General features: G+C 45.5%; 7 protein-coding genes across 11 annotated transcripts; 4 read left to right on the top strand and 3 right to left on the bottom strand.

Annotated features, from left to right (window-relative positions):
- The first annotated feature begins 280 nt into the window (after window positions 1-280).
- On the top strand, window positions 281-7,991 carry Pdp2 (pyruvate dehydrogenase phosphatase catalytic subunit 2). 2 transcript variants are annotated; one of them, XM_076571602.1, is made up of 3 exons: window positions 281-464; window positions 896-957; window positions 2,642-7,991. In XM_076571602.1, the coding sequence occupies exon 3, from the start codon at window positions 2,684-2,686 to the stop codon at window positions 4,277-4,279; it is 1,596 nt and encodes a 531-aa protein (XP_076427717.1). In that variant the 5' UTR covers window positions 281-464; window positions 896-957; window positions 2,642-2,683; the 3' UTR covers window positions 4,280-7,991. The 2 variants fall into 2 exon arrangements, with proteins under 2 accessions (XP_076427717.1, XP_006978561.1); XM_006978499.4 differs by lacking the exon at window positions 896-957.
- Window positions 7,992-26,168: 18,177 nt separating this feature from the next.
- Cdh16 (cadherin 16) lies at window positions 26,169-36,253 on the bottom strand. Of its 3 annotated transcripts, none has more exons than XM_076571601.1 (18): window positions 36,105-36,253; window positions 35,465-35,522; window positions 35,117-35,203; window positions 34,212-34,367; window positions 33,698-33,836; window positions 33,219-33,377; window positions 31,852-32,048; window positions 31,180-31,302; window positions 30,851-31,001; window positions 30,409-30,636; window positions 30,251-30,327; window positions 29,988-30,176; window positions 29,664-29,905; window positions 28,995-29,128; window positions 28,161-28,403; window positions 27,913-28,020; window positions 27,446-27,562; window positions 26,169-26,517 (listed from the first exon to the last, which is right to left on the bottom strand). In XM_076571601.1, exons 2-18 carry the CDS (start codon window positions 35,507-35,509, stop codon window positions 26,420-26,422), a joined length of 2,493 nt encoding a protein of 830 aa, XP_076427716.1. In that variant the 5' UTR covers window positions 35,510-35,522; window positions 36,105-36,253; the 3' UTR covers window positions 26,169-26,419. The 3 variants fall into 3 exon arrangements, with proteins under 3 accessions (XP_076427716.1, XP_076427715.1, XP_015852717.1); XM_076571600.1 differs by having other exon boundaries at window positions 36,101-36,238; XM_015997231.3 differs by lacking the exon at window positions 36,105-36,253 and having other exon boundaries at window positions 35,465-35,545.
- Window positions 36,254-40,681: 4,428 nt separating this feature from the next.
- On the bottom strand, window positions 40,682-43,944 carry Rrad (RRAD, Ras related glycolysis inhibitor and calcium channel regulator). Its single transcript, XM_006978502.4, has 5 exons — window positions 43,738-43,944; window positions 43,136-43,574; window positions 42,412-42,485; window positions 42,107-42,311; window positions 40,682-41,331 (listed from the first exon to the last, which is right to left on the bottom strand). The coding sequence occupies exons 2-5, from the start codon at window positions 43,500-43,502 to the stop codon at window positions 41,054-41,056; spliced, it is 924 nt and encodes a 307-aa protein (XP_006978564.1). The 5' UTR covers window positions 43,503-43,574; window positions 43,738-43,944; the 3' UTR covers window positions 40,682-41,053.
- A 7,800-nt stretch (window positions 43,945-51,744) lies between these two features.
- Ciao2b (cytosolic iron-sulfur assembly component 2B) lies at window positions 51,745-53,641 on the bottom strand. The gene is made up of 5 exons (XM_006978503.4): window positions 53,452-53,641; window positions 53,215-53,294; window positions 52,833-52,958; window positions 52,419-52,464; window positions 51,745-51,977 (listed from the first exon to the last, which is right to left on the bottom strand). The coding sequence occupies exons 1-5, from the start codon at window positions 53,603-53,605 to the stop codon at window positions 51,880-51,882; spliced, it is 504 nt and encodes a 167-aa protein (XP_006978565.1). The 5' UTR covers window positions 53,606-53,641; the 3' UTR covers window positions 51,745-51,879.
- A 3,560-nt stretch (window positions 53,642-57,201) lies between these two features.
- Window positions 57,202-67,270, top strand: LOC102925057 (acylcarnitine hydrolase-like). 2 transcript variants are annotated; one of them, XM_042277220.2, is made up of 12 exons: window positions 57,202-57,347; window positions 61,262-61,466; window positions 62,599-62,740; window positions 63,317-63,450; window positions 63,531-63,789; window positions 64,223-64,321; window positions 64,550-64,690; window positions 64,809-64,889; window positions 65,100-65,244; window positions 65,747-65,884; window positions 66,375-66,447; window positions 66,871-67,270. In XM_042277220.2, exons 1-12 carry the CDS (start codon window positions 57,287-57,289, stop codon window positions 67,055-67,057), a joined length of 1,665 nt encoding a protein of 554 aa, XP_042133154.2. In that variant the 5' UTR covers window positions 57,202-57,286; the 3' UTR covers window positions 67,058-67,270. The 2 variants fall into 2 exon arrangements, with proteins under 2 accessions (XP_042133154.2, XP_042133153.2); XM_042277219.2 differs by lacking the exon at window positions 57,202-57,347 and adding an exon at window positions 59,505-59,632.
- Window positions 67,271-75,757: 8,487 nt separating this feature from the next.
- On the top strand, window positions 75,758-83,918 carry LOC102925569 (acylcarnitine hydrolase-like). Its single transcript, XM_006978506.4, has 12 exons — window positions 75,758-75,915; window positions 77,540-77,744; window positions 79,233-79,374; window positions 79,997-80,130; window positions 80,212-80,470; window positions 80,898-80,996; window positions 81,209-81,349; window positions 81,468-81,548; window positions 81,782-81,926; window positions 82,399-82,536; window positions 83,025-83,097; window positions 83,520-83,918. Exons 1-12 carry the CDS (start codon window positions 75,843-75,845, stop codon window positions 83,704-83,706), a joined length of 1,677 nt encoding a protein of 558 aa, XP_006978568.3. The 5' UTR covers window positions 75,758-75,842; the 3' UTR covers window positions 83,707-83,918.
- Window positions 83,919-111,054: 27,136 nt separating this feature from the next.
- On the top strand, window positions 111,055-119,994 carry LOC102926103 (acylcarnitine hydrolase-like). The gene is made up of 12 exons (XM_006978508.4): window positions 111,055-111,206; window positions 112,887-113,091; window positions 114,229-114,370; window positions 114,958-115,091; window positions 115,173-115,431; window positions 115,849-115,947; window positions 116,182-116,322; window positions 116,441-116,521; window positions 117,844-117,988; window positions 118,473-118,610; window positions 119,095-119,167; window positions 119,595-119,994. Exons 1-12 carry the CDS (start codon window positions 111,134-111,136, stop codon window positions 119,779-119,781), a joined length of 1,677 nt encoding a protein of 558 aa, XP_006978570.2. The 5' UTR covers window positions 111,055-111,133; the 3' UTR covers window positions 119,782-119,994.
- Window positions 119,995-140,842: the final 20,848 nt, after the last annotated feature.

Genomic DNA, 140,842 nt, shown 5'->3' with positions numbered 1-140,842 from the left:
AGGGGCCTGGAGGGAACGGAACAACCCTGGGGAGGAACGCATGGAAGAACGAACAATAAGGAACTGGTGTGGTCTCTTGGTTCTGGGCCTGCAGGGCGTGGCGATAAGGCAAGCTAGGGGCATAGGCTCACGTGATGGCCCGGTGGCGCAGTGCCTGCTCAAATGCTACCGTAACCCCAGGGGGTAGAGTGCAGGCGGCCCCTCCCGGCTCCGCCTCCTTTCTTCCTTTTTCCCTCTTCATCTATTGGGTAATATCTATGTCCATCAAGGGCCCACCTCCGAAGATAAGCCAATCAGGATTGGCGGGAGGGAGCTTTCTTCTGGTGCTGGTTCCTCGACTAGGGGCCTCTCCGGGGAAGTAAAACCCGGACGCAGCAACCGGGGAACTGCGCGCAGGATCTGAGCTGAGAGCATCCGCCGAGTACGGGCGGCGCAAGCTGGTGAGACGAGGACAAGAGTACGAGGTAAGGAAGGGGACAAGTAGGGGTGCGGATATCTTCACCAGCCTGGCCTGCGGGTGCCTCAGGTGATGGGGCGGAGAGGAGATGAGGTGAGAGGGCGGGACGAGCTGGTCCCCGGGTCGTGGTCACCCTACTCGCGCGAACGCGCCACGTGGGTCCGCGCGCTAGTGGAGGAGTCGGCTGCTTAGCCGGTTCCCTGCACCAGCTTCCTTAGTATTGGAACACTGGTGAGCTGGGCGTCGCAAACTGGATTCCTGTCTTACAGTTTGGAAAGCCGAGGTTCAGAACACTAAACTGGAGCCGGGAAGTTCTTAACTAGAACCTTACCTCCTAGATAAGAAATCAAGAGGCTTGATTTCTTTAAGGGGTGCTAAATTCTGCCCCATCTGCGGCGGACGGTTTTCATTAACCACAGCTGCCTGTCCTTTCTGCAGGGTCAAGGGGCGTCCCAGGCCATCTGCCTCTGACCGACCTCATCTGCCCCAAGTTCAGCCGGGTGGGTAAGGGACGATCTTCACTGGCTTTGGGAAATCAACTTGACAGTGCGTTTATACCCTTTGACCTACTGATTTTGGAAATAAGTAAGGAAAAGGTGGCTGCAAAGGCCATGCAATTTGGTGTTTAGTGGAAACAAAGTCCAAGTCTGCAGTTACTGTGAATGTTTATGGCAAAATCCATAAATAGTACTATCAGTGAAAACATTGTCTTTAACACGGAAGTCAGATTCAGTGTAGTCGGCCCAACGATGTAAGAATCTGACTAGAAGAATGTTCCCAATGACAAAAATAGTGACTTTTTTTTTTTTTTTTTTTGAGACAGGGTTTCTCTGTGTAGCCTTGACTGTTCTGGATCTCTCTCTAGACCAGGCTGGCCTCGAACTAAGAGATCTGCCTGCCTCTGCCACCCAAGTGCTAGGATTAAAGGCATATACTACCATGCCCCGGCTTGACTATTTCTTTTTGTAGTATTTTGAGACAGGATTTCTCTGTGTAGCTGGCTTCAAACTCTTATTTGCCTGTGCCTCCCAAGTGCTGGGATTAAAGGTTTACATCACTACTCCCAGCTCCTTGCATCCCACCCTGCATAGCCTTACTTTGTTACCTTGGCTGGCCCCGAATGATGCACAGAACAACAATTTGCAATGTAAATCAGGCTAGCCTTGAACTCACAGAGATCAGCTTGCCTCTGCCTCTTTGCCTCCCAAATTCAGGAATTAAAGTCATGTAGCACCATGCCTGACCTGGAGGTGTCATATTAAATTTTTACAAACTTTGTGAAAACTTGGCATGTTGGCACACACCTTTAATCTCAGTACGCAAGAGGCTGGAACAGGCAGATCTTCGAGTTTGAGGACAGCCTGATCTACACAGTGAATTCCATGCCAGCCAGGATGACAAAGTGAGCTCCTGTGTCAAAACAAAACCCAACACAAAACAATGATAACAGCAAAAAGCACTCCCAGATCTTGTGAGAGCAGCATTTGGTGGAAGAGGGCTGGGGCTAGGTGGTGGCGCACGCCTTTCATCCCAGCACTCGGGAGGCAGAGGCAGATGAATTTCTGTGAGTTGGAGGCCAGCCTGGTCTACAGAGTAATCCAGGACAGGCACCAAAACTACACGGAGAGACCCTGTTTCAAAAAACCAAAAAAAAAAAAAGAGGGCTGGGGATGTAGCTCAGTGGTAGATCATCATAGAAGAGGCTGTGCGTTTACTCTAGTGACTCACAAAACAGCAGCAATAACACAAAGCCCAACCATCTGAGACTGGTAATATTCCCATCATACTAGTAGTAAGTGCCGTTGAGACTAGTGAAGCAGTATGTCTGTTAATAGCTAGCGTCACTGGGCCTCCGAAAATGCCAAGTTGAGCTAATATTTGAGGGCCTGCTTTGTAGCAGGTACAGGGCTGGACTCGGGATAGGCGCCAGTAAGCAGCTACGTGTCTGGAATTTGTGGAGTAGATAGATGACTTGGGAGAGCAGATACCTAAGTGAACACCTACTGCAGAGGAGACTGAACAAGGGAGCTAGAAAGTAGGCTCTGGCCTGAGAAAGAGCTCGGAAAGGAGAGGAAAAGGGGGGTGGGTACAAATCAGAGAGAATATTAGCAAAAGAAATGTCTTCACGGTATTTTTTTTTTTAATTTGAGCTTTGAAGTTTTTATAAACTCTTTAATTTTTCAGGCTGAAAAGCAACCCACCTCTACTCGCCAATATAGTGTCAGAATGTCAAGTACCGCCGTGTCCTACTGGATCTTCAATTCTGCAAGGAATCGAATTGCTATATTACAAGGGGGTAGACGCTTATACTCAAGGGGCGCCTCGAATAGGCATCAGCTGAAATGGAGGCTTTTCCCTCCGGCATCGTCGACTCTAAAGAACAGTACTCCGTGTGGTGGCTTTGCTCTGCAGAGAGCCTACAGACACACGTCGACCGAGGAAGAAGATTTCCACTTACAGCTTAGCCCCGAACAGGTCAATGACATGCTGCGAGCTGGTGAGTCATCTCACAAAGTTCTTGATTTCAACAGTGGCGCTCCAAATTCAGTGCTAAGGTTTGAGAGCAACCAGCTGGCTGCCAATTCCCCAGTGGAGGACCGGCAAGGTGTAGCTTCCTGCATGCAAACCAACGGACTGATGTTTGGTATTTTTGATGGACATGGCGGCCACGCCTGTGCACAAGCGGTAAGTGAGAGGCTCTTCTACTACATGGCGGTGTCCCTGATGTCCCACCAGACCTTGGAGCAGATGGAGGAAGCCATGGAAAACATGAAGCCTTTGCTGCCCATCCTTCAGTGGCTCAAACATCCTGGGGATAGTATTTATAAGGATGTCACATCGGTGCATCTGGACCACCTCAGAGTCTACTGGCAGGAACTTCTTGACCTGCATATGGAAATGGGGTTGAGCATTGAAGAAGCATTGATGTATTCTTTCCAGAGACTGGATTCTGACATCTCACTAGAAATTCAGGCTCCTCTGGAAGATGAGGTGACAAAGAACTTATCCCTCCAGGTTGCTTTTTCTGGGGCAACAGCTTGCATGGCCCATGTCAATGGAGTTCACCTGCATGTGGCGAATGCTGGTGACTGCCGGGCTATCCTTGGTGTCCAGGAAGACAATGGTGCGTGGTCCTGTTTGCCTCTTACCTGTGACCACAATGCTTGGAATGAGGCTGAGCTGTCCCGCCTTAAGAGAGAGCACCCTGAGTCTGAGGGCAGGACACTCATCATAGATGATAGGCTGTTGGGTGTCCTCATACCCTGCAGGGCCTTTGGGGATGTCCAGTTAAAATGGAGTAAAGAGTTGCAGCGTAGTGTCCTCGAGAGGGGCTTTGACACTGAAGCCCTCAACATCTATCAGTTCACACCACCCCACTACTATACTCCACCCTATCTGACTGCCAAGCCCGAGGTTACATACCACAGGCTGAGGCCCCAAGATAAGTTCCTTGTGCTGGCCTCAGATGGTCTGTGGGACATGCTGGGCAATGAGGATGTGGTAAGGCTGGTGGTGGGGCACCTATCCAAGGTTGGTTGCCATAAGCCAGACCTGGACCAAAGACCAGCCAACCTGGGACTCATGCAGAATCTGCTGCTTCAGAGGAAAGCCAGTGGACTCCATGCAGCTGACCAAAATGCAGCTACGCATCTGATCAGACATGCCATCGGGAGCAATGAGTACGGGGAGATGGAGCCGGAGCGACTGGCCGCCATGCTGACATTACCAGAAGATGTAGCCAGGATGTACCGGGATGATATCACTGTCATGGTGGTGTTTTTTAACTCCGATTCAATTGATACATATTATAAGGAGGGTTAAGAGTCTCACCCTGTTGCCAAGGCTAACACGAATACCCTTTAAAACATTTTCACTTACTCCTAAGTGAGCAATTCAAACCTTATTAAGGAATAGGCAGATGTAGGTTGTTGACTAACAAAGGGAGGTCTGGAAACCCAGCCTTAGTGACAAAGCATTAGCAGTGGTTTTTGTCCCGGTGTGCACTGGTCAACTCTTCTATGCAGCAGACTAAAACTGGCATAGGCTCCCGTAGCCCATGTCCTTTATGAAGAAACTGTTAAACTGTGTCATCCTGTGCTTTTAAAGGATACATTTAATCACGATTCTAAGAATAAAGAACTTCAGGATCTTCTGAGACCCAGTTGCAAAATTTACAAATGTGATCATTGTGGACTCTTATGCACAACTTCTAGGCTATAGTTTTTGTTTTGTTTTTAAATTATGGAAGGCTAGGTTTATGAAACAATCTTCAGGGCACTTTTCTATGTCATATTCTAAGTTTCCTCTGTGTGTGTGTGTGTGTGAGAGATTTTCTGTAATGACTGTGAAGATATTCTGTGCCATTTGCGTTTTAACAATGGTTAAATTTACTTTAAAACTGAATCCTCAGACTTGCGAGCAGGGCTGCCATAAGCACATTTAGGACTACTCGCCTTGTTTTCTCAGCTGAGGATGGGAGGGGCTAGGTTTCTGAGCCGGCTGAATTTAATTGTGCCGCCTTTGGTCCTTCTGTTGAGTTCCACCCCAAAACCTCTGAGCCGTACTGAGAGGCAATTTCTGTCTAATCCCTAAACCCTGACTTTCTGCTTAGTAAAATGTTTCCCCCAGGCTTAGCCATGGGGTTATTCATAGTTGCCATTCTTTCTGATTATATCCCTCAAACACTGACACAATACTACCTCTGCTGTGCTGCCCAGCCTCACCACGCCATTACTGGAAAATCTTTCACCCTCTCGCTTCCAAAGGTTGGGAGAAAGGTGATATGGCCAGGTGGTAGTTGTGGACATTTAAGCAGAGTAGACTTATTCAGTGATTTGTGGACTTAAGGTTTCAGCCTAGTTCTAGAGATGTGAGGATAATAAGAGAACAATCGTGAGCTGAGGGAGGCTTTTTCTCTGTATTCTGGGAGGGAGCGGGGAGACTTATCAGATGGGACAGCTGCCCCTGCCTGTTAGGAATCACCATTGCTATGCTTCGGGGGTTAGACCATATTTAGTGTGAGACGTGGGTGAAAATTGAGATGCATCTGGTCTTATAGGGGCTGCAGAATCTTTGTGCTTGCTTGAAAACCAGCCCACGTGGCTCCTTTCAGGGGATCGACTTCTTCCTCTCTCGGGTGGCTACGGCAGGAAATGTGTCCCCTAAATGGAAACACATGTATTTTTTTTTTTTTGGCAGGTTTAATTTCCTGCACCTCATCAGAGCGCTTCACTGTGGGCAGCTCCTTGGTTGGTCCCTTGTCTCTTACCCTCTGTGCCATCCACACACTAGCAGGGAACTAGGTTTGCCCCCCCCCCTCCCCTTGGTGTTACTGGTAGACATTCTGTCAAGAGTTGGGGCTGGGCTGGCAGAACAGCTCAGCGGGTAAAGGCTGCCAACCCTGGAAACTTGAGCTCCATCCCTGGGCCCCACGTGGTGGAAGGAGTTAAAAATTGCCTTCTGACCTCCACGTGGTGCACCATGGCATGTGTTACCCCCCCCCACCCCCAAATAAGCAAAATGGAAAAATAGGGGGATTGTTCTTTGCACATTTCCTAGTGTACCCGGTTAGTGATACGGTCTTGTTTTTTTTTTTTAAAAAAGGGACGCTTTTGGGTTCTTTTGTTCTGAAACCATTACTATTACACTTCCGATCTCTTGGATTTTTTACTCAAAAATAAAACGTAGGCAGTTCTTCCTGGAGGAGCCCGTACCCACACTTGGCTATGTTTACTTTCTGTGGGTCTTTGATGCTCTCAGGTGTGATGACCTTCCGAAGGCCTCTTTCTCTTAACCCTCATGTGTAAGTCTATCCTAAATAATTAACCAACTGTGCCACCTCACATTAACGTAGGAAATGACAAACCTGGGTGTGCTGGACCATGCCTTAATCTCGGCACTTCAGTGGTGGAGGGAGGAAGATCAGAAGTGAATACATGAGACTCTTATCAACAACAACAAAAAATAGTGCGTCCCAGCTAGGCACTAACTTGCTTCAGAAAAACAACAAAACAAAACAAAACGTAACCCCAAATGTGAGTCATTATTATTTTAGCTTGAAAGTTTGCTGTTTGAACAGAAGACGATATTTGTCTGACTTTTTCCCCCCTTTATCCTTTGTTTTTTATGCCAGCTAAGCCCAGGAGTATCTTGGGAGCCTTAACTGGCATTCAGTATCTGAGCCCTATTTTGGAGGCTGCCATGGGTCATAAATGGCTCTGATTCAGGTAACTTATCCTGAAGTTGATAGAACACAGACCTCCTATTTGTGTCTCTGAGAGTGTCTGTGTTTTCTCACTGTCTAATAGATGTCCCTGTTTTCCAGCTGAAATATTAAGAAAGAAGAAAGGCTGGCTTATTGTCTACCTTTTTCTCTTCCTCTGTGAACTCAGCTTTTCTGTGCCCGCTCCAGTGAGTATTGCTTTCTGGTTACATGCCAACATATCTGTCTCCCTGGTCATGGATCTTGGCAGTGACTCCCTTGAAGCAAATGAGCTTTTGCTTTGGGACCCAGAAATTAAAAAGGAGGTTCATGGTCCTTGTCAGTTCTTCCAAAGCTCTTATGTTCTTTTCATACAGAGATTTCAATTTTTAGACTTTCAAACTTTAAATAATGAGATTGACCATTTAATATTGCAGATGTAACTTTTGAAGTAAGTATGTCTTGGTGCTTAAAATGAGTGACATTTATGATTTGGGGTAAAGAAACTGATGGAAATGATATAATTTAGAGATTTGTTTCATGTGTAAATAGTACAGTGCTGTTGATTTCCAAAGTTAGTAAAACTGTAGAGAAGGTGATAGTTTTGAATGTATGCTAGATCATGTTAATAAGATTCAGTTTTCTGAGATGTTATTTATAACATTAAAGCTAATTTATTATAATGTAAACTTTGAGGCATAATATACGGATGTTTTCCCCAGAATACATTTGGCTAAAAGCTAAAAAGCTTTTAGGCACACTGGACATTGACAACTTTTAAACATAGGTAAAATGTAAATGGTTTGACCTTCAAATAAAGAAGGGTATGATTATGTAGATCAACAACAAAATGTATTCAAAAGGAAGCTGGTTCTGTCCTTTTGACCAGCTTCTGTTTTTTCGTTGGATAGCTACTGGGAAGTTATAACCTCCCAGGTTGAAGCAGAATATTCTGGAATGGAGCCACCCCAGTTTCATGTCTTTGAAGTGCATTTGCTGTGTAGAAGCTCCCTTTGGGTTTGAAGGTCAAGGCTGTTGACGTAAACTGTCATGTGTGTAGCCTGGTGGGGGAGGCATGTTTGGGCTGTTGTATAACTCTTTCCTGAGCCAACTGAGGTCCTATCCCTTCTTCCTTTGGTTCCTGGTGTCTAACTTGCCTCCTGGAAAAATATTTCTTACTATGCATTTTCTTGGAACAATCATTAACCATGGTCTTTAATAATTACTGGCATTTGTATTTTGAGCTGTGTACCAGTGTTCCTATCTGACCCCGATTTTCTAACCGTTGAGGATATTTAAGTAGAACTTTTAAATAAAAGAAGCAAAATGAAATTTGGTTTCCTTTAGTTTGAACATTAATTTTTCTAGCCCTTAGGATGCTAGGCCAGCTTTTGTTTCAGCATTTTTATCTGACCAAGGAAGAGTTGGGACTATTGAAGACCCTGCTCCAAAGAGATGCATGGCGCACTGAAGCTTTTAGTAGCTGCTGAGCACACAGGGAGTCCTTTTTCAGTTCTTATTTATTTTGAGTATTTTGCTTTTTTAACTGTGTACACTTGTCTTTATGTGGGTGTATCATGTGAGTGCAGATGCTCAGGCAGGAAGGCGGCACTGGATCTCTTGGAGTTGGAGTTCCAGGTCACGATGAGCTGCCCATGTGTTAAGGACCAAATTCAGGTCTGCTTCAGGAGCACTCTTAATACTGAGCCATCTCTCCAGCCTCTGGAGGATTATGTATGTTAGCCATGTGAGTGGAGAGCTGGGAAGAAAAAAGGCTGAGGCCCACTATGCACTCTGGGCTAAGACCTGCTAGAATTTCATAGTTTACTGAGAACCTACTTGTAAAAACAGCTTTTGTGTTACTAGTAGTATGAAGCCAGTTCTGGGGAAAAGTCTAGGCTGCATAGACCTGAAGACCCCACTCACTGTGTCTCAACGCACCCGAAATGATCAGTGGGCCTTTACAAAAAATGCAGGGACAGGGGCTGGAGATATGGCTGCACATGAGTACCACAGTGACTGGCAGGCATTGGGGATCAGAACCCAGGTTCAGTTGGTTGGTTCATAATCATAACTACAGTTCAAGGGGATCCTCTGTCTTCTGACCTTGGGCACTGTACACACATGGTGTACATATATACATCCAGGCAAAACACTCATATAAAATTGTAACACAAATTACTAAACAGTCTTATTATTAGAAAACCTGGAGCCAGATATTGGGGTGAAAGCTGAAAGATCAGAGAAGCAGAACAAGCCAGCCACAAGCTCTTACCTCTAGGAAATCCTCAGTCTCAAGAGCGTGAGTTCCTGTTTCCTCTCGCCTTATATACCTTCCTGTGTCCTGCCATATTACTTCCTGAGATTAAAGGTGTGTGTCCTTCCCAAGCAAAGACAAGAAATCTCAAGTCCTGGGATTAAAGGCATGTGCCACCACTTCTGGCTCTGTTTCCAGTGTGGCTTTGAACTCACAGAGATCCAGATGGATCTCTGCCCCCTGAATACTAGGATTGAAGGTGTATGCTATCACTGGCTGACCTCTATGTTTAATATAGTGGCTGGCTTTGTCCTCTGATCCCCAATCAAGCTTTATTTGTTAGAGCACAAATAAAATATCACCACATAAAATAAATCTAAATTTTTTTTTTTAATTCAAATACAAATCTTTAGTCATTAGTATTTTAGTTAGGGCTGGGTAATTAAGCTAGGCATCGAAAAAGAAAAAATGTTTTGATTGACATATAAAGGCATTCTTATGGGGTACACTTGGATGTGTCAACTTGTGTATACATTGTGTAATGATCAGGTCAAGGTAATTAGTATATCCATCACTTCTGGTCATTTCTTGAAAAGTATTTGGTGGAGTTAGAAAAGGAAGTACTGGGGATTTTTTACTTTATTTTTTATGTGTATGGGAATGTTTTATTTTTATGTGTATGGGAGTGTTTTTTTTTTAATGTGTATGGGAGTGTTTTATTTTTATGTGTATGTGTATATATCACCTGTGTGCCTGGTACAGGTGAAGGTCAGAAGGCGGCATTGGATTCCCTGGGACTGCAGTGACAGATGGTTGTGGCCACCATGTGGGTGCTGGAAACTGAACCAGGGTCCTCTGGAAGAGCAGCCAGTTTTTTTAACCACTGAGCCATCTCTTTGGCCTCAGATTTTTTGTTTGTTTGAGACACAGTCTCACTGAGTAGCCTTGGCTGGCCTGTAACTTACTATTATATAGACCAGGCTGGCCTTGAACTCATAGAGATCCACTTGCTTCTGCCTCCCGAGTGCTGGGATTAAAAGCCTCATCCCCCCAGATTCTTTTTGAGACAAGGGTCTTGCTAACTGGCCTGGAACTCTAGATCCTCTTGCTCCTGTCTCCAAGCCATTGGGATCACAGGTATGAGACACCACCACCCTGTTGGGAAAATTAAATGTATAGATTTAACTTTTCATCTCTAGAATTTTGTTTTGTTTTTCGAGACAGGGTTTCTCTGTGTAACTGCACTGGCTGTCCTGGAACTCACTCTGTAGACCAGGCTGGCCTCGAACTCACAGAGATTCATTTGCTTCTGCCTCCCAAGTGCTGAGATTAGAGGTGAGCACCACCACTTCCTGGCTAAGCATTTTTATTCTATTTATTTGATGCTACTAAATGCCCCTAAATAGTTGCTAACCTTGGTGACCCTCTGAATTGTCAGTGGCCAGATTCCTGAGTAACTGGCTCCATCTGGGACGGGTGAGTTTTTACTGTTTGTTGGAGTGTCTTGGTCCCATTGGTCTCTGACCTTTTCTGCTTTCTCTATACGTGTCTTAGTCTGGCAATGGCCTGGATGGGGCAGCAGGAGCATAGTAGAGAGGTTAGGATTCCTCTTCTGACTTTCATCAACAAGGGCTGGGCCCCCGGCAAAGCTGTCTACAGAGGAACACCCTGGAGCCCACTGTATCTTTGCCCACAAGTCTGCCTGCCTTTCCTGGATTCTGGAAAGCCTTCACCAACCCCAAGCTCCCTGCAGTAGAGAAACAGGATGCTTTTCCAGGGCTGCAGCTCTGTCCACAATGCACAAACCTGGAGTTAGTCATTCAGACTAGAAAGGAGCTGAGTTCATGATACTGGCAACATGAGGCAGGGAAGGACCATCCAGGAAAGGAGTACAAAAATTGATGCCTGAGATCTGATCCAGTCAAGTGTCTGGGGACAGGGCTTCTGAGTCATTGAGGAGGTAGGTAGGAGTGTCTCTGTATGGAAACAAGGCTTTTTAAATGTGGCTGGGTAGACAAGGAAAGGCCCTCAGGTTACCTATCAGGACAGAAAAGGATTGTGCAGGGTGGGTGCACAATCTGGATATGGTGTTGTAGGAGACCCAAGGATCAAGAGTTCAAGGTCATGCTCAGGTACCTGTCAAGTACAAGGCCAGCCTAAGCCATGTGAAGCTCTGCCTGGGGGAGATCATTCTGAGTGACCTCAGAATGAGTACGGCTTCTCTTTATTAGTTTCAGACAGAACCAGGAGTCCTGCCTCATTTGTTTCCCTGTGATGCTACCAGGGTCCGTTCTCTGGCCCCTTCCCACATACCTACCCCTGCTCCGCCCCAGGAACACAAAAGCTGGTTTGAAATGAGTTAGGAACGATGGCTGGGCAGACACCAAGGAAAAGAGAAGAATCTGCAAAAGAGGAGGTCAGAGGATAGGAGGAAAATAGCAAGCTGTGGCGTGGAAGCAGAAGGAAGGGAGGAGTTTGGCCATGAGGATCTGGTTTCAGAGAACATGGATGTGGATGGGCAGAAATGGCCAATTAGCTACAAAAAGTTCCATTGCAGGAGAGGCAATGGCTGAACCATAATCTCAATGTCTGGGGGCCATTGTCTGAGTCTAGATGGTGAGGTGGAGGAGAGGGTCTGCTGGGTGAGTGGGGTGGTGGGACTGTCATCCTCAGTCAGCGTGTCTCTGGGTTTGTGAAAGAGAAAAGGATCCAAAGTTCATTATGGAAGTTCTGGGATTTTGCTGCTGTCCCCAAATGGGGCTGTAGCATGGGAAAATGGGAGAATTGGCTGTCCTGAGCCCTGCCTGGTGGCTGGACCGTTAATGGTGAGGAGGGTACAGTGATAGCATCAGTAGGGAGTGCTCTGCTCTGTGTATGAGGCCATGGAAGACCCAGAGGCTGCCTCTAGATGTCGCCATCCAGCTGTGCTGGTGTCAGCAGAAGCTGGCCTGAGGAGGGCTGCCCTGAGCTAACGAGGCTCGGCGCCCTAAAACCTTGAGAAACATCTCCCTGCAGTGCAGCCTGATATACCATCAGGAAGCCTCACAGCACTCTGGGCATCTTTGGGGCTGGAATTAAGTGCGGGTTGGGGAAAGAGCTCTGTCTTGTGCTTGTGGCCATGCAGTCCTGCTTTGTGGGGGAGGGGCTGTTAAGACCCAGGCTTGCCAGAGCAGGTGGTGGACTGCAGGTGGTATGAAGTGGCTGCCATCTGGACCGGCTGTCTTCAAGGTACTTGTTTTCCTCCGTGAACCACCCAACACCTCTAAGCAACCCCGTCCTTATTCTGTCCCCTAGAGCCAGTTCTGCTGCCAGCCAGCCTCTCAGCAGTTCCTGCACATCTCTTCTCCCAGCTTTAAGAACAGTCCCAATCACTTCCATGCCCCTCTATCAGGTGCAACTGCCATACAACACTCAGATCTGAACTATTGCTTCTCTGCTCCCTTCCACGACCCTTTGGGTGAGCACTCAGATTCCTCTTCCCTAGACAGGCCTCCCTTCCTGCCATAGTCATGTAGAGTGTTTTTAGAACGTATCAAGGCTTTGGGCTTGCTGTTCCCCATGGCTGGGACTCCTGGCACTTTCTACCTCCTCTTGGCTTACCCAGATCTCTGAGCCTGATTCTGATAGATTCCAGCTTGTCTGGAAGACTCCCTGAATTTCTAGGTCTCTCCCCCAAGCAATTCCTCTCTATTTTTAGCACTGGATGGTCCTATTTCATCTCTCCATAGGTCTCCCTTCTCATCTGTCTGTCTATTTTCTTTGCCACACTAGGATTCTAGTTTGGTTTTCCTCTGGATAACCATGCATCATCAGCCCAGCATCTGGCATGAAATGTACACTCATCATTTAAAATGTGGAAGAGGCTGGTGATGTAGCTCAGTGGTAGAGAGAACACTTGCCTAACATTTATGAGGCCATGGGTCCAATCCCCAGCATCACAGAAATAGATAGTAGGTAGGTAGATAGATAGATGGATAGGTAGATAGATAGATAGATAGATAGATAGATAGATAGATAGATAGATAGATGATAGATAAGCAAAATGTTAGGGATGAAAGAATGAAAGAAGGAAAGATTTTGGTCTTTTTCCGAAAGAGATAAAGTCGAGTTTTCCCAAGAGTTAGGCCATTCTTCTGGCTGCTCCTGGGGTGGAGACTAGATGATGATGATGGTTCTTCTTCCTCCTCTTTTTTTTTTTTTTTTGAGACAGGGTTCCTCTGTGTAGTCCTGGCTGTCCTGGATCTCGCTCTGTAGACCAGGCTGGCCTCAAACTCACAGGCTTCTGCCTCCCAAGTGCTGGGATTAAAGGCATGCGCCACCACTACCACCACCACCACCACCACCACCACCACCCAGCTGAGATTAGAATCTTCTACCTTTTGCTTCTTATTGTGATTTGAATAATACATCAAATTCTTTCACACTCCACCCATCCATCAGTGGGGTCTAATTACCTTTCCTCTTTTTTGTTTGAGATAGGTTTTGCTATATAGCTGAGGCTGTGTTTAAACTCTCCCCCTTCCTCCTTTAGGTCTCCCAGGTGCTGCAAGTAGAGGCATGCATGGCCATAAGAATTCACCTTCACTTGAACCTGAAATGACCTTAGGGACTTACTTGTAATCAAGAGACTATACAAAGGACACACTGGGGACTGGGAAGGTGAAGTGACAATCTCTGTAACTGACAATTACACATTCTTATACTACTCTAGTTATGGCTATGTTGGACATTTAATTTGTCTTTTCCATTTTCTTTCCCCCTCTTTTTTTGGGGAGGGGGCGCAGGGTGGGTATTAAGGATTTAACTTGGAGGCCTGTGCATACTAACAAATATTCTACTGCTGAGCTACATTCATCAGCCTTTTTATTGTGATGTTTTCTCTGTTGTTTTGAAACAGGATCTTCCGTAGCCCAGGCTTGCCCTTGAGCTTGCTGTGTAGCTGAAGCTGACCTTGAACTTCTGATCTTCCTTCCTCTCAGTCCCAGATGCTAAGATTAGTGCACTACCACAGTCCCACACATGTCTGGTAGTTCTTTTTTTTTTTTTTTTTTTTCCGAGACAGGGTTTCTCTGCGTAGCTTTGCACCTTTCCTGGAGCTCACTTGGTAGCCCAGGCTGGCCTCGAACTCACAGAGATCCTCCTGTCTCTGCCTCCCGAGTGCTGGGATTAAAGGTGTGCGCCACCACCGCCCAGTGGTAATTCTTTTTTTAACAACAAAAAAAGCCTTTGTGACATCCAACACTCTCTCCTGCTTCCAGGGAGAAAAACATCTGGGTCCCTTCCTGATGTGTGGGGCTAAGTGTAAGTTGACTTCACCCATCCACCCTTCCACCCCTTCTACGGCTTCAGCCACTTGATCCATTTTCAGCCAGGGAGGGATTAGAGCAGGGGCTCAGTTTATGATAATTTAAAATAATACACCTGGCTACATTTGTACATGCTCTGGTCAGATGCTATGCCAAGCACTTCGCATGTATTAGCTTCTTTAAGCTAGGTGTGCCTCCACCCCCAACCCGCCCTGCCTATAATCCCAGCGATTGGCAGGCTGAGACAAGAGGTTTGTGGTTTGTGAGTTCTAGACTAGCCTGGGACATGTATTGAACCTCTCAAAAACAAACAAACAAACAACAACAAAAGTCCCAAAGCTGGGTATAGTGGCGCAGACCTGTAATGCCAGCACCCGGGAGGCAGAAGCAGGAGGATCGGGAGGTCAAAGTCATTTTCAGCTACATATTGAGTTTGAGGCCAGCATAAGCTATCCTGAGACCCTCTCTCAAAAACCTAAAACAAAACAAAATAAAAACTATGTACTATCTTATTTAACCCTCCCACAGCCTCTTGAAGAAGTCTTACCATCCCATTTTATACCCAGAAAAACAGGAGCTGGCTAGACAGACTGTAGTGCCCAAGGCCGTAAACATAGTAAGGCAGAGCTGAGCTTCAAATCCCAGCACTTGACTTCACAATTTCTCGTATTCATGCAGCTGTGTTGAATAATTATTCTTTGGATGAGAATGTGCTCCAGCAACTGACCAAAAGGTCCACAATGCTTCAGGAAGGAGTGAGGTGTGGATCCACAGAAACAACATAGACAAAAGTTGGGGTATCACTGGTCAAGATGCGAACTGGAAGGAATAGGAGGGATATGCCCTGAGGCTAGGACTTCTGTCTGTGCCTGGGACTAGAGCCATATTAACACAACTCCTAGCAAGGGTCACAGATTCTATGTATGGAGTTTCCCTGTGTCCCCAGCCAGCTGGGCCTTTGAACAAGTGGAAGCCAGGAAGCGTCTGCCTCCAGTGAGCAGACCTCCGTCTGGCCTTCTCTCCTGATGTCACGGTCTTGCCCTGGTCTCTGACTCAGTCTCCTCATCTTGCCCTGGGACTGGCATCTCTCGCTTGGATATGGGCCCAGAACCTCTTCGGCACATAGTGAGGCTTGCTTTCTCACCCATCACCTGTGAAAATTCATCTCAGAGGGCGAGGGGGGGGGGGGGGGAAGGGTGGGCCGGGCAGCTATACCAGGGCATTTGAACAAAAATGGTCATGGCATTGGTGTTTGTAAGAAAGGAACAGTGTTGACATGACTTCACCCAGCACGAGACACAGACCCTGAGGCAGCCATTTCAGCAGGCTTTAAATGTGCCTGTGAAAAACAAACACGATGGCTGAAGAACTTTATAGAAGACATTATAATAAGTAGCGCAATAGGAGATCAACAGAATATATAGTGTGATCCCAAGCTGAAATCCTTCTCCTGTCCCCCACACTTACTTCCACCAACTCCCCTGTGACTTATCCCATTGGCCAGGCAAACAGTGGGGGAGGGGAGCGAGACTATCTTGGGAAGGGGGATGAGATCATTCTAAGGCTGGCTGATTTAGAACCGGGTAACTTTTTCCATCCATATGGCTCTCAGAGACTTCTGCACTAGCTCATAAACCTTGGCGCCAGCCTTGGGGATCAGCCACGAGGCCCCTTCTCACTGTGGAGATGGTGGCTAAAACTGGATGGGTTTGGGAATAGGGCTTAAATTGAGACAGAGGGGCAGAGGGGGGTGGGGCTTGGTTCAGCTGGGACCAGACAAGTATTTTGCAGTTAATGGGTCTGGGTGTCCTGAAGCTCTCTAGGAACTGATGTGGGTAGATGGTGCATTTTGTGGGTGAAAGTCACTCTGCAAGGAGCAGAGCTGTGCCCCTGGCAGTTCCTCTAACACCTGTATTTGGGGACTCCAATTGGCCAGCTTGGCCCTCCCCTAAAGGATCCCTTAAGCTCTAGACCTGCAAGGGGTAGATGTGGAGGGAAGAGGACTGGGCTGGGAAGAGGTCAAGGCCTCCGTCTAGGTCAGCACAAGATTGGGTTCAGTTCATTCTCCCCAGCCCTCTGCCTGCAGCCATAACATCAGTCAGGCCACCTAAGACCCCAGTTCCAGCCTTGAGCAAATAGCAGTCCTAATCCTTTAGCTTGGTCCCATCTCTGAGCCTTTTCCTAGGAGTTCACCTGCTCTCCCTCTCTAGCTGCCTTGTCACCTCCCTAACCCTGAGCTGGACAAGTACCGACTGTTCCCAAGTCAGTGTCCAGCATGCCAGCTTATCCGTGCTCATCTGAAGCCAGGGCTTGTGTCTAGGGGAAATTCTAGTACACACTGAATGAAGGAAAAGGGGAAGGCCTTAAAGGGATAGGGGTCAGGAGAGGACCAACTGTGTGTGCTCAGTGTTGTTCTGGTGCTCTGCTTCAGGCTACTCTGTGCCAGGACCTCCAGGGGCAGCCAGCAGCCTCGGGCATCTCAGGTCCCTTCATACAAAGCCAGAGAATGTGGCATGAGGCACCTTCACTGGGCTTAGTAGGCAAGGAGCAGAAGCTGGGCAGAACCAGAATGGGCTGGAGTGTTTCTTTAGCCTGGGGTTTGGGCAGAAGGGCTGGGAACAGAATTCTCCGGTTGGATGGAGTTGTTCCTGGAAAATCCCCACAAGGCTTTTCAGCATTGTGCTTTGTGCCCCGCACTCCTTCAGAAGTGAAGGAGCAGGGCCCTTTCTGCTGCTGGGCCCCTCAGGCAAGGCCCTTGCCCTCTCTGTCTCCAAGCACTGGGCTCTGGACTGGCACATCTATTGAGTGCTGTCTATTGACTTCACTGTAGTGGATGTCTGTTCTACCTATGACCTTGAGGTACGGCCCCTAGAGAGGTAGCAGGTAACTGTTCTACTGATAAGCTTGAATTGAGCAGCCCCTGGGGCACAGCCTTGGGGCTACCCTTATGCTAGGGAGGCACAGAGAGCGCCCTCTTCTCTCCCTTGTGGACTTGGATGGTGTGGACTGTCTCAGGGCAGAACAGCATGGGACAGTACCTCAACCTTCCAGGACCCTATGATGATTCTCCTGCTTAGTGAGTTTTCTTTCCTAATAAATTCCTTTTACCCTTTAAGCAGACTCCTGTGGATTTCTCATTACACAATAAAGACTCGACCTTGTCCATAACGATGCCATTGAACAACAACAACAACAATAAAACAAACAAACAAACAAACCCACCACTCAAAGATCAGCTTTGGACTGCAGATTCTTCAGAACAATTCCAAGATGAGATGGTCCATCATATTATATGTCTAGTCAGAACTTCATATAACCTTACCCATTACTCTGAGACTAGCTACAAACGTTACAGCTAGTCCTTTTGAGGCTTAACCATTTAGCTTTCTTACAGGATCCCACAGAGATACTGTTGCCCCCTAGACAGCAAGAAGCAATTTTAAGAAAATGATGCCCCCTCTCCCAAAAAGGTTTTATTTTCTCAGGGTTATGGATAAGTTGTAATAGGGTTGGAGGTGGAACAATAAAATTTAAACTCAGGATTCTTTTTCGGAAAAGAAAAGGGGGGAATAGATAGGATAGGATATTAAGGTATAGGATATTAAGGTAGATTATTGTATCTACTAATAAACTAATTTAGCAAACTATCAGCCTTAGATAATTTGCACTGATATGGATTCTTATATATTGATACATATGTAAACTATTTTTCTATTCCTATTTAAGACAATTTGTATATTAATACAAATTCAAAACTATAACTGCCATATTGTACACATGTTCCTACTCCTGTTTGAAATATTTTATATATTGATACAAATATAAAATTATAATTGCCATACTGTCTGTATGTTCTACCTCTGTTTAGGATATTTTCTATATTGATACATATTAAGGATATTGTTGTCATATTGCACTATACATTTCTACCTCCATTTAAGATTTTAAAAAATTATTTTTTTTATTAAATTTTTAAAAATTTGTTTTACATACCAACCACAGATCCCCCTCTCATCCCTCCTTCTGCTCTCCCTACCCCCACCTAATCCTCCCCTACTCCTCATTCCCTCCTCCAAAAGAGTAAGTTCTCCCATGGGGAGACAGCAAAGCCTGGTACATTCAGTTGAGGCAGGACCAAGTTCCTCCCCCCTGCCTCAAGGGTGAGCAAGGTGTCTGACCATAGGTAATGGGATCCAGAAAGCCAGTTCATGCACCAAGGATAGATCCTGATCCTACTGCCAGGGGCCCCTCAAACAGACCAAGCTACACAACTGTCTCCCATATGCAGAAAGCTTCAGAGAAGCTAGGAAACAAAGGGGACCCTAAGAGGGATGTACGGATCACCTTGGGAAGGGGAAACAGAGGAGATCTCTGTGAGAAAACTAGGGATCAGGGAGGGCAATAGAGGGGAGGGGATGGAGGATAAGATATTTTGTATATTGTCACAGTTTTGAGGTCATTGTCCTTATACTGTACACCTGCTTATAGACTGTTTACCTTGATAATGTGAAGCCTTAGTCCTTGAGTTATTGAGGTAGATAAGACTTACAGATTAATAGTCACCCATACTTGTCATATCTATAGTTATGTTAGGTTTTCCAGATTTACAGAAACATATGTTAGATGGATAGGTAATCTTTAAACACTTCATCGACATAGAGAATGTGGCATTCAAATGTTTTTATAACTTAGAATTCTGTTGACATGAGACACGATTGCTCCTGGCAGCACCAATCTGATCCTGAGAGAATGTTGGACTTCAATGACACTCCTTATGGAAGTTCGTCTTCTTCTTGGCATAAAATGGCTTGCTGGGTAAAGAACTGCCCTTGCCTCGACTGCTGACAATATGCATGGTGTCCTTTCTGAACGAGCAGCACATAAGAAAAAGAGACTACTGCTGGGCAGTGGTGGCGCATGCCTTTAATCCCAGCACTTGGGAGGCAGAGCCAGGTGGATCTCTGTGAGTTCGAGGCCAGCCTGGGCTACCAAGTGAGTCCCAGGAAAGGTGCAAAGCTACACAGAGAAACCCTGTCTCGAAAAACCAAAAAAAAAAAAAAAAAAAAAAAAAAAAAAGAAAAAAAAAAAAAGAAAAAGAGACTACTGAAACTTGTCAAGACAGGGTAAGATGGTCTTTCAAAATTCCTGCTTCTGAAAATGGTCTGTCAGATATTCTAGGCCTGTAGCCAAAAGTGGATGCTCCAATGGTGCTGAGAAACTCTGAGGGACTGTCCAGGCTGTCAGCTGTCTGAGAGACACAGAGAGCATTCCCTTCTCTCTCTTGTGGACTTGGATGGTGTGGAATGACTCAGGGCAGAACAGCGTGGGACAGTACCTCTCAGCCTTCCAGGACCCTATAATGATTCACCTATTCTGCTTAGTGAGTTTTCTTTCCTAATAAATTCTTTTTACCCTTCAAGCAGACTCGCATGGATTTCTTGTTATACACCACTAATTCAGCCATTCTAAAAGCAGGGGTCAGGGTTCCAGAGTTTGAGAAGGAAGTTGAAACCTTAAGATGCCGTATGGCTTGGTCAAGGCCACATAACTGTTAGGGTTCGAACCCCCACCTACTGATTGCACGTAGTGCCACTCTCCCATTCCTATTTAGAAGTCCCCAAAGGGCAGTGTGCCCACAAGCTGAGGATGCCACTTCTAGCTCAGTGCCTCCTGCCTAAGGCCTAACCTGGCCCAGTGCCTGCCACTCTCAGAATAACCCTGGTGGTTCTGGGCATGGATCGCAGCCCATCACCTGGGACCTATTTTTGTCCTTCGGGTAAGGAGGAAGTCTCACCTTGTGCAGTAACCACTTGGGACAAAGATGGATCACGTGGCCTCAGCTCCAAGTCATCTTGCTGCCCTACTGGGAAATGACCCCGACTGGAAGGGGAAGGCCTGGATTAGCCACACTCCCTTTCTTTCCCTGCCCTAGCCTCTTCCCAGAATCCTTACAGCCCATCATCACAACACGCTATACCTCCATGTCCACGCACACCATGGCCAGAGATCCCAGGGCATTATTTGTCCTTGATGTCCAAAGTCTTATGCACTTGAACAACTAGAAATCCTTTCTTCTGTGTAGTGCCCTTTTCTTTAATTTAGTTAGAGGGTTCTGCAATCCAGACACAGAGGCCATTTGGAGATTTAGTATCTAGAACTCAACTTCCAGAATTTAGGGTGTTGGAATGCTTTAGGGACAGTGACTGATGGCATTTGAGGAGGTGACAGAGATTGTGAGAATACTCACATGAACTCTGAAAGGTCAAGTGAGTCCTAACCAAGAAGTTATGGACCCCAAAACTATTTATATAGAAGGGGCAGTCCATAGACACAAGGGGGCACCCCAATGGGACTCCTTACTGCTAAAATCGATGCACATGTGTCTACAGAGGAGGAGGAACTATGCCCTGCGTCCATGAAGGAAAGATGCTCAGACAAAAAGACCAGAAGAAAGCTGGGCACGGTGGTAAATGACTGAAATCACATTGCTGGGAGGTTGAGGTGGGCCAGTTAAAAGTTCAAAACTCCTCCGGGCGGTGGTGGTGGCGGCGGCGGCGGCGGCGGCGGCGGCGGCGGCGCACACCTTTAATCCCAGCACTCGGGAGGCAGAGCCAGGCGGATCTCTGTGAGTTCAAGGCCAGCCTGGACTACCAAGTGAGTTCCAGGAAAGGCGCAAAGCTACACAGAGAAACCCTCTCTTGAAAAAACAAACAAACAAACAAACAAACAAACAAACAAAAAGTTCAAAACCCCAGAGAAAGCAAGCCTATCCTATCTCAAAAACAAACACAAACAAAAGACTGGAAGAGAACTTGATTCTTAGAAAGTTACCGTAACAACAGAGACTAGAATGTCTGCAGCTATCCTGACAACAATAGTAGTAGCTGCTCCCCCTACCCGCCCCCACCTCCTTTAAGGCCCGCGTTGAGTCAAGGCTCTCTTTATATATCTCAGTGAGACCCACAGGTGTTCTCTGGGTGGAGAATGGGTGGTGGCCCCTGGGATGAGCTTCATAAATGTGATTGGGTTTTGCAGTATCGGCAGCTCTCTGCCCCCAAACACCTTGCTGCAGTGCAGGGCATCAACGGGAGGGCTGGCCCCTTGGGGATACCGTCAGGGAGCCAGCCAGCCCAACTGAGTGAGCCTCGGTCCACTTGGCCCTACTCCTCTAGGCGTTGGGGCTGGAAATAGCAGCTGTTCAAGTGCTGACAATCAAAGGGCAGCTAAAAAAAGACCCCTCAGTCTGGGCACTGTCGCACTCGGCTTGCAGGGCCTATTTTTGGGGAGAGGGTGCCGACGTGCCAATGGAAAATCCATGGGTGGGAGTCTCCAAAGGTGGGGGGCCCATATGACTCCCTCTCTCCATTCCAGCTCCCCCCAACACATGTGCACATATGCATGTACACACACACACACACACACACACAAAACCTGTAATCACATACATAAACCCATAAAAGTTGCATGTTTAGCCTTCCTTTCCAATTGCTTGGTCTTGTCATCCATATAGTAACCCGGAAAAGGGATGAGGAAGCTGAAATTCAAAGAGATATATCTCTGTTGGCAGAGTGTTTGTCTACCATACAGGCAGTCCTGGGCTCTATCTCCAGCACTGAATACATTGGGCATGGTAGCACATACCTGTAATCCCACACACACTCAGGAGATAGAGGCAGGAAAAGGTTAGAAATTCAAGGTCATTATTCTCTGCTACATTGAGAATTTAAGGCCAGCCTGAAATAAATGAGACCCTGTCTCAACAAATAAACAATGCTTGTCCCCACCCCAAACTCCAGTGACATTCCCAAGGAAGGTCTCACAGCTAGGAATCAGGTTGGGCCATGGCACCCAGGCCAGTGCTGTTTTCTAGAAGCAACCTCCTCACTGAGCTAGCAAACCTACTGCCCTCTGAAGAGGCAAAAGCTCTGTGATGGAGGCGAGCTCTGTGTTGAATGAGTATGGGCTGAAGACCCACAGAAAGAAGTCCCAATGGAAAGCCCAGGTCAGTTCTGAGAGGACCTTGCTTTGCTGTAGGAGAGGCAGCTCCTGCAGAGAGCCCAACCCCCACCCATCCTGTGACCACCTGCTCCCCCTCTGCCTGGGCCTCCAGAGACCAGCTGCCCCTGCCAAGTTTCCAGGGAACGTGTCAGATAAGGGGCCTGTGCTCATGACTCTCTCCCACTGGTCCCTATCTCTGTCCCTCCTGCCATCACCAAGTGAATAAGAATAGCACAGCCTGGGGAGGGGCACACACAGGGCCATCCCAGCTTAGAGAAGTCTTCAGTCCCCTCGCCATCAGTGCCAACCCCGCTCCCCTCCCCCCAGCTGCCTGTTACCCTGTGCCCGAAGTCTACCGCACATGGTAAAGTGCCAGTTTCAGCCTCAGCTCCTGCAGCTCTAGAGGAGGATCAGGAGGAAGCCACAGTGCTTGGGTTCTTCAGCCTCCACAGTGGCGCTGTGTGATCTAGAGCTGGATGCTGTCTCTCTCAGGGCAAAGTGGCACAGCATTCTATAAAGTCTGAGTGACAGCTAGCTGGATCCTCTCCCTAGGCTGGGGTCCCTGATTAAAAAAGCTCTGCCTGGATTCTGAATGCCCTTGAGAACTCTGACTCTAGCCAGTGGGGATTCAGATGAGTAGAATCCCTGTGTCCCATGTGAAGCTGTTCCTAGGGTATGGTCATAGGGTAAAGATGAACGCCACGTTATTACCTCTGCATGAGTCTCCTTTTGGCACTCCTGCAAGGATATAAGGACCACATCACTCTGAGAGAAGAGTCTGTGGTCGTGGAACCCGTGGTCAGTGTAGCTGTGACATGGAAAGGGGGCAGATCCAGGAAGCCTTGTTCCCACATTTCTGAGTCACTGTGACACCTGATTGTAATTAATGCATCTCTTATTAGTGGCCTCTGTAACTCTCTCAGCCTGACTCACCACACAGACCGGCAACTTGGTCCGACTCCACCTACATCTCTGCCCTAGTTTCTTACTGCCTTCATTACCTCATTTCCATGGCCCTTCCCCTTGACCCTCCAGCCTGCCTTCTGTCCTTCTAAGTTACCCACTAACTCACGGGGCCCCAGGAGGCAGTCAGGGATGCTAAGGAAAGAGAAGGGGTATGGGCTTCTTGCATGCTTACACACATCCTCAAACTACAGAGACCACACCACACTTACACACTCACAGGCTCACACATGCATGTGCTTGATAGAGTGGCAGGGTCACCAAAGGGTTCCAAGCTCAGTCTCCCAACACTAGCCCTGCAGGTGGGTCTCCACCACTCCTGTATTCTTGGGGTCCTGCCATTCCTCTGAGGTCTCCACGGTACAAACTAATAACATCTTCCAGTAGTAGCAGGATGGTTTCGAAGTGAGACCATGGGAAAAACCTTCTTCCCTGAGACCCAGGCAAGAGCCCTGGAGTAGGTATAGATATGTGTGGGTCTCTGGGGTCCCAAGATTGTTTCATTCTTTGGGGGTGAGGTCTGGACTGACCTTGGGGCCTCTAGCTTCAAGAGCTCTATCGCTGAGGCTGGAAAAAGTTTAAAAATATCCCCATGTTTACATTCTTTTCAAGCCCGCCTCCTGGGCCTCAGTGCTGGGTCCCTTTGATCTGGCCCTATGCCTCAGAAAAGGGCCTGGGAGATCAGGGAGCATAGCCCCCTGCTGTGCAGACCCATCACCTCCCCAGCCCAGTCAGTGTCTCGTGACACCCCTCACATCACAAAACCAGAGAGAGCCCACACCAGCAGCACTAGTGGGTGCTGAATCTGGGCTCTTTTCCACATTTCTCCAAAGTTTGGGCCTCAAATGCCTCTAAGGAATGTGAATGTGGGGCTGCAGGCATTTGTAATGTCCTGGGGAAAGCCACAATTACTACTACAGTGTGCCTGGCTATGTGCTAAATGTGTTTTGCAATTATATGATCTAGTTCTCCCTGAAGCCTCATTTTATAAACCAGTAAATGAGAGGTGAGGTGATCTTCTGAAATACACAACAAGAATGGAACAGGCATGGTGGCATCTTCTACTCATACTGGAGCACTGATCACATACCTCCCCTCATACACACCTTGTCTTACTATGGTATAGTAGTGGTGTATGATCTCACCAACACGAATCCTTTCAGGTACTCACCAACTCTCTCACTATGTGTTTTTCTCCTTCTGTGAGTCAGGTATGCTGTGATCCTATGTGGTCCTCACCTTCTTCTCTAGAATAGAGCTACGCATAACAGCAAAGTTTTTGTGTCTGCAGATGCTCAGGGAGTTTGAATCTTTTGACACTAGTGGTCAACCCCAACCCGATCCTGGAAATTCAAGGAAGAAGCTGTCCAATTGGGACAGATGCCTCCATTTGCTCTGGGTTCCCATCATTCATCCTTTTCTTTGTTGGGTTCCCATCTGCCTACTTACCAACTCATCATCCATCTAGCTATTAGTCCATCCAAATACTCATTCACCTCTCCATCCACCTATACACTCACCCACCCAGCTGCTCATATCCATCCATAACAAGGAGCCAGTGAGCACAAAGATTCCAGCTTGGCTGCTGCATGAATCCTCCCCTTTCCAGTCTGCCTGCCCAGTTTTACCAGAAGGAGTTGATTGGGTGATTTCTAAGGTACTACTGGGGGATCTTGAGGGAGCAGAGACGAGCTGAAGAATGGCTAAACTTCTACAGAGGTCACATAGACCTCAGCCACAAAGGTGTGTCTTGTCCTCTGGTTCCAGACTACCAGATATGTTTCTTTGACCTCTCTGACCTTCGAGATCATCTACCTGAATACGGGGCCAATAGTCCAGCCCTAGCAGGCTTATGGAGAGATAAGATGAGATGTTACCTCCAAAAGGGTCTTTTCCATGCTGAAGACTTCTGAGCAGGTGTAAATTAGGCAGAGAATGGAGTTGGGATAGTAGAGTGGGGAAGGGCTGCATGGGCTGGGGTGGTCAGTGGAATATCCAGTGTAGGTGTGTGAGGTGTTGGTTCCTGAGTCCAGGGTGACTGAGAATGGCCTCAGAGTCCATCTGCAGGCTCCCCCGTCCCAGGCCAGCTAGGATTCCTGCTCTGTCTTTCTTGCCTGGGCTTAGCTCCATCCCATAGCAACTGCCAGCAGCAGAGAGATTATCTCCTAAAAATAGGGCTGGGCCCCACTGATGTTGTTTTCTCTCTTCCCCATGATTTATCACCATCAACTATTGGTGCCTAGGACAGCAAGTCTCTCCCTAGTTCCCAGGGACCATCAGGAAGGGGGCATGTGGAATCAACCTATGTGGGGTCAGTCTAGGGACACGGGTCACAGATTAGTCCTGAGGCGTTGGTCAGAGCTCTGGGGACATCTCTTAATCCTGGGCAAGAGGCAGGGGTTCACCTGGGGCTGGGGTAGTCCTGGAGTAAACCATTGAAGCCTCCTGCCTCGTCCCAACAGTGTCCAAGTGAGTGACTCCTCTCTGCCTACTTTCTGCAAGTGTGCCCATGTTCTCCTGTGGGTGAGACCCAGAGTGGTGTGGATCCTGCACTAGGACAGAAGGAACCATTCCCAGCTTTAGCTTTTCCTATCCCTGCCTCAAGGGGCCCTCAATACTCTTCTGCCTATCCCGAGTGTAGGTGGCTCATGCACGGGGACCCGAGTGTGCTCACACATGAATGGAGAACACAGATTCACAAGACTGTGTGCCCCCACAGCACAGAGGTGTCCTAAACACACAGGAATGACTCCTGGAAAGACATTCCTTCACCTTACCCTAGGGTTTTCTACTGGTAGGCTCTTGGAGACTCAACTTGCATTGACCCCAAGTTCTCACCAGTAGCTCAGATGATGTCCTTCTTCACAAGTATCCTACCAAGCCTCCAGACCTACTTTGTACAGCAGGAGAGGGGGCAGGCACGAAGGGGCAGGTGTGCTCATTCACACGTGCACACACAGATGTGTGATCACAGTACAGTCATCCTTTACAGGGTCCAGCCTGGCTCTCTGAGCCTTTATTATTGGTCAAAGAGCTGCCATTTGGAGTGTTCCCATGACCACCCTGTAAAGTCAGTGCTCAGGCTTTGGGGACATGCCTGGTGACAGTACCTCCACTCTGGAAAGACGAAGGACTTTTACTGTCTTGGTCTCCAGTGTATCTTTGGCACTGGGTCCTTTCTCAGCGAGTTCAGATGGAGCTGGGACTAACCTCCCAGCTAGGGCTGCTTGGATCACTCACACTGCCGCCTTCAGGGGCACACTGTCTGCTGGCTGGTCCAGATCCTTCTTCCTTGCCAGGGCCAGGTGGGTGAAGACGAGAATGAGAATGAAGCCTGAGGGGCCAGAGAAGAATGGGTAAGCCCTTAGCAAGGACGAGAAGGTACCTCACTAAACAAACTCCTTGTCACTGGCATTGATTCTCTACAACATTTTCTAGACAGTGTCCCCATGCTGGGTATGAATCCTAGTGTCTAATGGAATCTGAATGGGTGGTCTGCTCTACTCTTATATCACCAAGATCAAAGCATGTCCCAGTCTCCTATGCCCCCATCTCAGGAGGCTGAGGCAGGAAGATAATATGTTCAAGGCCTGACTAGACTACAGCGAGTTCCAGGCCAGCTGGCGGTAACTTAGACATTCTTTCAAAATAAGTTTTTTTTCTTTTAAAGGACTGATCAAAGTGGTAAAGATTCAATTGTCCTCTACCCCCCAATTCTCCTCTCTCTCACACACATTTTTTTCTAAAGTCAAATTGGATAGAGTTCATGGGAGAGCCAGTGAGCTGTTCACATGTACCTCCAAGAGAAAGACACCTCATAGAGCCAACGAAGGAAACCACCAAAGAACCAATTTATTAGAATAAAGAAGTAAAGGGGATGGAGAGGGAGACTTGAAAGAATTAAGCTGGACTTCTCTGCCACAGGCTGTGTAATCTTGGATAAGTTCCCTAACCTTTCTGAGCCACAGTGACCTCATCAACAAAGTTGGGAGACAGCAGGATCAAACTCCCAGGCTGTGGGAAGGATTCCATCACACGCTTGCAATAGGACCCCACTCATAGGCAATGAATGAAAATGTGGTAGTAAATGCTGTTGCCTGGGGTGCCCGGATGACTGATACCTAGGACAGTGCATAATGACTAGGAGAGTTAGGGGATTCCTTTTCCAGATCTGTGGACATTATGGGGACAAGGGACATTATAGAGGTCGTGGCTCCAACCATTCATCACCCTCACCCATGCAAGAGCTCAGCCTCCATTACCTATCGCTGCCAGGGTGCCCAAGAGGACACCCACTGCTGACAGCTTTGTAGGCATTCCCTCCATGCGGCCCACCTTGCGCATGCATTGGCCCTCCACGTTGCAGCGACACACGATCACTGCAGTGGGAAATGAAGATGAGAGTGTTAGAGGGGACTTCCAGCTGATCAGAACCTCCAGTCTGGAAAGCTGACTGATATATGTTTTTGTGCACACCTATGTACGTTTGTGTGTGTGTGTGTGTGTGTGTGTGTGTGTGTGTGTGTGTGTGTGTGTGTGAAGGTGCATACTCCTCTGTGTATATGGCAGGACACACACATATGTTGGCTCAGATATGCAAGTGTGTATAGGCACGTGCTGTCTATATGAGCATGCATGATGTATACCCAAGCTCTTTCACTTGTACCCTCATGGCTCCTCCAGGAATTAAAGATGCCAGTCTTGGGCTGCACCCAAGTCCCAGCCTCACCTTGGACCTGGAGTTGCCACATCTGGGCATCATGGCGGACAACCACAGGTACCATGTATTCACCTGGCTCTACCCAGTGCAAGGCCAAGGTAAGGTAGGCGTGGGAATCTGTTGGGTTGCAGAAAATGGTTAGGGTCAGTAGCCTAGACAGGCTCCATCAGAGCTGCTCCCTTACACCCAACCCTACCCCATCTCACTTCCAAGTGAGCCTACCCTCCACAGCCTCGTTCCCTTCCACTGCTACATACCATTGAAAGGCCGGAGGCGCCAATCCCGCTGCACGGTGGGGTTGGGACCAAGAGCAAAGCTGTAGGGACCACGCTCATTGGCCAGGTCAGGGTCCTCACTGGCCCCATTGACAACCACACCATAGTCCTGGCGGGGTGTACAGAGGTGTCTGCTGGGCCCAGGGGCTATAGGCAATGCTGGGACAGGAGAGGCCTTCAGGAAATGGACCACAACGGTAGCAGAAGTGCTCAGTCCTGGCTCATCTGCATTGTTGGGGGTGAGGGTAAGCCCTAGAGAACCTGGGCTGGTCTCCATACACCCCACACAGCCCATCAGTCTTATTCTGCTGCTCCCATACTTCTGCATCCCAACCCCTTCTTCCCACCCGGTCATTTCCCATATCAGCCTCTTCCTCATCATGTCCTTCATCCTTTCACTATTCGAACAACTGTCAGACTCACCAGAATATTTCTCAATGCCAAATCTGTCTCAGTATTGATGCTACCACCCAGACATATCTTGACCCTGGGAGAGTACATCTCTTCTGACTTCCGTGGAACTCCTGAAGTACCCTTCCTGACATGCCCTCCCAGGGCCAGCTGTTTATCCTATTAAAGTGCCATTGACAGTTTCTCACACCTGTCCCATCTTCTAGCATTCCTGCTTCAGACAAGGCTCCTGGTCCTCTTTTCATTTCCTTAATCTAGCACTCACTGTCTTGTCTGTCCCTGGAGTTGATACTCTGAGAAGCTCAAGGGAAATTCTGAATGGCAGGCTTGAAGGGTGAGTTTCATATAAAGTTTCCAAGTGGAGCTATAATCCCTTGAGAAGACTCCACTGCTGCTTGATCATACCTGTGTCTTGGGCCTCTACAAGCACCGTGTAGGTGTCCCCAGGCTTGGCACCCCGCAGGGACTGGGCTGTGTGTACCTCCCCAGAGACCTCCTTGATGCAGAGCCAGCCCTCTGAGTCATTGACCAAGGAGAACCTGGGGCCCAAAGAAGAAGCTATGTTTGGGGAGGCCCTGGAACAATATACAGGTTCCTGCCCAGAAACTCCCAGGATGGTGTGGCCTACTGAAATCCTGTATCCTTTCTGTGATTCAGGGGCAAAAACAGTATGGTGAGCCCAGCTGGCCAGTTTCAGAATTTGTTGGTGATGGGGAGTTTGAACTGTAGCTAGGGGAAGGATTATCAGAACCTGGGAAACAGGGTGGAGTCTGATTCAACTTCATTTGTTCCAGAGCATCCTGCCAATAAGTCTGGAAGGCTCAGACCCAGGCACAGCTTCAATCTGGTGGTGCTTCCTTAAGGAGGAATAATTAGAGATGCCATGGGGGTCTAAACACTTCCTCAGTGCCTGCCTACTTCATCCAACCCTGACCCTCCAGGAGTCAGAACCTTGGCATTAACCATAGTTTGAGGAATAGTCTAGGCCACACACACAATGAGTTTCTCTGGGGTGTTGAAGTCATCCTTGGGGAGCAGGGGAAGTCTAGGTAAGAGGCAGGGCTTTTAGCTCACCTGAGGGTTCTGCTCATGGGCTCTGAGAGCTGGATGGTCAGCAGGAGGGAGCCAGCTGGGGTGCTGACTGGAATGCTGGTCTCATAGCTCTCCTGGTCCAACTTGAGGGGTGGTATCACCCTTTCCACCAATATAGTCACCGTGGCTGTGGCTCCAGGGCCTGGGTCTGGGCCCACCAGTTCCTCCACGTTCCGCACTACCACTATCACCTTGTGATGAGGAGCTGCCTCATAGCTGAGGTTCTGGAACCAGTGAGTTCTAGGTCACCGTTAGGGTCAGGGCATGGCACATTTGTGACCCTTCCCCACCTGTCCACATCCTAACCTTTCGGAGTCTAAGCTGGACATGATCAGAGTCTGGCTCCCAGGCCAGGTCAAAAATCCCTTTCGGGTCTCCTTCTTCAATGGCAAAGTCCATAAGGCGGAAGGCAGGCTCAAGGTCAGCATCAGTGGCTGTAAGTGTGGCCACCAGAGCCCCTGGCTTCACATCCTCAGGAAGACTTATAGGTCCAATCTGGAGAGATGCAGATGTTCGGTAAACACCACCAGTGCCCTCCCAATGATCTCTATAGCTCTGTGTCAGCTTACCTGGGAAGTGATGAACTCAGGGGCATGGTTGTTGATGTCTGTGATCGTGACTGCCACCTCACATGTGCTGCTGAGGCCTGATGCAGGGGGGGGGATTGTTGGTGAGGTCCCAGTAGGAACAGAGGGGAAGGGGCCCAGGTCACTAGCAGGGTACTTACCACCCTCTGATCCTGCTAAGTCAACAGCCAGCACCTGAAGCAGGAAGTCCTGGCCGGCGTGGAGTGGGGCAGTTCCCAGGGTTATGCTGCCTGAGGTAGAATCCAACTCGAAGGCTTTTTCTTGAGCCCCCTCCTCAGGCTCAGGGCTCAACAACTGATACACAATGTGGGAATTAGGTGATCCAGGGGCATCCATATCCTCTGCTGACAGTGTGATCACTTCAGTTCCTGGAAGACAACACCCCCACCCACTTCCTGAGCTTGTGTGTGTGTGTGTGTGTGTGTGTGTGTGTGTACGTGTGTGTACGTGTGTGTACGGGTGCGCTCACACATAGGTGGCTTAGAACTCTGAAGCTAGACTCACTCCAAAGAAGCAAGATGGGATGGTCTCTAGGAACTCTACCCTTCCTTTCCCTCCCACCTGACAAGGCCCATAACCCACCTGGGGGGCTGAGCTCAGGGATGCTGACTGTTGGGTCATGTGGGGAGCAGACAGGTGCATTGTCATTCTCATCCATCACTGCCACCTGCAACTCCAGGGGTTCTGCATAGTCCTCACCACGGGAATTCTGAGCTCGTACTTGGAGCAGGTACTGTAGTGGGCAGTGGGGAACTTCAGATCAGGGCCATGGGTGGCTCCAGACTGGAGTGGATTGAAGTTCCTTTGGGTGGCTAGCTCCAGCTCTTCAGGGCTGTCTTCATTGCCTCAGCATCTGTGGGGGATGTGACAAAGCACCCTCCAGCCTGCCCTGTGTTTCCCTCTCTCCTCACCTCAGCCTGGGCCTCTCGGTCCAGCTCCGTGGTTACATGGATCCTCCCCTCCGCATCCACATTGAAGGGTCCTGGAGGCTGGCTCTCCAGGTGATAATGTACATCCCCTCCATTCCAGTGCACCTGTGAGGAGGATATAACGTGAAAGCATTTCAGGCTGAGAGGCAGGAAGGCTCTGTGCCAGCCCTTATCCCCCAACTGATTCCCAAGCAAGGAGCCTGGCCCTAAGAGCATGTGGCTAGCTACTTGTGACAACCTTACCCTGCTTCAAGCCTGGACCTTTTCCAAAGTGCCTAAATGACCAGGTTATTCTATTTTCTGCTTTCTCAGTCTGGGCCTGACCCCAAGGCATTCCTAGAAAAGGCCGAAGACATTCCTCGCTTGGGTGACAATCCCCACGGCAGTGAAAGTTGGCAGCCGTTTTTTCCCTGAGGAAGCCTTAGGCAAGTTGGGGATGTCAGAACACAAACCCGCACCTACTAGAGGATAGCACACGATGGACTGTATGCTTGGCCCCCAGGCCTGACTACTCGATTTATAGTGGGAAGTATATATTTCAGGAAGAAATGGGAGTCAAGTTGAGTCCTGGGCACTCCTCCCAAGTGTCCATGTGACTCAGGCCCAGCTGCTCTTGCCATGCGGTTACTTCAGCCACTGATATCCACTTCTCACCTGGGCAATGCTGTGTGGGTATGCAACTCTGAGATTCTCTGCCAGGTGAACAGGCTCCAGGGGTACCCAGGTGCTCTGTACTATGGAGATCTCCACGGTGGCAATGGCCTGGTGGCCTGAGGCCTGGTCGCCCATGTCCTTGACCTGTACCAACAGCTGGTAAGGCTCTTCAAGGGCATGGTCTAGGCTGGTGCTTCCTAGAAGGGACAGGAGGTGAGCTGAGCATGGACACAGGAAGCAAGGCCCAAAGCATCTTCAGCCAGTACCAAACAGAAAGCCAAGCACATCAGAGGTGTTCAAAAGACTCCCGTGGGGCTGGAGAGATGGTTCAGTGGTTAAGAGTACTGGCTGCTCTTCCAGAGGACCCAGGCTAGATCCCAGCACCACAAGGCAGCTAACAACTGTCTGTAACTACAGTTCCAGGGGACCTGATGCCCTCTTCTGTAGGCACCAAGCATGCATGTGGTGCATAGACATACATTCAGGCAAAACACACACACACACACACACACACACACACACACACGCACGCACACGTGCACGCACACAATTTTTAAAAAAAGACTCAAAAATATAAAAAAAAAGAAAGAAAAATGCTAAGGGATGAAATAGTTTTTTTTTAATATTTACTTTATTATTTATTTATGTGTATGTGTGTATCTGCATGAGTGCAAGTACCAGCAAGGGCCGGAAGAGGGCATCCAGTTCCCAGGAACTGGAGTTACAGACAGTTGTGAAATGGCACATAGGTGCTGAGAATTGAACTTAGGGCTTCTGCAAGAGCAGCCAGTGCTCTGAATCGCAGGGTCACCTCTCCGATTACCATCATGAGCATCCCACTAGTACTTGACAGATTGCAACTTCACTTCCATAGTGAGAGGCTGGTGGACTGGCGAGGTAGCTAGACAACCAGGATGGGGAGGAGGGCAGACAGGAGAGGAAGAGGGAACGATGGCTGACTAGGTGGGAATTTGGGTATGAAAACAGGAGAGTGTGGATGAGCAAGTGTTGGACAAATGGGCTGCACGGGTCATTTGGGAGCTAGATGAGTGAAAAGGTGGCTGGCTGGATTAAGTTATGAGTCACTTATTCATCTATCCCTAATTTGCACCTCTGATCTAACTTGCAGAAGTAGATCTATCTTGATATAATTCCTGAGGTATCTTAACTATAGTTCCTTCACCCATTCTTATCTGTTCTCCATCTATCCCATGTCTAAACTCACACAACCTAGCCTTGGCCTCTGCCTAGAATGCCCTTTTCTTTTACCTCAGCTCCAACCCATCCATCGCTTACAGCTCAGAGGCCCCTTCTCCAGAATTCCATGACACACCCCCCCCCCCATATCAAACCCAGTTCATGCTTACCCTTGGGACTAAGGGCCAGAGCTCCTAGTCGAGGGTCCAGCTGGAACATATCTGGCAAAGGCTGAGCTGGGGACTGGCTCAGAATGTGGAATCGAAGGTCTGAATTAGCTGTGCCTGGTGCATCCCCATCAGAAGCCTCAAGGAAGAGGAAGGGGATCCCTGGGGTGGGGATACACTGTAAGGGGTGGTAGGCACAGGAGTCTCCTGTACCTCCCCTGTCTCTTATCAGAGCTTCCTTCTATGTTCGTCATTGTATCAGGGTTCTGGAGGTGAGCCTGTTGTTCATCCCATTTCCCAAATGAGCAAATTGAGACCCAAAGCAGATGGAACTGTTAATGGGGTTGGAAGAGTACAGAATAAGACACACTTGGGGAACAGCTTGGGCCCTGCTGATTTGTCAACGGCAACTCTCTTTACTGTCTGATGTCTTATCGGTGTCTACCTGAGTTCACCACACATTGGATGCCCTTGTCACTCACCAGGCCTGGTGCCCTGGCTCAGCCGAGCTCTGTAGATGGCCTGGGAGAATTGGGGTACCTGGTCATTCTCATCTTTCACGTGCACAGTCACAAGCTGTGGACCCCATAAGACATGCCCATCTTCAGACTCCAAGGTGACCTGGCAAGAAGAGGTAGTTAGGACCGGGCAGTGGTGGCACACACCTTTAATCCTTGAGAGGCAGAGCCAGGTGGATCTCTGTGAGTTCGAGGCCAGCCTGGGCTGCAGAGTGAGTTCCAGGACAGCCAGGAAACCTGGTCTTGAAAAACCAAAACCAAAAAAAAAGGAGAAGAAGGAGGAGGAGGAGGAGGAGGAGGAGGAGGAGGAGGAGGAGGAGGAGGAGGAGGAGGAGGAGAAGAAGAAGAAGAAGAAGAAGAAGAAGAAGAAGAAGAAGAAGAAGAAGAAGAAGAAGAAGAAGAAGAAGAAGAAGAAGAAGAAGAAGTTAGTCCCTGGCCCTGTCTTGCCTGTTTGCCCCTGTACCTCACTCTATCATACCTGTAGGTGGTACTCTGCTTTTTCCTCCCGGTCCAGGGCCCTTGTTGCCATCAGAAAGCCAGAATCTGGATCCACAGCAAAGGAGTCTTGAGCTGCTGTGCTTGAGTCTCCTGATAGCACAATCTGGCCTTCATTCCTCCCAGAGGGTAGTGGTAGCTGGTGGGATAAAACAGAGTCAAAAAACCTAGGGGTATGGCCTAGACTCTCAACGGTTCTTGACCTGTGGGTATCTACCCCCTTAGCGGTCACATATCAGATATCCTGCATGTCAGATATTTACATCTGATTCAGAACAGTAACAAAATTACAGTTTTGAAGCAGTGAGAAAATAATTTTATGGTTAGGGCTCACCACAACATCAGGAACTGTGTTAAAGGGTCTCAGCATTCGGAAGGTTGAGAACCACTAGGCTAAAGGATAACTAACACCTTTACCTACGGGCCCCATTTTAAATATGGGGAAACTGAGTCTCAGAAGGAGCTGGCACCTGCCTGGAATCTCAAATCCAGTAAGTAAAGCTTCAAAGGGAGAGCTTTTCCTCTAGTGCCTGATACTCCCCCATGCTCCCTGATACCCTCTGTCTGAAGCTAGACCTCTTCACCAATGTTTCTTTTCCTTTTTAGACAAGGTTTCATGATATGTGCTAGGCTGGTGGCAAACTGTTCATCCTCCTTTCACAGCCTCTCCTGTGATTACAGGCACATGCCACCACACTCAGTACCAACCTTTTTATTCTTTAACTCAAACTCCGCTCTCCTCTGGGACTAAAATCTTGTTAGCTACTTACACTAATCCATGCATTATGTAGAAAGTTGGAGAACCAAAGCAGGAAAGAGAACAGACCCTGGAGATAGGAGAAGCATGATATTGGAGGAAACGGGAAACCACCCTGTGCTCAGGCTCACCTTGCTTATGTAAAAAGGGAAATTTCCACCGTAGTTTTCAGGGACTTCCACGTGCAGCTCTGCAGGCTGGGCCTCGGTGGTGAAAGCCTATGGGAAATTCTCACCTTGTTCCACGGGCACTGGCAGGAAGAGGGAATTGCTGCCCCTCCCCCCCCCCCAGCCTGCCAGCTCTTACTCCATCCACCCTTTGTAGGCTTCCTGCTTCCACAGCAGGCCCATAGCTCTGACTCCGAACTCCCGACTCCCACACTACTCTTGTGGCTAGTGTGATGAGTCTGGGTGGGACTGGGGACAAGGGCGCTAACCCCCAAGGTTTAGATCTGAAGGGAGAGGCAGGGCCCCTCTCACCTGAATAACAGAGAGGCAAAGCAACCACAGCCAGGCAGAGATCATGGTCAAGGTGAGCCTGAGGGACATGGAAGTGAGAATCTAGAAGGTCAGGAAGAAGAGTTCTATCCTGCACACATGGCCAGAGGGATCTCATTATAGACTAGTCTCCTCTTCTTTCTGCAGTGGCCTGTGGTTCTCTCTTGTAAATGTTCAGCTCCTTCTTGCTATACTCCCCCCACCCCCCTCAGCTCCCAAAGTGGTAATTATTTAGCAGCCGGCTGAATCACAGAAATTAGAAGCTAGACAGACAACTGTCACTTCCAGCAGCTCCATGTTTCAGGCAAAGCCTGAATGGCAGGGCCTGGCCAAGGTCATGGAGGACTTGATCACAAGAGGATTCATTCTGGAACAGAGGACTTCTAGCTCAGGCCTTGGAGATTATCCCTTCTCCCACTACCACTCTCCAGATCCAGACTGCCCCTAGGGCCAGACCTCTGTCCTCATTTTACATTTGGCAGGTCTCGGCATGTAGCTAAGAATGTACAACATTATCCACTGCCCTCCGCAAGATGGATCCCTGAGAATTCTTACAGAGAGGCAGTGCCCCTACTCCCATGCTCAGCCCTGCCCACCTAAGAGCTCCCAGCCCCTCACCTACTGATGCCCAAGTCTCTCCTTGGTCCAGCTGCCAGGAGAGAGGGATCCTTCTTCAGGGAGCTCTGGCACGTTGGGCTAAGTGGGGCAGGGCAAAGTGGACACTTAAGCAGGTAGGCAATCCGTCCACACTTGCTCAGGAGTGGAAAATACCACTGAGCCACCGCAGAAGGCCTGGCCCGGCCTAGTCCCCTCCCTCCCAAGTTACTTATTGACTTTGGAAAGCTAGGGCTGCTCAGCATCCGTGACTGCCAGCCCTAGGAGGTGGGAGGTGGGCAGATCTTGGTCTATCACTCCCACCTTGACACAGCCCAATGAGCACTTCTTGGCCCTCTGGGCTTGGACACAACTTCTTTTTTCTTTCTTTCTTTCTTTCTTTCTTTCTTTCTTTCTTTCTTTCTTTCTTTCTTTCTTTCTTTCTTTCTTTCTTTCTTTCTTTCTTTCTTTCCTTCCTTCCTTCCTTCCTTCCTTCCTTCCTTCCTTCCTTCCTTCCTTCCTTCCTTCCTTCCTTTCTTTCTTTCTTTCTTTCTTTCTTTCTTTCTTTCTTTCTTTCTTTCTTTCTTTCTTTTTGTGGCTTCAGACCTGGCCCCACTTCTCTGTGCAGTGGCATCTGTAGCTAGATTTCTGCAGATACTGTTCCTTGTGCCTGGGATGCTCTTCCCACCCTTCATCAGGGTACTAAGTACCTACTCATGTTTTAGTAAAAAGCACAGATAACCCCTTCTCCAGGAAAGCCTCAACCTTCCGAATGCTGAGACCCTTAAATACAGTTTCCCATGTTGTGGTGACCCTTCACCATAAAATTATTTTTGTTGCTACTTCATAACTGTAATTTTCTACTGTTATGAATCATAATATAAATATCTAATGTGCAGGATAATATCTGATATGAAACCCCTGTGAAAGGGTCATTTGACCCACAAAGGAATAGTGACCCAGGTTGAGAACCACTTGTCCTTTTTTTTTTAAGTATTTATTATTTATTTATTTATTATGTATACAGTGTTCTGTATGAACGCCAGAAAAGGGCAGCCAGATCACATTACAGTGGTTATGAGCCACCATGTGGTTGCTGGGAATTGAACTCAGGACCTCTGGAAGAGCAGCCAGGGTTCTTAACCCCTGAGCCATCTCTCCAGCCCAAGAGAACCACTGTCTTATGCGAATAGGCTGGGTTAGGAGCACCTCTGGTAGTTCTGCCATTCCACACCATGAACTGCCTTTACTGATGCACAGAAGACACCAGCTTGACTCCCATTTATTAGGCTGGGAGTCCCTCTGGGAGGGACATTTGACCTTGTCCTGACCCCAAGTACTTTTAAGTGGCTTGTGGCACTTAGGAACTGAGAGTGTAACCCAAAGAGCAGATGACCCCAAGTAGGTGTTAAGAGCTCTAGCTCATACATCAGTGAGACCAGTGGATTGGAACAGAAGCCCGTGAGGTACCCTGGAGATCCCCAAGGCTCGCATTGACTCCTGAACCCCGACAAGGGTGAGGCACTGAACTGTCTCATGCTTCTAAGCAGAAAGAGAAGACTGAGCTAGCTTAGGTGTCTTTGAGGGGTTCCAGGGATGACCAGGGCCTCCTCACCTCTCCCACAAGGCCCACCAAGGAGACCCAGCAGAAGTTTTGTTTTCTGGGAGTCTCGTTGAGGGGAAGGAGATCCTGGTCTCTCACCTTTTGCTGTCCTTCAGTGTTTTGTGGTCTCCCCTGAGGAGTTCTCATGGTGCTTTTCAGGATGGAGGCTGGGCCAGGACAAGCTGAGTATCTACTTTGGGGTCACTGAGGCACCCAGTTTGGATTAGTGCTATGTGTGGGGTTGTTGAGGGGGGTCTCATGCATATTGAGTGCTTACTAATCAGCACCTAGAACTCTGAGCATATATCTCTGTTATTTTACCCACTCCGTTGTGAAAAAGGAATTGTCTTCTTGTCATACACCGGGGTACAGAGAGGCCAAGCAGTTTGCCCAGGGCCTGGGTTGCTCTTCAGGTTTGGGGACCTCCACCTACCCTGATAAGAGCAAGCTTTCCACATGCCTCACTCTGTGTGTGTGTGTGTGTGTGTGTGTGTGTGTGTGTGTGTGTGTCTGTCTGTCTGTCTGTGTGTGTGTCTGTCTGTCTGTGTCTCTGTCTCTGTGTGTGTATGTAAAAGCAACAGAAGCTTTGAGCAGTTAACACTGCCTGGCTGAGGATGTGGAGGAGTCTCAGAGGTTCCCCTTCACACACACACACACACACACACACTGAGGAGTTGCCTTCAAACCTCTTTTTGATATTGAGTGAGCTACAGCCAGGGTTCTAAGCAGTCCTCAAGGGCTCCCAAGAGTTTGTGGAATAAAGAAACCTGTGGGCCCTTGTCCCAGGCTGCCTCCAGTCTTTGGAAATGAACAGGTCTCTATGGCAGTTCCCCACCCAGCCACTTCCTACCCATCACCAGTGGCAATGCTAGTTCTTGAAAATATGTGCAGGAGTCCTCCTTATCCATGGGGCACTCCAAGACCCCCAATGGATGCCTGGACTGTGGATAATACCAAACTTTCTATATACTGTATTTCTTCCAATACTTGCCTTTTCACTTTCTGAAGCATTTCATAGTCTCTCTTTGACATATATAAATGGCCAGTGCCACTACTCTATAAATGTTATCTGGTGACTAGCACTGTGATACTAGAAAAGTTGTTCTGATAACTGAGATGGCTTCTAGGTGTAGCACATACAGCATGGATACTCCTGACAAAGGCTGAGTCACATCCTGAGTGAGACAGACCTAGATGGCTTAAGATTTAATCACATCACTCAGATCATTATCTAATTTAAAATTTATGAATTGTTGATTCCTGGTACTTTCCTTTATATATTTTTAGTCTGTAGCCAATCAAGGGTCACTGAAACCACACACACACACACACACACACACACACACACACACACACACACACAGAAACTAGGTAAGTGTAGACTCCTACAGGTGAAGTCCTATGCTGTCACCGTGACAGAAGGATGAAGGAGAGGCTGAGGGGATGGTTTAGTTAGTAAAGCATGAGGGGCTGAGTTCAGATTCCCAGCGTCCATACAAAAAGCCAGGAGAAGCTCTTACCATCTCAGCACTGGGAAAGCGGAGACAGGGGAATCCATGGGGCTTGCTGGCTAGCCAACCTATCCAACTGCTAAGCTACAGGTTCAGTGAGAGACCCTGTTTAAAAAGAATAAGAAATGACTGGTGTTGCCGGAGGGCTTCTCTCCAGGTTCCCCAAGCCCCGCAGTCCCACAATCCACATATAAAATAATCACTCAGACGCTTATATCACTTATAAACTGTATGGCCGTGGCAGGCTTCTTGCTAACTGTTCTTTTATCTTAAATTAACCCATTTTTATAAATCTATACCTTGCCACGTGGCTGGTGGCTTCCCAGCGTCTTCACATGCTGCTTCTCCTGGCGGTGGCTGCAGTGTCTCTCCTCCTTCTTCCTGTTTCCCCAATTCTCCTCTCTCTTTGTCCCGCCTATACTTCCTGCCTGGTCACTGGCCATCAGAGTTTTATTTATATAGAGTGATATCCACAGCAGACTGGGGAAGACATCTGATATCTGCCTTTAGCCTCTGAATGCACACTAGCCTGTGCACATGCATACACAGCCACACATAGAGAGACACATGGGGGGGGGAAGGAGGCAGAGAGAAAGAATCTTGAAGGATTGGTGATCCCAGATATGCAGGAGGCCAAGACACCAGGATTGTAACTTCTAGGCCAGCCTGGGCAATTTAGAGAGACCCTGTCTCAAAATGAATCCGCTGAGGATGTAGCTAAGTGGGAAAGAACTTGCCTATAACATATGAGGCTCCAGGTTCTGTTAAAAATAACATAGGGAGAGCCATATGCTCCACTTCTAGGAGGGCCTGGACGGGTGGATCGACAGTGATGGCACACAGGGACGCATCCCTACACAGATGTGAAATCTGCATTGCAGACAGGGAGAGCTCCAGGGAGCTGGCCGAGTGGAAGACAAACTGGTCAATGTGTTATTAGCAAAGGCACTCATCGAGTAAAGAACGCTGAGCCCCTGTAGGATAACTTCAGCCAGGAAGCGCAGAAGCCATCAGTGCCTGAGTGTGCCTCCAAAACGTACTCTTAAAACACCAGCCACCTTACCGCCGTCTCTGAAGTCTTTCCCTCCATGTAAACCTACTTTTGCTGGTTTCCACCCCTTGGGAGGGCCAGGGCAGAGCCTGAGCCCGTGATCTTGTCAGGCTATGAGAGCCAAAGAAAAGTGTGCTTCCTGGGGCAGCCTCAGTTTCCCTTTATGGATGGAGAGGCAATAGAATCTTCAGTGAGCTAGACAACGCCAGGCTCCAGTGCGGAAGGCTGGAAGGGGTTTTGTCTCCTGCTTCTTGAACGTTCCTCCTAACCAGCATAGGCTTTCCACCTGTTCACTCCACTATGCTGGCTATATCCAGGCCCAACATTAGGACCATCAAGACCACACACTAGGTCATGTGGACAGGGAGCCCCATCTCTCAATTACAGCATCTCTTTCTGCTCTTGAAACCACTACGAAAGAAACATACTCAACAGCCCTGGCTTGTCAGGAAATAAGTCTTTATTACAAAAATCTGCATGTAAACAAACAGCAACCATACTGAACAGCCTCACTCCAGGGCACATATACCCACACAGAGAAAGGCGGAGTCCTGTCCACGAGCTGGGTTCAGGCTGCCTGGTATGCACGTGGGCCTGCACATGCATCTCCATAGGCCCAGGCCTCGCTGGCCTCTTGGAGTTGCCTCCCTGGTCAGCACTGCCTGTCTGTCCATGACCATGAGACAGGGTGTGCACAGCTGACAGTTCTGGGAATCACAGAGCATGGGCCAGCCGTGGGGCATCTAGAGCGGTTGGCTGGGCCAGCCCCTCCACCCATCCACTGGCCCACTAAGCGAGGGGCCCAGGAGGCCTTAGAGAACAGAGAGGTCATGGCAGGACTTGGACTTGGCACGGAAGGCCATCTTGCGGCTGTTGCGAGCTACGATGCGGCCTAGAAAGCGTTTGGCCTTCTTGCCAAGGCTCTCCCGTCGCCGAGTGCCAGCTTGCCGCCGGGCATTATCCTCTTTGCTGTCCCTGCGAAGGCGTATCTGGCGCACGACACCCTCAAACAGGGCCTGGACGTTATGATGCAGTGCTGCTGATGTCTCGATGAATTTGCAGTCGAAGACCACTGCGCAGGCCCGACCCTCTATATGGTGGGGACAGACATGTGCCAGTAAACAAGGAGCAGAGGATGCTATCTCAAACCCTGGCCATATCTGGCAGCTACAGCACAAGAGTCCTCTAGTAACAGAAGAAGAAGCCTTAGATCCTTTTTAGAGACACAGAGATTCTCAGCTCCTGTACTGAGAGCCCCAAACATTGCTGGGCCACTTGGTAGGCAGAATGTGCCTCCAAAGTTTATGGTGGTCCACAAAAAGGAATTCATTTATTTAAAACCCAGTGTTTAGAACATATTCTGTAATAGTGGATTAAGGCAAATGAAAACGATCTTATGATTTGCTGTTATAAGGAATGGCCCGATGGCCTGGGGTGGGGGCAAGGTCACCAAGTTTGAAGTACTTGGTACTGTAGGCCACAAAGGAGGATGCTGAAGCCTGATGAGGAAGCACCAGGCTTACTCCAAGAATGGTGGGGCCTGGACTCGGGTACTGGCCTCCTGATTCTCTACATGTTCTTCCATTTCTTCAGTCTCACTCTGTCAGGCATGGAGCTGAGGAGTAATTGAGGAAGGAGCTTGTGTGCCTCAGTTCCCCTAGCAGATGTGGCTCTTCCTTCCCCTTTGTTTTAGGCCTTTTGGAGCCCGATGGACCAGAAGCATCTCTCTCACCCTCCAACACCAAGTTTTCTTCCTGAACATTTTTAGCCATTGATGATCCCCAGGGACTCAAGCTGAGCCAAGACTAACTGGCCCACAGCCCAGTTAGGATCTCCCTCCCTTTCCTGACCCAGTGCCTGCTTACCATCCACAGAGACCTCACGGGAGCGCACCAGGTCACTTTTGTTGCCCACGAGGATGATGGGCACATTGTCTGTTTGCCGTGCTCGCCGCAGCTGGACCCGAAGTTCAGAGGCTTTCTCAAAGCTCCCCTTGTCTGTTATTGAGTACACAATGACATATGCATCTCCCATGGCCATGCAGTGGCCAGGCAGCCAGCAGCCTCCATCCTGGAGGGGACACAAATATACACACAGCCCTGTAATTCCCGGCAAGACCCTTCTCCAGCTTGCTTCCCCCTCTTTCCCTGTGACCCAGCCTGCAGCCTACCTGTTCCCAAATGTCATAGACCATGAGTGATGCCTCTTCTCCATCCACAGTGATAGAACGATCATATGTGTGCCCTAGGAAGGGAGCCAATAGCCAAGTTATCAGTTGGCTGTCAAAAGTTCCCAGTGTCCAGTTCCTCTTCTGACCACACCTCCCACTTCTTTTCAGAGTCTCCTGATAACTCTCTGCCACTAGCAGACGGTTGCTATAATCAAACAAAATGACATCCCTGGGAGCTAGGGGCTAGAGGGCATGGAATGCTTGACCTCCATCTCTATGTTCCCAAAGTAGTAAAGTACTGGGTGTCCGGGGCTCCCTGCCCTCCTGCTGCCCAGGTCTAGGGTGGATGTGATCACAGTGGCTGGAGTTAGCATAGTGGCTGTCACCCACTGGAAACCTTGGCCACGTAACTTTCCTCTCCTAGAAACTTATGATTTTGTTCCTGCCAGCCCTGGTAGGCAGGAATTTCCTGCCCCAAGCCACAGAGAAGTCATACCCAGCACTCAACTCTTCTATTCTGGGCACTTCTTCCCTATCACTCTGGCACATGGGTAGGGGAGAGGTTAGGGGTAATAAATAGAGATCTGTGGTGGCTATTCAGTCCATCTTTGACCCAGAAGTAACACAATTCTGAAAGCGCCTTGAAATTTCATAGTGTTTGCCACTTTTAGTCCAGGTCCCTTGCCTCCCAACTATCTTTTCCTAAACAGCTCAATTCTCTCACCTGCGGCTTCTGCTTCAGGCCCGTCCTCTATACCACCAAAGATGCGCGCCAGGGCGCTCTTGCCCACACCAGGCGCCCCAAGCAGCAGCACCTTGTAAACGCCCTCCTCTGATCCACTGCCTCCCGAACTGAGAGAGTCGGAGGAGCCTTCGGGCCAGTCCAGCCTCTGCCCCTGTGTCCGAGTTCCCGCTGCAGTCGCAGCTAGGGAGCCCGGGGCTAGTGCCGCCTGAAGGTCTCGCTCGTCCACCGGCATGCTCCTGCGGTGCAGTGGGGGTGCGGGGCCCCAGGGGGTGCTGCCTCGACGGCGGTCACGCTCCCTGCCGGTGCCGCGGCTCCCTCCCGCTCCGCTGCCGCCATTAAGGGTCATCGTGTGGGACGCCGTCTAGGGAATCAGGAATCGGCTGGAATGGCAGCTCTATCGCGGGAGCAGGCCAGTACCCTGGAGTCAAGAAAGATGCTCAGGACGAAGGACTTGCTAGAACCTATTGCCAGCCCCCAAGGTCTTCATGCCTTCACCAGTAACCCAGCTAGACCTACGTCCCCATCCATCCCCAGCCCAGATGATGTGTGTGGTCCACCTCCCGCTTCGCCAGGACACTCACCAACTCTCACGGACTCTGTCAGGATCTGATTGGCGCTCCAGCACAGTCCACTGGGGGATCAGATAGAATCCACTCGCAGACCCCTGTTCAGAAAGACTCGGACCCTTGTCGCTGTCAAAACTGCAGCCTTTTTTTCCTCTGCTACTTTAGCCCCTCAGCAGGCGCTGAGTCGCAGCTCTAGGGCCGCCTATTTAAACCTCCACCAGCCTGGCTCCCGCCCTCACTCCTACCCACGCTCCCGCCCCCGCCCCCGCCCCCGCTCCCGCCCCCGCTCCTGAGTCCACGTCTCAGGTCCATGCTGCTGCTGCGAGGCTGACGCATCCACCCATCCATCCGCCCCCGGGAATCCCCCACCTCCCTTCTAGGACCTCAAACTCGCCAGGGCGGGGCAGGTAGCTGGGAAGAGGCGGGGGTGAGGGCGTGTGGATGGGTACGGGGGTGGGGTGGGGATAGGAGTGTGTGTTGAGGCGGGTGCATGGGGCGGGGGGGGGGGGATGCATGATGGAGAGGCTGTCAGTAATGGGTAACTGGACCTGTGAAGTACAACTCCCTCTGGAGAAAAATTAGACTTTCCATTTAAGAATGAACCAGGCCTGTTGCTCAAGCCAGTAGACTAGTTATAGACTGGACACACTCATAGTCCATGGCACCCATTCCTCCAGGTATGGACCCTAGCTCGAATTTAGAGGGTCCTAAACTGGCATTTCTAGCTTCAACACTTAGTTCTTCCTATTTCATTCCTTGTGCTGAGACTTAAAGAGTCTCCCCAATGAGACTGATCTTCATGTTGAAGGTTGGTGTTATCCACCAATCCCTGGGGTCCCTTAGAGGGTTATCAGGGAGGGCTTGTGCCACGCGGGTCAGTGGAATCTTCTGTTAGAGCCTACTAGGTGGAGGTGTATGCTTGTCTCCTGGAAAGAAACTACAGAGCCAGAGAAAGGAAAACACAAACTCAAGTCCCCTCCCTAACTCCGGGCATGCCAAGCAGCTGCCAGTAACTGCTAAAAATAATCTAACCCTGGCCCTAGACATTTTGTTTCTGGGCATGAGGTTGCCCAGAGTGGGGGAGATCCAGGCTGATTGTGGGGAACTCCAGAAGGAGCCAGCCCCTTTATAGTCTTCAAATTCTTCCAGCTTCCCAGCCCCATGCTGGGCTTTTTGCTGGTAAACATCTCACCCAGAAAGGGGCATAAATGCGGGTGTGGGCAAGGGTTAGGGAAGTTTTCAGGCACCAAGCCCCAGGGCCTCTGCTCAATAACTCACTTCATTTGTTGCCCTGATCCATACCAAGTACCTATGTGCCAGACCCTTTTATCAACGGCAAAAACAGATGCAGTGCTTCCACAGCCTTGGAGTTCACCTTTCTTAAACAGTGGGTGAGGACTGGGATAATCTCAGGGGGAAGGAGAGGTGACAGGATGGGCAGATTATCTATCTAGTTCTGGGTCTGCCTCTCCCAGCTCAAGGTTCCCAGTTCTGAACTGGATATCATGGCCTATTCCTTCCTTCCTCATCTCTAGAGTGAAGACTGGGCAACTGTGTGTGTGTGTGTGTGTGTGTGTGTGTGTGTGTGTGTGTGTGTGTGTGTGTGTGTGTCTGCGCACATCCGCTGTCTGTCTCTGTGTCTGTGTACAAGCTGTGACGTACGTTGGGACAGGGACTTGCTTTTAGACGTTTGTGATGACTGTGGTGGGGGTGGAAGGGCACCCATTTGGGGCTCAGGTGACATCATGCATAGATGGACCTTAGTGGGCCGTAGCAGGTTGCCATGGAAACTTGAGCCAGACTTTCTGCTGCTGTATTAGTCTCCTTGGTAACACCTAAGAAGGCCTTGAATTGAGGAAACTGACTAGGGGATAAGGTTAGGGAGTTTATGATGCAGCGTCCTTCTTATTCTTAAGGCCCTCAACATAAGCAAAAGCTGAGCCAAGGCACTTTGATTATGTCTCCTTTCTATGAAGGAGGGATCTTGGGAGCCTGGGAAGCCCATGCTGCTTTTTGTTTCTTGCATAAGGCTCAGTGGGAAGAGGAAATTAGGGGTTCCAGACTCTTCTTACAGGACAGAAATCTCTCGAGTCAGCGTACCACTTCCCATCAGGAACCCTAGCTAGCTGCTTATGACACATACACCCCCATGGCATGCGTATATGGTGTGGCTGGAAAGAACCCTGAGGTGTCCAGGACAGTGTCTGGCAGAGGATGGCAGTAGGATAGCTGTAGACCTTCCCAGCAGGGGCCATACAGGGAAACAGGGCTGACTTTCCCCTCTGGTAATCTGAGCTTTTGACCTCAACAGTGTATCTTCTTTGCCAAGGCAACGACATCCACACAGAGCCACTCAGACCCCAGGCATTCCTGTAGTTATGCCAACAGGCCAGAGATGATCATCACAAGCCTAGGTATAGCCAGGAGCCCCACGGTCCAATATCAGGACATGACCTTTAGACTGTTTCCTGCTACACTTCTGCCACCTGGTTCTCTCAGCTCCCAGAAGGAACAAACCGAGGTTGGAACCAGCTCTGTGCCATGTTAGCAGTTTCACCCTCGTTCATGTGTCCCAGATGAGCCCGTTTCCTCCTGTGTAGACCAAGGGTAATGTCTCCCCAGTTCTGAGACATAAATAACATGAAATGTGGAGGTAAGTCATTGACTCAAGAGTGGCACATGGGCTCAAGAGTGGCAGGCGCATTTATATTTTCATCATTTTTGGTTGGATGGGGCAAGCTGAGTGAATCGCTGGACTGTCTCTTGCTTCTGCTTCATTATCTCCAGGATATTGTTCTGTCCCGAGGAAGGTCAGAGATCCCAGAAACAATGCAGATAACACTCCTCTGTTACCTAATCCCACTTCTTCCCTGTGGGACCCTACCCACTCCCTCAGGTGACTAAATGTTGAAAAGAGCACTTGGCTGGTCTGAGGGTTAATCTGTATTTATAATTGTCATGGAAACTTCTGGGTGTGTCTGTAGGTGTTTTTTAGAAAGGTTTAACAGAAGAGAAGACCCATCTTGAATGGTAGCATCGTCCCATGGACTGGGATCCAAGATTATAAAAAGGAGAGAGTGAGCTGAGCACCGGAATTCATCTCACTTGGCTTCCCAATTGTTGGTTCAACGTGACCAGCTGCTCACATGCCTGAAGCCATGCCTTCCTTACTACCATGATATATATCCTCAAACTGTAAGCCAAAACAAAGCCTCCCTTCCCTCAGTTCTTTCTAGTCATGCATTTTGTCACAACAACGAGAAGAGTAACTAATACGGCTGGACTTCAGCATTCCCAGCCCTCCTTACACCACAGCCCTCTTGCTTCAGGGCTTCTGCTCTCTTCTGGGACTTCATTCATTCATTTTACTGAGCTGTACTAAATAACTGTGTCCCAGACCCTTTTGTCAAGGGCAGGATGGGAGAAAATAAATGTAGCTGAGTGTGTTCCTATGTGTCATCTATTCGCTGAGGCAATCTCATTTAGCTGTGATTTGTTATTCTCATTGTGTAGACATAGTAACCGAGGCTTGAGGGATAACAGTCCAGAAATAGCAGAGCTAGATAGATATATGTGGTGGAAGGTCTCAGAGATCTTAAACTTCATCTTCCTCCAACTACTACTATGCCTTCACAGAACAGCTGGGGTTCCAGAAAGTTCTTTGGGTGCTGGTCCAATATTCACAGGTGGTGTTCTGCAGACAGCCAGTGGCCAGGCACAGATGAGTCAAGAATTTCAAAGTAGGGCTGGAGAGATGACTCAGTGGTTAAGAGTGCCAGCTGTTCTTCCAAAAGACCCTGGTTCAATTCCCAGCACTTACATGGCAGCTTACAACTGTCTGTAACTCCAGTTCCAGGGACTCCTATACCTTCACACAGACATGCATGTAGGCAAAACACCAACATGCATATAAATAAAAATAAATAAATAAATAAATAAATAAATAAAATAAATGTCAAAGGGACTGAAATGCTAGCAGCTTAATATCTTTCACTCTTATGGCTTGGCCACCAGGAAAGCTGATCAGAATGACTCAAAAGCAACTGCCTAATCTGAACATGGTTGACTACTGATACCACAGCCACCTCAGACAAATGGGGCTTGCCATGCCGAGGTTCACATGTGGTGAAGCCCACAGCTTGGGAAGGATCTTTGGGCCTAATCACCCTGGTGGGTCAGCCTATCTCTCTGAAACATTCAGTTCTTTCACTTGTGAAAATGGAGGACCAAAGTGTCTGGTTGAGATAGGCCAAGGGAAAGTTACACGTGCAGTCCCAGAGATCACCATGACTATCCCCACGTCAACAGATGAGAAACTGAGTGATGTGGTCATGTCCAGCTTTTCCACTTTTTTGTCATCAGGTTGGCAAAGTCACTCCTAAGAATGAACCAAGAACAGTAGGAGCTATGGTCTGGGATGGGCCCAGGCCTTTCCATTGGAGGCAACAGCAACCCCTGCCAAGGGAACGGTATTTTTATCTGTAGCTGGAAGTCTTTAGGATATTCTAGATCACTCCTCACCTGCCAACTGTAGATAAGGAAGAAAAGCAACCACCACACGGAGCAAGGTGATTTGCTGAGCTGGACATGGTGGCACAGGTGTATAAACCCAGCACTCAAGACTATGAGTCTGAAGCAGCCTGGGCTATACAATGAGTTCAAAGCCAACCCGGGTCACACAAATAGTGAGACCTTGACTCAAGAAGCCAAAACAAACAAACAAACATGTGGTGGTAATCTAATTATACTGAAATGTGATTTTGATTGTATGTTAATAAATAAAGTTGCCCGGGGGTCAGAGCTATTAGAGCCATAGCAAGAGTGTGGCGGTGGTGGCACACGCCTTTAATCCCAGGGAGTGGTGGTAGAAAGCAAAAAGATATATAAGGCGTGAGGACCAGAAACTAGAAGCATTTGGCTGGTTAAGCTTTCAGGCTTTGGAGCAACACAGTTCAGCTGAGAGCTATTGGGATGAGGACACAGAAGCTTCCAGTCTGAGGAAACAGGACCAGCTGAGGAACTGGTGAGGTGAGATAGCTGTGGCTTGTTCTGTCTCTTTAAATAGACTAACAGACAGGAAATAGAGCCCTGATTTGGGAAGCTGGGACACCGCAGGCGGAAGGGTGAGATTTCAGCTCTGAGCTCTGACCTCTCGGCTTTCTCTTTTGCATTGTTTCTGTGTTTCTTATTTAATAAGACGGTTAGTTACATCTATACAAACAAGTAAACAATTTGACAGATCTTAAAGGGCCTAAGCTCTCTGATGAGGATCCATCCATGAGGACACTACCCATAGTTATGTTTGGGCTCCAATAGGGGTGAGCATCCCCATCAGAGAAAGAGAATGAAGCAGGAAATCTAGAGGCAGTCCTGGGAAAGAGCTTCCAAATGGCTAAGATCTAAGACCAGTGGTCTCTCTCAAGGTGACAAAGTGCACACTGGGCACAGGGCCAACAGGAGGCAGAGGCCCTAGACAAGGCCATATCACTTTATAGAGCTGAGCTTCTCTCACCTAGCACCCGGGGTGACAGAAACCGCTGGATTTCAGGACTGATGGTGAGGACTCCGCAGGATCCTTTCAGTAGAGAGAATGAGTATTACTATTTTGACCTGGGGACTAGGCCAAGCATCACCATCAGTGGGAAAATAGGCATCTTACCTACAGGTTAAATGTCACAGCACACACACATCACCACTCCTGGCCAAACCTCTCAAACCTGAGCTCATCTGGGCCTTTAGACTAACCTCTAGTAGATAAAGAAACACATCACATGGTAGGACTCTCTAAAATAACTCGCCTGGATTTGTGTGTTTGTGTGTGTGTGTGTGTGTGTGTGTGTGTGTGTGTTTTAGTTAAGATGTACAAGGGTGGGTGCTATAGCCTGGATCTGAAAACATTCCTAAGGTCCAAGTGTCAAAAGCTTATTCTTCCAAGTGGAGCTACAGGGAGGTGGTGGAGGTTGAGTCTAATGTGAGCTCATCAGGAACAAGCACTTGAAGCATAGACTGTAACCCTGGCCCGTCTTCATCCTTTTTTCTCTGCCACATACTGTGCAGCAATGTGCTGCTTCACCACAGGCCCCCAAACAACAGTACCAATTACAGTGCACTGCAACCTCCAAAGCAGCGAGCCAAAATAAATCTCCTTTGTAAAGTTTTTTAAAGATGCATTTTGTGAATTTTGCTAGTACGTCTGTCTGTGCATCACAGGCATGCCTGGTGTCTGCAGAGGCCAGAAGAGGGCACTGGAGTCCCTAGAACTGGAGTTAGAGATGCCTGTGAGACACTATGTGGGTGCTAGTAATCAAACCTGGGTTCTCTGCAAGAGGAACAAGTGCTTTAAACTACTGAGTCATCTCTCCAGCCCTTTTCTTCTAAAAAAAGCAATCAAAACCTGATTTATTTTTTATTTATAGATGTGTGTGTATATGCTACATTGTGTGTTGAGTGCCTGCAGACAAGAAGAGGGTGTTGGATCCTCTGGAGCTGGAGTTATAGGTGGTTCTGAGCTATCTGATATGGGTGCTGGGAACCAAATTCAGGTCTTCTAGAAGAGCAGTACATGTTCTTAACTGCTGGCCATGTCTCCATCTTCTTTATAAATTAACTTCATATATGTAGTTATGGAAAACTGACTACCAGTGGGAAAAGGAGAGAAGATCTTAGAAGCTAAAGAGAACCAAACACAGCACAGAGACTTTGGCAAGGATCTAAGTGCTCTTTCTGGAACTCATACACGACTGGAGACTGGATACTAGTTTTTGTTTTGTTGAGACAGTCTCAAGTAGTAACCCAAGCTGACCTTAAACTCACTGTGTAGCTAAGGATGACCTTGAACTTCTGATCCTTTGGCTTCCACCTCCCAAGTGCTGGAATTACAGGCATGCACTACTGTTTTCACATCAGAATGGCTCAGTTTTTTGGCCAGGTAAAGAACTGGGTTATACAGCTGTGGTGGTGGTTTGAACGAGAATGGCCCCTACGGGCTCATACTTGGTTTCCAGTGGGTGGAACTGGGGAGAATTAGGACAGGTGGCCTTGCTGGAGGAGGTGCGTCACTGGGGGCAGGCTCTGAGGTTTCAAAAGACCCACACTATTCTCAGTGCCCCTCTCTCTGACTCCAATTGGTGGATTAAGACGTGAGCTCTCAGCTGTTCCTGCTACCATGTCATGGCTCTGCCGTCATGGACTCACTCCAGCTCTCTGAAACTGTAAGCCCTAAATAAACATTTCTTTTAGAAGGTGCCCTGGTCATGGTGTCTTACAACAGCAACAGACAAGAGAAACCAAGACAACAGACTTATCAATTTAGGACACGTTTTTTTTATGTTTCTGTGGGTTCCTTTAGAAATAGTTCTGTAAACACACACAAATATTATAGCCAGTATTACAACAGGTCAACTGAATCTACTGAGTTGAACCCATTGGTGGCTTGGTATATTTATATATTTCTTCAAAAAAAAATTTTTTTTTTTTTTACATTTGCAACTTTTGCTAACTGAAACACTGGAAGAACTAAAAAAAAAAAAAAAAGAGATTTATTTTTATTTCTTTGAGAAAGAGTCCGTCTCTATATAGTCTTAGTTATCCTGGAACTCTCTATGTATACCAGGCTGGTCTCAAAAAACAGAGATCTGCCTGCCTCAGTCTCCTTAGTGCTGGGATTAAAAGTGTACACCACCACATCCAGCTTACCAATTTGTTTTATGTGTATGAGTATTTGCCTGAATGTATGTACCACGTGTGTGCCTCATGCCTATGGAGGCCAGATGATGTTGGATCCCCTGGAACTGAAGTTAGAGATGGTTATAAGCCTTCATGTGGGTGCTGGGAACCTAATCCAGGTCCTCTGTAAGAACAGTAAGTGTTTGTAACAGCTGAGACATCTTTCCAGCTCCACTAAGAGAAATCAGAAATGATGGGGCACCTCATGGACCTACTCTTCATAGGCACCTACCACCACTATCCCCTCCGCAACCTCAGATGACTCCATCATGAAAGATGCTAAGGCGTGCCAGGAAATGAATATAAATTAAGGGTTTATTACAAAATGAAAAATGTTAGTTTCTCGTTGTCAGTGATTCAAGAAAACAAAGTCACAAGCCCTTCGTGGAGCTGAGGGCCAGGACACCTGTGTGCAGGCTGCAAAAGCCAGGCTCATGATCGGGCTGACAGACACTGATTAACGACCTCTAGCAGGTGGGTATTCTCCAGGGCAGCTGCCACTCGCTCCTTATCTGCAAGCTGTTTGTTCACTACGAAGGAAAGAGGGGTGGAAAAACAGGGTTAAAGGAACTCTAGCCGGGCTTCTAGCCTCAGTACAGGTTATACCTCTACCAATAAAGGTCTCTTATCACCTTCCGAGGACTCCAAGCCTTGATCAGGCTATCCTTACCACCTGTGCCCATACTCTCTTATTTGTCAGGAATACCCTATACCTCCAGGGACTGCTCAGTCTGCGCCAGTATTTCCTGAAGCCTGACACAATGTCCTTGGGGAATATGGAAGGGGAGGTTATGGGAAGCAGGAGACTTAAGTCAGGCCAGTTTGGTCTAGGCTGTAGTCTGGCAGTTTTATTCACTTAGACCCTAGTCCTAACCTCCCTTATACACTACTGTAGCAAAGGGGAGTCTCATACAGTTGGGGACTTAAGGGGGAAAAAAAATCAACATCCATCCCCACCAGCCCACACTAACCTGCATGCTCCGAGGCGTGGGTCCCGGGTGTAATGTGCACATCCATCTGGGAGAAAGACAACCTGGGCCTGAGCACTTATTCATCTGTCCCTTTTTTTTTTTTTTTTGGTCCCTTCCCTCCAGACATGACTTCCATACCATCCTTCTTTCCAGTCACTCCTCTTGATTCTGGCCCTTCTGTCCTACCCCAAGCCCATCTGCAGTCAATTCACTTCTACCCAAGGACCTTGTCAGCTGCTATTGCCCCTCTACAGCTGCCCTTTCTGCCACACTCCTCACTATTTTCTGGAGAATTTCCTGTATTCTTGTCACATCTTGGCAGTTCATCTCTGCGAGTTGGGGTCCTTCCAGTCTCCACTCTGCTGTCCCCTCCCCTCAGTAGCTGTTTCACCCTTAGGCTGGACTCCCACTGACCTTGAAACGCTGGGGAAGGGATCGAAGAAGCTTCACTTTGATAGAAAGGCCAATAAGCGTGGCCATGCTGCAGTGTGGAATGGTGGGTGTGAAAGCCACTGCCACTGTGCTCTCGGGGTCGCTAACCTGCGTTGACAAGGGAGACTGTAAAGATCACACGAGCGCCCCCAGCACAGAGACCCTCCCTTTAGTTTATTGACTTGGGCAAGTCACCTAACTTTCATGGGCTTCAGGTTTAACATCCAACAACTGGAAAAACCACCTCCCTGCCCACAGATCCTCTTAGGTGCTTGTGAATGGAGAACGCAGGCCTCTAATGCATAATGGAACCTTTTAAACTACTTGAACAAGCTATCACTCTCTGATACTGCAGGTGACTCACCTGAATCCGAACTTGCTCTACTACGTTCAATTCCTCTAGTGTCAGTGGATGCTCCGGGTCATTAATGGAGCGAATAAGATGTGCCAAGTGAAGGAAAAGGGACTCTAAGTTTTGGCCCACTCAGAACCTCGGCAGGCATGCCCGACCGGGACACCCCTCCACCAGCGTGTTGCACATCACTTCTTCCCGGTACCCCAAGCCCCCACCGGCCCGCCAGCGCCCAGCAGCGGCGGATATCAAAGATCTCGCGGGCGTCGATGCTGTCCGGCACCTGTTCGTCTTCCTCGCCCGCCGTCACTGGCCGCTCCCCCGAGCGCTCATAGATGAGGGGGTTGGCGTTCTCTAGGAGCCCGCCGCGACCCCCGCCGCCGCCACCGCCGCCGCCCACCATCCCGGAACTGCGGTTCCCACAACCCCCGGGTGGTGTGTACTTCCGCTCCTACGGCGCACTTCCTGGGAATGAGGAGAGGGCGTGGTGTGACTACGGGGTCGCGCAAGGGACATGCCAGGCTCCCGGGATTCGGGGGGGTAGTTTGCAAGTAGCAGTGTATTTGTCCTGTCTGGTACTCGGAGCCGGGAAAATGCTGGTAGCTCTTGCCAGGGCACCAGAAGAGACTCCTGCGGCTCTCCGGCTGTCTCGGAACCGTAGGTCCGCAAAAAACACGCTGGTTTCCCCGAGCAGGGATCGGCAGGCACTAATTACATGCTTTTTGAGTAGACAAGGGATCATGAACCTGAATTCCACTGGAGAAGAAGGCCTACAGGGGAGGAGTGTTATTAAAACAACAACAACAACAACAACCTACAGGGGAGGAGTGTTATTAAAACAACAACAACAACAACAACAACAACAAACAACAACAACAACAACAACCAAACAACCAAACAAACAAAAAAACACATCAAATTCAAGTATGAGTTGGGGAAGGCCTACGTAGCCTCAGACCAGGAACTAAAATAGATAACATGGTGTATACTTGAAGGTGGACCTCGTAAACTATGAGTCCTGAAAGCGAAAAGCCCTCCCCACACTCCACCCCGCGCTCCCAGTGCGTGCACACGAATACTCTCCACCCAGTTAAATTCCCCAAAAGTCTGCCCTATTCTCCATTTGAGGCCTGACCACGTACCACTTAGAGCTTTTTGTATTTTTCTTTCAGCCAAACTCCCACAGTAAGAATGTGGTAACAGGGGACGTTAACAGAGTGATTCAAGACTTAAGACAAAGGTTCCCGGTGTCTTAAAGGGGTTCCATTGCCCCCTGGGAGGAGGCTGTCCCCTGCTTGCTGGTCAGAGGCACACTGCAGCCTGTGACCTTAGCCTATTCAGGAAATCTCCTGCAGCCAAAACTACCTTGCCAGGCACACCCTGTGCCCAGCTTACAGTGCCCAGGTCACACTTCTCCTGGAGGAGGCCTTGATAGGCTGTTGCCTGTCTGTGAGACACAGCATGTCTAACGGCAGTGCAGACACAAACCAAGACACTGAAGATAATGTGGACAGACAGACTCTCTGGCTGTTTAAACGCTGTGGTATGTGGGCCTTTCATTCTCCTCTTCCCAGTGCAGCAGAAGACCCTTGCAGGAGACAGAGACATGAGTGGGAATTACACAGCTGTGTAGAGTGGAGGCTGAGATTGAAGGTGAGGATGCACCATGGAGAGGAGCTAGCAGAGGAATAGGGCACCCACCCAATGAACTGCCAACAGCGTTTAGAGACCAAGGGTCTCTTGTAGCATCAGGAGGGGCAGATATTTCTGAGGACACCCAGTAGAGAATTCAGTCAAGCACAGGAGCTCTGGGGAGTGCCTGTCTTGGAGGTTAGAAGCCTCTGGGTGGGGGTGGGTGGGTGAGGGTTGGGGCATTTTCATTGGATAATGATGATAATAATACTGTCCCTCTGGCATTTGGTTCTGAGTGTGCTCTCCAGCACTGACTGATGAACAATGCTCACTGCAAGGTTCCTTGTCCAGGGAGATGCAGAAACTCCCAGCCCCCATATCCCACATTGCACTAGGAGGCCCCAGTGTTCTGTTCTCCATGTGCTCGACCGGAACATGGGACAAAAGAGTGTCTTCACTTCCAGGGCAGAGGGGATATGTCAGGCAGTCTGTAGGCCCTATTAGTAGCTGAGCCAGGATGGCACTATGTCAGGGTGTGGTGCAGCCCTTTATGTCTCTCACCCGAGGACATCCTAATGTGGACCCTGGTGACCCCTGCTAGGCCTCTTGAATCTGCTCTGCTCTGAGGAGACAGCACTTGCTTTATCCCTCAGCCCCTCCCTAACAGACTTTCTCCTTTGTCTGCCAAGTAAGCAGAAACTTCTGCCTGACTTCATCCTGTTTCCTGTTTAGAACAATCTTTGGCTCTGACTCCTGTGGTCAGAATCACTCACAACCACTAGAGGGCAGAGTTGGGTCCCATCCTCTCTGTCCCACCCAGGTTTGCTTTCTCAGGGACCATCAAGTTAGCAGGGTCTTATTGAATGTCCAGGATGTACAGGAGTGAGCACTTATGCTGATTTTTCACAACATGGTCACAACCTTCCACCCTTTCTGGGGCTGGGCTTCCTCACCAGCAGACAGCTCACTTCATCTTGCAGCATGGCACAACTTTCTCAGGAGGATTCTCCCTTGAAGAAAAAGCATTAATAAGGAGACTCTCTCAACAGGACCATTTTAACAAGGTTGTCTGTTGCTGTAAGAAGCGTCCAGCATCAGTGGTGCTTCAGTAAGTTACCTGGACAGATATGCCATCCATACTGTGAAGATGTTTGACTGTGGGTGTCTGAAATGAGGATTGGGGGTGTCAGGAGGCCCAGGCATGTCCATCAGAAGAGATTGCTTTCCCCTGTCTCCCTGAGCATCTATTCATCTATTGAGGACCCTTCTGCCTTTTACAATTCCCTGCACACTTCTGGTTCCTGTGACACTCTATTCTCCTTACTCTTCCAGTCCTTAATTTCCATTCTTACCTCATTTTCATCCCTAAGTATTTTATTTATCCTCTAAACAAAGCCAAACAAAACTCCTCACTTCTATTTTGTCTTTATATAAAAGTGCCAAATCGTGTTGTCTGCAAGTGTTTTCCTAAAACATTTTATCTCTGTCATCACACAGTTAGATCCTTCTTCCTAGACCTGAGGTGGCCATAGCCTCTTGTCTCTGAGAAACTGCCTTTCTGGGGTTCTAGTTTTGCCAGGTTCTCCAAGTCTCCCTTTTCATCCACTGCTTTGAAGACCAATCACAGGAAATCGTGAAGGGACGCCTCTTGCATTGCTCTCCTTGGACATTAGAGGGCAGACAAAGATAAAGTTCCATAAGGTGCTAGACAGCCTCTGAGCACAGGAAGACAGCTACCTGATAGTTCTGGAGCCTGAACTTACTGCTGGTTGCAAGGACATTTCAGCAGATGAACAGGGCACTTCACCAAGAATGTTAGCAGGGGACTAATTCTTCCTCTTCCTCCTCCTCCCTCTCCTCCTCCTCTTCCTCTTCCTCCTCCTCCTTTTCTTCTTTTTCTGCTTCGACTCCTCCTCCTGCTTCTTCCTCTTTCTCTCCTCCTTCTCCTCCTTTCCACCTCCTTCTCCTCCTCCTTCTCTTTCGAGACAGGGTTTCTCTGTGTAGTTTTGGAGCCTGTCCTGGAACTTGCTCTGTAGACCAGGCTGGCCTTGAACTCACACAGATCCGTCTGGCTCTGCCTCTCAAGTGCTGGGATCAAAGACATGTGCCACTACCACTGGTCAGCAGGAGACTTTTTAGATTTGGGTAATAGTCTTAATTTTGTAAAACTTTATTGTCAAGTGATAAGTATGCACTCAAATTCGCCTATTTATTCCATAGCTTATTTATTGGAATAGAATATGAGGTATGTAACCATACCCACTTCAGGTATAAGAATATTTATTTTCTGACTAAACAACAAACATTTCTCTATGTTCCTTTTCATAAACCAATGACCTGAGCCTTATTACCTGGCAACCAACTGTCTGCTTTCTGGAGTTGAAGTTTGGAAATAGAATATAATTCAGAAACATCAGAGTCTTGTTTACCCTATCACAGAGAAGAATCATGAATGAGAGGTTCTGTCACTGAGAATAATGTCTTTGAGATTCAAATGGCATTTTCCTTTGATGGTGAGTGAATACACCACTTGTTGGAGCACATCTGAGTGACATCAGGTTTGGGCTACTTTAATCAAGCTGTCATGTTCTTGTTCAAACAAGACTTTGACTGGGCATGTTGGTACATGCCTTTAATCCCAGCACTCAGGAGGCAAAGGCAGGTGAATAGGTGAGTTTGGGCCAGCATGGTCTATAATGTGAGTTTTCAGACATCCAGGGCTATGTAGAGAGACCCTGTCTCAAAACAAACCAAAATACAAGCAAACAAACCAAACCCATGACTTGATGTGATGCCATTCACTTGTTTCTTTAGGCTAAAGTCCTGGAAGTAGCCATGAGTAGCTGTATCAGATGCTCCATGTCTTTGCCAACACTTTTGCTTATGGGTCATAATCTGCTTATAATGACTGGGTGTGTGGTGGTGTCTCATTTCAGACTCTTCCCTGAGCTTTACTCCCTTCCCTCTACACACACACACACACACACACACACACACACACACACACACACACACACTTTGACAATTTCCTCATATACAGAACATGTCTGGTGATACTCTCCAGTCCACATTTCCTATGGTCTGTCCATCATCAGTGAGGAGCTTCTGAAGACAGTGCAGTAAGTAGCAGAGTGCATGGGGACCCTCCTCCAGCTTGGTGCAGAAGCCCAGGATTCGGAAGATTACCATGCTGTCCAATTAACTGAAGAAACTGGTCCTAGAACAGGGAACTTGGAGGAGCTGAGGGCCTTCAGCCTCCATACTCCAGCTGTTCTTCAAACAGGGGATTGAGGGCAGAGAGAGCATTGCCTAGGCAGGAGCTGTTACCACAGAGTGTGCTGAGGAGGAGACAGCTAACTGAGATCAGGGTGATAGGACAAGCCATGGTTGTACCATACCAGGGAAATGACCAGAAAAGTGCCATGGAATAAGTCTTTCTGTGTGGTTCTGTGTGTTCTGTAGACCTCTGGTGACTGGAAAATGGAACTGAGGCCCGTTCTTAGGTGTCTCTAAAGTCTTTCTGAGATTGAACCTCATGACACTACCTTTGGAAATCAGGATGGGCTAAGTGGGGACTCCTGATTGTGTCCTCTCAGATGTAGTCTGCCAAAGTTCAATGCTTCTGAAACTCCTGCTCCGTGGTGAACCTTAATTCAGGCCCCAGGAGTCCAGACTGTTCTCAGTATTAGAGCCAGCAGGCTCTAGTGCATGTGGGTTAGCACCTGTGAAGTGGAGAGAAGCTGGCCACCAGGGTAGCTACAGTAAAGAGGCCACGGGACTGTGGTATGGTGGCAGAGCTTCAGTGTGCTTCAGTGAACAGTCAAGGCATTACAGGGGGGGGGCACATGAAGACCTAAGATCAATGTAAGGGATGAGGGACCCTGAACCTGGACTAAGGAACTGTAAGTCCTGAAAGCAGGGAGGTGTTTTCAGGGTGGTGGGCATGGGCATGTAGTTCCCCTTTACCGAGGTCACATTCCTCAGTTCCATCCCATTCTCCATCTGTGACATCCTGTATATGCATCTATTCAAAAAAGCTGCCTACTTTTCTAGTTATAGCTTTCTGCCTTATCCTCTTTACACCAACATTGGTAAAATTATTAAGGCCACTCCACATAGTTAAAAGGGAGGTTTATTTTGTGTGGTAACTTAGAAGTGAACAGATAGTTTTCAGGGTCTGGGAAAGGTGTGGTGCAGTCCGGTGGTGTTCTCTGGAGAACTCTGCTCGTCCTACTGCCAGCATCCAGGGTCCAGGAACCAAGAGAGCCAGCCCATCCACATCTCGGGTCTTCAGGGTCCTCTCTTGGCTCTGCCTTGTAGATGTGACAGTTACCTAAGCCTCATTGGGGGTTGGAACTTCCAGATCAAAGCTGGAATGGCTACCCACTACACACCAATACTTTAATAGACCTGTGACTGCGTAATAAGTCTGAAAATGGAGATTCCAGATTTGGAGAGGTGGCTTCAGAGACCCTACTGTGCCTCCCAAGGGGACTAAAGGTAGAGCAGGAATGGGAGGCAGCTTTGCCTCACTTGCTGCTCATTGGTTCCCACCATGCAGCCCAGCCAGTAGAGTTCAAGGACCTTGGCCTGTCCTACCCTATTACTCTTACTCTGCATCCTTTCCTTTGGTTCAAAGTTCCTGCCCAGGGAAGTTCATATATTTGTGACATTAACAGGAGGTTGATTCACACAGCAGCACAGACTCAGGACTGGGAGCTAAGCATGCCTTCAGACAGACTTCCTGGATGGCTGAAATCTCTGATTTCAGGGCTTCTGCTTCTCTTCTCTGTGCAGGGTGAGACTATCTAGGGAGGAATGGGGGACCCATGTCCAAGCTGCCAAAATTTGGTAAGACTTATTGACTGAGATTGCAGGAGGAAAAGTACCAGGGAGGAAGGAGAGGGCAGTGTGGGAAATGTGAATCTCCTAATTCCCTACAAAAGTCCACAGTCTAGCCTCTCTACCAAACCAGGGATATGGAAGGCAGAGGACCTCCAGTACTGAGAAGCTACCCCAGCATGATGGGCTTTCAGTTGTGTTGGATCTAAAGGTCAAGGGACAGAGGAACAGAGGGGACATTTCCTCTCTGTGTGTCTGAAACTGTAGCTGCTACTTGGATAATAACAGCACAACTTCATGATGCTGAAGAGTCCTCATGTGTCACTCTCAGAATAGAGAAGTGCCATGGCACTCCATAAAGGCCCTGTACAAGGTATTGGCTGCCACTAAGGTATGCAGACAGTCCCAGTCCTACAACCCCCAGTTGTACCTAGAAATCTGGGTTCCCTTCTCCATGTTCCTTACCTAGGGCTTGGTATCTGGGGAAACTAGCATGTCCTTTGGAAGAGTCAACAATTTTCAGGTCCTTATCAGAGCTGAGTCAGAGGGCACTGTGCTCAGGGTGTGTGTGTGTGCAAGCCTTGATGCCCCTTACAATAAATCCTCTTAGTGTGATCACTGGTGACCCCTAGTCAGGCCTCTCTACTTAGGAGACTGCACTCACCTCAGCCTGGGACTCTTGCCTGTTGTTGCCAGGGTTCCAGGCATCACCAGCACCTTCTAGACAGCAGGTTCTGCCAGATTCACTCATGGCTGTTATTTTATGTTGTTTGTTCAAATGTCTGGATTCAGAATCACTGACAACTATAAGAGGAACTATAAGAGGATGGGACTCATGTCCCATCTCCTCTGTACCTCCCAGGCCTGTCTCATCTACAGGGACAGCAAATGACAGAGTCTGACACATAGTGCCCAGGATTAATCAAGAAGAGAAGTGTGACCTGGGTGTAGCCACACAGCTGCAACTTTAGCACCCAGGAGGTTGAGACAAGAGGATCTCCAACTGCAGAACCAGTCTGGGCTATCTAATAGACCTTGTGCCAAGAAAATAAAGAAAAAAACAAACAAACAAAGGAAAGCAGACAATGAAATTTCTTCAGCTGTGTTTGATTTTACCCGTTGGTCATAAACTCTGTCCCTGATCTGGGTTATGGCTTACAGTCCATGGTAGGAAGGACAGTTTACCGGATTTCATGTGAACTTTATAGAGAGCTTTTCTGTGAGGATGAAACATCGTGCATATAGTTAGGCTACATGGAATAATTTTCAGTGTGACCGAATAGTCCCTATACTGGCTCACATAGAGTTGATGGAAAGGAGACTGTGTCATTGGCACATATGTGGCCCTGTACAGGAAGATCATAGGGCTGAGTAATATCTTTGAGTCCCATGGTTCCTAAATGAATCTGGTCAAAGGACTAGACCTGGATGTACCTCAGTGAAGACTGTAACAGGCAGGGAATATGTAAATCCTGTGTTTTCAGTCCAGGGTCTTTTGAGGAGGCTGTGAAAAGGGTTGAAAGGACAGAACAACAAAAGTGGCTGATTGGGCAGACTAACCCAGCTGTCACCTCTTTATTTACAGGCCAGGACTCATCCAGGCCTGTCAGGAACACACACACTGGACAGGTGCAAGGTAGCCTTGTCCACTTGGAGGATATCAACATGGCAGTCCACACCTTCCTGGGAATTCCCTTTGCCAAGCCACCTGTAGGACCTCTTCGGTTTGCTCCTCCTGAGCCCCCTGAACCATGGAGCGGTGTGAGGGATGGAACTTCTTATCCTGCCGTGTAAGCTCTTCTGGGGCCCCATATACTTCAGGCCTGGGAGTGGGCTAGTGTTTTGAGTGATCTCGGCTGCAGTGGTTCTTACCTCTCAATCCCACATCCAGTTCCCCTTCTTCATGGAGTAGGAGGATTCCCACTACATTTTCCCAAGGGCCTGCTCAAATTCTGAATGGAACAGCCAGTTACAGGCTCAAGGTTCAATGGGGCACCCACAAGAAGCTACCCTTGAGTACTGCAGATGGGAGAACAGGCACATTTGTCTTGAGAGTCAGGTTATGACCTGTGTCTCTGACACCAGGGGAAATGTCTCTGGGAGGAGATCAGACTCCATCACTTAACCAGAAGAACTCTTGAGTTTTATAGCAGAGACTGAAAAGTCCTAAACAGTGAAGCAGTGGCCCCCAAGGACTGTACCCTCCACACTCACTGTGCCAACCATATGAGCAGATGTCATTTGACAAGAACAAGTGCCTGTGCTGACAATGAGGAGGCCTGTGGGAGAGATGAGGAACCCTGGAAACGGAGACTTTAGATGAAGGAGGTCTTACTACCTTGTGGGAACTAATTCACTCTCATTTATGCAATAGCATTGTAGAGGAAACTCACTTGTTTCAGGCCTTAATGGGGACAGGGAGGAGTGGTAAAAATGTCAAAACCCATGGTAAAAAGGTGCCATGAAGACTCCTAGGACCGTCAGTTTCCTGACCTTCCAATAATTAGGTTCTGAGATCATCTAAAGCCACGTATGGAGGTCTGGGCTCTATCACAGCTTCCCAAGAGCCCGAAGCGTTTATCTGTGAAGGAATGACTTTATTTTTTCACTTATTATTTTATGGATGTGGGTGTTTTCCTCCATGTATGTCTGTGTTTCATGTGTTTTCAGTGCCCCCAGATCCCCTGAGACTAGGGTTACAGCATTGTCAGCTGTCATGTGGGCCCTGGGGATCTAACCCAGGTCCTCTGGAGGAGCAGCCAGGGCTAGTGACCACTGAGCCATCACTCTATCCCCAAGAGGAACTTTAGAAAATGATCTCATATTTACAGCAAGTAGTTTTCTAGGAGCAAATCTACCCAGTTTCTGACTTTAACTACTCTTCAGTCCTTGGACTAGTTAACCATTTACCATTGTCAACAGGTGTCTACAGAATATCACTCTAATGAATTCAGTAACCGAGACCCTGTTCAAAAGTACCCCACCTCTTCTTTCTATGTCTGAAGACTGCCTGTACCTCAACATCTACTCACCTGCTCATGCTTCTGAGGGCTCCAACCTGCCTGTGAGTATCAGGCCATGGCCAACTAGGGGTGGAAGGACATTCCATATAGAAAGGCTAAGATCATTCTAGGCTTTGCTTCATTATAGACCCTCATATTATTTTCAAGAATGCCTGCCTGCCCACCGTAGGGAGTTAACTCATGGAATTAGGGGCAGAAATCCCTGGAGGTACGGAGAAATCAGAGTCTGTAACTTAGTGAATTCATGGCTTGTGCCCAAAAAACCCAATCAGATTTCCTAGATATGAGGTTTGTATCATCTAAGTCATAAAAATTGACTCATCTGTTTGACGAAAAGATTGGAGGGCACTTGTTTTATTTCCACATGCGACCATGAAGGACACATACCTTTCCTTTTCTGAGGGTATCCTGGTGTTTTGGAGACAGACTTTGTTACATGAGGCAGAATAAGGGTCCATAGACTTTACTTCCTGATGGAATTTGAATCTCTCACCAGATCATGACAGCTGGGACATGTCTATGTGAGCAGCTTCAGAGACAAAGCAATAGATATTCTAGATGACAGGTGGCACTTGTGCTTGGTAAAGGAAATGATCTCTTATTTTTTTTTTAACCAGGTGATGGTATGGATCCATGGTGGTGGACTGGTTCTGGGCATGGCTTCTGTGTATGATGGATCGAAGCTAGCAGCCATTGAGGACATTGTGGTGGTCACCATCCAGTACCGTCTGGGTATCCTGGGTTACTTCAGGTGAGCCCAGGGCTGGACAGGGATTTTGGAGCTAGCAGAAACAGGACCATCCTGTGATTCCTGTCCCTGCCATTTCTTAGCACTGGAGACCAGCATGCCAGAGGCAACTGGGGCTACCTGGACCAAGTGGCTGCCCTACACTGGGTCCAGCAGAACATCGCCCACTTTGGAGGCAATCCTGGCCAGGTCACTATTTTTGGTGAGTCAGCAGGTGGCGTGAGTGTGTCTTCACTTGTTGTGTCCCCAATGTCTAAAGGACTCTTCCATGGAGCCATTATGCAGAGTGGAGTAGCCCTGCTGCCTGGTCTCATCTCCCAGTCTGCTGAGGAGTTCTACACAGTGAGTTCCCTCAATTCTCCCCATCCTAGTCCTCTATCCCAGCCCTCACTCCCAGAACTGCTGGTTCTGCCTGCTCTGTGCATGTAGTAAATATCATAGAGGTACCTAGGACTTTCTATTTCCTTCTTCCTTGCTGAAGGCTTCAAGGGTCAGGATGCATACACCTCTGCCTCACGTAAGCTGAGTATTTTCTCTGCCCCAAACAGCTGTACCTAGTAGCTCCCATTGTGTTCAGAAGCATAAGAACAGGTGCACTAACTTCATTGTTTATCTCATGTCAACACTGGGGAAGTGGGAACAAATTCGTTCCTGCTGCAATCCACACACTTTATCCTTTGTGTATTTTGGGGGCATCCACACTAACTAGGAGTATTAGGAAGACTTCTTTCCCTGACTGGAAGAATGAACAGGCTCCTGCTTGTGTTCTATACAGATGGTGGCCAACCTCTCTGGATGTAATCAGATGGACTCAGAGTCACTGGTTGGCTGTCTGAGAGGCAAGAGTGAAGAGGAGATTCTGGCTATCACCAAGGTTTGATTGCATGGTGCTCATGTCTTGGAAGAGGTCTGATAGGGAGTGAAACAGAAAGTCCTTTTTACTTGGGGATAATGTAGCTGATGTACATGTCTTGATCCCCTTGTAGCTGTTAATGCGACGTGGATCCAAGTTCAGTTAAATCAGGGATGTGTATGGATATCATGGGATTATTTGACATCAGAAATTATCTGAACTTGATCTCTCACCTTGAATGCCCATCAGGTCTTCAAGTTCACCCCTGCTGTGGTGGATGGAGTGTTCTTTCCCAGGCACCCTGAAGAGTTGTTGGTCTCTGCTCATTTTCGACCTGTCCCCAGCATCATAGGTGTCAACAATGATGAGTTTGGCTGGGACATCCCAATAGTGAGTCCCAGATACAGCTCCTTGATTAACTGATTGGATGGGAGAGTGTACTCATTGCTCCAAGCCCCAACTATATGCTATTGGAAAATCAACTTGAACCTTTCCATCCACCTCTCAGTACCTGTGCAACACTGATACTGGGGAAAAAATGGACAGAGAGACCATTCAGACTGTTCTTCAGAGTACACCAACACAACTGGTAAGACTCTTAATATTGTGGGCCAATGACAGGGAGCTTCTAGTTATCTGCCATTGCCAAGAGCCAGTTGAGCAAAGAATAGAGTATGCTTATATCACCCTCAACTTTGCCCTTTGCTCCATTAACTTCTCCCATCTCTCCTCACCTGAGAATACTGATCCTGGTGCTGAAGTTTTCCTAACATGTCCTTACTGGATCCCTCTGAACTAGATGATGTCTCCTGTTATTGCTGACATTCTGGAAGAGGAGTATTTGGGAGACACTGAAGACCCTGAGATTCTTCTAGCACAGTTCAAGGAGATGATGGAAGACTTCATGTTGGTGGCCCCTGGCTTGCAAGTAGCACATGCTCAGAGTGAATATATCTATAAATATGCCTCTGGGTTGGGACACTCATTAATGGTGGACCACTTGTTTCATATGCATAAAGCCAGGTGATTAATCTCCTGTAGTGTCACAAAGAAAAAGAGGCCTGGTTCCACGGAGATGTCTCAGAGCTGTGGGTCCAAGAACAGCCCTGTTGTGTCCAGGTCCCCATTTATGTCATTATTTGTTCTTTGGTCCCAGGCTTCTGAGGACTCTTACCTCAGTAATTCCTCATGTCTAGAGTCATAGCGTAACACCTTCAGGCCTACACGAAGAAAGTGACATAATGATGTGCTAGAACTTCCTCAAATGACTCAAGGTTATGATTTAACCAAGGCCTTTCCAAAGGCTCATGGTTCAGCTTTGGAGTCCACAGTCCCCTAAACTCCCAGCCATTGTGACAACTTTAGGTCAAGGTATCTCACACAAATGTTGAGATAGGACAGGTCCAGGTAAGAGGCAACTATGTCATGATGTGTCTACACTTCCAGGTCCCCTTGCCCCTGTCTACTTCTATGAGTTCCAGCACCAATCCAACTTCTTCAAAGATGTCAGACCACATCATGTGAAGGCTGACCATGGTGATGAGATTTTCTTTGTCTTTGGGTCCTCCTACTGGGGCATCAGATGTGAGTTGTCTTCCCTTTTCTGCATGAATAGGATGGGAACCCAGATGAGAACTGAGGGATGACTGAGCTCACTGTCCAAGTGAGGAAACTGAGGTTCTAGGAGAGCCTTTCTCAGCCATCTTGTAACCCCAAATGGTAAACTAGGATTGTAATCTGAATCCTTTCCAGTCCAGATTGTACTTTCTGTCCTGTCCCTGCCCTGATGGTGGTGACAGGCCTGACATCTGAGAGGGACGGTTAAAGCCATGATGTTTTCTTAAGTGGCTATGCCAGAGCAAAGAAAGGGCATCTGGACTAAGAATAAGCTGGGGTGGAGGTGGTGGATTCAGTTAGAGCCTGCGGCAAGAGAGGGAAGGGTGGAAAATAAAAGGAACTGGATCTAGGCAGGTGGGGAACACGAGCACCAGAGGTAGGCTATAGCAGAGGTTGTGGATGTGGCAGTTGCATGCGGTGTCCGGGACCTGGACGTCTGTCTTCCTCATGGCTACAGTTGACTTCACTGAGGAGGAGGAGCTGCTGAGCAGGAAGATAATGAAGTACTGGGCCAACTTTGCAAGACATGGGTGAGAAGACACATCTCTTGAATCTCCAAGGTCCTCCTTCTGTTTGTGGTAGCATCATGAGCTTATATAGATGCTTTATCACATGATAGGCTATTCTTCAGGGGCAGGTTTCTCTCACACAGTTGTCCCATCTGAGGTCAACCAACAGTCATCTCCCTGTGACTTGGTGTGTGTGGCCAAACTGCTCTAGTTTTGGGTACATGAGCCTGCTGTAGAGAAAGGAAAAACATCCCAGATGGTTTTGACCCTTATGGAGTGACAGAAGTGGGACTTTCTTTTTTGCTTCTATCATGAGACCATCTTTCCTTGTCCTTGAATTCTGGCCTGCTTCATGCACCATATTGACCCAAACAACATCAAGTCTGAGCACAGCATAACTCACATTGATCCTCACTGGCCTCTAACATGGGAGTGTGTCCACAGGAACCCCAACAGCATGGACCTGCCCCACTGGCCTGTGTTTAACCAGGATGAGCAGTACCTGCAGCTGGACATCCAGACTAATGTGGGCTATGTTCTGAAGGCCAACAGGATGCAGTTCTGGACCAAGATTCTGCCCCAGAAGATCCAGCAGCTGAAGGATGTTGAGAACAAGCACACAGAGCTGTAGCATGTTATGCACCATAGTGGAGTGCTCTGAGTAGAACTGGAGTCAACCTAAGGTGCCCACACACTCAGAAGAGAGGGGTGACACCATCCTTCATGTGTCCATGCATCCCCTCTTCATGTATCTGTTCAGCTAACACTTAAGTGTGTCACTGCTACCCTGTTTGTCTGGGTCCTGTCTTGTTTCACATATTCAATAAATTTCCCCATGACAATGTGTTTGTGTGAGTCCCAGTGGATGCCAGCATCGCTTTGTATCCTAGTGGACCTGCATCTCTTCCTCTCTTCTTTACCTTATCTTCTCCCAATCCTCTTTCTCCTCTTTCCCAAATCCTACATTTCTGCAAATGAATCAGAAGCTCTGGATAGTTTTGAACACACCAGTTGTTGGTGGGTATTAAAACCCTGTGTACATCTCTCATCAAGTCCCTATCCATTATCTATGAGTTGAATATAACCTGATTAGTAACAGCATTGGTGTCTTAGTATATTCAAGATGCCATGAAAAAATCATAATAAGCTGCAAGCTGAGAGTTGTAACAGATGTGTGGCCACACTACTAGCAAGACTGAGGTGGAGGGTCTAATGAACTCAGAAATGCATGAGTAACGTGTTCTAAATATGGACACTGCATGTAAATATATAATAACTATACAGATGAGTATGTACATCACTGTGTGTTTAAGTATGTATCATAAACAGTATGGCTAATAAACAGAAGAAATTGGTTTCTAGATTTGGTGATCATGAAGTTCATGATTAAATGCCATTAGATTTGCCTGTGGGGATGGGCTTACTCTCTGACTCAAAGATTGCCCCATGTGTCCTCCTTGTTTACATAGACAAACAATGGTGCTAATAGCCTGGCCACTGCTCAGTGGACTCAATATTATAATCATGACATTGGACATCAGGCTGTAACATACAAGCATGAGCCACAAAAACTTTCAGAATATAGCATCCAAGGTCCTCTCATCAGCCAGCAGGGCTGCCAACAACTGCAAACCTTACTAGCTATGTCTCCATAGATTGTCACCTCTGATTGATGGTGTAATAATCCACTTATTCATTTCTATGCTGTGCTCACATGGGGAAAGGCCTTTTTTTTTTAAAAGTTAGTAGCATGTCTAGGCATGTCCATTTGTGCTTTGATCCTGGGACAGTGTGTGTGTGTGTGTGTGTGTGTGTGTGTGTGTGTGTGTTTGGCAAGAAGAACCACTTTAGTTCCTTGCTGTCTGCCCACATCAAGGTTTGTTTTTATTTCAAGGACTCTACAGGTGTGGAGAGACCCTATTTGCATGATCACAGCACAGTTCAGTGAAGATGTTTGACTGTGGGTTAGTGTAGATGGGGTGTGATCTGTTCAGCAGAAGAAATGGTCTGCCTGATCACTGCATGGAGTATCCTTATCCTTTCTCTGTTCCTAGCTATTTCTTGCTTCCTTCTGGAACTCATATACTCTTTGGTCCTCTAGCTCATGAATTTTCTTTTCTTTTTTTTTGTATGCTTTTTATTTTTATTTTGTTTTATTTTATTTTTTTTGAGACAGAGTTTCTCTGTATAGTTTTGTTACCTGTGCTGGATCTTGCTCTCTAGACCAGGCTGGCCTCAAACTCACTGCCTGGCTCTGCCTCACAAATGCTGGAAATAAAGGTGTGTGCCACCACCGCCAGGCTTGTGTGATTATTAAAAAAGTTTCTTTTTTATTTAAGAAATTTTAAAAATTCATTTTACAGACCAACCACATGTTCCCCTTTCATCCCTCCTCCCACTCCCCTTCAGCATTCCCTCCCCTGACCCACAACCTATCTCCTCTTCCAAAAGTGTAATGCCTCCCATGGGGAGTCAGCAAGGCCTGGTACATTCAGTAGAGGCAGGACCAAGCTCCTCCCTCTGTATCAAGGCTGTACAAGGTGTCCCACCCTAGGTAATGGGCTTCAAAAAGCCAGGTCATACAACAGGGATGGATCCTGATTCCAGTGCCAGGGGCCCCTAAAACAGAAGAAACTACACAACTGTCTCCTATATGCAGAGGGCCTAGTCTGGTCCCATGCAGGTTCCACAGCTGTTGGTCTAAAGTTGGTGAGTTCCTAAGAGCTTGGTTCAGTAATCTCTGTAGATTTTGCCATCATGATCTTGACCCTACCTGCTTCCTTTTTTCATATAATCCCTCTTCCCTCTCTTCAACTGGACTCCTGGAGTTCAGCCTAGTGCTTGGCTGTGGCTCTCTGCATCTGCTTCCATCAGTTGCTAGATGAAGTCTCTATGATGACAGAGTATTCAGCAATCTGATTACCTGGGTAGGCCAGCTCAGGCACCCTCTCCACTATTGCTAGTAGTCTAAGCTGGGGTCATCCTTGTGGATTCCTGGGAACTTTCCTAGAACCAGGTTTCTCCCTATCCCCACAATGTCTCCCTCTACCCAGAAATCTCCTTCATTGCTCTCTTACTCCATCCCTCTCCTAGCTCGACCATCTTGTTCCCTCAATATTTCATCCCCCATCCCCTCCCCTCTATTGTCCTCTGTCACCCCAAGTTTACTCATGGAGATTTCTTCTACTTCCCCTTCCCAAAGTGATCCATGCATCCTTCTTAGGGTCCTTCTTGTTACCTAGCTTCTCTGGAGCTGTGTGTTGTAGTCTGGGTATCCTTTGCTTTACATCTAGTATCCACTTATGAATGGGTACATACAATGTTTGTCTTTCTGATTCTGGGTTACCTCACTCAGGATGCCCTTTTCTAGTTCTATCTATTTGCCTGCAAATTTCATGATGTCTGTGGGAGGCCCATTCCTACTTTTCCTCCAGGGCACTCGTGAGGAGTGAGGGATAAGAGATATTAGATAGAAAGATAGAGGGGAGAGAAACAGATAGAAACACAGGGCAGCTTAGGAAGGGCCAGGATCAATTACCACCAGTCCCTTCTGTCTCTTCTAAAGGGCCTTTCATAGGAACACCAATGGGTGAAGCAAAAGACCTCCCCCCAGCACAGCCAAGTGTAGACCCTTCCAAACACCTGGTAACCACACATGTAGTCAAGCAATCCTCTAATGCAGCCCTGCTGAGTAAAGCAAGCTCAGTTCTCACTAGGAAACCTTTGTCGGCCTCCACAGAAGTCATTGTTTTTTACTTCTGAGTAGCACTCCTTTGTTTAAATATCCCATATTTTCTTCATCCACTCTCAGTTGAGAGGCATCTAGGTTGTTTCCAATTTCTGGTTATTATAAATAATGATGCTATGAACATAGTTGAGCATGCATCTTTGTGGTATGATTGAGCATTCCTTGGGTATATGCCCAAGAGTGGTATCACTGGGTCTTGAGGTAGATTGATTTCCAATTTTCTGAAAAGTGGCTGTACTGATTTCCCGAGTGGCTGTACAAGTTTGCACTCCCACCAAAAGAGAAGTGTTCCTCTTGTCCACATCCTGTACATCATAAGCTGTCTTCAGAGTTTTTGATCTTAGCCATTCTGACAGGTATAAGAGGGTATCTCAGATTGTTTTGATTTGCATTTCCCTGATGACTAAGTATGTTAAGCAGTTTTTTAAATGTCTGGCTGCAATTTGAGATTCTTTTGTTGAGAATTCTCTATTTAGCTCTGTACCTCTTTTTTTTTAACTGGATTATTTGATATTTTGATTTCTAGTGTTTTGTCAGATGTGTGGTTGGTGATTATCTTTTTCCATTCTGTTGGCTGCTGTTTTGTCTTATTGACCATGTCCTTTACCTTACATAAGCTTCTCAGTTTCAGGAGGTCCCATTTATTAATTGTTGCTCTCAGTGTCTGTGCTACTGTTTTATATTTAGGAAGTGGTCTCCTGTGCCATTGTGTTCAAGGCTACTTTCCATGTTCTCTTCTATCAGGGTCAGTGTGACTGTATTTATGTTGAGGTGTTTGGTCTACTTGGACTTGAGTTTTGTGCATGGTGAGAGATATGCTGTTGCCTGTCTGTGAGACACAGCATGTCTAACGGCAGTGCAGACACAAACCAAGACACTGAAGATAATGTGGCCAGACAGACTCTCTGGCTGTTTAAACGCTGTGGTATGTGGGCCCTTGATTCTACTCTTCACAGTGCAGCAGGAGACCCTTGCAGGGGACAGAGACATGAGTGGGAATTACACAGTTGTGTAGAGTGGAGGCCGAGATTGAAGGTGAGGATGCACCCTGGAGAGGAGCTAGCAGAGGAATAGGGCACCCACCCAATGAACTGCCAACAGCGTTTAGAGATCAAGGATCTCTTGCAGCCTTAGGAGGGGCAGATATTTCTGAGGACACCCAGTAGAGAATTCAGTCAAGCACAGGAGCTCTGGGGAGTGCCTGTCTTGGAGGTTAGAAGCCTCTGGGTGGGGGTGGGTGGGTGAGGGTTGGGGCATTTTCATTCTCTGTGAGTGGCTGTGGAAGTGGTTGGATCCTTTAATCACCATAGGATAATGATGGTAATAATAGCGTTCCTCTGGCATTTTGCTCTGAATGTGCTCTCCAGCACTGACTGATGAACAAGGCTCACAGCAAGTTTCCTTGTCTAGGGAGATGCAGAAACTCCCAGCTCCCACATCCCACATTGCACTAGGAGGCCCCAGTGTTCTGTTCTCCATGTGCTCGACCGGAACGTGGGACAAAAGAGTGTCTTCACTTCCGGGGCAGAGGGGATGTGTCAGGCAGTCTGTAGACCCTATTAGTAGCTGAGCCAGGATGGCACTATGTCAGGGTGTGGTGCAGCCCTTTATGTCTCTCACCCCAGGACATCCTAATGTGGACCCTGGTGACCCCTGCTAGGCCTCTTGAATCTGCTCTGCTCTGAGGAGACAGCACTTGCTTTATCCCTCAGCCCCTCCCTACCAGACTTTCTCCTTTGTCTGCTGTCAGCCAGCATATGGAGGCCACCAGTGCCTTGGCAGGTAGAATCTTCAGTGTGACCCCTTCCTGTTTCTTGTTTAGAAAAGTCTTTGGCTCTGACTCCTGAGGTCACAACCACTAGAGGGCAGAGTTGGGTCCCATCCTCTCTGTCCCACCCAGTCTTGCTTTCTCAGGGAACATCAAGTTGGCAGGGTCTTATTGAATGTCCAGGATGTACAGGAGTGAGCACTTATGCTGATTTTTCACAACATGGTCACAAACTTCCACCCTTTCTGGGGCCGGGCTTCCTCACTAGCAGACAGCTCACTTCATCTTGCAGCATGGCACAACTTTCTCAGGAGGATTCTCCCTTGAAGGAAAAGCATTAATAAGGAGACTCTCTCAACAGGACCATTTTAACAAGGTTGTCTGTTGCTGTAAGAAGCATCCAGCATCAGTGGTGCTTCAGTAAGTTACCTGGACACAGATGCCATCCATTCTGTGAAGGTGCTTGACTGTGGGTGTCTGAAATGAGGATGGGGGTGTCAGGAGGCCCAGGCATGTCCATCAGAAGAGATTGCTCTCCCCTGTCTCCCTGAGCATCTATTCATCTATTGAGGACCCTTCTGCCTTTTACAATTCCCTGCACACTTCTGGTTCCTGTGACACTCTATTCTCCTTACTCTTCCAGTCCTTAATTTCCTCATCTATTGAGGACCCTTCTGCCTTTTACAATTCCCTGCACACTTCTGGTTCTCGTGACACTCCTATTCTCCGTGGTCTTCCGGTTCTTAATTTCCATTCTTTCCTCATTTTCTTCCCTAAGTATTTTATTTATCCTCTAAACAAAGCCAAACCAAACTCCCCACTTCTATTTTGTCTTTATATAAAAGTGCCAAATCGTATTGTCTGCAAGTGTTTTCCTAAAACATTTTATCTCTGTTATTCCACAGCTAGATCCTTCTTCCTGTAGACCTGAGGTGGCCATAGCCTCTTGCCTCTGAGAAACTGCCTTTCTGGGGTTCTAGTTTGCCAGGTTCTTCAAGTCCCTCTTTTTCACCCACTGCTTTGAAGACCAATCACAGGAAATCATGAAGGGACGCCTCTTGCATTGCTCTCAATGGACACTAGAGGGCAGACAAAGATAAAGTTCCATAAGGTGCTAGACAGTCTCTGAGCACAGGAAGACAGATACCTGATAGTTCTGCTGGAGCCTGAACTTACTGCTGGTTGCAAGGACATTTCAGCAGATGAACAGGGCACTTCATCAAGAGTGTTAGTAGGGGACTAATTCTTCCTCCTCCTCCTCCTCCTCCTCCTCCTCCTCCTCCTCCTCCTCCTCCTCCTCCTCCTCCTCCTCCTCCTCCTCCTTCTCCTTCTAGATAGGGTTTCTCTGTGTTGTTTTGTCCTGGAACTTGCTTTGTAGACCAGGCTGGCCTCAAACTCAGACAGATCCACCTGCTTCTGTCTCCTGTGTCCTGGGATCAAAGACATGTCCCACTACCACTGGTCTGCATGGAATTTTTTAGATTTGGTATGAGTCTTAATTTTTATTTTATTTTTTTATTTTCTTATTTTATTTATTATATTATTTTATTATTTTTAAGTGATAAGTATGCACTCAAAATCACTCATTTATTCCATAGCTTATTTATTGTAATAAAATATGAGGCATGTAACCACACCCACTTCAGTGATAAATATTTATTTTCTGACTAAACAACAAACATTTCTCTAAGTTTCTTTTCATAAACCAACGACCTGAGCCTTATTACCGGGCAACCTACTGACTGCTTTCTGGATTTTAAGTTTGGAAATAGAATATAATTCAGAAACATCAGAGTCTTGTCTACCCTATCACAGAGAAGAATCATGTGTGAGAGGTTCTTTCACTGAGAATAATGTCTTTGAGATTCAAATGGCATTTTCCTTTGATGGTGAGTGAACACACCACTTGATGTTGCACATCCGAGTGACATCAGGTTTGGGCAACTTTAATCACGCTGTCATGCTGTTGTTCAAACAAGACTTTGGGCATGTTGGTACATGCCTTTAATCCCAGCACTCAGGAGGCAAAGGCAGGTGAATAGGTGAGTTTGGGCCAGCATGGTCTATTATGTGAGTTCTCAGACATCCAGGACTATGTAGAGAGATCCTGTCTCAAAACAAACCAAAATACAAGCAAACAAACCAAACCCATGACTTGATGTGATGCCATTCACTTGTTTCTTCAGGCTAAAGTCCTGGAAGTAGAATTGTTGAGTCATAGAACAAATGTGTGGAACTTTCAGAGAAGATGTGAAGTTGCCTTCCCTGATCACCATGCAATCATTTTCCTTCCCCTCTAGCCATGTGTAGCTGTATCAGATGCTCCATGGCTTTGCCAACACTTTTGCCTATGGGTCATAATCAGCTTACAATGACTGGGTGTGTGGTGGTGTCTCATTTCAGACACTTCCCTGAGCTTTACTCCCTTCCCTCTACACACACACACACACACACACACACACACACACACACACACACTCACACACTTTGGCAATTTCCTCATATACAGAACATGACTGGTGAGACTCTCCAGTCCACATTTCCTATGGTCTTTCCATCATCAATGCAGAGCCTCTGTAGCCAGTGCAGTAAGTAGCAGAGTGCACGGGGACCCTCCTTCAGCTTGGTGCAGAAGCCCCAGATTCAGAAGATAGCCATGCTGTGTAGTTAACTGAAGAAACTGGTCCTAGGACAGGGAGCTTGGAGGAGCTGAGGGCCTTCAGCCTCCATACTCCAGCTGTTCCTCAAACAGGGGATTGAGGGCAGAGAGAGCATTGCCTAGGCAGGAGCTGTGACCACAGAGTGTGCTGAGGAGGAGACAGATTATTGAGAGAAGGGTGATAGGACAAGCCATGTTTGTACCATAACAGGGAAATGACCAGCAAAGTGCCATGGAATAAGTCTTTCTGTGTGGTTCTGTGGGTTCTGTAGACCTCTGGGGGACTGGAAAATGGAACCGAGGCCAGTTCTTAGGTGTCTCTAAAGTCTTTCTGAGATTGAACCTCAGGACATTATCTTTGGGAAATCAGGAAGTGCTAGGTGGGAGCTCCTGATTCTGTCCTCCCAGATGCAGTCTGCCAAGGTTCACAATGTTTCTGAAACTCCTGCTCCGTGGCCTGTATTTGAACCTTAATTGAGGCCCCAAGAGCCCAGACTGTTCTCAGTATTAGAGCCAGCAGGCTCCAGTGCATGTGGGTTACCACCTGTGAACTGGAGAGAAGCTGGTCACCAGAGTAGCTACAGTAAAGAGGCCATGGGAGTAAGGTGTGGTGGCAGAGTTGCAGTGTGCTTCAGTGAACAGTCAAGGCATAACGGGGGGGGGGGCACATGAAACCCTAAGATCAATGTAAGGGATGAGGAACCCTGAACCGGGACAAAGGAAGTGTAAGTCCTGAAAGCAGGGAGGTGTTTTGAGGGTGGTGGTCATGGGCATGCAGTTACCCTTTCCCAGGTTACATTCCTCAGTTTCATTCCACTCTCCTTTTGTGACATCTTGAGAAGGCATCTATTCAGAAAAGCCTCCAGCTTCTCCAGTTATAGCTTTCTGCTTCATCCTTTTTCCACCCAATATGTTTTGTAGTCCTGTGACTGCTTAATAAGTCCGATATGGGGACTCCAGATTTGGAGAGAGGGCTTCAGAGTCCCTGCTGTGCCTCCCCAGGGGACTAAAGGTAGAGCAGGAATGGGAGGCAGCTTTGCCTCACTTGCCACTCATTGGTTCCCACTATGCAGCCCAGCCAGTACAGTTCAAGGACCTTGGTCTGGACTGCCCCGCCCTCTGCCCCCACTCTGCCTCCTCTCCTTGGTTCAAAGTTCCTGCTCGGGCAAGTTCATATATTTGTGACATTTACACGAGGTTGATCTCACACAGCAGCACAGACTCAGGACTGGGAGCTAAGCATGCCTTCAGACAGACTTCCTGCATGGCTGAAATCTCTGACCTGTGGGCTTCTGCTTCTCTTCTCTGTGCAGGGTGAGACTACCTAGGGAGGAATGGGGGACCCATGTCTAAGCTGCCAGAACTTGATAAGTGTTATTGACTGAGATTTCAGGAGCCAAAGTATCAGGGAGGAAGGAGCCGGTGGAGATTGCAGTGTGGGAAATGTGAATCTCCTAATTCCCTACAAAAGTTCAGAGTCTAGCCCCTCTACCAAAAAAGGCATCTGGGAGGACAGAGGAACTCCAATACTGAGAAGCTACCCCAGCATGATGGGCTCTCAGTTGTGTTGGATTTAATGTCAAGGGACAGAGGAACAGAGGGGACATTTCCTCTCTGTGCCTGAAACTGTAGCTGCTACTGACTTGGATAATAACAGCATAACTTCATGCTGCTGAGGAGTCCTCATGTGTCACTCTCAGAATAGAGAAGCACCATGGCACTTTATAAAGGCCCTGAATAAGGTACTGGCTGCCACTAAGGTCTGCAGATGGTCCAGTCCTACAACCTCCAGTTGTACCTAGAAATCTGGGTTCCCTTCTCTATGTTCCTTACCTAGGGCTTGGTTTCTGGGGAAACTAGCATGTCCTTTGGAAGAGTTAACAATTTTCAGGTCCTTATCAGAGCTGAGTCAGAGGGCATTGTGCTCAGGGTGTGTGTGTAACCTTAGATGCCCCTTACAATAAATCCTCTTATTGTGATCACTGGTGACCTCTAGTCAGGCCTCTCTACTTAGGAGACTGCACTCATCTTAGCCTGGGACTCTTGCCTGTTGTTGCCAGGGTTCAGGGTGTCACCAGCACTTTCTAGACAGCAGGTTCTGCCAGATTCACTCATGGCTGTTATTTTATGTTGTTTGAATTCAGAATTAGTGACAAGTATAAGAGGAAAAAGATTCATGTCCCATCCCCTCTATACCTCCCAGGCCTGTCTCATCCACAGGGACAGCAAATGACAGAGTCTGACATATAGTGTCCAGGATTACTCAAGAAGAGAAGTGTGATCTGGGTGTAGCCACACAGCTGCAAATTTAGCACCCAGGAGGTTGAGACAGGAGGATGTCCAACTACAAAACCAGTCTGGACTACTTAGCAAGACCTTGTGTCATGAAAATAAAGAACAAACTAGCAAACAAACAAGCAAACAAAGGAAAGCAGAAAATGAAATTTCTTCAGCTGTGTTCGATTTTACCCGTTGGTCATAAACTCTGTCCCTGTTCTGGGTTATGGCTTACAGCCTCTGGTGGGAAGGACAGATTACCAGATTTCATGTGAACTTTATAGAGAGCTTTTCTGTGAGGATGAAACATCGTGCATGCAGCTAGGCTACATGGGATAATTTTCAGTGTGACCATATAGTCCCTATACTGGCTCACATAGAGTTGATGGAAAGGAGACTGTGTCATTGGCACATATGTGGCCCTGTGCAGGAAGCTCATAGGGCTGAATGATGTCCTTGAGTACCATGGTTCCTAAATGAGTCTGGTGAATGGACTAGACCTGGATGTACCTCAGTGAAGACTGTAACAGGCAGGAAATATGTAAATCCTGTGTCTTCAGTCCAGGGTGTTTTGATGAGGCCGAGCAGAGGTTAGAAAGGACAGAGCAACAAAAGTGGCCTATTGGGCGGACTAACCCCGCTGTCACCTCTTTATTCACAGGCCAGGACTCATCCAGGCCCGTCAGGAACACACACACTGGACAGGTGAAGGGTAGCCTTGTCCACTTGGAGGATATCAACATGGGAGTCCACACCTTCCTGGGAATTCCCTTTGCCAAGCCACCTGTAGGACCTCTGCGGTTTGCTCCTCCTGAGCCCCCTGAACCATGGAGCGGTGTGAGGGATGGAACTTCCCATCCTGCCATGTAAGCTCTTCTGGGGCCCAGTAGACTTCAGGCCTGGGAGTGGGCTAGTGTTTTGAGTGATCTCGGCTGCAGTGGTTCTTACCTCTCAATCCCACATCCAGTTCCCCTTCTTCATGGAGTAGGAGGATTCCCACTACATTTTCCCAAGGGCCTGCTCAAATTCTGAATGGAACAGCCAGTTACAGGCTCAAGGTTCAGTGCTTGGCACCCACAATGAGCTACCCTTGAGTACTGCAGATGGGAGCACAGGCACATTTGTCCTGAGAGTCAGGTTATGTCCTGTGTCTCTGACACTAGGGGAAATGTCTCTGGGAGGAGATCAGACTCCATCACTTAACCAGAAGAACTCCTGAGTTTTATAGCAGAGACTGAAAAGTCCTAAACAGTGAAGCAGTGGCCCCAAAGGACTGTACCCTCCACACTCACTGTGCCAACCATATGAGCAGATGTCATTTGACAAGAACAAGTGCCTGTGCTGACAATGAGGAGGCCTGTGGGAGAGATGAGGAGCCCTGAAAATGGAGTCTTTAGATGAATGAGCTCCTACTACCTTGTGGGAAACTAATTCATACCCATTTATGCAATAGCACTCTAAGGACAACTTACCTGTTTCAGGCCTCAATAGGGATAGGCAGAATGGTAAATATTTCAGAACCCATGGTTAAAGGGTGCCTTGAAGACTCCTAGGACCCTCAATTTCCTGAACTCCCAATAAATAGATGTGAGATCATTCAAATCTCTATCTGCAGGTCTGGGCTCCATCACAGCTTCCCCAGCGTGAGACCTTTATGTGTGAAGGAGTGACTCTATTTTATTTACTTATTATTTTATGGATATGGGTGTTTTTGCTGCATGTATGTCTATGTTCCATATGATTTCAGTGCCCCCATATCTCCTGAGTTAGGGTACAGGGTTGTCATCTGTCATGTCGGTGCAGGTCCTCTGGAAGAACAACCAGGGCTAGTGACCACTGAGCCATCACTCCAGCCCCAATAGGGTCGTTAGAAAATGATGTCATATTCCCAGCAAGTAGTTTTCTAGTAGTAAATCTACCTTGTAGCTAAAGTTTTCCTGTTTCCACCCAGCTCCTGCAGCCGCTCAGACCCAAGTATACACACAAAAACTTATATTACTTACAAACTGTATGTCTGTGGCAGGCTTCTTGCTAGCTAGATCTTATATCTTAAATTAACCCACTTCTATACATCTATATCTTGCCATGTGGCTTATGGCTTACCGGTACTTTTATATCTTTCTTCCTCTGTCTGACGGGTGATTCCTGACTCAGCCTTTCACTTTCCCGAATCCTCCTCTTTTTGTCCCACCTATTCTTCCTGCCTGGCCACTGGCCAATCAGCACTTTATTTATTTATTTACCCAATCAGAGCAACACATTAAGCCCAAAAAACATCCCACAGCACTACCCAGTGTCTGGCTTTAACTACAGTTCAGTCCTTGGAATAGTTAATTGTTTATTATCATTAACAGGTGTCTACAGAATATCACTGTATTGAGTGCATTAGCCCAGACCCCATTCACAAGCACCCCACCTCTTCTTTCTATGTCTGAAGACTGCCTGTACCTCAACATCTACTCACCTGTTCATGCTTCTGAGGGCTCCAACCTCCCTGTGAGTATCAGGCCATGACTAACTAGAGGTGGAAGGACATTTCCTCTGAAGGAATATAGAGGGCTAAGATCATTCTGGGTTTGCTTCAGTAAAGACCCTGGCATTATGTTCAAGAATTCCTTCTTGCCCACTGTAGACAGTTAACTCATGGGCTTAGGGACAGAAATCCCTGGAGGCACCGAGAAGTCAGAGTCTGTAACTTAAGGTATTCAGGGCTTATGCCCAGAAAACTCAATTAGATTTCCCTGAGATGAGCTTTGGATTATCCAAGTAATAAAAATTGACTCATCTTTTTAGCAAGTAAGATGAGGGGTGGGGGGTACTTGTTTTATTTCTATAAGTGACCATGAAAGACACACGTCTTTTCTTCTCTGAGGGTGTCCTAGAGAATCGGAGACAGATTTTGGTTCAGGTGGCAGACGAAGGGTTGAGAGATTTTTCTTTCTTTTGGAATGTGGAGCTTTCACCAGATCATGACAGCTGGGACCTGTCTATGTGAGCAGCGTCAGAGAAAAAGCGATAGATATTCTAGATGACAAGTGGCACTTGGGCTGGGTAAGAAGAGTGATTTATTATTATTATTATTATTATTATTATTATTATTATTATTATTCTTAACCAGGTGATGGTATGGATCCATGGTGGAGGATTGGTTCTGGGAATGGCTTCTATGTATGATGGATCAAAGCTAGCGGCCATTGAGGACATTGTGGTGGTCACCATCCAGTACCGCTTGGGTGTCCTGGGTTACTTCAGGTGAGCCCAGGGCTGGGCAGGGAATTGGAAGCTGGGCAGAAACAGGACAGCCCTGTGATTCCTTCCCCTGCCACTTCTCAGCACTGGGGATGAGCATGCCAGAGGCAACTGGGGCTACCTGGACCAAGTGGCCGCCCTGCGCTGGGTCCAGCAGAACATCGCCCACTTTGGAGGCAACCCTGACCAGGTTACAATTTTTGGCGAGTCAGCAGGTGGCGTGAGTGTGTCTTCACTTGTTTTGTCCCCAATGTCTAAAGGACTCTTCCACAGAGCCATTATGCAGAGTGGAGTAGCCCTGCTGCCTGGTCTCGTCTCCCAATCTGCTGAGATGGTCTACACAGTGAGTTCCCTCAGTTCTCCCCATCCTAGTCCTCTATCCTAGCCCGCACTCTCAAACTCCTGGTTCTGTCTACTGTGTGAATGCAATAAATATCATAGAGGTACTTAGGACTTTCTATTTCCTTCTTCCTTGCTGAAGGCTTCAAGGGTCAGGATGCATACACCTCTGCCTCACTTAGCTGAATATTTTCTTTGCCCCAAACAGTTGTACCTAGTAGCTCCCATTGTGTTCAGAAGCATTGCAGCAGGTGCATTAGCTCCCCTGTCTATCTCATATTAACATTGGGGAAGTGGGAACAATTGCATTCCTGCTGTAATCCACACAATTTACCCACTGTGATTTGTGAGGCATCCACACTAACGAGGAATATTAGGAGAACTTTCCCTGCTTGGAAGGATGAACAGGCTCCTGCTTGTGTTCTGTACAGATGGTGGCCAACGTCTCTGGATGTAATCAGATGGACTCAGAATCCCTGGTGGGCTGTCTGAGAGGCAAGAGTGAAGAGGAGATTCTGGCTATCACCAAGGTTTGATTGCATGGTGCTCATGTCTTGGAAGGGGTCTGATAGGGAGTGAAACAGGAAGTCCTTTTTACTTGGGGATAATGTAGCTGATGTACATGTCTTGATGCCCTTGTAGCTGTCAATGAAAAATGGATATGAATGGAAATCATGGGATTATTTGACATCAGAAAATATCTGGACCATGAATTTGATCCCTCATCTTGAATGCCCCTCAGGTCTTCAAGATCATCCCTGCTGTGGTGGACGGGGAGTTCTTTCCCATGCATCCTGAAGAGCTGTTGCTCTCTGCTGGTTTTCAACCTGTCCCCAGTATCATGGGTGTCAACAATGATGAGTATGGCTGGGACGTCCCAACTGTGAGTCCAGATACAACTCCTTGATTAAGTGATTGGATGGGAGAGGGTGCTCAGAGATCCACAGCCCCAACTACACCCTATTTGAAAATCAACTTGAACTTTTCTGTCCACCTCTCAGTACCTGTGCAACATTGATACTGGGGAAAAATTGGACAGAGAGACCATTCAGGCTGTTCTACAGAGCACACCAACAAAACTGGTAAGACTCTTAATATTGTGGGCCAATGACAGGGAGCTTCTAGTTATCTGCCATTGCCAAGAGCCACTTGAGCAAAGAATGGGGTATACTTCTGTTTTGTAATGGTGTCCCCCTTAATATGTCCTTTACTCAATTACCTTCTCCCATCTCAGACCCCTCTCTCTTCACCTGAGGATACTGATTCCTGGTGCTGAAGTTTCCTAACACATCTTTTCTGGACCTCTCTGAACTAGATGATGCCTCCTGATTCTGCTGACATTCTGGTAGAGGAGTATTTTGGAGACACTGAAGACCCTGAGATTCTCCTAACACAGTTCAAGGAGATGATGGAAGACTCCGTATTTGTGGCCCCTGCCTTGCAAGTAGCACATGCTCAGAGTGAATACATCTATAAATATGACTCTGGGTTGGGACTCTAGCTAGTGGAAGAATACTTATTTCTTATGCATAATGCCAGGTGATTAATCTCCTGCAGTGTCACAAAGAAAAAGAGGCCTGATTCCAAGGAGTTGTCTCAGAGCTGTGGGTCCAAGGACAGCCCTCTGGTGTCTTTAGTTGTTCTTTGGTCCCAGGCTTCTGAGGACTCAGTAAATCCTCATGTGTAGTGTAAGAGCATGATACCTTTACCAGGCACAATGAGGAAAGTGAAGTTATGATGTGCTAGAACTTCCTCAAGTGACTCAAGGTTATGATTTAACCAAGGCCTTTCCAAAGGCTCATGGTTTAGCCTTGTAGTCCACACTCCCCTAAGCTACTGTGACAACTTTAGATCAAGGAACCTCATACAAAAGGTGAGACAGGATAGGTCCAGGAAAGAGGCAACCACGTCACAATGTGTCTACACTTCCAGGTCCTCTTGCCCCTGTCTACTTCTATGAGTTCCAGCACTCACCCAGCTTCTTCAAAGATGTCAGACCATCTCATGTGAAGGCTGACCATGGTGATGAGGTTTTCTTTGTCTTTGGATCCTCCTACTGGGGCAGCAAATGTGAGTTTTCCCTTTTTTCCATTAGTAGGATGGGGATCCAGGTGAGTACAGAAGGATGACTGAGCTCACTGTCCAAGTGAGGAAACTGAGGGTCTTGGAGAGCCTATCACAGCCATCTTTTAGCTCTAAATGGTGTACTAGGATTATAATCTGAATCCTTTACAATTCAGACTTTACTTTCTGTCCCTGTCCCCAAACTTATCATGGTGCCAGGCCTGTCATCAGAGAAGGACAATTAATGCCATGATGTTTCCTTAAATGACTATGCAAGAGCAAAGAAAGAGCCTCTGGACTGAGAATAAGCTGAGGTGGAGGTGGTGGGTTCAGTTAGAGGCTGGGACAAGTAAGGGGAGTGTTAGAAATGGAAGATCCTGAATCCCAGCAGATGGGGAACATGCACAATGCAGTTAGGCTGTAGTTGGGATTGTGGATGTGGCAGGTGTATGGGGCAACTGAAACTTGAACTTTTCTTTTCCTCATGGCTACAGTTGACTTTACTGAAGATGAGAAGCTGCTGAGCAGGAGGATAATGAAGTACTGGGCCAACTTTGCAAGATATGGGTGAGAAGACACCCCCCCCCCAGTCTCTCAGGGCCTCCTCTTGTTTGTGGTAGCCTCAGGAGCATTATAGTTCCTTTATCACATGATAGGTTATTCTTCAGGGGCAGGTTCCTCTTACACAGTTGTCCCATATGAGTGTCAGCCCACAGTCATCTCCCTGTACCCTGGCGTGAGTTGCAAACTGCTCTAGTTTTGGGTACATGAGCCTGCTGTAGAGAAAGGAAAAACATCCCAGATGGTTTTGACCCTTATTGGGTCTTAGTGGGTCTTTCTTTTTGCCTCTATCATAAGACCATCCTTCCTTGTCCTAGAAGTCTGGCCTGCTTCATGCACCATATTGACCCAAACTAGGGGATCAGGTCTGGGCACAGCATAACTCACAGTGATCCTCACTGCACCCTAATATGGGGGTGTGTCCACAGGAACCCCAACAGCATGGACCTGCCCCACTGGCCTGTGTTTAACCAGGATGAGCAGTACCTGCAGCTGGACATCCAGACTAATGTGGGCTATGCCCTGAAGGCCAACAGGATGCAGTTCTGGACCAAGATTCTGCCCCAGAAGATCCAGCAGCTGAAGGATGTTGAGAACAAGCACACAGAGCTGTAGCATGTTATGCACCATAGTGGAGTGCTCTGAGTAGAACTGGAGTCAACCTAAGGTGCCCACACACTCAGAAGAGAGGGGTGACTCCATCCTTCATGTGTCCATGCATCCCCTCTTCATGTATCTGTTCAGCTAACACTTAAGTGTGTCACTGCTACCCTGTTTTTCTGGGTCCTGTTTTGTTTCACATATTCAATAAATTCCCCATGACTGTGTGTTTGTGTGAGCCCCAGTGTATGCCAGCATCGCTTTGTATCCTAGTGGACCTGCATCTCTTCCTCTCTTCTTTTTTTTTTTTTTTTTTTTTTTTTTTTTTTTTTTTTTTTTTTTTGGTTTTTCGAGACAGGGTTTCTCTGTGTAGCTTTGTGCCTTTCCTGGAACTCACTTGGTAGCCCAGGCTGGCCTCGAACTCACAGAGATCCACCTGCCTCTGCCTCCCGAGTGCTGGGATTAAAGGCGTGCGCCACCACCGCCCGGCTCTTCCTCTCTTCTTTACCTCATTTCTCCTAACCTTCTTTCTCTTCTTTCCCAAATCCTACATTTATGCAAATGAAACAAAAGCTTTGGATGATTTTGAACACAACAGTTGTTGGTGGGTATTAAAACCCTGTGTGCATCTCTCAGCAAGTCACTATCCATTATCTATGAGTTTATTATGACCTGATTAGTAACAGCATTGGTGTCTTAGTATATTCAAGATGCCATGAAAAAAATCATAATAAGCTGCAAACTGAGTGTTGTGGCAGATGTGTGGCCACACTACAAGCAAGACTGAGGTGGAGGATCTAAAGAACTCAGAAATGCAAGGGTAACTTGTTCTAAATATGAACACTTCATGTAAATATATAATAACCAGACAGCTGAGTATGTACATCACTGTATATTTAAGTATGTATCATAAACAGTATGGCTTATAAACAGAAGAAATTGGTTCCCAGATTTGGTGATCATGAAGTTCAGGATTAATTTGCCATGTGGAGAGGGCAAACTCTCTGACTCAAAGATTGCCCCATGTGTCCTCCTTGGGTAAAATAGACAAGCAATGGTGCTAATTCCTTGGCCACTGCTCAGTGGACTCAATCTTATAATCATGACATTGGACATCAGGATGTAACATACAAGTATGAGCCACAAAGACTGTCAGAATATAGCATCCAAGGTCCTCACATCAGCCAGAAAGATTGCCAGCAACTGAAAACCTTGCTATCTAGTGTCTCCATAGTTTGTCAGTATGATTGATGCTATAAAAATCCACTTCTTTATTTCTGTCCTCAAATGCGAAAAGGAGCTTTTTTTTTTTTTTTTTTGTGAGAAGCATATTTTGGCATGTTCATTTGTGCTTTGATCCTGGAACAGTGGATATGTGTGTGTGTGTGTGTGTGTGTGTGTGTGTGTGTGTGTGTGTGTGTATGTGTAACAAGAAGAACCACTGTAGTTCCTTGCTATTTGCTTACATCAAGGTTTGTTTTTATTCCAAGGGCTCTACAGATGTGGTCAGACCCTATTTGCATGGTCACAGCACAGATCAGTGAAGATGTTTGACTGTGGATTGTGTAGATGGGGTATGAGGTGTTCAGTAGAAGCAATGGTCTCCCTGATCACTGCATGGAGGGATCTTTGGCCTTTCTCAGTTCCTGGTTACTTCTTACTTCCTTCTGGAACTAATATTCTCTTTGGCCCTCTAGCTCAATAATTTTCTTTTCTTTTTTTGCATTTTTTATTAAATTCTTTCTTATTTATTTAAGAAATTATTAAAATTCATTTTACATACCAACCACAGATCCCTCTCTCATCCCTCCTCTCACTCCCCCAGCCTTCTCTCCCCTGACTCACCCCCTCTCCCCTCCTCCAAAAGTGTAAGGTCTCCCATGGTGAGTCAGCAAAGCCTGGTAACTCAGTTGAGGCAGGACCAAGCCACTCCCTCCTACATCAAGGCTGAGAAAATTGTCCCACCATAGATAATGGGCTTCAAAAAGACAGGTCATACAGGGATGGATTCTGATACCACTGCCAGGAGCCCCTCAAACAGAACAAACTACACAACTGTTTTCCATATGCAGAGGGCCTAGTCTGGTCCCATGCAGGTTCCACAGCTGTCAGTCTAAATTTTATGAGTTCTGATGAGCTTGGTTTAGTAGTCTATGTAGATTTTGCCATCATGATCTTGACTTCCATTGCTCATATAATCCCTCTTCCCTTTCTTTGACTGGACTCCTGGAGCTCGGCCTGGTTATTGGCTATGGCTCACTGCATCTGCTTCCATCAGTTACTGGATGAAAGCTCTATGATGACAATTAGGGTATTCACCAATCTGGTTACCAGGATAGGCTCAGGCACCTTCTCCACTATTGCTAGTAGTCTAATCTGGGTTCACCCTTGTGAATTCCTGGAAACTTCCCTAGTACCAGGTTTCTTCCTATCCCCATGATGTTTCCCTCTATTAAGCTATCTCTTTCATTGCTCTCTCACTCCATCCCTCTCCCAGCTTGACCATCCAGTTCCATCATGTTCTCATCCTCTATCCCCTCTCCTCTATTGTCTCCTGTTGCCCCCAGTCTACTCATAGAGATCTCTTTTATTTCCCTTTTCCAAAGTGATCTATGCATGTCTCTTAGGGTCCTCCTTATTACCTATCCTTCTCTGGAGCTGTGGGTTGTAGTCTGGTTATCCTTTGCTTTACATCTGGTATCCACTTATGAGTGAGTACCTACCATGTTTGTCTTTCTGAGTCTGGGTTATCTCACTTAGGATGTTCTTTTTTAGTTCCATCCATTTGCCTGCAAATTTCATTGTAGATGTAACCAACCGTCTTATTAAATAAGAAACACAGAACCAATGTAAAAGAGAAAGCCGAGAGGTCAGAGCTCAGAGCTAAAATCTCACCCTTCCTCCTGCGGTGTCCCAGCTTCCCGAAAGAGAGCTATATCCTGTCTGTCTGTCTTTTTATAGTATTTTGTTCTGCCTTCTCATTGGTTGTAAACCCAAACACGTGACTGCCTCGTCACTGTCTGTATGTACAGCCCCCCAGGTCTTAAAGGCATATGTCTCCAATGCTGGCTGTATCCCTGAACACACAGAGATCTATGGGATTAAAGGCATGTGCCACCACCGCCACACTCTTGCTATGGCTCTAATAGCTCTGACCCCCGGATAACTTTATTTACTAACATACAATCAAAATCACATTTCAGTACAATTAGAATACCACCACATTTCATGATGTCTGTGGGAGGCCTATCCATTTCCCTGTGGGAGGCCCACTCCCACATTTTACAATAGGGTACTCTTGAGGAGTGAGAGATAAGAGGTATTCGATAGAAGGATAGAAGGGAAAGAAACAGATAGAAACATAGGATAGCCTCGGGAGGGCCTGGATCAATATCACCAGCCCCTTCTGTCTTTTCTAAAGGGCCTTTTATGGGAATGCCAAGGGGTGAAGCAAAAGACCTTCCCCTTAGCACAGCCAAGTTCAGACCCTTCCAAACACCTGGTAACCACACATGTAGTCAAGCAATCCTCTAATGCAGTCCTGCTGAGTAAAGCAAGCTCAGATCTCACTAGGAAACTCTTGTGGGCCTCCATAACTACCCTAGGCCTCTCAGATAGATTGTGCCTGTCTTAAGTCATCCTTCTTGATTAATTTCACATACATACATTCAGGAAGTTATCAAGAAGAAAGTTGTCCATCTTTGGCTATCAGCCTCTGGCAAGAGGGGGTACAGAGCTTAACTCAGTTCTGACCCAGATCCCTACTAAGAGCTTGCAAACATCCACAATGATCTCTATAACTGCAACATATTCCAGCAAAGTAATAGAGGATAATAAAAATGGAATATCTTTACTGGAATGGGTCTAAGGTAACCACATCAGTCTTAGCTGCACTAGGCCTTTTTTGTCTTTTAGAAAGAAGACAGAAAATCTCCCCTAAGTATGACACTTTAGCTTAAGTTTACCAGGGGTCACTGAGACCATACAATTACATTCTGGGCTGTTATAAAAAATGTTCAAATATATCTTGTACAAAACCTAGTATACATATTTACAACTAGTATGAATATTATTATACTACTATACATATTTATACTTTTTACAAGCTTACATTCAATGGAAAACTCTCCTATATATTTACACTTTTTACAAACTTATATTCATATTTACACTTTTTACAAACTTATATTCAAAAGCAAACTCTATTATACTTTTTTACACTTTTTACAAACTTATATTCAAAAGCAAACTCCATTAAACATATTTACACTTTTCACAAACAGATTAAAAAACAAACTCTTTAAGGGAGTTTTTTTATTTCCTCTTTAATAGAGTTTTTCATTTCCTCTTTAAGGGAAGTTTTTATTTCCTCTTTAATGGAGTTTTTCATTTCCTCTTTAAGGAAAGTTTTTATTTCCTCTTTGAGGGAATGTTTTATTTCTTCTTTAAGGGTCTCTATCATCTTCTTAAAGTCACTTTTAGGGTTGATTTCCTCTGTTTCTTCTGTCTTGGTATGTTCAGGTCTTGCAGGTGTAGAATCACTAAGTTCTGATGTTGCCATATAGGTCTTTATGTTGTTGCCTGTATTTTTGCACTGGCATCTACTCATCTCTTCCTCTGTGCGGTGCAGGTGGTGTCTGTGTCTGAGAGTGCCTCTCTTGTTCTAATTTTTAGTCTTGGTTTAGTAGGAGTTCTTGGTGAAATTGGTGCTATTGGGCTATTTCTTTAGGGGCAGCTGATCTCAGTCGGTGAAGTATATACTTATGATTCTGGTGATCTGGTTTGGTGGCTGGGTCACGTTTTGTTTATTCGTCAACTCCTCAGCTGATCTTGTTTCTTCGGACTTCCAACTGTAGGCATCTGAATCCTCTCCCAGATGGGTTTCAGCTGAGCGGGGTAGTCTCACCAACACCTTCAAGTTGTTGGGTTTCGCAGGATCAGCAGCTGGGTCCTGGGTTGTCCTCAGACGGAGTGTTCAGATTCGTTCTGGTTCCATCCCACAGAGATAGCTTCTTCCCCAGGTGTTGGGGTTAGAGGCATCCCTGTTCCAAGCTGCGTCTGCTTGTCTCTGTCGCTGGGCCGTCTACCTCTGCGGGCCGCCACCGCGGGCCTACCTGCATCTGCTGGTCTCCACCGCAGGTCCTGTCTACCTCTGTGGGCCGCCGCTGGGCTTGTATGTCTCTGCCGGCTGCCGCCGGTCCTGAATGTCCCTGTCGGCCACTGCCACTGGGCTCGTCTACCTCTGCGGGCCCCCGCCACAGGCCTACCTGCGTTTGCTTGTCTCCGCCGCTGGGCCCATCTCGCAGCTTCCAAAACCAAACTCTATAGAACTATTTTACAAATGTTAGCACACATCTAGAAGAGATTTCTTAAAAGAATTATTTACCAAACTTATATTCAAGAGGAAACTCTATTAGCAAACATCTAGAATGAATCTCTTAACAGAACTAACTTACATTCAAAAGCAAATTCTATTAGCAAACATCTAGAAGAGATTTCTTAACTGAATGGTTACATTTTCTTCTAACAAGACAAGAAGTACACAAATCATTTTTAAAGTTCAAAGTTCATAGTCAGACTTGATATCATTCTGAAAGTTTTCTTGAGCATTTGAAGTCCAAGCTCTAAGCTTGACTGAGGGTAAAATTCCCTCTTCTTAATATAGTTAAAGCTGATATTTGAACTGCCATAAGCTCTTTTAATGATGATTTGTCTTTGATAGGTTTTTATTAGTTCAATGTTTCTGATAAGGTTATTTTTTCATAAAAACTGCTATTATCCAAAAGAGTCAAGGACATAGATGTGTTGTTTTAAACACATCTTTGATTAGCTCACTCTGAGGAAGAATATTTTCATGATTTTTTTTAATTGCCTCCTGACAGGTATCACCTATTTCTCATTTTTTTCATAGTAAATAATCCCCACCTGACAGGCAGGTTGTTTCCCTGTTTCTCATTCCCAGGAGGAAAGCTCACAAAGCTTGTGGGAAAAATTTTGTATTTTGAGCTGAAAAAACAGAGTTTTTGGGCAGTGCCAGCATCTCTGTTATGGACTACATTTTCCAAACTTCCTTTCTCTATATTGTCACACTGTTACAATGAATTGCATTTCCCATGATGCTATTCTGGGTCCAGGAGAAGACCCAGCTGTGACCAATTGTGAACGTTGCACTTCCAGTTTTCTTGGCCTGTATTTGTGCTAAAAATCAAGATAATGCAAGCTTTTTCACTATGGGAGGTTTCTATTCTCCCTGAGCTTGCATTGGTAAGTGTACTTTCTTTATCTGACATTTTTTTCCCAGAGTAGGTTGCACCCACCCATGCATGCTTACAGACTGGCATTTGTTTCCTGACTTACTGGGTCAGTGAAAGAAAATGAAACTACTTGAAAAATAAAGGCTTTTCAAGAAAGATCCCTCCCCCCGCCCCCCGGGATAGATCTGCTTGTCCCCTACCCCAAGATGCAGAGTCCCTGATGCCTTAGCCAAAGCTCAGTTCCTCTGCTAACTGCTTTCTATTCTGGGGGCGAGAGTTTGAGTACACATTTCTGTACAGTCAATTTTTGCCTCAGATTTTCCTGTATTGCAGCTACTGCTAGGAACTCAGATCCTGCTTTTTTCATTGAAGGGAGGATCCCAAAGTCTTCACTGCTTCCTCCATACCAGCATCCCTTCCCCTGGTGCTGCACTGCCTCTGTTGTGGCTCTACTTTGGGGGGAAGCTGTCCCTGCTCAGCTTTCTGCCTGCAATTTTTTTGGTGAAGGCTCTGGCTGCAGGGGATTCTGGCTGCTATTTTTCTAGTACTGACTTGAAAGGGAGATAGGACTAGCAGAGAGGATTTGCCATGTTCTAAGAGGTTTTTCCTCCTAGGGCAATTACAGGAGACTTTCCCCTTCTGATAGATGTTACTTCCAGGTGAATCTAATTTTGTCCTTACAGAAAGGAGCAAGATGTGAGAAGGAAAGATCTGAAAAACTTTCAGTTTTTTTAGTATATGTGCTGCCGAAGCGAGCACAACTTTCAGTTTTTGATAGACAGAGATTACTAGGTTTCTGCTCAGGGCTTAAATCTGAGCTGTCTACAAGCCGAAAGCTTCCACAATAATTTTTCCTGCTCATTTTATTTTATAGTATTTTTTTCTCATGACTCCAATTCTTCCCAGTTTGTGTTCATAGTTCCATAGTTGGAAAATCAAGGACATAGCTCCTTTGTCTTGTTGCTTATTTTATTCTACCTTACCCTAAGTTTCTTTTTATCCAATATTCCTAAATTCTAAATTTCTTCTTACACTATATTCCTATATTTTTCTTACTTTTTTCCCTTAATTTTTATAGGTAGAAGTTAAGAGAGAGGAAAAAAGAAAGAAATCCAGATAGAGAGAAATACTTACTGCAGCCTCACCTTTAACTCTGGCATTCAGCTGCTTTACTTTGACTCCTGAGAATAAAATACCTTTGCCATTACTTTAATTCCGTATTGAGCATGCCCCCTTATGCATGCAATGGCCCCTAATTCTCCTTTCACCAAGTCCTTGTACCTGTTTGGGCACCATCTGTCGGAGCTCAGCTGGGAGACCGGTTCCCACATTTTTTGACAGGGTACTCTTGAGGAGTGAGAGATAAGAGATATTAGATAGAAGGATAGAGGGGAGAGAAACAGAAACACAAGTAGCCTGCATCAATATCCACCAGCCCCTCCTGTCTCTTCTAAAGGGCCTTTTATTGGAATGCCAAGGGGTGGAGCAAAAGACCTCCCCATAGCACAGCTAAGTGCAGACCCTTCCAATCACCTGGTCAACAATCCTCTAATGCAGCACTTCTGGGTAAAGAAAGCTCAGACCTCACTAGAAAACCCTTGTTGGTCTCCACAGATGTCATAGTTTTGTTTTGTTTTCTTTCTTTCTTTCTTTCTTTCTTTCTTTCTTTCTTTCTTTCTTTCTTTCTTTCTTTCTTTCTTTCTTTCTTTCTCTCTCTCTCTCTCTCTCTCTCTCTCTCTTTCTTCCTTCCTTCCTTCCTTCCTTTCTTTCTTTTTTTTTAAAGCTGAGTAATACTCTATTGTGTATAGGTACCACATTTGCTTTATCTATTCTTCAGTTTAAGGGCATCTAGGTTGTTTCCAGGTTCTGGGTATTACGAATAATGCTGCTGTGAGCATAGTTGAGCAAGTGTTCTTGTGGCATGATTGAGCATTCCTCGGGTATATGCCCAAGAGTGTTATCAATGGGTCTTGAGGTAGATTGATTCCCAATTATCTGAAAAGTTGCCATACTGATTTTCAAAGTGGCTGTACAAGTTTGTATCCCCACCAACAGTGGAGGAGTGTTCCCCTTGTGCCACATCCTCTCCAACATAGACTGTCATCAGTGTTTTTGATCTTAGCCATTCTGACATGTATAAAATGGTATCTTAATTGTTTTGAATTGCATTTCCCTGATGACTAAGGATGTTAAGCAATTCTTTAAATGTCTTGCTGCCATTTGAGATTCTTCTCTTGAGAATTCTCTGTTTAGAACTGTACCCCATTTTTAAATTGGATTATTTGGTATTTTGATGTCTAGTTTCTTGAGTTCTGCCAGATGTTGGATTGGTGAATATCTTTTCCCATTCCATAGGCTGCAATTTTGTCTTATTTACCATGTCCTTTTCTTTACAGAAGATTCTCAGTTTCAGGAGGTCCCATTTATTGTTGCTCTCAGTGTCTGTGCTACTGTTGTTATATTTAAGAAGTTGTCTCCTATGCATTTGCATTCAAGGCCACTTCCCACTTTCTATTCTATCAGGTTCAGTGTAACTGGATTTATGTTAATGTGTTTGATCCACTTGTACTTGAGTTTTGTGCATGCTGATAGATATGGATCTATTTGCAATCTTCTACATGTTGACATCCAGTTATGCTGGCACCATTTGTTGAAGATGATTTCTTTTTTTTTCCATTGTTCAATTTTGGCTTCTTTGTAAAAAATCATGTGTTCATAGGTGTGTGGATTAGTGTCAGGGTCTTCAATTCAATTCCATTGGTCCACATGTTGGTTTTTTTTTTTTTATGCCAATACAAAGCTGTTTTTATTACTATAGCTCTATTGTAGAGCTTGAGGTCAGGGATGGTTATGCCTCCAGAAGTTGCTTTATTGTACAGGATTGTTTTAGCTATCCTGTGTTTTTTTGTTTTTTTCATATGAAGTTCAGTATTGTTCTTTTGAGGCCTGTGAAGAATTGTGTTGGGATTTTGATGGGGATTGCATTGACTCTATAGATTGCTTTTGGTAAGATGGCAATTTTTATTATGTTGGTCCTACAAGGAGATCTTTCCATTTGCTGATATCTTCTTCAATGTGTTTCTTCAAAGACTTAAAGTTCTTGTCATATAGATATAGATCTTTTATTTGTTTGTTTAGAGTTATCCCAACATATTTTATATTATTTGCGGCTATTGGAAAGGGTGATGTTTCTCTGATTTTTTTCTCAGTCCACTTATCATTTGTATATAGGAGGGCTACTCCTGTGTTTTTTTTGCTTTTTGTTTCTTTTTTTTTTTGAGTTAATCTTATATCCTGCCACATTACTGAAGGAGTTTATCAGCTGTAGGAGTTCCCTGGTAGAATTTTTTGGGTCACTTATGTATATTATCATATCATTTGCTAATAGCTAAAGTTTGACTTCTTCCTTTCCAATTTGTATCCCCTTGATCTTCTTTTGTTGTCTTATTGCTCTAGCTAGAACTTTGAGTATTATTTTGAATAGATATGGAGAGAGTGGACAACCTTGACTTGTTCCTGATTTTAGTGGAATTGCTTTAAGTTTCTCTTCATCTAATTTGATGTTGGCTGTTGACTTGCTATAAATTGCCTTTATTATGTTTAGGTATGTACCTTGTATCATTACACGTTTCAAGACTTTTATTATGAAGGGATGTTGGATTTTGTCAAAGGCTTTTCCAGGATGTATTGAGATTATCATGTGGTATTTTTCTTTCAGTTTTTTTTTTATGGTAGATTACATTGAAAGATTTTCATATGTTGACCCATTCCTGCATCTGTGGGATGAAGCCTACTTGATCATGGTGGATGATTTTTTTTATGTGTTTTTGGATAGTTCTTTGTTTGCCAGTATTTTATTAAGTATTTTTGCATCAACATTCATGAGGGAGATTGGCCTGTAATTCTCTTTCTTTGTTGTTTCTTTGTGTGATTTGAGTATTAGGGTAACTGTAGCCTCATAAAAAGTTTGGTTATGTTCCTTCTGTTTCTTCTGTGTGGAACAATTTGAGGAGTATTGGTATTTATTTGCTCTTCTTTGAAATTCTGGTAGAATTCTGTGCTTTAACCATCTTCTGTCCATGGGCTTTTTTTGGTTGGGAGATTTTATGACTGTTTCTATTTCTTAGGGGTTATATGTCTATTTAAATTGTCTATCTGGTCTTGATTTGATTTGGGTATGTGATACCTATCAAGAAAATTGTCCATTTCTTTTAGATTTTCCAATTTTGTGGAGTACAGGTTTTTGAAGTATGATCTGATGATTCTCTGGATTTTCTTGTTGTCTGTTGTTATGCTTTCCTTTTCTTTTCTGATTTTGTTAATGTGGATCTTCTCTCTCTGCCTTTTGGTTAGTTTGGATAAGAGTTTGTGTATCTCATTGACTTTCTGTAAGAACCAACTCTTTGTTTCACTGATTCTTTGTACTGTTCTCTTTGTTTCTATTTATTAATTTCAGTCCTCAATTTGATTATTTTCTAGCATCTATTTCTTCTGGGTGAGTTTGCCTCTTTTTGTTGTAGAGCTTTCAGGTATGCTGTTAAGTCACTAGTGTGAGATTTTTCTAACTACTTTTTGTGGGCATTTAGTTCCATGGATTTTCCTCTTAGTACTGCTTTCATAGTGCCCCATAAGTTTGCGTTTGTTGTACTTTCATTTTCATTGAATTGTAGGAAGTCTTTAATTTCTTTCTTTCTTTCTTCCTTGACCCAGTGGTGATTCAGTTGAGCATTATTCAGTTTCCATGAGTTTGTAGGCTTACTGTTATTTGTGTTATTGTTGAATTGTAACTTTAGGCCTCGGTGATCTGAAAAAATACAGGAGGTCATTTCAATAATTTTGTATGTGTTGAGATTTGCTTCGTGACCAAGTAAGTGGTCAGTTTTAGTGAAGGTTCCGTGGGGTGCTGAGTGTTTGGATGGAATGCTCAGTAGACGTCTATAAAGTCCATTTGAGTCATAACATCTGTTAGTTCCCTTCCTTCTCTGTTAAGTTTCTGTCTGGCAGACCTGTCCTTTGATGAGAGTGGGGTGTTGAAGTCTCCTACTACTAGTGTGTGGGATTTTATGTATGATTTAAGCTTTAGTAATGTTTCTTTTACATATGTGTGTGCCCTTGTATTGGGGGCATAAATGTTCAGAATTGAGACTTCATCTTGATGGAATTTTCCTGTGATGAATATGTAATGTCCTCTTGATCTCTTGATTAATTTCAGTTTGAAGTCTATTTTGTTAGTCATTAGAATAGCTACACCAGCTTCCTTCATGAGCCCATTTGATTAGAAATCTTTTCCCAACTTTTTACTCTGAGGTAGTATCTGTCTTTGAAGTTGAAGTGTGTTTCTTGTATAAAGCAGAGGATGGATCCTGTTTTCATATCCATTCTGTTAGTCTGTGTCTTTTCATAGGTGTAGATGAATTTCTAAACAGTCTTATTAAATAAGAAACACAAAGTCAAATACAGAGGTAACAGCTGAAGAGATCAGAGCAATAGCCATGACTAACCTTAGCTTTCCACCAGCAGTAGCTTCCACAGAGAGAGCTTCTTTCTGTTTAACCTGTGTTTTTATTGCCTTCCTAATCTGCCTTCTCTTTGGTTCTAAGTCCAGTCACATGACTTCCTCATCACTGCCTGACTATAGAGACCTATAGTCTATAAAGTCCATTTGAGTCATAACATCTGTTAGTTCCCTTCCTTCTCTGTTAAGTTTCTGTCTGGCAGACCTGTCCTTTGATGAGAGTGGGGTGTTGAAGTCTCCTACTACTAGTGTGTGGGATTTTATGTATGATTTAAGCTTTAGTAATGTTTCTTTTACATATGTGTGTGCCCTTGTATTGGGGGCATAAATGTTCAGAATTGAGACTTCATCTTGATGGAATTTTCCTGTGATGAATATGTAATGTCCTCTTGATCTCTTGATTAATTTCAGTTTGAAGTCTATTTTGTTAGTCATTAGAATAGCTACACCAGCTTCCTTCATGAGCCCATTTGATTAGAAATCTTTTCCCAACTTTTTACTCTGAGGTAGTATCTGTCTTTGAAGTTGAAGTGTGTTTCTTGTATAAAGCAGAGGATGGATCCTGTTTTCATATCCATTCTGTTAGTCTGTGTCTTTTCATAGGTGTAGATGAATTTCTAAACAGTCTTATTAAATAAGAAACACAAAGTCAAATACAGAGGTAACAGCTGAAGAGATCAGAGCAATAGCCATGACTAACCTTAGCTTTCCACCAGCAGTAGCTTCCACAGAGAGAGCTTCTTTCTGTTTAACCTGTGTTTTTATTGCCTTCCTAATCTGCCTTCTCTTTGGTTCTAAGTCCAGTCACATGACTTCCTCATCACTGCCTGACTATAGAGACCTCCAGGCTCATGTCACCATGCTTGGTTGTGTCCTTGACCACACAGAGACTCTGCCTGCCATGTGATTGGATTAAGGTTTGGTCTACCACCACCTGACTTCTGTTTATGGCAATTTGACCTCTGATCTCCAGGCAACTTTATTTATTAACATACAAAAAAAAATCACATTTCAGCACAAATAAATTATCACATTTCCCCCTTTTATTCTAGTAAAAAGAAAAAATGTTATAACTAATATAAGAAAAACTATATACAATAATTACATTAACTATATACAATATATACAAGCAATAAATACCTCAACAACATATTTTGGTAAGTAATGTACCTGAATCACTTTCTATCTGAACTTATATTACTAACAGAGAACTATCTTATAATGTCTTTCAAATTTATACACTTTACACCTCTTTACTGAGTTTATTTTCTGAAATTCTTGCCAAGGAAAACTATAACTATAACTATTTAGTCTTCAACTAACTATAACTATCTAATCTTCAACTCCCTCAGAGACCCAAGAAGAAAATAATATTACCTAGTAAAACAGGAAGTGCAATCAAGCAGCTTCCAAAAAAATGTGAGTTGACAGAAACAGTCAGCTGCCTGGGCAGTCACCATGCTTGGTTGTGTCCTTGACCACACAGAGACTCTGCCTGCCATGTGATTGGATTAAGGTTTGGTCTACCACCACCTGACTTCTGTTTATGGCAATTTGACCTCTGATCTCCAGGCAACTTTATTTATTAACATACAAAAAAAAATCACATTTCAGCACAAATAAATTATCACATTTCCCCTTTTTATTCTAGTAAAAAGAAAAAATGTTATAACTAATATAAGAAAAACTATATACAATAATTACATTAACTATATACAATATATACAAGCAATAAATACCTCAACAACATATTTTGGTAAGTAATGTACCTGAATCACTTTCTATCTGAACTTATATTACTAACAGAGAACTATCTTATAATGTCTTTCAAATTTATACACTTTACACCTCTTTACTGAGTTTATTTTCTGAAATTCTTGCCAAGGAAAACTATAACTATTTAGTCTTCAACTAACTATAACTATCTAATCTTCAACTCCCTCAGAGACCCAAGAAGAAAATAATATTACCTAGTAAAACAGGAAGTGCAATCAAGCAGCTTCCAAAAAAATGTGAGTTGACAGAAACAGTCAGCTGCCTGGGCAGTCACCTGATGTTTCTCCACAATGTTGGGGCATCATCTTCAGCCTATAGACTTAGCGTATCTGACAGACTCATTTGTGAAGTAGGATGTACACAAGGCCTACAGTTTGACCTCACATTCTGTGATAGTAGTCCATGTATCAGATAAATCTGAATTCTACCAGCGTTCTGTCATGATTCAGGATTTTAAATTATGGAAATTGTTGGTGTTTTTGGAATTCAGCTGTTCATTTTTCTTGGCTTGTGGGTGGCTTCATCTTGGCATCCTGTTCTTCTCCACATCCCAATCTTGGCTTATGGGTGGTTTCATCTCTTTTATTAAATGCCAGTGTACCATTGAGAGGTTAGACTCCATCAGCCTAGTTACTCTTTTAAGAATAACTGTTTCAGCTACTGTTCCACTGCACGCCAGAAGCTATCGGTCTGCTGCCAGTTCAGCTGCCTTCAAATAAAGGGGCACTGTACCTTTTCCAGATTGCAAAGGCTACTTCAGCAATGGTGCCATATTGTCCTGAACTCAGAGGATGCCTGTTTCTAAAGACACAACCACATTTGTCTTGGTAAGGATTGGTAGTCCTTTGTTTTGTGTCCTGTCTGTCCATTTTGTCCTGTTTATCAGCAGTTGATTCAAAGACACTTTGTTGTCCAGTGTCTAGCTTTTGCCATAATTAAAGTTAACTCTATATGCTGTCTCTTCAATGCCCATATCTTCTCTGAAGTAGATTGGTGCTGCCAGGAGTCGACATGTCTCATAGTAATAAAAAAAGAAAAAATTCTAAGTTATTAAAACATTTTAAATGCCATATTCTGTAGCTCTCTGAAGGGTTTGAAGATGATCTGTCTATCTAAAATATATCTCTGCTTAGCCTTGAAAATACACCTAATATGACTACAAGTTCAATTGTAATGTCTAACTACTAACTTTCATTTATTTATATCCTAATAGTTGGTAATAATAACACTCAAGGATTAGCAAGTTGCATTACATTGTTAAACAAACTAAGTACAATATCCTGAACAAGATTGGAAATATACATACAGCATTTTCTAGCAATATCAATCTCAATACATATAATTTGTATACAATATATAAAAATCCAATCCAATGAAAAGTATTTAAAACTAGTAATTGTCTTTTAAAAGTAGATTCAATAATCTTTTTAACTATATCTTATCTATATCCTCTCTTCTTTTCAGAGTAGATTCAATAATCTACCCTCTATTCTATCGTTTCTATATATCTTTTTTTTCCAAACAAGAACATTAAATCTAATCTCCTTTGCTTAGCCTTTTTCCTAACCATTAACAACAACAACTTGTAACCAACCCTCCTAAACAATGAAATTATCCCAGACCAGAAACCCACTGAAAGACCAAAAACCACCCACCCCACTCCACCTCTTTGGGAATGTGGGTGTTGTGTTCTTAAAATTGCTTCCTGCTGGTTGTTGGTGAGGGCATCTTTATTCTGAAAATAAAAATTTTGGGTTAATTGTCAAGTTCTAGGAAAGGTAGCTATATCATTTGTTGTCCAATTTTTGCATAATGCCAAATCAGGGCTTATCTCAAGTCCTTGTTCAAGTAGTCTGTGAAACTGGATCATCTCAGCTAGTCATCTCGAAATTGTTCTGAGCAGTTTGTAGTCCAAAGCTGATTTGTGGGTGATGTTTGTCAGCTTAGTGGTATTATTATTGTCCACATGGAATTGTTGTTGTGGGGCCCCTTCATCTTTCTGGAGACTTCACATTCAATGTTAGGCCTAGTCATGATTCTCTTCAAAAAAACTGATAGATACTCAAACACAAAAACATATATAGGCAGCTAAATAAAGCCTTTTTTTCTAGAATTAGTTAGTACTCTATATGACCATTAATTTACCAAAAGTTTAATATATATAAATCTTATAAATTTTGATATAAAATTTATACCTTAAAAAAGTTTAAAGAATCAAAATAGAATCAAAGAATTGAGATTAGTAGCAATAGAATAGTCCCTTACTTTTTTTTTTGTTTTCTCTTGTCCCATATCAGAAGATGGCACTTTCTTCTGGCATAATACAGAAATTTTGCATTTTCCTTTTAACACATAAGCAAATTGAGTCAATTGATATTAAGTGATATTAATGACCAGTGATTGTTAATATCTGTTATTTTTTTGGTAGTAGTTTGGGTATGTTTTTCTCCTTTGGGATTTTCTGGTGTGATATTATCTATTGCCTGTGTTTTTGTGGGTGCATCTAACTTCCTTAGGTTATATTTTTTTCTTCTAGGGCTGGATTTGTGGATAGGTATTGTTTAAATCTGTTTTTTTCCATGGAATATCCTGTTTACTTCATCTATAATGATTGAAAGTTTTGCTGAGTATCATAGTCTTGGCTGGCATCTGTAGTCTCTTAGTGTCTGCATAACATCTGTCCAAGACCTTCTAGCTTTCAGAGTCTCCATTGAATAGTCGGTGGTTATTCTGAGGGTCCGGCTTTATATGTTACTTAGTCTTTTTCTTTTGCAGCTCTTAATATTCTTTCTTTATTCTGTCTGTTTAGTGATTTGATTATGATGTTGTGAGGGGCCTTTTCTGGGGGGAGTCTAGTCTATTTGGTGTCTATAAGTCTATAAGCTTCTTGTATTTTCATAGGCATTTTCCTCTTTAGGTTGGGAAATTTTTCTTCTATCATCTTGTTGAATATATTTTCTGTGACTTTGAGCTGGTATTCTTCTGCTTCTTCTATCCCTATTATTCTTAGGTTTTCTTTTCATGGTGTCCCAGATTTCCTGGAAGTTTTGTGTTATGTCTTTGCTGGCTTTAATATTTTCTTTGACCAACAAATATATTTCCTCTATTATATCTTCAATGCCAGAGTTCTCGCTTCCATCTCTTGCATTCTGTTGGTTATGCTTGCATCTGTATTTCCTGTTCATTTACTTGGATTTTCAATTTCCAGCATTCCCTAAGTTTGTGTCTTCTTTATTGATTCTGTTTCCATTTTCAAGTCTTGAATTGTTTCCTTCACTTGTTTGGTTGCTTTTTCTGGCTTTCTTTAAGGAATTTATTGATTTCTTCCATTTTTTTTGTTTGTCTTTTCCTCTATTTCTTTAAGGAAAATTTTCATTCCTCTTTAGAGGCCTCTATCATCTTCATAAAGTCATTTTAAAGGTCATTTTCTTCTGCTTTTTCTATGTTGGGATGTTCAGGTCTTGCTGTTGCACTGCTAGGCTCTTGTGATGCCATATTGCTCTTTAGTTTGTTGAATGTATTTTCACACTGGTGTCTACCCATCTCTTCCTCCAACTGGTGTAAGTGGTGTCTGTGTCTCAGGAAACCACTATTGGTCCAATCAGAGCTGGCAGAGACTGTGTCTCAGGGAGTCACTGCTGTATTGCAAGATGGGTGGGCTTGGGGGGGTGAGTGGGGCTTGTAGATTAGTCTTCAATAGTGTGGTGGTGTGAAGGCCTGCTCACAGAGTCTTGCCTGCTGGCCTTCACACCACCACACTAAAACTGGGGCTGTAATGGGTGTGGGTAGGGGTCATGGGTTGTGCCTTGGGGTCAAGGGCCTAGAAACTAGAGTGACCAGCTGGGAGAACAGTTACTTACCTCTTGCCTCAGTTGGAGCTGATGGACTCTGTGTCTCAGGGAGCAGTTGTGATCTCAGGGGATTCATGAGTTTGGGGGATGGAGTGGGGCTTGTAGATTACAGGGTCTGATGGAGAAGGTGATGAGATGTATGCCTGCAGGAATCTTTCCTGCTGGCCTGCAACTGGGCCTGCAATCTCATTAATTTTCAGTCTTAACTTAATGCTGTCCCTTGATCTTGTTTTTAGCCCTTCAATAAAAACTCTTCTTCTGTATGTCATTACACAAATGTGCCAAACTCTGCTCAATCTACCTTTGTATTCCCATAAAACATTTTCTCCCTGTCATCAAGCATCTGACTCTCCATATTAGATTCTGAGAGTGCCATAGCTCCTTGCCTCTGAGCAATTTACCTTTCAGCTCTTTCAGGTTGGCCAAGTCCTTCTTGGTTCTTCTACTGCATTGGAGATCACCCTTAGGCTAGTATGGGGGTGATCATTCTTTGCATTCGCCACTGCCCATTGCAAAAGGTTTTCATAATTGGTTAAAGTGCTTAGAAGATTTGACTTGAGGACCAAGGCATAGATGAAATTTCTTATCAACTTCCTTCCACCTAAGGCTCAGGGAATATTGAGGAAGAGGGATTGGAAAGAATAAAATAGCTGGAGGGAAGGGAGAGGTGCTGTGAAATCCTATCTTCTGGACATGACATGGGAGTTGCACACAGGGACTCACAACAGCCTTGATTACTTGCACAAAACCTACACAAGATCAAACTAGTTAAAATTCTACCATGAAGGAGTAAAAAGTTTTCAAGGCTCCACCTCTTGCTAAGAAGCTATTGGCAGTTGATACTTCTTGAGGGAGAGTTACATTCCTTTGAGGGTGTGGCCACTGATAGGTTGCTCATGCCCTAGTGGATGGTCCATTCTCATGTGCATAAGAGCATCTTCTTGAGAGCACAAGAGGGCTGGTCCCTGATAGTTCCACTAGGGTCTGAAGGTGCTATTGAGTTCCTGCTGCACACCTGCCTCTGTGATGTTTTCATGTCTGCAGATGCACAGGACACTGTACCAAAGGAATTTTTATAGTTTTAGTAGCTGCATTATTATTACTTTTTTTGTTTTTTCAAGACAGGGTTTCTCTGTGTAGTTTTGGTGCCTCTTCTGGATCTTGCCCTGTAGACCAGGATGGCCTCTAACACACAGAGATCTACCAGGCTCTGCATCCTAAGTGCTGGAATTAAAGGTGCACGTCACCGCTGCCTGGCTGCTGCATTATTTTTGAAAAGCTTTATTAATGAATGATTTACATGTTTAGCTTGGTAAATTTACAAAAATTATGATATATACTCTTACTTCAAGCATGAGAATGTTTTCCTCACTGGAAAAATTTCCCTCCGGATCCTTTATGTTAATCTTTAACTGGTCTCTGCTCCCTGGCAACCACTTGACTGCTTTCTGATGGACTACTTTGGAAATTGCATATAATTTAGAAACTTCAGTGCCCTGGCTATCCTATCATGGAAAAGGAATCATTGTAACTGGTCCTGTTACTAAGTTCATTGTCTTTGAGAGTCAAGTGGTGCTGTCCTTTACTTGACAGTGTCATTTCATATATGAACACACACATTTCAAACAAACTCTTGTTTATTCTTTGAGAATTTCATACATGTAAACAATGTATTTTGAGTACATCTACCTCTCAACTCTCCCCTTCCTCTCCCGTAGGAACCTCAATACATCTTCCTCCCCATGTTTGTACTTCCCTCTCCTATTTTTGTAATGAACTGAGTCCAGCTAGTGCTACCTTTTGGAATACTGGCATACCATCTTATTGTCTTGATCTTGTGTATGTAATCAGAGCTGCAGTGAGTTCATGAGTACAACGCCCATGTCATGTTCAAAAGACAGATTTCACAGCATCCTTTCTCACCCTCTAGCTCTTACATTCTTTATGCAACTTCTTCCATTATATTTTCTTAGTTTGGGGGCAGGGTGTTGACATAGCTGTCCCATTTGGGACTGAGCACTCAATGATCACTTATTCCAAGCACCTGATCAGTTATGAGACTCTGTATTAACTGCTGACCACTGCACAGAGAAGCTTCTTTGGTTAAGATTGAGGGCAACCCTAATCTATGGATGTATGCATTAATATTTAGAGGGAAGATTGAAAGCATGTCCATTTAGCAAGATTTAGCAGTAGGTTTCCATTAGTATCTATGACTTCCCACACCTTGGGCTTTTGACAAAGTTTACAATATCAGACATGAATTCTCTCCTATGGAGCAGGTCTCAAATCCAATCCAAAAGCAGTTGGTTACCCTTATTGTGGCAATATTGCTCCAGGGGGTATGTCTTACCTGAGAAGTTGTACATGGGGTTTCCTGTTGTGGAATACCAGTGATGGGTTTTCTCCCCTAGGCACCTTCATAGTCCCTTCTGAGACTATGAAAGCTAGCCATCAGAGAGGATGTTTTCAGGAGAGTTTCTTGATTTCTCTATGCCCTTTAACCAAAGTGTGTTGTATCTTCAGGGATAGAGTTTACCATCTAGGTAACATTTTACACACTCCCCAGTTCTCTCCCTAGGCAACTGTGCTGACTAGTTTTTGTCAGTTTGATACAAATCTAGACACGCCTGGGAAGAAGAACTCTCAACTGAGGAATTGCCTTCATAGGACTGGCCTGTAGGCAAATCTGTGGAGGATTTTCTTGACAATGACTGATGGTGTGGGATTGTATAAGAAAGCAGGCTTGGCAAACCATGAGGAAGAAGCCAGCAAGCAACTTCCCTCATGGTTCCTACCTCTGTTCTTGGTATTTCTGACCAATAATTCACAGGTAAGTATGGCCTGCTTGCAACTAAGATCTTCATTTAATAATGCTTGTCTTCTAAAGTAAGCACTGTCTACCTATGAAGATACTTGAATGCACACACACATTTTACAACACATCTCTATAGGTACACATTGGAGTGACCTGTTTTTGACTACTTTTAATCAAGCTCTTTAAGAACTTTTTCAAACATGGGCTTTGTGATTGGTGTTGTCATTCCACAGGGCTACGGACCTAGGACAAATACTATGGTGATATATTATATATCAAATAAAGCTTGCCTGAGGATCAGAGGACAAAGTCAGCCAGTAGTGGCACACATCTTTAATCCTACCACTCAGGAGGCAGAGATCCGTCTGGATATCTGTGAGTTCAAAGCCACCCTGGACTAATAAGATTGATTCAGTCTAGGAAGAAATAGAGCCTGGCAGTAGTGGCACACACCTTTAATCCTAGTACTTGGGAGTCACACGCCTTTAATACCAGCACTTGAGATCTCATGCCTTTGCAACAGTATTTGGGAAGCACATATGCCTTTAATCCCAGCACTAGGAAGGAAAGGATATGGCTGGGTGGAGAAAGGCATATAAGGTGTGAGAATACAGGAACTAGAAGGCCTTTTGCCTGAAAGCCCTTTTGGCTGAGGATTCAGAGGCATTTGTGAGGTGAGAAGTTTCCCTAGTGGCTGATTCCTTTGTCTAACTGATCTTTCAGCATTTACCCTAATATCTGGCTCTGGGTTTTTATTAAGACCATTTAAGATTCATGTAACAAGTACATGTTTAATTTTTGAAGAAATTGCTAAACTGTCTTCCAAATGATTATACAATTTTGCATCTCTTCCAGCCTTGTATGACAGTGTCAGTGACTCTATGTCTTTGCCAACATTTGGCCTTATAAGTCTTAAAGTGAATGGGAATGTGATTGAATCTCATTTCATGTATTTCTATGATGTTTGAGAGTTTTCTCTCTATCTGTTTCTCGATACTCCCCTAATTTTGTCCTCTTACCACAGAAACACATTGAAGAGTCTTCTTCATTCCACCTTTTTATTAAGGGCCTTGGCCATCATTAGCACAAAACCCTTGAGTGATGGTCTAACAAATGGCAGAAAAACATGGGCCATCCCAAAGCTGAGCTGAAAAAAAAAATCTCAGATTAAGAAGTACCAGGATATCTAGGAAACATGATGAAGCTGGTTCCCTGACTCCAAGATTAGAGTAACTGGAGACTTCCCAGCCTTACAGCACAGCAGTTCTCTGGTCAGAGAATTTAGAATAGAGACAACATCTGCCAAAGAGGAGTTCATGGACTGGACAAGAGTGCAGAGAAGTGGTTATTAAGAAATAAAAGCAAACCTTGATGAGAAGAGGCAAGAAGCATGACTGACATGCTAGGGAGAAGAAACAAGGAGGAAGTCTTTCAGTGCTAGGCTGAGGGTTCCCAGGACTACTGGGGCTGGAATTATGAACCAAGGCCAATTCTCAGACAACAGTACAGACTGACACTGATCCCTACAGCACATCCGCCAAGAGGTTAGGCTGGGCCTCATGGTAACTCCTGATCCTGTGGTCTTTGGTTCTTTGATGCATCCTTCCAGGGTTCTTTGTGATTCTGAAACTCCTATTTATAGACATGTCTCCAGCTTTTATCACAGGCTATGGAAGCCCAGACTCTCCTCACTCTGGTGCCAGCAATGCTTCAAGCAATGTTCATAGAGTGAGACCTAGGAAGACTGCCCAGTGGGTAAGGAAGCTTTCTGCCAAGCCTGACAAACAACCTGAGTTTAATCTTGAGGACACACATGCTAGAAGAAGAAAAGAACTGACTCCTACATGTTGTCCCTTTGCTTCCACATAGGTGCCATGGTACATGAGTGCACATGCACACAATAATAATAAATGAATGTGAAAAATCAAACAATATTTGTAAAGTAGATTGATGACTGTGAAGTTTTTGACTAATAGAGTAGCCACAATATAGAGGTGATTAGAAAAGGAGGACTTAGGTGTGCATCCCGAGTGTAATGTGTACACTCATCAAGGAAAAAGACAACCTGGGCCTGAGCACTTATTCATCACTTATTCATTTGTTTTCTTCCTCTTCCTCTTCCTCTTCCTCTTCCTCTTCCTCTTCCTCTTCCTCCTCCTCCTCCTCCTCCTCCTCCTCCTCCTCCTCTTCTTCTTCTTCTTCTTCTTCTTCTTCTTTCTTCTTCTCCTCCCTTCCCTCCAGACACGACCTCCATACCATCCTTCTTTCCAGTCACTCCTCTTGATTCTGGCCCTTCTGTCCTACCCCAAGCCTACCTGCAGTCAATCCACTTCTACCCAAGGACCTTGTCAGCTGCTATTGCCCCTCTACAGCTGCCTTTTCTGCCACACTCCTCACTATTTTCTGGAGAATTTCCTGTATTCTTGTCACATCAGCTTGGCAGTTCATCTCTGCGAGTTGGGGTCCTTCCAGTCTCCACTCTGCTGTCCCCTCTCCTCAGTAGCTGTTTCACCCTTAGGCTGGACTCCAACTGACCTTGAAACACTAGAGAAGGGATCGAAGAAGCTTGACTTTGATAGAAAGGCCAATAAGCGTGGCCATGCTGCAGTGTGGAATGGTGGGTGTGAAAGCCACTGCCACTGTGCTCTCGGGGTCGCTAACCTGCGTTGACAAGGGAGACTGTAAAGATCACACGAGTGCCCCCAGCACAGAGACCCTCCCTTTAGTTTATTGATTTGGGCAAGTCACCTAACTTTCATGGGCTTCAGGTTTAACATCCAACAACTGGAAAAACCACCTCCCTGCCCACAGATCCGCTTAGGTGCTTGTGAATGGAGAATGCCAGCCTCTAATGCATAATGGAACCTTTTAAAGTACTTGAACAAGGGAGATTTTCATTCTCTGTGAGTGGCTGTGGAAGTGGTTGGAGCCATTAAACATCAAAGGGTAATAATATTGTCCCTCTGGCATTTGGTTCTGAATGTGCTCTCCAGCACTGAATGATGAACAAGACTCACAGCAAGGTTCCTTGTCCAGGGAGATGCAGAAACTCGCAGCCCCCCCCCCCCCATCCCACACTTGCACTAGGAGGCCCCAGTGTTCTGTTCTCCATGTGCTCAACCGGAACGTGGGGCAAAAGAGTGTCTTCACTTCCAGGGCAGAGGGGATGTGTCAGGCAGTCTGTAGGCCCTATTAGTAGCTGAGCCAGGATGGCACTATGTCAGGGTGTGGTGCAGCCCTTTATGTCTCTCACCCCAGGACATCCTAATGTGGACCCTGGGGAACCCTGCTAGGCCACTTGACTCTGCTCTGCTCTGAGGAGACAGCACTTGCTTTATCCCTCAGCCCCTCCCTACCAGACTTTCTCCTTTGTCTGCCAAGTAAGCAGAAACTTCTGCCTGACCCCATCCTGTTTCCTGTTTAGAAAAATCTTTGTCTCTGACTCCTGTGGTCACAACCACTAGAGGGCAGAGTTGGGTCCCATTCTCTCTGTCCCACCCAGGCTTGCTTTCTCAGGGACCATCAAGTTGGCAGGGTCTTATTGAATGTCCAGGATGTACAGGAGTGAGCACTTATGCTGATTTTTCACAACATGGTCACAAACTTCCACCCTTTCTGGGGCTGGGCTTTCTCACTAGCAGACAGCTCACTTCATCTTGCAGCATGGCACAACTTTCTCCGGAGGATTCTCCCTTGAAGAAAAAGCATTAATAAGGAGAATCTCTCAACAGGACCATTTTAACAAGGTTGTCTGTTGCTGTAAGAAGCGTCCAGCATCAGTGGTGCTTCAGTAAGTTACCTGGACAGAGATGCCATCCATACTGTGAAGATGTTTGACTGTGGGTGTCTGAAATGAGGATTGGGGGTGTCAGGAGGCCCAGGCATGTCCATCAGAAGAGATTGCTCTCCCCTGTCTCCCTGAGCATCTATTCATCTATTGAGGACCCTTCTGCCTTTTACAATTCCCTGCACACTTCTGGTTCCTGTGACACTCTATTCTCCTTACTCTTCCAGTCCTTAATTTCCATTCTTACCTCATTTTCATCCCTAAGTATTTTATTTATCCTCTAAACAAAGCCAAACAAAACTCCCCACTTCTATTTTGTCTTTATATAAAAGTGCAAATCGTGTTGTCTGCAAGTGTTTTCCTAAAACATTTTATCTCTGTCATCACACAGCTAAATCCTTCTTCCTATAGACCTGAGGTGGCCATAACCTCTTGCCTCTGAGAAACTGCCTTTCTGGGGTTCTAGTTTTGCCAGGTTCTCCAAGTCCCTCTTTTTCATCCACTGCTTTCAAGACCAATCACAGGAAATCATGAAGGGACGCCTCTTGCATTGCTCTCCTTGGACACTAGAGGGCAGACAAAGATAAAGTTCCATAAGGTGTTAGCCTCTGAGCACAGGAAGACAGATACCTGATAGTTCTGCTGGAGCCTGAACTTACTGCTGGTTGCAAGGACATTTCAGCAGATGAACAGGGTGCTTCACCAAGAGTGCCTTCTTCTTCTTCTTCTTCTTCCTTCTTCTTCTTCTTCTTCTTCTTCTTCTTCTTCTTCTTCTTCTTCTTCTTCTTCTTCTTCTTCTTCTTCTTCTTCTTCTTCTTCGTCTTCTTCGTCTTCTTCGTCTTCTTCGTCTTCGTCTTCCTCCTCCTCCTCCTCCTCCTCCTCCTCCTCCTTATCTTCCTCCTCCTCCCCTCTTCTTTTTTGAGACAGGATTTCTCTGTGTAGTTTTGAGGCCTGTGATGGAACTTGCTCTGTAGACCAGGCTGGCTGTGAACTCACAGAAACGCCTGCCTCTGCCTCCTGGGGGTTGGGATCAAAGATGTATGCACCACCATCCAGGAGCAGGAGATTTTTTTTAAGATTTCAATAATAGTCTTATTTTTGTAGAGCTTTATTGTCAAGCGATGAGTATGCACTCAAATTTACTCATTTATTCCATAGCTTAGTATATTGGAATAGAATATGAGGCATGTAATCACACCCATTTCAGGTACAAGAATATTTATTTTCTGACTAAACAACAAATATTTCTCTATGTTCCTTTTCATAAACCAACGATCTGAGCCCTATTACCTGGCAACTAACTGACTGCTTTCTGGATTTTAAGTTTGGAAATAGAATATAATTCAGAAACATCCGAGTCTTGTTTACCCTATCACAGAGAAGAATCGTGTGTGAGAGGTTCTGTCACTGAGAATAATGTCTTTGAGATTCAAATGGCATTTTCCTTTGATGGTGACTGAACACACCACTTGTTGTTGCACATCTGAGTGACATCAGGTTTGGGCTACTTTAATCAAGCTGTCATGCTGTTGTTCAAACAAGACTTTGACTGGGCATGTTGGTACATGCCTTTAATCCCAGCACTCAGGAGGCAAAGGCAGGTGAATAGGTGAGTTTGGGCCAGCCTGGTCTATAATGTGAGTTCTTAGACATCCAGGACTATGTAGAGAGACCCTGTCTCAAAACAAACAAAATACAAGCAAACAAACCAAACCCATGACTTGATGTGATGCCATTCACTTGTTTCTCCAGGCTAAAGTCCTGGAAGTAGAATTGTTGAGTCATAGAACAAATGTGTTGAACTTTCAGAGAAGATGTGAAGTTGCCTTCCCTGATCACCATGCAATCATTTTCCTTCCCCTCTAGCCATGTGTAGCTGTATCAGATGCTCCATGGCTTTGCCAACACTTTTGCCTATGGGTCATAATCTGCTTATAATGACAGGGTGTGTGGTGGTGTCTCATTTCAGACACTTCCCTGAGGTTTGCTCCCTTCCCTCTACACACACACACACACACACTCACACACTTTGACAATTTCCTCATATACAGAACATGACTGGTGAGACTCTCCAGTCCACATTTCCTATGGTCTTTCCATCATCAATGCAGAGCCTCTGTAGCCAGTGCAGTAAGTAGCAGAGTGCACGGGGACCCTCCTTCAGCTTGGTGCAGAAGCCCAGGATTCAGAAGATAGCCATGCTGTGTAGTTAACTGAAGAAACTGGTCCTAGGAGAGGGAGCTTGGAGGAGCTGAGGGCCTTCAGCCTCCATACTCCATGTGTTCCTTCAAACAGGGGATTGAGGGCAGAGAGAGCATTGCCTAGGCAGGAGCTGTGACCACAGAGTGTGCTGAGGAGGAGACAGATTATTGAGAGAAGGGTGATAGGACAAGCCAAGGTTGTACCATACCAGGGAAATGATCAGAAAAGTTCCATGGAATAAGTCTTTCTGTGTGGTTCTGTGTATTCTGTAGACCTCTGGGGGACTGGAAAATGGAACCAATGCCTGTTCTTAGGTGGCTCTAAAGTCTTCCTGAGATTGAACCTCATGACACTACCTTTGGGAAATCAGGATGGGCTAGGTATGAGCACCTGATTTTGTCCTCTCAGATGCAGTCTGCCAAGGTTCACCATGTTTCTGAAACTCCTCCTCAGTGGCCTATATTTGAACCTTAATTCAGGCCCCAAGAGCCCAGACTGTCTTCAGTATTAGAGCCAGCAGGCTCCAGTGCATGTGGGTTAGCACCTGTGAAGTGGAGAGAAGCTGGTCACCAGAGTAGCTACAGTAAAGAGCCCACAGGACTATGCTATGGTGGCAGAGCTTCAGTGTCCTTCAGTGAACAGTCAAGGCATAACAGGGAGGGGCACATGAAGACCTAAGATCAATGTAAGGGATGAGGAACCCTGAACCGGGACTCAGGAACTGAAAGTTCTGAGTCATGTAAGTGTTTTGAGGATGTTGGGTATGTGCATGCAATTCCTCTTTACCCAAGTCACATTCCTCAAGTTCCTTTCCACTTTCCATCTGTGACATCCTGAGAATGCATCTACTCAGAGAAGCCCCCAGCTTCTCCAGTTATAGCTTTCTGTTTCATCCTCTTTACACCAATACATTTTGTGGTCCTGTGACTGCTTAATAATCCTGATATGGTGACTCCAGATTGGGAGAGAGGGCTTCAGAGTCCCTGCTGTGCCTCCCCAGGGGACTAAAGGAAGAGCAGGAATGGGAGGCAGCTTTGCCTCACTTGCTGCTCATTGGTTCCCATCATGCAGCCCAGCCAGTAGAGTTCAAGGTCCTTGGCCTGGACTGCCCTGCCCTCTGCCCCCACTCTGCCTCCTCTCCTTGGTTCAAAGTTCCTGCTTGGGCAAGTTCATATATTTGTGAGATTTACACGAGGTTGATCGCACACAGCAGCACAGACTCAGGACTGGGAGCTAAGCATGCCTTCAGACAGACTTCCTGGATGGCTGAATTCTCTGATTTCAGGGCTTCTGCTTCTCTTCTCTGTGCAGGGTGAGACTACCTAGGGAGGAATGGGGGACCCATGTCCAAGCTGCCAAAACTTGATAAGAGTTTTTGACTGAGATTGCAGGAGGAAAAGTACCAGGAAGGAAGGAGTAGGTGGGTGGAGATGGCAGTGTGGGAAATGTGAATCTCCTAATTCCCCACAAAAGTCCACAGTCTAGCTCCTCTACCAAACAAGGGGTATGGAGACCAGAGGACCTCCAATACTGAGAAGCTACCCCAGCATGATGGGCTCTCAGTTGTGTTGGATATAAATGTCAAGGGATAGAGGAACAGAGGGGACATTTCTTCTCTGTGCCTGAAACTGTAGCTGCTACTGATTTGGATAATAACAGCATAACTTCATGCTGCTGAAGAGTCCTCATGTGTCACTCTCAGAATAGAGAAGCACCATGGCACTCCATAAAGGCCATGTACAAGGTACTGGCTGCCACTAAGTTATGCAAATGGTCCAGTTCTACAACCTACAGTTGTATCTAGATACTCTGGGTTCCCTTTTCCATGTTCTTTACCTGGGCATTGGTTTCTGGGGCAACTAGGATGTGAGTCAACAATTTTCAGGTCCTTATCAGAGCTGTGTCAGAGGGCACTGTGCTCAGGGTGTGTGTGTGTGTGTGTGTGTGTGTGTGTGTGTGTGTGTGTGTTTGTGTGTGTGCAACCCTAGATGCCCCTTACCACAAATCCTCCTGGTGCGAACTCTGGTGACCACTAGCCAGGCCTCTCCACTAAGGAGACTGCACTCACCTTAGCCTGAGACTATTCCCAGTTTTTGCCAGAGGTCTGGGAAGTCATCAGACCTTCTAGAAAGAAGTTCTGTCAGATTCACTCATGGTTGTTATTTCAAATACTGTTTGTTTAAAAGTCTGGGTTCAGAATCACTGACAACTATAAAAGGAAAAAGGGCATGTTCCTTCCCTTCTATACCTCCCAGGCCTGTCTCATCCACAGGGACAGCAAATGGCAGAGTCTGACATATAGTGTCCAGGATTAATCAAGAAGAGAAGTGTGATCTGGGTGTACCCACACATCTGCAAGTTAAGCACCCAGGAAATTGAGACAGGAGGATCTTCAACTGCAGAACCAGTTTGGGCTACCTAGCAAGACCTTTTGTCAAGAAAATTAAAGACAAACTAGTAAACAAACAAACAAACAATAAAGGAAAGCAGAAAATGAAATTTCTTCAGCTGTGTTTGATTTTATCTGTTGGTCATAAACTGTCCCTGTTCTGGGTTATGGTTTACAGCCTCTGGTGGGAAGGACAGTTTATCAGATTTCATATGAACTTTATAGAGAGCTTTTCTGTGGGGATGAAACATTGTGCATGCAGCTAGGCTACATGGGATAATGTTCAGTGTGACCATATAGTCCCTATACTGGCTCACATAGAGATGATGGAAAGGAGACTGTGTTGTTGGCATATATGTGGCCCTGTACAGGAAGCTCATAAGGCTGAATGATGTCCTTCAGTCTCATGGTGCCTATTTGAGTCTGGTCTTGGGACTAGACCTGGAGGTACCTCAGTGAAGACTGTAACAGGCAAGGAAATATGTAAATCCTGTGTTTTCAGTCCAGGGTGTTTTGATGTGGCTGAGCAGAGCGTAGAAAGGACAGAGCAACAAAAGTGGCCTATTGGGCAGACTAACCCAGCTGTCACCTCTTTATTTACAGGCCAGGACTCATCCAGGCCCATCAGGAACACACACACTGGACAGGTGCAAGGTAGCCTTGTCCACTTGGAGGATATCAACATGGGAGTCCACACCTTTCTGGGAATTCCCTTTGCCAAGCCACCTGTAGGACCTCTGCGGTTTGCTCCTCCTGAGCCCCCTGAACCATGGAGCGGTGTGAGGGATGGAACTTCTTATCCTGCCATGTAAGCTCTTCTGGGGCCCAGTAGACTTCAGGCCCGGGAGTGGGCTTGTTGTGAGCGATATCCCAGCTGCACTGGTTCCAACCTCTCAATCCCACATCCAGTTCCCCTTCTTCATGGAGTAGGGGGATTCCCACTTACATTTTCCCAAGGGCCTACTGAGATTCTGAATGGAGCAGCTGGTGCCAGGCTCAAGGTTCAATGGGCGGCACACACAAGGAACTAGCCTTGAGTACTGCAGATGGGAGCACAGGCACATTTGTCTTGAGAGTCAGGTTATGTCCTGTGTCTCTGACACTAGGAGAAATGTCTCTGGGAGGAGATCAGGCTCCATCACTTAACCAGAAGAATTCCTGAGTTTTATAGCAGAGACTGAAAAGTCCTAAACAGTGATGCAGTGGCCCCCAAGGACTGCACCCTCCACACTCACTGTGCCAACCATATGAGCAGATATCGTTTGTCAAGAGCAAGTGCATGTGCTGACAATGAGGAGGCCTGTGGGAGAGATGAGGAACCCTGAAAATGGAGACTTTGGGCAAATGAGATCCTACCACTTTCTGGGAAAGTAATCCATACCCATTTATTCAATAGCACTGTAGGGGCAACTCACCTGTTTCAGGCCTTAATTGGGATAGGGAGAAGTGGTAAAAATGTCAAAACCCATGTAAAAGGCTACCATGAAGTCTCCTAGGACTCTCTATTTCCTGACCTTCCAATATGTAGGATCTGAGAGCATCTATATTTCTATTTAGAGGTTTGGGCTCTATCATAGCTTCCCCAGATCCTGAGGCTTTTATCTGTGGAGGAGCGACTTTATTTTATTTATTTATTATTTTGTGTATTTGGGTGTTTTAATGCATATATGTCTGTGTTCCATGTGCATTCAGTGTCCTCAGATCACCTTTGACTGGAGTTATAGGGGTTGTCAGCTGTCATGTGGGCCCTGGGGATCTAACCCAGGTCCTCTGGAAGAGCAGCCAGGGCTAGTGACCACTGAGCCATCACTCCAGCCCCAAAGAGGGACTTTAGAAAATTATCTCATATTTACAGCAAGTAGTTTTCTAGGAGCAAATCAACCTAGTTTCTGACTTTAACTACTCTTCAGTTCTTTGATAGTTATCAATTTACCATTGTTGACAGGTGTCTACAGAATATCACTATAATGAATTCAGCAACTGAGATCTTGTTCAAAAGCACCCCACCTCTTCTTTCTATGTCTGAAGACTGCCTGTACCTCAACATCTACTCACCTGTTCATGCTTCTGAGGGCTCTAACCTGCCTGTGAGTGTCAGGACATGGCCAACTAGGGGTGGAAGAACATTCCTTATGAAGGAATATGGAAGGGCTAAGATCATTCTGGGTTTTGCTTCAGTATAGACTCTCATATTATGTCCAAGAATGCCTTCTTGCCCACTGTAGGCAGTTAACTCATGGGGTTAGGGACAGAAATCCCTGGAGGCACTGGAAAATCAGAGTTTGTAACTTAATGAATTCAGGGCTTGTGCCCAGAAAACCCAATCAGATTTTCCAGAGATGAGGTTTGTATCATCTATGTCATAAAATTTAACTCATCTGTTTGGCCAGGAACATTGGAGGGCACTTGTTTTATTTCCATATGTGACCATGAAGAACCCATGTCTTTTTTCCTCTGAGGGTACCCTGAAGCATTGGAGACAGACTATGGTATATGAGACAGAATAAGGATCGATAAAGTTTTCTTCCTGATGGAATTTGGAGCTTTCACCAGATCATGACAGCTGGGTTCTGTTTATGTGGGCAGCTTCAGAGACCAAGAAATGAATATTCTAGATGACAGGTGGCACTTGGGTTGGGTAAGGGGAGTGATCTCTTACCTTATTTTTTACCAGGTGATGGTCTGGATCCATGGAGGTGGACTCACTGTGGGCTTGGCTTCTGTTTATGATGGATCGAAGCTAGCAGCCATTGAGGACATTGTGGTGGTCACCATCCAGTACCGCCTGGGTATTCTGGGTTACTTCAGGTGAGCCCAGGGCTGAGTAGGGAAATGGGAGCTGAACAGAAACAGGACAGTCCTGTGATTCCTGTCACTGTCTCTTCTCAGCACTGGAGATGAGCATGCCAGAGGCAACTGGGGCTTCCTGGACCAAGTGGCCGCCCTACGCTGGGTCCAGGAGAACATCGCCTACTTTGGAGGCAACCCTGGCCAGGTCACTATTTTTGGCGAATCAGCAGGTGGCGCAAGTGTGTCTTCACTTGTTTTGTCCCCATTGTCCAAAGGACTCTTCCATGGAGCCATTATGCAGAGTGGAGTGGTCATGATGCCTGGTTTCGTCTCCCAGTCTGCTGAGGAGGTCTACACAGTGAGTTCCCTCAATTCTCCACAACCTAGTCCTCACTCTCAGAACTCCTGGTTCTGTCTGCGCTGTGAATGCAATAAATATTATAGAGGTACCTAGGACTTTCTTTTTACTTCTTCCTTGCTGAAAGCTTCAAGGGTCAGGATGCATACACCTCTGCTTCACAAAAGCTAAGTTTTTTTCTCTGCCCCAAACAGTTGTACCTAGTAGCTCCCATTGTGTTCAGAAGCATTGCAGCAGGTGCATTAGCTCCCCTGTTTATCTCATATCAAAACTGGGGAAGTGGGAACAATTTCTTTCCTGTTGCAATCCACACACTTTATCCGCTGTAATTTGTGGGGCACCCACACTAACTAGGAGTATTAGGAAAACTTTCCCTGCTTGGAAGGGGGAACAGGCTCCTGCTTGTGCTCTATACAGATGGTGGCCAACGTCTCTGGATGTAATCAGATGGATTCAGAGTCCCTGGTGGGCTGTCTGAGAGGCAAGAGTGAAGAGGAGATTCTGGATATCACCAAGGTTTGATCACATGGTATTAGTGTCCTGGAAGGGATCCAGTAGGGGTGAAACAGAAAGTTCTTTCTACTCAGGTACAATGTAGCTGATGTGCATGGCTTGATGCCCTTGTAGCTGTCAATGCAAAATAGATACAAGTTCAACTAAACCAGGGATGTGTATGGATATCATGTGATTATTTGACATCAGTAAATATATGGACCCTGAACTTGATCCCTCACCTTGAATGCCCCTCAGGTCTTCACTATAATCCCTGTTGTGGTGGATGGAGTGTTCTTTCCCAGGCACCCTGAAGAGTTGTTGGTATCTGCTGATTTTCGACCTGTTCCCAGCATGATAGGTGTCAACAATGATGAGTTTGGCTGGGCCATCCCAATGGTAAGTCCAGATACAGCTCCTTGATTAACTGATTGGATGGGAGAGGGTGCCCACAGCTCCACAGCCCCAACTGCATCCTATTGGAAAATCAACTTGAACCTTTCCATCCACCTCTCAGTACCTGTGCAACACTGATACTTGGGAAAAAATGGACAGAGAGACCATTCAGGCTGTTCTACAGAGTACACCAGCACAACTGGTAAGACACTTAATATTGTGGGCCAATGACAGGGAGCTTCTAGTTATCTGCCATTGCCAAGTGCCAGTTGAGCAAAGAGTAGAGTATGCTTATTGTTAGTAAATTGCAAAAACTCTGGGTTTGGTGTCCTGGGTTTTGGCACCAAAATGTTAGTAAATTGCATGTTTTGCAACTCTGCGTGTTTCATGTCTCGGGTTTCGGCACCAAAATGTTAGTTAATTGATGGCTGAAACTGCAAGGAGACAGTCCAGCTCTTGAGGGTGAGGTATCTCAGACACCTGGAGCTGCTCAGAACAACAGGTCTGCCCTGAAGGTGTCTCGGACACCTGGAGCTGTATAGCACAGCTCTGATGGCTGAAACTGCAAGGAGACAGTTCAGCCCTGGAGATTATTCTGACTCTTTTATTTATTTTAGTCAAGTCTCGAACTGCTTCAGCGGGGAAGGGCATCCTGACTCTTCAGAAAAGTCAGGGTATACCTGGTGTGATGGGGGAATGGTCTCCCCTCAGGATATAGCAATCCTGTTCCTCTCTTGGAGAGACTCTACAGCTGAGCTTTGCTCAGACCCCACTTAAGGGGGCTTCCTAGCAGAGCTCTGCTTCTCTGGCCTAAGATGTTGCTTCTTTTGCTTCACTCTGGGAAAGGGGAAACCTCTGCATAAACGTAGCAATTTCCTCCAACTCCAGAGAAAAGTGTTACTTATAGTTCTCTCTGGCCACTGAGGGACGTCTTAGCAAAGATCATCTGTTCAGCTCCTCCTTTCAGTGCTCTTTCAGCTCTCTCTCTCTCTCTTGTTTTGTCCACTGGGGGAAGTCTCAGCAAGCATCTTCTCTACGCCAGTGAATGAAGATCTTCACACCCAAAAAACTCTTTTGAGGAAGAGATTTATTTGGGAAGGAGGAGTCCAGGAGAGTAGCTGCCTCTACCAGGGTAGAGAGAACAGCCTTCTTTTCTAACTGAGTAGGCAGGGCGGTGTTTACAGGAAGTCTAGTGGATGGAGTCAACTCCACGCCCAGGGTTCTACTATCCTGCTCTGTGATTGGTTGGTTTCACAAGTCAGTTGGATGAGGCAGAGATGGCTCTGATGTGAGCTAAATTGTGTTTCTCTCACTGGCCTTATCTGAGCCTTCCTTCCCTAATTCTGGGCTCCAGGGTCAGGGTGGGTTTCTTTAGCCAGCTCCTTTCCCCTACATTTATGTCACCTGCAAATATGTCCTTTGCTCCATTACCGTCTCCATCTCAGACCCCTCTCTCTTCACCTGAGGTTACTGATGCCTGGTGCTGAAGTTTTCCTAACACATCTCTGAATCTCTCTGAACTAGATGATGCCTCCTGATTTTGTTGACATTCTGGTAGAGGAGTATTTGGGAGACACCGAAGACCCTGAGATTCTCCAAGCACAGTTCAAGGAGATGATGGAAGACTTCATGTTTGTGGTTCCTGCCTTGCAAATAGCACATGCTCAGAGTGAATACATCTATAAATATGCCTCTGGGTTGGGACGCTAGTTAATGATAGCACACTTGCTTCATATGCATAATGCCACATGTTTAATCTCTAGTAGTGTCACAAAGAAAAAGAGGCCTGATTCCAAGGAGATGTCTCAGAACTGTGGGTCCAAGGACAGCCCCCTGGTGTCTTTATTTATTTTCTGGTCCCAGGCTTATGAGGACTCTTACCTCAGTAAATCCTCATGTCTAGTGTAAGAGCATAATACCTTCAGGCACAGATGAGGAAATTGAGGTAATAATGTGCTAGAACTTCCTCAAGTGACTCAAGGTTATGATTTAACCAAGGCCTTTCCAAAGGCTCATGTTTCAGTCTTGGAGTCCACACTCCCCTAAACTCCCAGCCATTGTGACAACTTTAGGTCAAGGTATCTCATACAAAAGATGAGGCAGGACAGGTCCAGGTAAGAGGCAACTATATCATGCTATGTCTACACTTCCAGGTCCCCTTGCCCCTGTCTACTTCTATGAGTTTCAGCACCCATCCAACTTCTTCAAAGATGGAAGACCACCTGATGTGAAGGCTGACCATGGTGATGAGATTTTCTTTATCTTTGGATGCTCCTTCTGGGGCATCAAATGTGAGTCTTCCCTTTTCTCCATGAGTAGGATAGTGACCCAGATGAGAACTGAGGAATGACTGAGCTCACTGTCCAAGTGAGGAAACTGAGGTTCTTGGAGAGCCTTGCTCAGCCATTTTGCAGCCCAAAATGGTATATTAGGATTGTAATGTGAATCCTTTCCAGTCCAGATTGTACTTTCTGTCCCGTCCCTGCCCTGATGCTGGTGTCAGGCCTGACATCCAACGGGGACACTTAAAGCCATGATGTTTTCTTAAGTGGCTATGCCAGAGCAAAGAAAGGGCATCTGTACTAAGAATAAGCTGGGGTGGAGGTGGTGGGTTCATTAGAGGCTGGGGCAAGTAAGGGAAGGGTGGAAAATGGAAGACCCTGGTCTAGCAGGTGGGGGACATGAGCACCAGAGTTAGACTGTAGCTGTGATTGTGGATGTGAGAGCTGCATGAAGTGTCTGGGACCTGGATCTCTGTCTTCCTCATGGCTACAGTTGACTTCACTGAGGAGGAGGAGCTGCTGAGCAGGAAGATAATGAAGTACTGGGCCAACTTTGCAAGACATGGGTGAGAAGATACACCCCTTGAATTTCTCAGGACCTCCTCCTGTTTGTGGTAGCCTCAGGAACATATATAGATGCTTTAATAACATGATAGGTTATTCCTCAGGGGCAGGTTCCTCTTACACAGTCATCCCATCTGAGTGTCAGCCAATAGTCATCTCCCTGTGACTTGGTGTGTGTGGCCAAACTGCTCTAGTTTTGGGTACACGAGCCTGCTATAGAGAAAGGAAAAACATCCCAGATGGTGTTGCCTCTTATGGAGTGACAGTAGTGGGACTTTCTTTTTGCCTCTATCATAAGACCATCCTTCCTTGTCCTTGAATTCTGGCCTGCTTCATGCACCATATTAACCCAAAGTAGGGCATCAGGTCTGGGCACAGCATAACTCACAGTGATCCTCACCGCACCCTAACATGGGGGTGTGTCCACAGGAACCCCAACAGCATGGACCTGCCCCACTGGCCTGTGTTTAACCAGGATGAGCAGTACCTGCAGCTGGACATCCAGACTAATGTGGGCTATGCTCTGAAGGCCAACAGGATGCAGTTCTGGACCAAGATTCTGCCTCAGAAGATCCAGCAGCTGAAGGATGTTGAGAACAAGCACACAGAGCTGTAGCATGTTATGCACCACAGTGGAGTGCTCTGAGTAGAATTGGAGTCAACCTAAGGTGTCCACACACTCAGAAGAGAGGGGTGACTCCATCCTTCATGTGTCCATGCATCCCCTCTTCATGTATCTGTTCAGCTAACACTTAAATGTGTCACTGGTACTCTGTTTGTCTGGGTCCTGTTTTGTTTCACATATTCAATAAATTTCCCCATGACCGTGTGTTTGTGTGAGACCCAGTGTATGCCAGCATCACTTTGGATCCTAGTGGACCTGCATCTCTTCCTCTCTTCTTTTCCACATCTTCTCCCAACCCTCTTTCTCTTCTTTCCCAAATTCTACATTTCTGCAAATGAATCAGAAGCTCTGGACAGTTTTGACATGACACATGTGGCTGGGTATTACAACCCCAAGTACTTCTCTCAGCAACTCCTAATCCATTATCTATGAATTGATTATAACCTGATTAGTAACAGCACTGTTGTCTTAGTATATTCTAGATGCCATGAAAAATTCATAAAAAGCTGCAAGCTGAGTGTTGTGTCAGATGTGTGGCCCCACTACTAGCAAGACTGAGTGAGAGGATCTATGCAGAAATGCAAGGGTAACTTGTTCTAAAGATGGACACTGCATGTAAATATTTAATAACTATACAGATGAGTATGTATATCACTGTGAATTTAAGTATGTATCATAAACAATATGACTTATAAACAACAGAAATTCGTTTCCAAAGTTGGTGGTCATGAAGTTCAGGATCAAGATGCCATTAGATTTGGCATGTGGATAGGGCTAACTCTCTGACTCCAAGATTGCCCCATGTATCATCCTTGGGTAAAATAGACAAGCAATGGTGTTAATAGCCTTTCCTCTGCCTATTGGACCCAATCTTATAATCATGACATTGGACATCAGGCTGTAACATACAAGTATGTGCCACAAAGACTTTCAGAATATAGCATCCAAGGTCCTCCCATCAGTCAGCAAGGTTGCCAACAACTGAAAACCTGACTAGCTATTGTCTTCATAGATTGTCACCTATGATTGATGGTGTAAAAATCCACTTATTTGTTTCTGTGCTATAATGGGGAAAGGAGGTGTTTTGTTTTGATTTTTAAAGTTAATAGCATGTCTAGGCATGTCCATTTGTGATTTGATCCTGGCACAATGTGTGTGTGTGTGTGTGTGTGTGTGTGTGTGTGTGTGTGTGTGTGTGTGAAGAAGAACCACTAAGAACCACTTTAGTTCCTTGCTGTTTGCCCACATCAAGGTTTGTTTTTATCCCGGGGACTTACAGATGTGATGAGACCCTAGTTGCATAACCACAGCACAGATCAGTGAAGATGTTTCACTGTGGGTTGTGTAGATGGGGTGTGATCTGTTCAGCAGAAGAAATGGTCTGCCTGATCACTGCATGGAGTACCCTTATCCTTTCTCTGTTCCTAGCTATTTCTTGCTTCCTTCTGGAACTCATATACTCTTTGGTCCTCTAGCTCATGAATTTTCTTTTCTTTTTTTTTTGTATGCTTTTTATTTTTATTTTGTTTTATTTTATTTTATTTTATTTTTTTTGAGACAGAGTTTCTCTGTATAGTTTTGTTACCTGTCCTGGATCTTGCTCTCTAGACCAGGCTGGCCTCAAACTCACTGCGTGGCTCTGCCTCACAAGTGCTGGAAATAAAGGTGTGTGCCACCACCGCCAGGCTTGTGTGATTATTAAAAAAGTTTCTTTTTTATTTAAGAAATTTTAAAAATTCATTTTACAGACCAACCACATGTTCCCCTTTCATCCCTCCTCCCACTCCCCTTCAGCATTCCCTCCCCTGACCCACAACCTATCTCCTCTTCCAAAAGTGTAATGCCTCCCATGGGGAGTCAGCAAGGCCTGGTACATTCAGTAGAGGCAGGACCAAGCTCCTCCCCCTGTATCAAGGCTGTACAAGGTGTCCCACCATAGGTAATGGGCTTCAAAAAGCCTGCTCATACACCAGGGATGGATCCTGATCCTACTGCCTGGGGCCCCTCAAACAGAAGAAACTACACAACTGTCTCCCTTATGCAGAGGGCCTAGTCTGGTCCCATGCAGGTTCCACAGTTGTTGGTCTAAAGTTGGTGAGTTCCTAAGAGCTTGGTTCAGTAATCTCTGTAGATTTTGCCATCATGATCTTGACCCTACCTGCTTCCTTGTTCATATAATCCCTCTTCCCTCTCTTCAACTGGACTCCTGGAGTTCAGCCTAGTGCTTGGCTGTGGCTCTCTGCATCTGCTTCCATCAGTTGCTAGATGAAGTCTCTATGATGACAGAGTATTCAGCAATCTGATTACCTGGGTAGGCCAGCTCAGGCACCCTCTCCACTATTGCTAGTAGTCTAAGCTGGGGTCATCCTTGTGGATTCCTGGGAACTTTCCTAGAACCAGGTTTCTCCCTATCCCCACAATGTCTCCCTCTACCCAGAAATCTCCTTCATTGCTCTCTTACTCCATCCCTCTCCTAGCTCGACCATCTTGTTCCCTCAATATTTCATCCCCCATCCCCTCCCCTCTATTGTCCTCTGTCACCAGCAGTTTAGTCATGGAGATCTCATATATTTCCCCTTCCCAAAGTGATTCATGCATCCATCTTGGGGCCCTTCTTGTTTCCTAGCTTCTCTGGAGCTGTGGGTTGTAGTCTGGTTTTCCTTTGCTTTATATCTGATATCCACTTATGAGTGGGTACATGCAATGTTTGTCTTTCTGAGTCTGGGTTACCTCATTCAGGATGCCCTTTTCTAGTTCTATGTATTTGCCTGCAAATTTCATGATGTCTGAGAGGCCTATCCATTTCTCTGTGGGAGGCCCATTCCTAATTTTTCCCCAGGGTACTCTTGAGGAGTAAGGGATAAGAGATATTAGATAGAAGGATAGAGGGGAGAGAAACAGATAGAAACACAGGATAGCTTCAGAAGGGCCCGGATCAATATTCACCAGCCACTTCTGTCTCTTCTAAATGCCCTTTTATAGAAATGCCAAGGGGTGGAGCTAAAGACCTCCTCCTAGCACAGCCAAGTGCAGACCCTTCCACTTACCTGATAACCATGCATGTAGTCAAGCAATTCTCTAATGCAGCCCTGCTGAGTAAAGCAAGCTCAGATCTCACTAGGAAACCTTTGTCGGCCTCCACACAAATCATTGTTTTTGTTTTGTTTTGTTTTGTTTTGTTTTTTAACAGCTGAGTAATACTCCATTGTTTATATGTACCACATTTTTTTTATCCATTCTTCAGTTGAGAGGCATCTAGGTTTTTTCCAGGTTCTGGCTGTTATGAATAATGCTGCTATGAACATAGTTGAGCATGCATCCTTGTGGTATGATTGAGCATTCCTTGGGTACATTGCTCTGGATATTGTTCTGTATACATAAAACACTGATTGGCCAGTGGCCAGGCAGGAGGTATAGGTGGGATAAGCAGAGAAGAGAATTCTGGGAAGTGGAAGGCTGAGAAAAGGAGACACTGCCAGCTGTGCCATGACAAGCAGCATGTGAAGATGCCCTTAAGCCTCGAGTCACGTGGCAAGGTATAGATTTATAGAAATGGGTTAGTTTAAGATATAAGAACAGAGCCGGGCGGTGGTGGCGCACGCCTTTAATCCCAGCACTCGGGAGGCAGAGCCAGGCGGATCTCTGTGAGTTCGAGGCCAGCCTGGGCTACCAAGTGAGTTCCAGGAAAGGCGCAAAGCTACACAGAGAAACCCTGTCTCGAAAAACCAAAAAAAAAAAAAAAAAAAAAAAAAAGATATAAGAACAGTTAGCAAGAAGCCTGCCATGGCCATACAGTTTGTAAATAATATAAGCGTCTGTGTGTTTATTTTATAAGTGGGCTGTTGGACTCCCGGAGTTTGGCGTGACCTGGAGAAAAAACTCCAGCTACAGTGTATGCCTAAGAGTGGTATCATTGGGTCTTGAGGTAGATTGATTCCCATTTTTTGAAAAGTGGCCGTACTGATTTCCAGAGTGGCTGTACAAGTTTGCACTCCCACCAACAGAGAAGTGTTCCTCTTGCTCCACATCCTCAACATCATATGCTGTCATCAGTTTTCTTGATCTTAGCCACATCTGACAGTTGTAATAGGGTATCTCAGATTGCTTTGATTTGCATTTCCCGGATGCCTAAGTATGTTAAGTAATTCTTTAAATGTCTTGCTGCCATTTGAGATTCTTCTGTAGAGAATTCTCTATTTAGCTCTGTACCTCTTTTTTTTTTTAAATTGGATTATTTGGTATTTTGATTTCTAGTGTCTTGAGTTTTGTCAGATGTGTGGTTGGTGATTATCTTTTCCCTTTCTGTAGGCTGCAATTTTGTCTTATTTACTGTATCTTTTGCCTTGCATAAGCATCAGTTTCAGGATGTCCCATTTATTAATTGTTGCTCTCAGTGTCTGTGCTACTGTTTTATATTTAGGAAATGGTCTCCTGTGCCATTGTGTTCAAGGCTACTTCCCACATTCTCTTCTATCAGGGTCAGTGTGACTGGATTTATGTTGAGGTTTTTGATCCACTTGGACTTGAGTTTTATGAATGGTGATAGATTTGAATCTATTTGTAATCTTCTACATGCTTACATTCTGTTATGCCAGCACCATTTTGTTGATGATGCTTTCTTTTTTCCATTGTATGATTTTGGCTTCTTTGTCAAAAATTGGGTGTTCATAGGTGTCAGGGTCTTCAGTTTGATTCCATTGGTCCACATTTCAGTTTTGATGCCAATATCAAGCTGTTTTTATTACTGTAGCTCTATCGTAGAGCTCACCATCAGGGATGGTGATGCCTACAGAAGTTGCTTTATTGTCCAGGATTGTTTTAGCTATGGTTTAGCTGTGGTTTTTGTTTTTTCATATGAAGTTCAGTATTGTTCTTTTGAGGTCTGTGAAGAAGTGTATTGAGATTTTGATGAGTGATTGCTCTGAATCTATAGATTGCTTTCCATACCTGTCCATGAGCATGGGAGAGCTTTGCATTTGCTGATATTTTCTTAAATTTCTTTCTTCAAAGACTTAAAGTTCTTGTCATGTAGATCTTTTCCTTGTTTGGGTACAGTTACCCCCAGGTATTTTATTTTATTTGTGGCCATTTAAAGGGTGCTGTTTCTTTGCTTTCTTTCTCAGCCCTTTTATCATTTGTATATAAGAGAGCTAATGATTTTTTTTGAGTTAATCTTGTATCCTGCCACATTACTAAAGGAGTTAGTTTATCTACTTTTTGAGTTTTCTGGTAGAATTTTTGGGGTCCTTATGTATACTGTCATATCGTCTGCCAATAGCTAAATTTTGACTCTTTCCTTTCCTATTTCTGTCCCCCCTGATCTCTTTTTGTTGTCTTATTGCCTAGCTAGAACTTTGAGTACTATATTGAACAGATATGGAAAGAGTGGACAGCCTTGTCTTGTTCCTGATTTCAGTGGAATTGCTTTGAGTTTCTCTCCATCTAATTTGAAGTTGGCTGTTGGCTTGCTGTATATTGCCTTTATTATGTTTATGTATGTACCTTGTATTCCTGATCTCTCTAGGACATTTATCATGAAGGGGTGTTGGATTTTGTCAAAGGATTTTCCAGCATCTAATGTGATTACCATGTAGTTTTTTCTTTTCAATTTGTTTATATAGTGGATTACATTGACAAATTTTTGTATGTTGAACCATCCCTGCATCTCTGGGATGAAGCCTACTTGATTATGGTTGATGAATTTTTTTATTTGTTCTTGGATTTGGTTTGCCAGTATTAAGTATTTTTGCATCAATATTTATGAAAGAGATTGGTCTCTAATTCTCTTTCTTCATTGCATCTTTGTTTGGGTTGAGTGTCAGGGTAACTGTAGCCTCATAAAGAGTTTGGCAATGTTCCTTCTGTTTCTATTGTGTGGAACAATTTGAAGAGTATTGGCATTACCTCTTCTTTGAGATTCTAGTAGAATTCTGTGCTTAAACCATCCATTCCCTAGGCTTTTTTTTTTGGAAGACTTTTAATGCTGCTTCTTTTTCTTTGGGGAAATAGGTCTGTTTGAAGTGTTTATATTGTCTTGATTTAATTTGAGTATGTCATACTTATCCATAAAATTGTCTATTTCTTTTAGTTTTTCCAATTTTGTTAAGTATAGGTTTTTGAAGTATGACCTGATGGTTTCTCGATTTTCTCACTGTTAGTTGTTTTTCTCCCTTTTTGTATCTGATTTTGTAAATCTCCCTCTCTGCCTTTTGGTTAGTTTGGATAAGCATTTGTGTATCTCATTGATTTTCTCGCAGAACTAACTCTTTGTTTCACTGATTCTTTGTAGTGGTCTCTTGGTTTCTATTTATTGATTTCAGCCCTCAATTTGATTATTTTTTGGTATCTTTTTCTCCTGTGTGAGTTTGCTTCATTTTGTTCTAGAACTTTCAGGTGTGCTGTTAAGTCACTAGTGTGAGATTTCTGCAATTACTTTATGTAGGCATTTAATGCTATGAACTTTCCTCTTAGTACTGCTTTCATAGTGTCCCATAAGTTTGTGTATGTTGTACTTTCATTTTCATTGAATTCTACAAAGTCTTTAATTTCTTTCTCTATTTCTTCCTTGACTCGGTGGTGATTCAGTTGAACATTATTCAGTTTCCATGGGTTTGTAGGCTTTCTGTAGTTTGTGTTATTGTTGAATTCTAAATTTAGGCCATGGTGATCTGAGAAACTACAGGAAGTTATTTCAATATTTTTTTGTATCTGTTGAGATTTTTTTTTTTTGTGAACAAGTATGTGGCCAATGTCAGACAAGGTTCCATGGGGTGCTGAGAAGAAGGCATATTCTTTTGTGTTAGTGTGGAATGTTTAGTAGATGTCTATTAAGTCCATTTGAGTCATAACATCTGTTAGTTCCCTTATTACTCTGTGACGTTTCTGTCTGGCAGACATCTCAATTGGTGAGAGTGGGGGTGTTGAAGTCTCCTACTTTAGTAATGTTTATTTTGCATATGTGTGTGCCCTTGTATTTGGGGGCATAAATGTTCAGAATTGAGACTTCATCTTGATGGAATTTTCCTGTGATGAATATGTAATGTCCTTCTTGATCTCTTGATTAATTTTAATTTGAAATCTTCTGCCCATTTGATTAGAAATCTTTTCTCTACCCTTTACTCTGAGGCAGTGCTTGTCTTTGAAGTTGGGGTTTGTTTCTTGTATGTAGCAGAGGATGGATCCTGTTTTCATAGCCATTCTGTCAGCCTATATCTTTTTTTTTTCCGAGACAGAGTTTCTCTCTGTAGCTTTGGAGCCTGTCCTGGAACTGGCTCTGTAGACCAGACTGGCCTTGAACTCACAGAGATCCACCTGCCTCTGCCTCCTGAGTGCTGGGATTAAAGGTATGATCCACCACCTCTGCCCAGCTAGTCTATGGCTTTTTATATGCAAATTGAGTCCATTGATATTAAGGGATATTAATGACCATTAATTGTTAATCCCTGTTATTTTTTGGTGGTAGTTTGGGTGTGTTGCCCTGTTTTGGAATTTGCTGGTGTGGGGTTATGCATTGCCAGTGTTTTCATGGATGCATCTAACATTCTTAGGGTTGATTTTTTCCTTCTATTGCTTTCTATAGGCTTAGATTTGTTGATAGGTATTGTTTAAATCCGTTTCTGTCATAGAATATTTTGTTTACTCCATCTATGGTGATTGAAAAATTTAATTGCTATAGTAGTCTGAGCTGACATCTATAGTCTCTGAGTGTCTACATAACATCTCTCCAGGACCTTCTGGCTTTCAGAGTCCCATTGAGAAGTCAGCTGTTATTCTGAAGGGTCTGCCTTTATATGTTACTTGGCCTTTTTCCCTTGTGGTTCTTAATATTTTTTCTTTATTCTATATGTTTAGTGGTTTGATTATTATGTGGAGAGGTAACTTCTTTTTTGGATCCAGTCCATTTGGTGCTCTATATGCTTTTTGTATCTCTATAGGCATTTTTTTCTTTAGGTTGGGAAAGCTTTCTTCTATGATTTTGTTGAACATATTTTTTGTGCTTTTGAGTTGGTATTCTTCTGCTTCTTCTATCCCTATTATTCTTAGGTTTGGTCTTTTCATGGTGTCCCAGATTTCCTGGAAGTTTTGTGTTTTGTCTTTGTTGGTTTTAATGTTTTCTTTGACTATTGAATATATATCCTCTATTGTATCTTTAATCCTAGCACTCAAGAGGCAGAAATCTGTCTGGATCTCAGTGAGTTCAAAGCTACCCTGGATTACATGAGATTGACTCAGTCTAGGAGAGAAACAGAGCTAGGCAGTGGTGGCACACACCTTTTATCCCAGTACTTGGGAGTCACATGCTTTAATCCCAGCACTTGAGATCTCATGCCTCTGCTACCAGTGTTTTGGAAGCACATACACTTTTAATCCCAGCACTAGGAAGGAAATGGCATGGCTGGGTGGAGAAAGGCATATAAGGTGTGAGAATACAGGAACTAGAAGGTCTTCTGGCTGAGAGCCTGTTCCGCTGAATACTCCAAGGCATTCAGCCAGAGGATTCATGGAGTTGGTGAGATGAGAAGTTTCCCTAGTGCCTTGTTCCTTTGTCTCTCTGATCTTTCATCAATTATCCCAATATCTGGCTCTGGGCTTTTGTTAACATCACTTAAGATTAATGCAACAAGTACATGTTTAATTTTTGAAGAAATTGCTAAACTGTCTTCCAAATGATTATACAATTTTGCATCTCTTCCAGCCTTGTATGACAGTGTCAGTGACTCTATGTCTTTGCCAATATTTGACCGAATAGTGAATGGGAATGTGATTGAATCTCATTTCATGTATTTCTACGATGTTTGAGAGTTTTCTCACTGTCTGTCTCTTGAACCTCCCCTAATTTTGTCCTCTTACCACAGAAATACATTGAAGAGTCTTCTTCATTCTACCCTTTTATTAGGGCCTTGGCCATCATTAGCACAAAGCCTTTGAGTGATGGTCTAACAAATGGCAGAAAAATATGGGCCATCCCAAAGCTGAGCCACACAAAACATCTTGGATTAAGAAGTACCAGGATATCTAGGAAACATGATGAAGCTGGTTCCCTGACTCCAAGATTAGAGTAACTGGAGACTTCCCAGCCTTACAGCACAGCAGTTATCTGGTCAGAGAATTTAGAATAGAGACAACTTCTGCCAAAAAGAAGTTCATGGACTGGACAAGAGTGCAGAGAAGTAGCTATTGGGAAATAAAAGCAAGACTTGATGATGACAGGAGGCAAGAAATGTGACTGCCATGCTAGGGAAAAGAGAAACAAGGAGGAAGTCTTTCAGTGCTAGGCTGAGGGTTCCCAGGACTACTGGGGCTGGAATTATGGACCAAGGCTAATTCTCAGACAACAGTACAGACTGACACTGATCCCTACAGCACATCCGCCAAGAGGTTAGGCTGGGCCTCATGGTAACTCCTGATCCTGTGGTCTTTGGTTCTTTGATGCATCCTTCCAGGGTTCTTTGTGATTCTGAAATTCCTATATATAGAGGTGTGCCTCCAGCTTTTATCCCAGGCTATGAAAGCCTAGATTGTCCTCAGTCTGGAGCCAGCAATGCCTCAAGAAATGTTCATCAAATAAGGCCCGGGAAGATTGCCCAGTGGGTAAGGAAGCTTTCTGCCAAGCCTGACAAACAACCTGAGTTTAATCTTGAGAATACACATGCTAGAAAAAGAAAAGAACTGATTCCTACATGTTGTTCCTTTGCTTCCACATAGGTGCCATGGTACATGATTGCCCACACATGTGCATGCATGCATGCACCTGAATGCACATGCAGACACATAATGATAAATACATGTGAAAAATTAAACAATATTGGTAAAGTAGATTGATGACTGTGAAATTTTCTCATAAAGATTTGACGAACAGAGCAGGTGCAGTGTAGAGGTGGATAGAAAAGGAGATGAGGACTTAGGTACAGATTTGCAGTGTTTCAATGAACCTGCCATGACCTGTCAGGGAGGGCACCTGCAGACCTCAAGATCACCATAAGGACAAGGGACCCTGAGGGTGGAGTCACTACTCTAGGAAATCTGACAGCACAGAGCAGTCTTGAGGATGAAGGTCACTCTCAGAGCTTCTTGCACTTCTCTCCATCTGTGGCATCTTGAGTGTGTACCTACTCACAGGAGCCCCATGGCTTCTCCTGTTACAGCTTTCTGTTCCCTGATCTTCACTCCAATATCTGAGATGGGTTGGTGGGTATAAGAACAGGGATAACTGTGACTTGGGGTTTGAGGGCAGAGCTCTTGGTATCTCAGAATGGTTTCAGAAGCCACATTATATGTCTTACTTAGGGTTACTATTGCTGTGATGAAACACCATAACCAAAAGCAACTGGGGAAGAAAGGGTTTATTTTGTTTGAAGTACCATATGACAGTTTATCATCACAAGCCATGAGGACAAGAGTTTAAACAGGGCAGAATTCTGGAGGCAGGAGCTGATGCAGTGGTTATGGAGGAGTGCAGCTTACTGGATTTCTCTTCCTGGCTTGCTCTGCCTGCTTTATTATAGAACCCAGGACCACCAAACCAGGGTGATACCACACAACAATGGGCAGGGCCCTCCCTCGTCAATCACTAATTAAGAAAATGCTGTATAAGCTTGTGAATAGCCCAATTTATGAAGGCATTTTTCTCTATTGAGGCTCCTTCCTCTATGATGACTGGCTTGTGTCAAGTTGACATAAAACTAACCAGCACATTCTGCCTTTTTAGGAGGTCAAGGAAAGGATAGAAACTGAAAAGGTGGCTTTGCTCTGCCCGCTGGCTATGGGTTCCTGTCATTTTACACTAGTCAGTGCAGCCCGTTTGCAATAAGAACTATGCTCTGCCCGCTGGCTATGGGTTCCTGTCACTTTACACTAGTCAGTGCAGCCTGTTTGTAATAAGAACTTTGCTCTGCCCAATAAAACTGCCTTTGTCCCACTAGATCAAACTCCTACCTGGGCATGGCCCTCATGTTCTGTTTCCTGTTGTTGAAACACTGTCATTTCTAACAGCACACACTCAGGCCCAGGAGCCAATCGAGCCACTGGATAGACTTCCTGGCTGGCTGACTGCTGTGGCCTGTGGCCTTCCTGCTTCTTTTCTGCCAGGTGCAGGATAAGAATCCCTAGTTGGGCAACTGGAATAAGGGTCAGAGCTGCTCAGTTCTGCTGAGTCAGAGGCTGGGCTTATAGGAGAGAAGGCACCAGGGAGAAAGGAGCTGTGTGGGTGGAGATGACAGATGAAAGTGTGGGAAACACCTGCCCCCCCAATCCCTGCCACAAAAGACTGTGAAGAGTGCTAGGCATGCAGGTCAGGAGGAAGCAGGGTAGAAGGGCTAGATCCCTGCTGTGGGAGCCTTTACACTGTGAATAGGTGTTGTTCTCATTGGTTGACAATAAAGTTGTTTGGCCAGTGGTGAAGCAGAATAAGGTGAGGCAGTACAGTCAAACTAAAGATGGAGATGAAGAAGGGCAGAGTCAGAGCAGATACCAGCCAGCTGCTGAGGAAGCAAGACATGTAGAAAATGAGGTAACAAGCTATGGACCACATGGCAAAACATAGATAAGAAACATGGGTTCATTTAAATGTAAGAGCTAGCTAGTAATAATCCTGAGCCATGGGCCAAACATTTATAATTAATATAAGCCTCTGAATGGTAATTTGGAAAGCAACTGCCCAATATAATCATGGGTCTGGGACAGAAAGCTCCACTTCTGGTTACAGTTCTCTCCTGTGTGCTCCTTTGGCTGTGGCTGTATTTGCTACTGACCTTGGATGACCATGACAACAATAATTGTTTCCTGCCACCATAGTCTGAGAGTGTCACTTCTTAAGTAAACACTTAGAGAAGTGTACTAACACCCTTTAAAAGGACCCTGGGAGAGGTCTCTGGCTGTGGGAAATAGGGAAGCTTCTACTTCTACATCCCAACGTGGGACTGAGAGGCCTAAAGGTCTCTTCACCACCAACCCTGCTTACAGTGTGTTGGCAGCTAACTGGACAGAATCAGTTCTGACAGCATCTCTTTCCCACAGGCCAGACTCAGACAGCTCAACCAGAAACACACACACAGGACAGGTGAGAGGAAGCACTGTCCATGTGAAAGACAGTGAATTTGATGTTCACATTTTCTTGGGAATTCCCTTTGCCAAGCCACATGTAGGACCACTGCGCTTTACATTACCCGAGACCCCTGAGTCATGGGGTGGTGTGAGAGATAGGACCTCCCAAATAGTTATGAAGTTCTGAGGCCCACAGGACTTCAGGCTTGAACTCTGCATCACTCTTCAGTGCTTCCTCCATTTCAACTCCATAGCAGTTTTCTTTACATGTTCAAGAGTCTTCAGCGTATTTGCACTAAGGTTTAGAGTCAGTTTGCCAGGGCCAGGTCAGAGCCTGCCACCCACAGGGAGTTAGCTCCAGCACCGCAGAGGGAAGCAAAGACAAAACAGTTCTCAGATTCAGATTATGCCAAGTGTTCTCTGGCAAGATTTGGTGTGTTTCTAACAGGAATTTCTGTGTCCAGGGAATACAATTCAGGTCCCTAAGGAGGGCAGAAGTAATGGCTACTTGCCAGTCCATCCTCCAAATCACTGTGACCATCCATAGGCCAAGTGCCATTGACCAAGAAACAAATGATATATATATATATATATATATATATATATATATATATATATATATATATATATATATATATATATATATATATATTCCACTACATATGTGGAAGAAGGAGGTTCTCTTAGAGTCTGGGTATGAGATATAGGACTCCTCAATACCATGTAAGTCAATATTTTGCAATCATTCCTATAATACATACACTGGCAGAACTCCAATATTTGGGTGTCTTAATTTCATTTCCTGTTGGCATGATGACATACCCTGACCAAAGCAACTTGGGCGGAAATCACAGAGGTAAAACTTAAAGGGACTGAGTCAAACCATTCCATAATCAGAAACAGAGAGTAAAGAATGCAAGCATTCCTGCTCATGCTCAACTCACTTTCTTCATTCATAGCCAGTGCAGAAGCTCATTCCTATGGAGTGATTCTTCTCATGACAAGCAGGTATTCTCACCTTAATTAACATCATCAAGAAAAATCCATCACATTTAATGCCTAAAGGTCAACCTGATCTGAACAACCCCTCATTGAGACTTTTTCCAGGTAATTCTACAAGGTGTCAAGTCAATGATGAAAACTAACCATCACACAAGGCCTTCAAGAGTACAGAGGGAAGAGGTGAATGTCAACACATGCAGCCAGTGATTTTCATAGATAGATGGAAAAGTCTCTATATCTCAGACTCAGAAATAATAACATCCAGTCCCCACTTAGCTAAAGGCCTCTGTGGAAGCCAGGCTCCACCCAAGCTTGCACAAACCCTGTGGCCTTTACCTTATTAGAAAGGGACTTTGGAGAAGAATCTTGCTTAGCAGGGCCTTATGATGAGCAACAACTGAGGTGGCTGAGAGGAAATACCAATTAAGCATATAGTTTTCACCATTGCATAGCTCTTAAAACAAAAGTCTGCCATTGTCATCAGGTGTCTAAAAATACTGATGAACTGAATTCAGAAAATCTGAATTAGATTAAGATGAACAGGGCTTCTGTCTCTATGCCTGAGGACTATCTGTAACTCAGCATCTACACACCAGCCCATGCCCATGAGGGCTCTAACCTGCCTGTGAGTTCAAGCCATGGTCATCTACTTGAGGGGCAAGGAGAGAATTTCTTTCTCAGGTAGATTGGAGAGAAAAAACAAGCTGAGCGTTATCAGTGTGGACTCTGTTGAGAGACTTTCCCTATAGGCCCAAGAAGGGCTTGTCAGCCATAGTGGGCATCTGGACCCTGAGTATGGGGCACAGAGAATTTGAGTTCTGAGATGTTGGAGGCTGTGGCTCTTTGATCAACTCAGGACTCATTCTACCAACTTGAGCCCTGTAGACCCACTCAGGTGCTCAAGGGCAGAACACCAAGGTCACTCAAATTTCTAGCTTTGAAATATCTGGTGAACCAATGAGATCTGATAATGCCTTTGGATAATAACCAGGAAGGACATTCTTGGAGACATCCCTTTTTGTTCAGATTTTGAAGGTTTTGAAAATAATGATGACATTACTTTGTATCTAGAACTATAAATCCATGGTAGGATTCCCAGTGAGGAGAGAGGGGCTGGAAAATGCTGATTGGACTAGAATAGTCCATTTGTGGCCCAGGTACCAAATTCTGTCCATTTGTGTACCTACACAGAGGGAAATCAGTGGATTATCTAGTGGGCAGTCCAGTGGAGCTTGGGCTGATTAAGAGTCTCCTTGCATATTATCTTGACTTCCTAGGTGATGGTATGAATCCATGGTGGTGGCTTACTTTGGGGCATGGCTTCCATGTATGATGGATCCATGCTGGCAGCCATTGAGGATATGGTGGTGGTCACTATCCAGTACTGCCTGAGTGTCTTTGTCTTCTTCAGGTGAGTGTAGGGCTAATCAGGCTATGGGGGCCAAGCAGAAATAGGACAAATCTGTGATCTCTGTTTCTATTCTTTCTTACTACTGGAGACAAGCATGCCAGAGGCAACTGGGGCTCTCTGGACCAAATGGCTGCTCTACATTGGGACCAGCAGAACATTGCACACTTTGGAGTCATCCCCGACTGGGTCACTATATTTGGTGAGCCAGCAGATGGCACAAATGTGTCTTCACATGTTGTGTCCCCCATGTCCCAAGGGCTCTTCTGTGGTGCCTTCATGGAAAGTGGAATCACCCTCCTTCCTGACTGCATCTCCAATACCTCTTAGGTGGTCTACACAGTGAGTGCTCTCTATTATGTAACCCTGAGCCTGGCCACATAGCCTTTACACACTAGTATTCTGGTATTTTGTTCAGTGGGAAAAACAAGGACCACAGAAAATAGCTTCTTTGCATTAGTTTCTGAGAGGCTTAAGGGTTGGAATCCACTACTGTCTGCTTTCTTCATGCTGAGTATGATATGTGGCCAGCAAGGCTGTACTCACTGGCTTCCATCCCTGGCAAAAAGAAGTATACATGAGTTGGAGAGATGGATCAATGGGTAACATTACTTGCTGTCCAAATGTGATGACCTGAATTCAAATACTCAAAACTGATAAAAGGCTTGATAAAGTGATAAAGTGCTCCTATGGCTTGGTGGGAAGCAGAGACAGGAGAGCTCCCAGAGTGTCCCAGGTGGAGTATCTTAGTGTAGACTGTGTAAACCAAAAGGCATTGTCTCAAACAAGGTGGAAAGAGAGTATCAATACACAAAATCATCCTCTGACCTTCACACACAAATTGTGGTAGTCACATGCTCTCACTCACATATGAATACACACACATACATATGCACATACACTCATTAATAAAGAAAAGAAATACTATGTGAGTAGAATGGTCTTTCTGAATATCACCTCTAAGCAACAGACATGTAGTTACATTCTACACACAGAGCACAATGGGATTTGATATAACATCTAGTTAGTACTTGGGACTCTTCTATCTGCCTTGAAGGATGAGGCAGCTATTACCTAGTCCCTTTTACAGATGGTGGCCAACCTATCTCGATATGAGCCTATGGAGTCAGAGTCTTTGATGTGCTGTCTATGAGACAAGATTGAAGAGGACATTCTGGCTATTAACAAGGTTGGAAGAATTATGTAGCTTAGAGGATGGGAAATAGGAGAGTGTGGGACAGCCAGTCCATACTATTCTAACAAATTACTCCACCTTTACATCTTCATGTCTTTTAGTTCTGGGTGCAAAGTGAATATCAAGATAGGCTAGTCTAGGTATAGAATCTCTTCTAGGGTGGGAGTGGGAAGTGGATAAGCATCCTGAGATAAATTTAGGAAATTAAAAAAATGGTGTGGGTAACTGAGTAGCAGGCACTGAAATACCTATAGGATTGACCTTCAGCATTGACCTTTAATACTGCTCAGTTCTTCAGACCACTCCTGGTGTGGTAGACAGGAAATTCTTACTCAGACACCCCTTGGAGTTGTTGGCCTCTGTGGATTTTCACCCTGTCCCCAGTATCATTGGTGTCAACACTGATGAGAATGGTTGGATCATCTCCATGGTGAGATACAGTTCCAATCTCTGGTGGTGGGTGGCAGTAACTACGAGATTTGTAGAATCAGTTTTATCCTACCCTACACTTATGGCTGCCCTCCATATCTCAGTTCTACTCTAATCACACCATGAAGGAAACAAACAGAGGGCCATGAGGCTGTACTAAAGAGCACAACAGTACAGATGGTGAGATTTTATGGGTTTTCCCCTAGTAAAGGGTCTTCCATTTGTCTTACCCAGAGAACAATCCATTAAATAAAGGTTGGTGTATCTGTGTGTTTCAGGGTAGGGTCATTCTAGAGCTTACATCTTTTCTTCTATACCATATCTCATCCAGGGCCCCATCTCTCCATCCTGAGACTATTGTACCCCTATTCAATAGTCTGCACAACCTCAGTCTTTATGACATCTCTTGTGTAGATGTTGCTTCCTGAGTGTAGTGATCTGTTGATGGGAGATTACATGGGAGACATTGAGGACCCCCAGACTCTTCAAATACAGTTCAATGAGATGATGCGAGACAACACATTTGTGATCCCTGTACTCCAAGTAGCACACTTTCAGCATGAGTATATCTTTAATAAGGCCAAGGGGGAAGCTCTGAATTGTGGGTTCCAGATGAGCTCTGTAGTGTCCAGGCCTGACTCATGTCTTGATCAGGTATCCAATACCAGGCACCTGAGGACCCTTACCTCAGTAAATCCTTAGGTCTAGTGTAAGACAGTAGGATTTTTATCGATGTCCATGTGAGGAAACAGGATAGTGATACTCACTGATTTGCCCAAACAACTCAGTTGAGATGACTGAACTTACTGTTAACCAAGGGCTTTCCCACAGGCAGTGCTCTAGCCTGGAGATTCCAACTCAACTGATGTATAAAACCAGATAATTTTATATCAAGGCATGTTTACAGAAAGATAAGGCAGAACAGCTCCAGGTAAGAAGCCACTTTATCTCAATATGTCCTCACTCCCAGGTTCTCATGCTTTTGTCTATTTTTATGAGTTCCAACATCAGTCCAATTTCCTCAAGGATATCAGGCCACCTCATGTGAAGGCTGACTATGGTGATGAGCTTCTGTATATGCTTGGATCCTTCTTCTGGGACATCAAATGTGAGTTTTCATTACTTTCAGACAGCCCTAGAAGGGTACTTTAAAGAACAGTGAGTTCTCTGTGCAGTTGATGAATCCAAGGCTCTGGGAGAGGACAGGATCAAGTGTGCATACAGCTCACAATCCTGCACCAGAAATGGAACATGGACCCTTCCCAGACTAGCATGTTTTAGAAAGAGTGAAGGCACACTGGAGCAGAAATGAACCTTGGAGAATTCAATTAGAGGCTTGAGTGGATCTGGGATCCTGCATAGTGATTCATGGAGCTTGGAGCTCAGGGTTAGGCTACATTTGGGATGATGTTTGTAAACAAGGGTGAGCAGCTACATGGGGTGGCTAAGACATTATCTTCCTTCTGTCTGCTGTCAACCTCACTGAGGGGAGAAGCTTCTGAGCAGGAAGATGATGAAGTACTAGGCCAACTTCACAAGGTATGGGTGAGATAATGATCTTCCTTCAGCCTCCTCAAGGTGAGCCCCCATACAGGCTCACCTTGTTTGTTTGTGGTGGCCTCATTACAATGCATGTGTCCTTTCCATGATAGAGTCTTTCCTACCCAGGGCCCACTTCGATAGATACTTTATATATGTTGGTAACTGATCATATCACAGTGACCTGGTGGGTAGGCCACAGTTTATAGATTTTTAGATCTAGCCTATAACAAGGATACACAAAACAGGCCAGGAAACTTTGCCCTAAATGGAGCAGACTACTCAATGACAATTACAGTCTTTTATTAGGACATCTGCCCTGACTCAAATCAGTCTTCTTAATCCTCTATGCAGCTTGGGCTACTGGCCTGAACAAAATCAGGGGATCATGCTTTGGACCAGATTGAGCTCACCTTTTCACAGATCTACAGGAACTCCAACAGTGTGGTTCTGCACTACTGACCCATGTTGGTCCATAATGATATAATATAATCATAATGTTGGTCCCATATCTGCAGTGCGACATCCAGCCTGCTGTGGGTCATGCCATGAAGGCCAGAAGCCAGCACTTCTGGACCAATACTCTGCCCCAGAATATGCGGGAGTTAAAGGGGGCTCAGGACTATCACACGGAATTGTAATGCCCCATATCAGGGTAGGTGTGACATGGAGACTTTTGACTTAGACTTGAGTACAGGTAATGCCAGCTTAAGGTGCCTAAATACCATTGAGGAGCCTGAGTTCCAATCCTCTACATTTGTTCATATATCAACATGCATGACAAACCCTCTGCATGGCACTCTCTACTCAAACTTCTAGGCCATCTTTACTACACCCACTGGACAAATTCTCTCACAACATTATGGAAGTGTGAGCCCCAAAATGCCTCATCTCTTTTCACATTCCACTGGGCCAGAGCTTCTTCCATCCCCCTCTCCTCTTCTCCAATCTTAGCCCCTATTCAAATGAGAAGAAACTTAGGGACTGTTGACTCCATGCAAAATGCCATGTCCTCTCTCAGCAAGTTCATGTTTTGTCATATTTACAAATGGCCAATAGGAAAGTCTAATCATCCAGAGTCCAATTGTCTTCCTAAGTTTAGGCTGCTGCTCCAAATGGATTGTAAATTGCAAGCTGGGTTCTGAAAGATATTTTGGCATCAGATAATCAGAGGGTGAGCTAGGAGGATTGTGTTAGCCCAACAGTTCCAGGTTAGTCTGAATATTATAGCATGACCCCCATCTCCAAAACAAAACAAAATGTTATGAGCTGGGTAACATATAAGCAATAGGAATATATGTAATGTTTTGTAGACCAAGAAATATAAGGTCAAGATGACATTAGATTTGCTGGGGCAAAAGGACTGTTTCCTTGCTTAATGATCATACCTTGTATGCTCTCTAGATAAATATACAAACAATGGCACTCTGGTCCTTATAAAGATCTCAACTCTAAATGTCATCACATTAGGGCGTAGGTTTCATCAAATAAATTGAAGCTGCATAGGCTTTTAGACATTAGCTACCAGAGTTCTCTGGCATCGACCACTGAGGATGTCAACTACTCAAAGAGTAGCTGTATGTATTATTCTTGAATATGAAATCTCATCTATCTCTTTCCAAAATGGTCATTGGTCCATTTTTGTGAGAAGCAGGGCTGGGCATGTTCATAGTCTCATCAAGCTGAGCCCATAGTTAGAGGGATGGTGACCAGCTTTGTTTCAGTGGTCTGTCTTCTGAAGTTGGCTCTTGTTTCCAGGGTTTTTGCAGACACTGAAGTTCATGTTTGCATGAGTGTACCACATCTGTGAAGATGTTTGGCTGTGACTTGTGTCCTTGAATGATATGAGAAAGATAAGAGTTCCAGGCATCAATACCAGAAGAGATTCTGTCCCTGGCTCCCTGAGGGCTTCCCTGGCCCCAAAATTTCATCACACCCTCACGCACTGCTTTCTTTTGCTGTTGTTTGCAAACTGTGTGTCATTTGGGAACCTTGTAACTCTGTCCTATCATATAAAAAGATTCATTTGTGACTGTCTATCTTCCTACCTTTCATACCTCCCCTTGAAAACTCCTGGCCCCTTGACCACCCCCTACTCTTTGACCTTCCATCTGACTAATTTTCATTCTTACCATACTGTTGTTCTTAAGGTTTTCAAGCCCTCCAGCACAAAGTCTCTTATATTTTGTGTTCTTTACACAAGTGCCAAATTGAACTCAATCTGCCTTTTTGATCTACCAAATCTTTGTGGTGAAGGCTAGCTCTCAGAACCAAAGATCATACCTTGTACTTTCACTAGGCAGACCTGGGCTGAACTCTTAATATTATTGCACTGGAGCCCGAGTTTCAATAAAGAAATATGACCCATAGATACTTTCAAAACACAGTCCATAGAGATTCCCATGTCAGTCATTTAATCTGAAAACAACTGAAAGTGTCTCTACGTATTACATTGTAGACTATATCTTGATTAGCAAATTCATTTACTTATTTCTGTCTCTTTGTAGGTGGCACATTCTTCTATGTGAAGCAAGTCTGGTTATGTCTATTAGCCCATTTCAAAGGGACCAAATTGTGTCCAAACTGCTTGTGTTCTCCCAAAGCATTTACTCTCTGTCATTAAGGCTCTTTTGTCTGAGGGATCCTGAGACTCCCATACACCTCTGTCTCTGATCATCTTGCCACACAGACCAAGTTTCCCTGGGTACATAGAGTAGTTTAATACACTTCATTGAAAACAACCACAGGATAGCATGACCTTTGCTGCCAAGTCAATCCTGGACACCATGGAACAGAGAAGGTTAACCTCTAGGAGGGCTGGTCCCAGCCCTTTCTCCTGGGGCCATATAGCTCATTATTGAGCTCCTGCTGCGGATGTGACTCTGTGTAGATTCAATTTGTGTCAGCAGCCAGGGCACTTCATCAAAGGAGTTCACAGGGCACCTTTTACACTTCCAGTAGTTGTCTTATTTGGGAAGTTTCATAATTATTTATATGCAAACAACTCACCTCTTTACCTGTGTAGCTTACTGAATTTGAGTGAATGTGTGGGACATGCGACCACCCCCACTTTAAGTAGAGAATATTCTCTTTACTTAAGAAAGTTCCCTCAAGTCCTTTGGCATTAACTGTTGTCCTGAACTCTGCATCCACCTGACTGCTTTCTTGTGCTGTGTTTTGGAAACTGCATATTATTTGGAACCATTAGAGCCCCATCTCTCCAGTTAGAACAGAAACCATCTGTGACTGGCTCTGCCACTAAGACAGTGTGTTTGAGGTTCAAGTGGGGCTTTCCCTTGACTTCAGGTCCCACTATACAGATGAAGAGAACACACTTGTTGCACTCAAGACTCAATACAGCGGGAGTGCCATGTCAGAAGCATGGATGAACATGTCTGTGCCCTCCCATGATGTCAGAATTGATTAAATAGCAATAA

Source organism: Peromyscus maniculatus, chromosome 5 (genome assembly GCF_049852395.1).
Source record: "Peromyscus maniculatus bairdii isolate BWxNUB_F1_BW_parent chromosome 5, HU_Pman_BW_mat_3.1, whole genome shotgun sequence".
Lineage (NCBI taxonomy): Eukaryota > Metazoa > Chordata > Mammalia > Rodentia > Cricetidae > Peromyscus > Peromyscus maniculatus.
This window is presented reverse-complemented; position numbering and strand designations above follow the sequence as displayed.

Coding starts and splice junctions, on each gene's coding strand:
- LOC102925057 (XM_042277219.2), top strand. CDS start 59,560: ATGCCTTCAGACAGACTTCCTGGATGGCTGAAATCTCTGATTTCAGGG. Junction 61,467..62,598: donor GGAACTTCTTATCCTGCCGT/GTAAGCTCTTCT, acceptor CATTGTCAACAG/GTGTCTACAGAATATCACTC. Junction 64,890..65,099: donor AGAGTACACCAACACAACTG/GTAAGACTCTTA, acceptor CCTCTGAACTAG/ATGATGTCTCCTGTTATTGC.
- Rrad (XM_006978502.4), bottom strand. CDS start 43,502: ATGACCCTTAATGGCGGCAGCGGAGCGGGAGGGAGCCGCGGCACCGGC. Junction 42,312..42,411: donor TCTATGACATTTGGGAACAG/GTAGGCTGCAGG, acceptor TGTCCCCTCCAG/GATGGAGGCTGCTGGCTGCC. Junction 41,332..42,106: donor CCGTGAGGTCTCTGTGGATG/GTAAGCAGGCAC, acceptor CCCACCATATAG/AGGGTCGGGCCTGCGCAGTG.
- Ciao2b (XM_006978503.4), bottom strand. CDS start 53,605: ATGGTGGGCGGCGGCGGTGGCGGCGGCGGGGGTCGCGGCGGGCTCCTA. Junction 52,465..52,832: donor CCCTTCCCCAGCGTTTCAAG/GTCAGTGGGAGT, acceptor TCTTTCTCCCAG/ATGGATGTGCACATTACACC. Junction 51,978..52,418: donor CCACGCCTCGGAGCATGCAG/GTTAGTGTGGGC, acceptor TTTCCTTCGTAG/TGAACAAACAGCTTGCAGAT.
- LOC102926103 (XM_006978508.4), top strand. CDS start 111,134: ATGCCTTCAGACAGACTTCCTGGATGGCTGAATTCTCTGATTTCAGGG. Junction 111,207..112,886: donor GCTTCTCTTCTCTGTGCAGG/GTGAGACTACCT, acceptor CTTTATTTACAG/GCCAGGACTCATCCAGGCCC. Junction 119,168..119,594: donor GCCAACTTTGCAAGACATGG/GTGAGAAGATAC, acceptor GTGTGTCCACAG/GAACCCCAACAGCATGGACC.
- LOC102925569 (XM_006978506.4), top strand. CDS start 75,843: ATGCCTTCAGACAGACTTCCTGCATGGCTGAAATCTCTGACCTGTGGG. Junction 79,375..79,996: donor CTGAGGGCTCCAACCTCCCT/GTGAGTATCAGG, acceptor ATTCTTAACCAG/GTGATGGTATGGATCCATGG. Junction 80,131..80,211: donor GGTGTCCTGGGTTACTTCAG/GTGAGCCCAGGG, acceptor GCCACTTCTCAG/CACTGGGGATGAGCATGCCA.
- Pdp2 (XM_006978499.4), top strand. CDS start 2,684: ATGTCAAGTACCGCCGTGTCCTACTGGATCTTCAATTCTGCAAGGAAT.
- Cdh16 (XM_015997231.3), bottom strand. CDS start 35,533: ATGTCCCTCAGGCTCACCTTGACCATGATCTCTGCCTGGCTGTGGTTG. Junction 30,328..30,408: donor CTTAGCAGGATCAGAGGGTG/GTAAGTACCCTG, acceptor CCCCTGCATCAG/GCCTCAGCAGCACATGTGAG. Junction 27,563..27,912: donor GTGGCAACTCCAGGTCCAAG/GTGAGGCTGGGA, acceptor TTCCCACTGCAG/TGATCGTGTGTCGCTGCAAC.